General features: G+C 42.0%; 4 protein-coding genes and 1 long non-coding RNA gene across 8 annotated transcripts; 2 read left to right on the top strand and 3 right to left on the bottom strand.

Moving 5' to 3' along the window:
• Window positions 1-5,763: 5,763 nt before the first annotated feature.
• Window positions 5,764-28,525, top strand: LOC117049944 (opsin-5-like). 3 transcript variants are annotated; one of them, XM_033155094.1, is made up of 7 exons: window positions 5,764-6,314; window positions 15,258-15,345; window positions 18,403-18,565; window positions 21,407-21,534; window positions 22,577-22,693; window positions 22,838-22,911; window positions 27,488-28,525. In XM_033155094.1, exons 2-7 carry the CDS (start codon window positions 15,258-15,260, stop codon window positions 28,103-28,105), a joined length of 1,188 nt encoding a protein of 395 aa, XP_033010985.1. In that variant the 5' UTR covers window positions 5,764-6,314; the 3' UTR covers window positions 28,106-28,525. The 3 variants fall into 3 exon arrangements, with proteins under 3 accessions (XP_033010985.1, XP_033010984.1, XP_033010983.1); XM_033155093.1 differs by having other exon boundaries at window positions 5,765-5,930; window positions 22,577-22,911; XM_033155092.1 differs by having other exon boundaries at window positions 5,765-6,314; window positions 22,577-22,911.
• Window positions 28,526-35,392: 6,867 nt separating this feature from the next.
• Window positions 35,393-49,166, bottom strand: LOC117049943. Its single transcript, XR_004427036.1, has 3 exons — window positions 48,992-49,166; window positions 41,549-41,650; window positions 35,393-35,427 (listed from the first exon to the last, which is right to left on the bottom strand). It is a non-coding gene; the product is annotated as an uncharacterized LOC117049943 (long non-coding RNA).
• A 52-nt stretch (window positions 49,167-49,218) lies between these two features.
• B4GALT6 (beta-1,4-galactosyltransferase 6) lies at window positions 49,219-62,472 on the top strand. 2 transcript variants are annotated; one of them, XM_033155090.1, is made up of 9 exons: window positions 49,220-49,417; window positions 54,248-54,364; window positions 55,250-55,363; window positions 56,743-56,867; window positions 57,169-57,285; window positions 58,291-58,478; window positions 59,790-59,912; window positions 61,326-61,427; window positions 62,201-62,472. In XM_033155090.1, exons 1-9 carry the CDS (start codon window positions 49,303-49,305, stop codon window positions 62,346-62,348), a joined length of 1,149 nt encoding a protein of 382 aa, XP_033010981.1. In that variant the 5' UTR covers window positions 49,220-49,302; the 3' UTR covers window positions 62,349-62,472. The 2 variants fall into 2 exon arrangements, with proteins under 2 accessions (XP_033010982.1, XP_033010981.1); XM_033155091.1 differs by lacking the exon at window positions 59,790-59,912 and having other exon boundaries at window positions 49,219-49,417.
• Window positions 62,473-66,541: 4,069 nt separating this feature from the next.
• On the bottom strand, window positions 66,542-70,480 carry TTR (transthyretin). The gene is made up of 4 exons (XM_033155089.1): window positions 70,360-70,480; window positions 68,913-69,058; window positions 68,045-68,180; window positions 66,542-66,779 (listed from the first exon to the last, which is right to left on the bottom strand). The coding sequence occupies exons 1-4, from the start codon at window positions 70,426-70,428 to the stop codon at window positions 66,672-66,674; spliced, it is 459 nt and encodes a 152-aa protein (XP_033010980.1). The 5' UTR covers window positions 70,429-70,480; the 3' UTR covers window positions 66,542-66,671.
• Window positions 70,481-85,432: 14,952 nt separating this feature from the next.
• Window positions 85,433-116,456, bottom strand: LOC117049940 (desmoglein-2-like). Its single transcript, XM_033155087.1, has 15 exons — window positions 116,380-116,456; window positions 105,255-105,290; window positions 103,961-104,083; window positions 102,906-103,067; window positions 102,628-102,772; window positions 100,465-100,631; window positions 98,995-99,129; window positions 98,705-98,890; window positions 97,524-97,786; window positions 96,114-96,256; window positions 94,636-94,863; window positions 93,210-93,437; window positions 91,518-91,648; window positions 89,627-89,977; window positions 85,433-88,377 (listed from the first exon to the last, which is right to left on the bottom strand). The coding sequence occupies exons 1-15, from the start codon at window positions 116,416-116,418 to the stop codon at window positions 87,427-87,429; spliced, it is 3,288 nt and encodes a 1,095-aa protein (XP_033010978.1). The 5' UTR covers window positions 116,419-116,456; the 3' UTR covers window positions 85,433-87,426.
• Between the last annotated feature and the right edge of the window lie 8,418 nt (window positions 116,457-124,874).

The raw sequence follows: 124,874 nt of genomic DNA, 5'->3' as shown, positions 1-124,874 counted from the left end.
ACACCCACTCCCTCTATTGTTTGTTTTTGTACCTGGCTGAATCAGAGGGATGGGCAGGGTTGCAGGGTCCACTCCATAGGATTGGCTGAGAGACCAGCTCCATCTGTCTCCCTCTCTTCCTGAGTTCTTATTCAGGTAGCCATTCCACAGTGGGAACGTAGGTTTCGGGGTGGGTTGATCATGGTGAGGGTTTGCCAAACGTGCCTTCCTCTTAGCTCGTTTCTCCACTTCATCCTGAGCTCGAGTGTCTTCAAAGTCCATGACACCTTTGGTAAAAGCTGTTCACCAATTGGAGTGCTCCTAGGCCAGTATTTCTTTTGTTGACCACCAGCATTACACTTTCCATGTTTAAGTTCAGAATAGAGTAGTTGCTTTGGAAGATGATAATCAGGCACCCACACAACATGACTAGTCAAACGAAGTTGATGTTGAAGAATCATAGCTTCAAAAATGGTGATCTTTGCTTCTTCCAGTACACTGGCATTGGTTTGCCTGTCTTCTCAAGGGATGTGTAAAAATTTTCGGGGAGACCGTTGATGGAATCTCCCGAGGAGCTGGAGATCGCATTTATAAGTGGTCCATGTTTCACAAGCATACAGTAAGGTTGGTAGTACAACAGCTTTGTAAACAAGCATTTTGGTTTCCCTGTGAATGTCCCAGTCCTCAAACACTCTGCACTTAAATCAGGAGAAAACTGCACTCGCAGAGCTCAGGAGATGCTGGATTTCGGCATCAATGTCAGCCCTTGTGGAAAGATAATTGCCCAGGTAGGATAAGTGGTTGACACTTTCCAATGTTACATCGAGTTGGATTTGTGTTGCTGCAGAGGGTTTATTTGTGCTTGTTGGTGCAGCACTTTGGTTTTTTGGATGTTGAGCGATAGGCCAAGCTTTCCACAAGCTTCTGTTAAGCTATTTAGGATGGTTTGATACTAGGACTATGTGTACTTTAGCCAGTGGTAGGTTAGAGACATTAACCTTTATCTGACTCCATTATTGGGCTCCAGCCTTTCCTATTCCAATTAGATTGTTACTTTAAAAGACAACCGTTCTATTAAGTTGCTCAGTGGTTGCTTCTCCTATCTCCTTTCAGGTGGTCCTTAAGAGTTGTTTGGAAGCAATCCCACTTAATAGGATTTTTAAGGGCTTGAGTGTTCATTTTGCGCCTTGGTTTCCTTCCTTGAAACCTGCAGGCATTGAGGTATAATCTTGATAGCCATCATGGAACGTATTAATGATCTGTCCAGCAGTCGTTGGTCATAGACATAGCTCTGGTAAGGAAACATCGCGGCAATCTTCAGCTCAGACAGCTTAGACGTACAGTGGTACCTTGGTTTACAACCCTAATCCATTCTGGAGGTCTGGTTGTAAACCAAAACAGGTTGTAACCCAAGGTGTGCTTTCGCCAATGGGGCCTCCCCCCCAAAATTGGTTGTAATCCAAAAAAAAAAATATTAAAAATGAGTTGTAATAAAAAAGGGGGACACGCACTTCTGGGTTTGACGTGGTTGTAATCCAAATTGGTTGTAATCCAAAGCGGTTGCAAACCAAGGTACCATTGTAGTCTAAGAGGTGCTAGTAGTTCAACCGAGGGTGCCTCCATGATACTTTAAATTAATTTTTTTGTTGAAAGAGTGTTTTGGTAATAACAAGGTTGTGTACTGCACATATAGTCAAAAATAAGATTCTGTTCTGGTTGCTGTTGCCAATTCCTTATTTCCCAATAGATCAAAATCTCACCCAACTCTTGCATTAAATTCACCCAGGGCTTATCTGATAGGATGGCATTCAGCTGAGAATATTTTTTTCTTTAATGTTTTCATTGGCATCCAGTGTTGGTGCATAAGCGCTTAAAATAGTAGCCTGTTGGTTTTGGGTGAGTTTTATTTGAAGGGTTGAAAGTTGCTCATTAATGCCGGTAGCGACTTCTGACAAGAGCTTTACAAGATTGTTTTTGATAGCAAAGCCTACCCCATGTATTTGACGTTCTTGTTCAGGTAGACAGAAGAATGTGTAGACTCTTTTTTCTTCTTTCAGTTGTCCCTCTCCTGTTCTCCGGGCTTCCTGAAGTGCTGCAATATCAGTGTTAAAACATCGCAACTCTCTTGCAATGATGGCAGTCCTGCATTTGGGACGCTCATTATCTGTGTTATCCAGCAAAGTCCATATATTCCATGTTCCAAAGTTCAATCGTCTTTTACAACCACTAGGTGGTGACCCGACTGGGTGCGAGTCAGGGGGGAAAGTGAGGCAGACAATGTTTAAGGCACCTTTTCTAGCCCCCCCTTTTGGTGTGAGTAGAGTGGATCCTAAATAGGACTGCTCAGTTGTGGATACAGCTGCTGAGCTACTCAACTGCCTCATTGAGTCAGAATGACTGAATCTGTATCCACCGCCCATGAGCCGGTTCATGATTAGGGGCTTCCAGATTTCACAGTCCTGCCTCTGTTTCCATTTGCTGATCATCATGGGACGTTTTGGGGTTTTTGGAAGACGCCTGTGCGTGAGTTTGTTTTACGTGTGTAGATCAGTGCACGCTGACCAATCTTTGCAGTAAGGCTCTGTTCCGATGGCATGAGTATCATGACGGCCGGTAGATTCTTATCTGCTGCAGCCTTCATCCACCTTCACAGCTGTTGTAACATACCATTTGTTATCTTCTGCCTGTTCTGCCATTGAGAACTTATTGGATCATTCTTTGTCTAGCTCCTCCCCTTTGACCTTACCACCTTAGGTGAGCCTGCTGGGAGTACGAGACTCACGATGGCTTCGCTCACAAGTGTCATGGTCCAGCGAGTGAGTGATGATCCTGCCCCAGCCTTATTCTACTCAGCTCGGGTGCTTTGAACTCCCATCTTCTCTTTGGTTAAAGCATATAATTTTGTAAACAAACAAAAATAAAGATTATTGTAAACTGACACCTGCTTTGTAGTAAGCATGACAGGAGGGGGCTGCAGAGATGCATAATCAAAGATGAAGAGGAGGAACAGGCTAAAGGAAGACATGTGGAGGAGGCTCAGCATACACAATCTGCCTAAGAACAAGTTGCAGCCATTCTCATGCTGGGCACGTTGGCTGGCTTCAGAATTGGGAGAAAGCACTGATCAGTCCCTGTGACCTTGCAGGTGAAGGGCGGGCAGTCACACATATTCAGTACTTTCAAATTGTGGAAACAGCTGTACACCACAGTACAAAACAAAACAAAACAAAAAATTCTTTCCAGTAGCACCTTAGAGACCAACTAAGTTTGTTATTGGAATGAGCTTTCGTGTGCATGCACACAGGGCCGTCTTAGAGGGATCGGCCGCCGTGGCGCAGCGATCTCTCGGCGCCCCCAGCCTGCCGCCTCTCCGCCCGCCTCCCTCCTGCGCTGGCCGGGAATCAGCATGTTTTTACATGAGGAGAATGTGTCCTTTTATTTAAAATGCATCTCTGAGTTATTTGTGGGGCCTGCCTGGTGTTTTTACGAGTAGAATGTGTGCCTTTATTTAAAATGCATCTCTGTGTTATTTGTGGGGCATAGGAATTAGTTCTTTTTTTTCTTCTTCTTCTCCAAAATACCTGTATATTCTGGCCCCCCACAAGGTCTGAGGGACAGTGGACCGGCCCCCTGCTGAAAAAGTTTGCTGATCCCTGGTGTAGAGGAATCAACAGAAGGTAGGGCACAAGAGTGGAGTAGGAGGATGGCTTTCAGCTTTAACCCTGGCTAATTGCCAGCAAGATGCAGCTACATCTAAAACACAAATACTGCCTCCATTCAGTAAAAGAAAAGAGAAGCTTGCACTGAGTTTGTTGGATGGAGAGAAAAACAGAGAGAGAAGGAACAGGGGAGGGAGTGAACTTCTCTTCCCCTCCCATATAGGCATTTCCTTCCCTGCAGATCTATATGACAACTCAGTTGTCCTCAAATAAGCCCCACAGAAGTTTCAGACTCTGTTAATTGTAATTAATGTGAGCATGGTGAAGGATTTTTTTTAAGCAAGCAGAGGCTAAAAAGCTATTTAGAAAGTGACAAGTGGATTGGTGTGGGTGTGGGTGTCTAATTGCACATGTCTGCTAGGAAATGGTAAGGATGCTTCCTTAGGCAAAGCTTCTGAAAGTCAACACTTAACTGTGATTTTATGGAGATAGTACTTCACAGCCATTTTGGTTCCTTTGCATAGTATCCTTTATGAAATATGAACCGCAGAGTTTCTCAAAGCCATCCAATTCACTCTTTCCAACGATTCAGTGACGCAGCTAGTGGGGGAGCAGGAAGCCCTAGGAACCTGCACTCTCACCTGGTCCACGCAAAATCGAAAATTCTTTCTAGTAGCACCTTAGAGACCAACTGAGTTTGTTCCTGGTATGAGCTTTCGTGTGCATGCACACTTCTTCAGATACCAAGAGGTTAGCGCCCTGCTCCTTAGTGCCATATAACAGCCCCTAGAGGGCGACGGTGTCATAGGAAGTCTGCAATTACCACCGATGTTTTATTGTTGCATTAGCACACTACAAGTACCGGTATGTGCGTGTCAGAAAACCAGGCACTTGCGAGTCGATGACCCGCCACCCGCGTGAAGTAAATAAAACACAAGGACACATGATTTTAGGTTAATGGGCAAAATAAGGCCACAACTTTATAGGTTATAGCATGTGAGAGGTACTGGCTTTAGGCATTGGAGAAGAACACAACACTTGACTCCACCACACTTGGTGGGGAGTCACCTTAGGGTTAACGACTAGTGGGAGGAGCTTGTTGATGCAAATACAACTGGAACCACCTTCTCTCCCCCCTCTCTGCTCGGTTTGCTGCGCCGGGTACTAAATCTTGCGGTGGTGAGCGGCTTGCCCGGGCTGCATCGGAGAGAGGTGGCGAATCCCAGAAGCCACGCTTCAGCTGTCAGCGTCGATGTGAAGAAGGGGAAAACCGAGCATTTGCAGAGCACCTTTAGCGCACCCATCTTGCCCATGCAGAACAGCCATTCTCTGCATGCAACTGCTGTTTCCCTCTAGGACACAGCTGATCCTATCATAGGCTCTCACCATGAGCAGACGAATATCCACAAGATCAGTGCTGAGTGGATGCAGGGGTGTGGCTATTCTGCCGTGTTACAATGTCTAGCATACCCATCCTGAGGGCCGTGAACTGCAAAATAGTGAGGAGGCCTGGATCCCAGATCTGTCTCGGCCAGCGAGCTCACTGGGTTGCCTTGGGCAAATCAGATCTCCACCGCACAGTCCCAATCAGGATTGTTATGAGAACAAAGTAGGATCCATTCCTTGGGGACGAAAATAAAATTAAAATAAATGTATCTACTTGAAGCAATGGTAAAGCATGGAATGGCGCTCTGTGTGTTTATGAGAGAGACGTTAATTATGTGTTTCACAACTGAAGTAACAGACGCAGCGGTCTAAAGGGGGCGGCTGTCCCTAAATCCAAATCAACCCAGAATTTAAATTCGCCCCGCAGCCCCACCGCAAGATTCCAACGAAGTAAGAACAATTCTACTTGGTTTCAGTTTAGATCGTGGGGTCCGGGTTTTATACCCTACTTAGTGCCAGCGCTTCGCCCTGGCGCAATCGTGGGCCCGCAAGGCGCGCTCCAGGATCTTGAGAGCCCTCGTGCCGTCGGAGAGACGCCGCCGAGACTTCTTTGGCCAATGGGACGATGCGGAGCAGACATGCTTTCTTCTCACTGGAAGCCGCTTCACGGTCTTTTCCTGCCGCATCCAATCCAGTTTCTCAAAAGGCGGGAAGGCTGCTGGGAAGGGCTGGGAAGTCGCCTCCTGCTGGAGGGCCAGTCGCTATCAGTGGGTGGAGGAAAGGGAAACTCCCTCGAGTTACCCGCCCGTGGCTATAAGATGAGGGAGCCCCCGAGAGAGCGGCTCTCTTTAGCCGTTGCCATGGCCCTTCCTCCGGCCTCTCAGCAAGTGGGAGAAGCGGGCGGAGGTGAGAAAGAAGCGGGAAGTTCTGCTCCCTGAGCTCACCAACTTGGCGCCGTCGCCTCAGTGCAAGCGGGTCCTTGTGCTTCGCGCCCGCGGGAGTTGTGGAGAGGGGCTAGTAGTAGTAGTAGTAGCGTCATGCTGGAGCAACGAGTGGCGTCGGCGGCAGAGGGGCTTCCCTCGCCTCAGCCCCGGCTCAAGCCTGCCGCAGTCCGCGCCTTCGCCTTCTAGACCCGCGGGCATTGCCTCTGCCGCCTCGTGAGTCACTGGAGGTTCCTTGGCGAAAGCGCTTCGTTTCTTTCTGGGGCTTCGCACAGCAGCAGCGTCGGCGGCGGAGAATGCGAGCGAGCGCCGCTGCGCCGACTTCCCCGCGCGCCTGCCCGGAGCCAAGGTAAATGTGCGCGCCCGCTCACCTGGCCCACCTGGCAGCTTCTAGCGAGCGCCTTGTGGTGAGGGAAACTGGCAGCACCTAAACGTTGGGCTGTTTGTTGCCTACCCGACTCTAAAGTTCCTGATGGCTTGATTTGTTATTTATTTATTTCCAGCCCCCCCCCCCCCCGCCCTTTAAACAGTCTCCAATTTTCTGCCAGGATGCCCCTGTTTTTAGCCGCTGCGTGCCCGACTGAAATCTAATAGCTTCATGCCATGCTGGATTTTGAGCAGGTGGGCTGGTGCCAAAATGAAGATGTTCTGATGGGGAGAGCAACACCTGTTAAATCTCTGCCAGGCATCCAGTTATAATTGGACAGAAATGTTCTGCCAGTAAAAACAATGAAATACAGATGACAACCCTGTTGGGTTTTCAGGTTCAGTACTGTACTAAAGTAGTGGGTTCAGAGAGGTGAGGTCACTTACTGGTGGAAAATGAAAGTTTAGCTATGCTGTGCCTAATGAGAAGTACCGGTAAGTGCAAATATCAGTGGTCCAAGAATGTGGTGTCATACAACACTGTCTAAGAAAGTTGTGGCCAATAACTATATGTTGTTATCAGTTTACTCTGTGCTGTTACTTCTTTTGTTGGCTGTGAAGGTGTCCAGCTTCTGAGAGGGTCAAGTAGCAATCCAAATGGGCAGGGTGCCTGCAACCTCCTTTTATGATCCCTGTGAGGTAGATCTTACTATATAGATTGTGTCATGCAAGACTGCAGAAGGTGGTTGGTTACATTGCCTTAAATTCCACAAGCTACGTTATCCAGCATCTGCTGTGACAAAGAACTGCCAACAGCAGTTGCTGATTCTGAACATCTTTGACACTACAGCTGTTGTGGATTCATCTGTCCTCTTAAGAATGCAAAAGAAGATTAAAAGAATGTACATGGTAGGACATCTTGAAGGGGCAATGCCTGCTCTGTTAATTTCCGAGGGAGTTGGTGTTACTTTTAGGCTGCTGGCAACTTGGAACTGTTGAGTTGTGTGATAAGGGGCAACTCTGCAACAAAGAGCACCTGAGGTAATGCCATAGCAGAGGTGCTCAACACAGCTCAGACTTTCTGTGAGTATCCAGACAGGCAACACGACTGTGGTCTTTTTTTAAAAAAATATTCATTCATTAGCATCTGTCAAGCTGTGAAGCTATGGTTCTTTGGCCCCTCTGTTGCAAGTACTCATGTAGTGTAAAAGGGAGCCGATTGCTCTCTGTAGTGTAGCTCTTTCATTTTAAGTGCATCTCTCACCAAATTAGCTAGCAGCTCCCCCCCCCCCCCCTGCTTCTGCTCTAGAAGAAGGCAGTGCTACGTGCTCCTGCTAAATCCAGAGTACACAGAATATGGGCAAGGTGCTGTGGAGGATCCTTTCCTTTCCATAGATCTTAACTATTTGAACTTTCATTTACTGTGAGCAAGAAATGGATGTTCCTCAATCACATCACCCTTGTCTATTTCTTTAAACTGCTATTGGTGAACTTTAATTTCAAAGTTAAGTTCAGGGAGTTGTCTTTAAAAATCTTTGTACAACAGTTAGTAATTGTAGATGCTTTATTTAAAAACGATGATGGAGTGGATAGTAGCTACCATATTTTCTGCTCCATAGGGCGCACCAAATCATAGGGTGCACCTTGCTTTTAGAGGAGGAAACAAGAATTTTTTTCTGGTTTTTCTCCTCTAAAAGTCCTGTTTTTTTGAGGATCAGCTCAAATTTGTGCAGCTTTTTTTGCAAAGGGAAAAGCCCTGTTTTTTTGAGGATTGGCTCATAAAAGTTTTGCAGCTTTTTTTACAAAGGGAAAAGCCCTGTTGTTGTTTTTTTAGGGTAAGCTCAGATTTGCATAGCTGTCAACTTTCCTCCTTTTTTAAGGGAAATTCCCTTATTCCGAATAGGATTCCTTGCAAGAAAAGGGAAAAGTTGACAGCTATGGAGCTTTTTTGCAAAGGGGGAAAGCAAAGCTTCTTTTGCAAAGGGGGAAAAGCAAAGAGGAAAACTCCCTTTTTATGGGGTTCAACTCACATTTCTGCAGCTTCTAAAGGAAAGGGAGCCCTTTCTACAGTTTCCAGACAGATAATCTAATCAGCCAGTCACATATCGCTGGGGAAACAAACAACCTCCCTCTGCAGCACATTCAACAATGGAGGCCTGGGCAAGGGGGCGGAGCTGAAAGGGAGCCGGGACTCTTATCTCTCTCCTGATCTCCTGCCGATCAGCTGCTTTCAACACCCCCTTTTCTCTTTGTAAAATAAAAAGCATGATCCTTTTTTGGCCCCTGGGCAATTCGGCTCCAGGGACCACAATTCGCTCCATAAGACGCACATATATTTCCCCTTACATTTTAAGAGGAAAAGAGTGCGTCTTATGGAGCGAAAAATATGGTAGTTGTCTGTTTCCAACCATGTGTTTGGAATGTGATAAAATCTTTGTGTCTGTTCTAGAATCCAATGTACTTGTCCTTCTCTGTAGACATAACAAGTCAAAGACACTTAGGCATGATTAAACACCAAGGTGGTTGTTTTCCCAATGATGTGTTCTGCATAATTTTTTCCAGCTTCCCAGGTGTCCATCACCAGGGCTGGCGCGTCCATTTAGGCAAACTAGGCAATTGCCTAGGGCGCCAAAATGGAGGGGGCACTGGCCAGGCTTGGGCGGGACGGGCTAGCCAGCCCCGTCTCGTCCATTGGGGCTGGTGGCGCAGCGCGCCAGGGCACCCCCCCCAGGGGCGCCCCTGTGAACCCGCCGGCATACTGGGCGCCCCCTCCCCAACCCGCTGCCGCCCATGCTGCTCCCGGGTGGGCTGTGAGCCGGCCACCCAGCCCCGTCTTTGAGCGCAGCGAGCGGGGGGAGCCGCGCGGCCCTGCTGGTGGCCGCCCCCACGGGCGACCGGGTGCTTGTGCCGCCCGCGCTCCCCCCGGATGCCCCGGACACATGGGGGTGCCGGTAGGATCGCCGCGCCGTGGCAGCAGATGTGCCTGAGACGGCAGATGTGCTGTAGCGGAGAGGTGCTGCTTGCCCCCTACATCACCGCCCCGGCTCCCACTAAAGCAGGCGGTGGGGGGACGGGCTACAGTGGAGAAACTGCTGCTTGCCTCTCCACCACCCCCCACATCCCACTAAAGCAGGCTTTAGTGGGGGGGGCGCCAGAAGGTGGTTCGCCTAGGGCGCAAGAAGCCCTAGCGCCGGTCCTGTCCATCATATACTGTTTTTTTGACAGATGGTACAATCGAAACATATTTTCCACCTTCAATGAGGTCTCTAAAGCTCAATAACTCTATAACATCTAGAGCTGGAATGGCAAATGTGCAGCCCTTTTGTGTTGGACTCCCATCAGCTCAAGCCAGCATGACCAGTAGTCTAGGATGATGGGCGTTTATTTCATTTATTTATTCATTTATACATATTTATACTTGTTTGCTTATTTATACTTTGCCAGGTGGCTGGGTATGTCCCTTATCAGTCACCTGATGTCAGATGAATTTTAACAGGGAGAAATGTAAAGTACTACACTTGGGCAAAAAAAAATTAAAAAAAATTGAAAGCCACAAATACAGGATGGGTGACACCTGGCTTGAGAGCAGTACATGTGAAAAGGATCTAGGAGTCTTGGTAGACCATAAACTTGACATGAGTCAAGAGTGTGATGCAGCAGCTAAAAAAGCCAATGCAATTCTGGGATGCATCAATGTGAGTATAGCATCTAGATCAAGGGAAGTAATAGTACCACTGTATTCCGCTCTGGTCAGACCTCACCTGGAATACTGTGTCCAGTTCTGGGCACCACAGTTCAAGAAGGATACTGACAAGCTGGAACGTGTCCAGAGGAGGGCAACCAAAATGGTCAAAGGCCTGGAAACGATGCCTTATGAGGAACGGCTTAGGGAGCTGGGTATGTTTAGCTTGGAGAAGAGAAGGTTAAGGGGTGATATGATAGCTATGCTCAAATATATAAAAGGATGTCATATAGAAGAGGGAGAAAGGTTGTTTTCTGCTGCTTCGGAGAAGCGGACACGGAGCAATGGATTCAAACTACAAGAAAGAAGATTCCACCTTAACATTAGGAAGAACTTCCTGACAGTAAGAGCTGTTCGACAGTGGAATTTGCTGCCAAGGAGTGTGGTGGAGTCTCCTTCTTTGGAGGTCTTTAAGCAGAGGCTTGACAGCCACCTGTCAGGAATGCTTTGATGGTGTTTCCTGCTTGGCAGGGAGTTGGACTGGATGGCCCTTGTGGTCTCTTCCAACTCTATGATTCTATGAACATGGCATCACATGACTGACAGGTCAGCGGCCCCACCCCCATGTCAAAAGTTGGCCCTTAAAGTGGGGATAGGGGATAGGGAAATAAAGATCTGACTCATTGGGTCAAAAATAAATACCGGTAATTAGAATGAATTCTAATAAATACCGTATTTTCTGGCGTATAAGACGACTGGGCGTATAAGACGACCCCTGATTTTTGAGAAGATTTTCCTGGATTAAAAAGTAGTCTTATATGCCAGAATATACAGTATTCTTATGTGTGACAGGAATCCATATGGACAGTCTGGGTGTGCAGGTAGCAGTGTCACAATGTGTGAGCACATTTAGGTTTCATTACTGGTCATTCAAATGTAACTCTTTACATATGTGAGAATTGCAGTCAGATTGTGGGCAGATGGTGCATTTGATATTGTAGTCCATCACTTGCAGCCTTTACATCAACAGAATTCCTATTATGAAGATATGAAAGTGGGGGAGTGGGGAGGGGTATAACTCAGAAGGGTGGTGGTTATCAGCCTATCACCCATTCCCACCACCCTTCTGAGTTATACCCCTCCCCACTCCCCCACTATATTTAAGGATCTGGTGACTTCTGTTTCAGTGTATCTGAAGAAGTGTGCATGCACACGAAAGCTCATACCAGGAACAAACTCAGTTGGTCTCTAAGGTGCTATTAGAAAGAATTTTCGATTTTGTTTTCTCTTTCTCAAGCCAAAACTGACTGAGGTTCTTCTATTAAATTCCAATGATGAGAAATATTTGCCACCACCACTCTTAGATTTTTTTTTTTGGTAAATTGTATTACATAATAAGATTTGGGAAAATATTTTTTGTTCCACACAAACTTTCATTAAAAACTTATGCTTTAGGGCATGTTCTCTGATTTCTCATGTTGCTAATTGCTCTGAAAGCTTTTTGATGTCCTGTTTCCCAGCAGAGGAAAAAGGAAATTAGAAGCAACCTGCATTGCAGAAAGAAAAATAAGAATCTCTGGCGTCATCTTCTGCATGCACGCTGTCACATACTTCCAAGTACCTTGTGCTTGCAAATCAGGATCTTTTATCGGATGAAGTGATTCATTTGAGTACCTTGTAAGTGACTGTGAAGCGTGTGGCCTGAGAAGGATTGAACATTAAATATAAACATTTGCCAGGCATAACAGTAATGCTGGAAGGATTTTGATACTCTGAAATGTGGGTGGCAATTTTTTTTTTTTGCTTGGGGCCAGATTGAGGGTTCATTACCCCTCTGAGGCCCATGTGCATGCACGTGTACATGTGCAGACTTGCACACTCAAAAAGCACACACACACAGCTTATACATACATGTGTGTGTGGTGGTGGGAGACAAGCAGTGCACATATACATATACTTCGGCAGAATGGGGGAACAAGCATCCTGCACACATCTACACCTGGAGGAGAAAAGGGGGACAGACTCAAACACACACACACACACACACACACACACACACAGTCATACTCACTTCTTCCCCAATGCTTTCCTGGGATCAGAAGGTCTGAGAGCAATCCTAGTACTGTAATGTTTATTCAGCAGTTACCTCGAATACCATTCTATTCTTTCAAGTGGACCTGAGTGTTGCCGCTGCATTGTACCATTTTAGTTGCACAAAAGCCAGCCAGCTAGCAGCTGTTCCCTGCATGCACAATGCATAGGCACATGTTTGAACAGGAGCTGGTTATGAAACAGTGACTGCCAACCTTTTTTAGATCAGCGGCACATTTCAAATTTTGAGAGAGTGTTGTGGGCGCCAGTCACAAAATGGCTGCTGTGTGGGGCATAGCATAACACAAGTACAGACATTACATCTTCTCTCCTTCCTGACACCCTTGGTTAGTGAAGGCATTTGTGGGTGCCATGGCACCCATGGCCACCAAGTTGGTTACCCCTGGGTTAGAGAGTAAGGTGAGAGCAATTAGCTCTAGCTCAGAATGTTAGAAGGGAGGAAAGGAAGGAAAGAAAGAGAGGAAATTGAAGATGGATGAAGTGGCCAGCCAAGTGTGACGGATGGAAGGAAGAGAGAGAACAGGAAGGATGGCGATGAGATCTGAGTAGGGTAACCAGTTATTTTCTTCACTGGGGTTGTTCCATGACAGATCAACACAATAAGGAAGGTTAAAAAAAAAAAAGAGTAGCAGCAGGTATGATGCAGTCTAGCAAAGCTATGAACATAAAGTTACAGAGAGAAGTAGAGGGGATATCTTATGAATACTTTGGCTGGCACCCATTGTCCTAATCAATTGAAGACATCAACTTTTGGCATATGCTTGTTGGGTCTTGCTATAAATAACTCTTGATTGCAAGCCAAAAATGATGTAGCTAGTGCAAGCCAGATATAAAACAATAAGGGATTAATAAAACTGTTCAGTGTCGTGTCATATGAGGTGTCTCCAATAAAAACAAAACAGTGTTCCAATTCTTTTGGCTCAGTTTGACCTGTTTCCATTAAAATAATTGAGAACTGATTGTCCAGTCTCCCCAGGTCCTAGGCCAACATTTTTTTAAGTTCAACTAAGTTCATATATCTATATACCGGTATTTAACTTATGTATATATCTGTCAATTAAAAAAACTTTCATTCAATATTATATAAATTTAATATAATAATAATTCATTCCCACTAGGGGAAAAGGCAGGGAATGAATGAATGAATGAATGAATAAATAAATAAATAAATAATGACCTAGTAAACACTAACAATAGCTAGTGACTTGCAGCATGTGTTCTAGGAAAAGAAAAATTTAAATTTACCTATTAAATTAGTAAAAGTCTGTCATCATGGCAGGTGATGTGTGTGTGTGTTTGTGTGTCTGTCTGTATGCAAAAATAAGAATACAGTACAAGCTCTGTTTTCACATGCAGACACATACAGAGCCTTCATCAAGGGATCCTTTTTTGTAGAGGGAGGGTCAGTGAATATAGTGACGGATCCGCACACGTCTCTGAAAGCCACCCTCTGAAGGATCCCTTGCTGAAGGCTGCTCACCCACACAGTGGTCTGGTCCACACATAATTTAAAACCATAGTTAAACTAAAACTTAAATGTGAATGTACGGCTTTGTCATGCTGGCCACATGACCTGGAAGCTGTACGCCGGCTCCCTCGGCCATTAATGCAAGATGAGCACCGCAACCCCAGAGTCGGACACGACTGGACCTAATGGTCAGGGGTCCCTTTACCTTTACCTTTATGTCTGAACCTGGGTGCATAGTCCACCCCCCATCACCCCATGAACAAACTGCAGGTGTAAGCCAATCATGAATGTTTTGAATTTTTTATATTTTTTCTGGACTTTTGGGGGGTGGGGGAACGGCATCTGATTTTTTGCCCTAGTCAAAAGTACTTTAACTAAATATTTGAATAGGTTGGGTCACGTAAATAAAGCACCGTTAAGTGTTGTTGGCATCCATCTGTCTTGAGAGACAATGGAGTGCGCCTCCAGGGGTGAAGTCAAACAGCTGGAGATTCACAGTGCTTGCTGGGGCTGCAGAAATTGGTGACTCATAACTTCTGCCTCCTGCATTGTTTTTACTACGTTACCAGCATCAATGTGACCTCTTTGACGTGCAATCCCGGACCGTGTATATGGAGGTCCTGGGCTGCCAAGACAACAAGACCACCTTGTTTTGAGTAGCTTGGTGACACATGTTTAAAGTCTGTGTGTCCCTGTGAAGGCTTTCAATCCGTTATTCACAATCACTGATGTAAAATTTGTGATGGAGATTTCTGTTTTTTGCTAATCTTTCCTTGGTAGTGCAAGGTTGCGTACTCGTGTTATAAATACCTTGTTAAAGTATCCTTTGGATAACTTAGTGATTGTTTTATTTGGGCAATTTTTCCATAGTGACTTCATACCGAAGTTGCATTGAGCCCTGTGAAATTTGAATTATGAACATCATAAAAGGTTGTTGATAAGGACTGTGTTTTGAAGAATATATTCTGTGCTATTTATACTTTTACTGTGACCTGAAAAATATTTTATTCAGCACGTAGTATGTGGTATTAAAGTGATGATTTGTGAGAAGGGCATTCTTAATAAAGTTTGAATGAAGAATGTCAACACTTGTGATTTTTATAGTTTATTTTTAAACATTTACCGTTATGTTTGGGATGCCACGAAGTAACACATAAATCCAGTGTCATTCTATGGCATCTTTTAGATTGGTGTGGACAAGGCTTTGGCACATTTGCAAATTGGAAAAACTATTGTAGGCATCACACATATGCTGTAGCCACATCTTATTCTATTTCCTATTGACTGCAATAAAATGGCTCCTTCAAGCCTAATTTCAGTGCATGAGGGGAGGCTGTGGTTACAAGGGGAAGCCCCTGTTGTTGTATGTGCACCTATGAGTGACATGTTTGTGACCCCTGCTCCAAGTAGCCTGTGCATAGTGGGCAAGTAGACTTGTGCTTGCCCAATCAGGTTGTGAGGGAGATCCCACATTCTCAGAGGGTTTGAATCTGGTCATGTTTCCTCAAAAGTCTCAAAACGTCAGTTTTTTAAATTACCATGAGGCTTAAGAAACTGCCTTCACATTTATGTATCAATGCTTAAAAACACTGTGCTTGAAAACTGAGGGTCCTGAGATGCACTTAACCTTGAATTCTCTCTTTTTCCATCCTATTTCCCCCCAGATGGGTTCTTACTTTGTGAACGCAACATTTCATTCCAAAATAACTGAAGCCGCTGATATTATTGTTGGAATCTTCTATATTATATTTGGTAAGAGTGATTGTTTGATATTCTCTACATATGATTGTGATATTCTCTACATATGACGATTGTATTTCACATTCTAGAAGATTTCATAACTACAGTATGTCACTGGCATGTGGGTGATACTGTTTAACTGCTTGGTCCTGATTACCCACATGACCCAGGAAACTGTTTCTAGACAAATGCCGGCTCCCTCGTCCTGAAGCGAGATGAGCACCGCACCCCATAGTCGCCATAGATTGGACTTAGGGGTCCTTTACCTTACCTTTTACCCACGTATCTGTTTTCTCATTCCCGGCCCAGTCTGAGCTTTGTATTGCTTATGTGTGCTTTGGTAGTAGATGCAAAGGCTGCAGGTGACAGAATCTGAAATGTGACTCATCGAGAAGGTGGCCACATTTTCCTGTGTGAAGTACATGTGGAACTGGATGGACCAGCTGCTAGAGAGTAGAATCCAACTGTAGTATGTATAGACTGGAGGCCTCTGCTGGACTTGGACCCCAGCAAACCTGGACTCAGATTTCTGTTCAGCTGTGAATTCCTGGGACAGCAATGGGCAAATTACAGTCTGAGTTTCTCCCATCAATACAATGGGAATTGTAGTGACTTGCTTCACAGTATTGTAGTCAGGATACATAAAGTATCATAAAGCAGTATGCAAATTTTCATTTTTTAAAAAATAAGTGTAATAAAATAATTACATTTGCATTGGTTTACCGGTGAATTAGTTTAATGTATGGAAACCAATTGAGTTTTTATTATTGTATTTTCTTATATTTTACACTCCATTTTTGCACAGAAGCGTCATGGAACCCAAGGTGAAATACATGTGGTTTCCAGGAGGTCTCCTATCATCTGACCAAACTTTCTTAGATTCAATAAGGTGGTGCCGTCATGTGCCATCAGACCTTTAGAGACTGAAGTCTTTTCTAGTGAAGGAAATTATCTTTAAGTAATGACAACATAGGGTCTTCTGCATCTTTAAAGACTAACAAATGTATTATAGCACAAGTGTTCATGGACTAGCACCCATTCCCTCAGATGCATGACAGGTAATCCTCAGTTGGTAGGCATAGATACACATGGGTGTTAAGGGGGGGGATGTAGAAGTTGGAGTTAAATGATGATAAAATGCACAAAGTACACATTGGGGTTTTCACAGGAAGCAGTGTTTTAGCTGAACTTTCACATATAAAGAACACAGATTACAATTACCGTGGGAATAATGTTTATTGTTTCCTGGCAAGCTAGCAGAAATTTATATTGGTCTTACTGAATCTGAATCTGGTGAGTTTCCTAGTAAATCAACTAACTCAAGTACTTGATGAACTAAACATTAAGACTAAACATCTCTGAGACAGTCCAGGACAGGGACAGCCAATGTGGCGCCTTCCAAATGTTGCTGAATTGCATTTTGTATCATTCAACAGCATCTGGAGAGTACCGCATTGGTCACCCGTGGCCTAGGTTCATAGTGTTTTAGGGCCAAATCACATGTGACTTGGGATCTTTTGGCGTGTGTTCTTTAAAACAGGAACAGGGAGTTTCAAATTTAATTGGAGGAGAGGTGCTGAGATATAAACTGCTTTGCTTTTTCCTCTATTTGGTTTCTCCAGTGTTGTGCCTAAAAAGCTGTTCTTACCCTATTTTACAGAAACAAAGAGATAGCACAAGGCCTTTCCATATGGTGCATCTGTGCACAAAAGAAGATGGTAGCCATTACGGTTCAGAGGACAGATCTGGATGTGGTATATTTGCCTTTAGCTTTGAGCTCAGTTAGTGCCTTGAATAAATTCGCTACTGCTCATTTTAACAGTGCAGTCAGCTAGGTTAGCTGCTGTCGTCATGAAAACCTGATTGACATAGTATAAAAAGCTTGAGTGGCTTTTTAGCATTTTGTGGAGTGGGCTGCAGTCTGGGTCAGCTTAACTTGAACTAAATTTGGTTCATGGTAAGGTGCCATTAGTTCCCTGCTGCCTTGTTTTATGTCTAAATTTTTCTATACAGATAGTATACTTTTTATTATATGGTTCATATTCATTAATTTTTACAAAGTGCTCAACCACTTTGGAGGCAATAGTGATAAGAATAAACTGGCACTGAAGGAAAGAGAACAATTTGGAAATCATGCTGCAAAATTATTATTTTTTGTATAAAACACCTATATAAAAATCCCTTTGCCCTATACAGTATATTTTTCCCTTTAAAGCCACTGGAAAAAGGGACAACATGCTAAAGGTAAAGGGTAAAGGGACCCCTGGGTGTTGTTAGGATTTTGTGTAGCCTCTGCTGCGTCAGCTTGGCTAGTGTGATTAGTTTAAATCACACAAGTTGTCTGAGACAGTGTGGGAACGGAAGACTGTCTTATCTCTTCCGCCTGAGAGTGTTATTGTAAGTTACATTCACTTCTGCTGTGTGCATTGTTTGTTCTGCCAGAGTTTAGAGAACACAGACATGGATTATGGATTTTTTGTATAGACTGTAAATAAAACGTAGTTTAGATCTATGGATGTGTCTCTCTTCTTGCTGCAAGATGCTAGAAGACTTGTGTGCACTTTTCATAAGAGAAGTGTTGCAGTTGGGCACTCTGGAGTGAGGGGACATGCAATTCCAGAGGGGGCATCCTGGGAGATGCTCAGAGGTCTTGGAGTTCGCCGTCTCCGAGAGAGCCTCATTCCAACAACTGTTAGGTCCAGTTGCGGACGACTCTGGGGTTGCAGTGCTCATCTTGCTTTATAGGCCGAGGGAGCCGGCGTACAGCTTCTGGGTCATTTGGCCAGCATGACTAAGCCGCTTCTGGCGAACCAGAGCAGCACGCGGAAACGCCGTTTACCTTCCCGCTGGAGTGGTACCTATTTATCTACTTGCACTTTGATGTGCTTTCGAACTGCTAGGTTGGCAGGAGCAGGGACCGAGCAACAAGAGCTCACCCCATCGCGGGGATTCGAACCGCCGACCTTCTGATCAACAAGCCCTAGGCTCTGTGGTTTAGACCAGAGCATGCAAAGTCAAAATGCTAATAAGAGTGAAAACAGTTAACCCTTTTTTTGTTTTGTCCTACAGGCATATGCTCCTTTTGTGGGAACAGTATCCTCCTCTATGTTTCCTACAAGAAAAAGAACATATTGAAACCAGCAGAGTACTTCATGATCAATTTGGCCATCAGTGACCTTGGTATGACTCTGACCTTGTACCCTCTAGCTGTTACATCCAGCCTTTCACACAGGTGTGTTCAATGTGCATCTGCTGCATCCACTGGAGTTCTCTGTTAGTAGGAAACAGTAACTAAACTTTTCTTCTTCCACATTATTTTATTACTATAGGGATGAATAATTCCAAGGGCTGAGAAAAGCATGTAAAGCAGTCTTTCAAGCTGCTGGCAGTAATTAGTATTCTGAGCTGCACAACACTGTTGTCATTTGGATATCTTTTGGGGGAAAGTTGCATTCATTCAGTACAATTACTCTACCTGGTTTCCTAATTTTCAGTGGAAGGAATAACAAAAGATCCAGCTTCCCTTTCTATAAGTTATAAATGTCATTGTTACTTAGTTACAAATGATTTTTTTTTAAACAGTGAAATTCAGTTACAGTAGAAATGAAAGGAATACATTAGTGGAATTGCTTATGTGTCTTTTTTCAAGGTTATGCATTCTGACGCTCATGACCTCATCATGAAAACTGCTGTAGCCACTCCCCAGGGAGAATCCCCAGCCATGTCTCCAAGAAGAACCCAAAATTATAGGCACTTGTGTGGATCCATTACACACACACACACACACACACACACACACGTGCAATTATACATTGTTACCTGGGAGTAAGCTCCAATGACTGCATACATTTAACTTGTAAAACACATTGAGCTTTAGCTAAAGAATATTTATCCAGCAGAAATAAAACTTTTAGCTCTTAATTTGAAAGGCATACAATTGTGCAGATAAGTGTTACTGTTTAAACTACTGGTAGGAAAGTAGGAATTCCATCAAAGAAAAAGAAAGAAGGATCCACATCTGCTCTGTTATTTTCCTCGTTTTCTGGCTTCCTCTATGCTATGCTTGTCACAAAGAAATGTAAAAGCCTCATTACTGTCTCATTCACTTGCCAGAGCAAGGCTTCTCTTAATTACCTGGCACTCTTGCAGATGGTGACATCAGTCCTGCTTTGAAAAAAGTAAGAGTTGTGGTCCCCAGTATTCCTTGCCATTAGTTGTAATTATAAATCTTTTGCACAGCCTATGAGTGGTTGAAAAATTCCACCCTGTACTCAGAAGATTTGAACAGTTGCTCATGCCACTTTTGACCAGCTCTAGGTACTCTTGGGCGAGATGAATTTCAGTCAGGCTTTTTGCAGTGAGACTTGTTTGGATGGTCTATGTCAGGAGATAGACACAGTTAAGAATTCATCTTTGGGACTCAAGTTGATGGGGGGCAGTTAATACAAGGTAGATATTATATTAATATGGCTTATTATAAAAGTAATTTTCTTTAATTTAAAGATCACGTTCTTCTACACACTGCTGTCAAAATGGGAAGGCCCCCAGTAAATTATCTGATGACAGGGTGTCAGGAAGCCATGTGGATCTTCAGCACTAAAGTCTTACAATGTCATTGAGCTGGAATCAAAACATAATGGCACTCCTATCCCAATTCAGTTTTTGAGGTTATCACTTGTCGTCTAGGGCACAGTAATACATGCCCTACATGGTAAGTGATTTGGGAAAATACTTCCCATCTCAGTGTGTCATGCAATCCAAAACTATTCTAGATTGATAAGCAAAGACCAGTGTTCTTACTAGCTAATGCCGATAAGAATGGTTAAATGTTACAAGCTAGAAAAAACCTGGTCTGAACAAAGACATTGGATTCTTATCTCATAATACATGACAAAGCTATCTTTAGCCATCTCACCCCTTGCTTTTCCCTTAAGACTAATTGCAGTCGTTAACAGTCGTCAACAGGTTTTCCACACCCAGCTAATCACCCATTCCCACCACCCTTCTGAGTAATACCCCTCCCCACTCTCTCACTATATATAAGGGTCTGGTGACTTCTGTTTCAGTGTATCTGAAGCATGCACATGAAAGCTCATACCAAGAACAAACTTAGTTGGTCTCTAAGGTGCTACTGGAAGGAATTTTTGATTTTATATTTTGTTTTGACTATGGCAGACCAACACGGCTACCTACCTGTAACTAGAAAAAACTAGTTGAACCTATTGGGTTCAACTTATTGGGTTGAACCTTATTGGGCTCATTAAGTCCGTCATAGCTATCTATTGAATCTTATTCATTCAAACCTTTCTAAGGAAAGTGTTTAGATACTAAGTGGTGCTGGTAAGTATGTTGCATTATTCTTTTTTTAAAAAAAATTCAATCTTTATTGGTTTATAAACAATACATACAGAAAACATAACTCATAAATGAGAATAAAATACTATATTGCATTATTCTAGAATTGTTTATCCTTGGAACAAATGTGTCAAATTTAGTATATGTATGAGATATATAAAATGAATATACAAATAAGCAAACAATTGCAGTACTTCCGTAACTGGTGTGAGAGAGTATCACACTGGAGTTTCCTTTTCTTTAGACTTCAGTTCTATCTCAATATGTAAGAATATTAAATCTGCACATCCACAATTTTCAAACGTGTCTTTTCTCCACCCAACTTCAAGTAGCCATTTTTCAAGTTGAGTGGTATCAAGCAGACACTACTTGCCAGAGATACAGGAAAGATACTGAACACTTTTATAGAATGAAGTGTCATTTCTTTAATGAGTTTATATATTGGTCAGAATCCTTCCAGATGCATGCTGTGTTTTCAGTTATGTTATTTACATTTGAAGCAGCATAATTTCTTTCATGGGATGATTACAAACATTTACGCGCATTATTTTTTTATAGGCAAAGATACATTAAGGTCCCTCTTGGCTCAGAATGAGCATGGACTGTAATCAGTATTGCTATCTCAGTAGTGACCCTTGAAAGTTACTTTTGAAGATATGACTGAACAGTAGAGAAAAAAGTATTTTTTGATATTAATAACTTTCATTTTTCTTCCTAGGTGGTTATTTGGCCAACAGGTTTGCTTGTTCTATGCATTTTGCGGAGTATTTTTTGGAATCTGCAGTCTGTCTACACTAACATTACTGAGTACTGTGTGCTGCCTAAAAATTTGTTTCCCAACTTATGGTAAATATTTTTTTTCTTTCCTTCTGCACAAATTTAGAAGAACTAAGAGTTACACAACACTAATTTTGGTACTAAATGCTTTAGCGAGGTTATCGTGGCAGTTCTAGTATGGCCATTGAGTGTCAGAAAATGGAGTGTTAGGGAGCATGATCTCTCTCTGTAGAAGGGTTCCCCCCCTTTTGTGACTAATACTGTTATAACTTGCATTAGAGGGCTGTTGAATAGCAACACAATGTACATGTCATGACAGAGCCCAATTACCTGCTTACTATGTATAGGCTGGGGATGCGGGTGGCGCTGTGGGTTAAACCACAGAGTCTAGGGCTTGCTGATCAGAAGGTTGGTGGTTTGAATCCCCGCGATGGGGTGAGCTCCCGTTGCTCAGTCCTTGCTCCTGCCAACCTAGCAGTTTGAAAGCACGTCAAAGTGCAAGTAGAAAAATAGGAACTGCTGCGGCGGGAAGGTAAACGGTGTCTCTGTGCGCTGCTCTGGTTCACCAGAAGCGGCTTAGTCATGCTGGCCACATGACGCGGAAGCTGTACACCGGCTCCCTCGGCTAGTAAAGCGAGATGAGCGCTGCAGCCCCACAGTCGTCCGTGACTGGACCTAATGGCCAGGGGTCCCTTTACCTTTATGTATAGGCCAGGGATGTCCAACAGGTTATTTATTAGACCTAAGCCCCAAAAGGGGTAGATCACTGCCAGATTTTAATCATGTGAGTAGATTGCAGTCTCTAGGAAGTTGGACATCCCTGGTATAGGCCAACCTGGGTTGCTTTGCTCCTTTGGTTTGGACATAACACTGCTTCACTCCCCACACTGGTCATGGTTGGTTCAAGTAACTATTGGATTGGGCATACTAGTTGTAGCTAATGAGCATTAGAATCCAATAAATTACAGAAGGCCATAAGCTAGTCACGACTTCTCTATACACAATAAACAGAGAGACCTGTATTTTGATTTGTAGACTTAAAACCAGCTGCAGTATTATTACAAGCAACATCTCACCCATGTATCTTAAATGTGAATATTTTGCATTTCAGGGAATAGATTTAGGAGAGAACACGGTTGGATCTTGATAGGATGCAGTTGGGTCTATGCAGCCATTTTTGCCCTTTCCCCACTGGCTCACTGGGGAGAATATGGAGCCGAACCTTATGGTACAGCATGTTGCATTGACTGGTATTCATCAAATATAAACACAACAGCAATGTCTTACACGATTGTCCTTTTTGTCTTCTGTTTCATTATCCCCTGTGGAGTAATTGTTGCCTCCTATACTCTTATTCTGATTACGGTGAAAGACTCCAGAAAAGCAGTGGAGCAACACGTCCTGGGACCCACCAGGATGAGCAACGTGCAGACTGTTACAGCCAAGGTATTTAAAAAGCCATGTTCTTTTTTCTTCACCTATTGATTTGCACTCTGGTTTTTTTTAAAGTATTTTATTGCTTTTTCACATGTAATAAACATAATTCAAAACCCCATAAACAACAACAATAGCAACAAAGTAATTCTTAGTACTCACCAACAGAGGTAAAGAACAAGAGACTTAACAAATGGCTAAAAAACTCCAACATTACATTCATCCTTCGGCAAAAGCTGATACAAACTCTTGATTTCTCAGGGTTAAATACATGAAGGCTAAGCATCATTTAAAGGGGCAGAACAATATACAGTAACATGACCACAATACAAGGGATTAAAGGTACAAAATCTAAATACATATATAAAGCTAGGTTACAAAAAGGAACTATAATCGATATAGAGATTAAGGCCTGAAGGAGCTAGATAACCAAACCTATAAATCCAATAAGACTCTTTTTTAACTTCTTTTTTAAAACGTCTCCATTTATCTCAGGAATATTATGCTTGTAAATGACAAACCATTAAAAATCAAGTGTCTTGGTGGTTCACTTCAACAAAATGAGAGGTAAGGGGTGCCTCCATGACATTATTTAAAATACGATTTTTATGTTCTGATATTCTTGTTTTAACCGGTTGTACAGTGCTACCAACATACCATAAGCCACAGCTGCATTGAATTACATATACGACCCCTCGGGAATCACAGGTGGTAAATGATTCTAATTGGATGGTCTTATTGGTCCCTGGTACAGTGAATGCCTTAACCTCTTTAGTTAAGTTACATGCTGCACATTTACCACATTTAAAGTGGCCTTGTGTGCCATATTTATAATGACGGTTATTGTCGGTTACATCTGCATGTACAAGCATATCTTTAAATTTCTTAGTTCTACGAAAACCTATCCGTAGGGAACAACTTGGTATCTCTTGTATTAAATGCTAGTGTTTCTTAATTACTTTTCCAATGGAGAGTGAGAGGGGAGTGTAGTCAAGGGCACAGGTTATAAAATTGTCTTCTTTTCTAAAATGTTTTTCAAAAAGACTATGTCTGCACCTGTTGAATGCTCTGACGTACGTGGTTTGTTGACTCTAAATCTGATTCAAATATATAAATTTACATGACAGTGTTTTGGAAAATTAGATTAGGGAAATAATCCTTCAGATATCTTTCTGTCTACCTCTTTACTGAGGTGGTACTAAAATGTAAAATAGCTAAGTTAGAAAATGTGTATCTTTTGGAGACAAATGGACAGAGATTGCCCTGATGGGACAAAGCTGACGTTTTTGCAAGGATATTCTAGGGAGGAAGTTGTTTAGCTTTTGGGCTGCTGGCTCAGTTAACCTTTCAGGAAGGCTGAGCTTATGTAAAACATAAATTCAGGAGCAGGCCAATGGTAGCTAGACTCTTAAGAGTTGCTTATGGGTAATTTACAAACCATTTGCTCAACTGTAGTTCCACTGAGATCAATGAAGCCACACCATTCTGTATAGCCTGTAAATTATGGTGTGTTTTAGGCAATGAAGCTCTTTGCAGTGTATCACAGCACCATAACTTGTTTGCCAGAAGTGTTAAGTGCAATATATCATCAAAGTACATTTTAGATGCAAGGTTCATTGTACTGTTGATTAATGCCTGCAGAGTTTGTTTAATGATTGAACAATCAGAGACTACATTAATTCTGGCCTGCAATCTGTCAATGTGTTCACTGTAATTCACGCAGTCTATGGAAGTTCTATCTTTCTATTATTATGCTGCTAGCATAGTACTATTGTACTATCTAATGTCATGGAGGAGGCGAGCCTTGCTGCAAGGGGAATAAACTTAATTCACTTTGTATTCTTCTGAATCTAGTCCAACATATATCAAGTTTATCAGCTGAGTGGTAAAACTGATGACCAGATTGCTAAACAGCTTTTGATTTAAATTCAGTCCTAAAGCAATCTTTAGCATTTAGTCTCTCCCATTTTTAAGCCTACATGAGTATACTTTAGAATACAAATATAAAAATAGATGCAATTTGTGTAAACTCTTGCAAGGGTGGAGGCAGGAGGAGAGTGTTTGTCTTGCTGTAGGCCCTGTCAAGTAGGAGCCCATGATAACCTCACCAAATACACATCTGTTGCCGCAATACTAGTTTAACTTAGGGAAATGTCCTATCATTAACTGTCTCCTGGACTCAGCAAGTCACTTCCCCTTAGAAGTGATAGGTTGTTCTGGAATATAGATGGCAGGGTGCCCACTCACTCCAAGCACCCTGTCGCTATCCCCAGGCTGCATAAGCAAAGCATCATAATTGCCATCTAGTCTTCCTGATGTGGTCACGTTTCATTAAGGTTTATAGGGAAGGGAATTAGTGCTCACACCTGGATCTCCAAGCTGAAGTTTGCCTTGTGCCACCCACTAGGATGGAGGGAGCCGCCTTGTTTCTATGGCCAGTGTAGTAGCATACAGTTCACTCTAATTCATAATGTGGCCTCCATGCTCCAGTAGTTTTGGCCCAACTGGAAGTAAGCATGGGAAGGCCAGAAGTGATGTTTATGGCCTGCTCACTCATGTCTCTCATGCAAGGCCATAAAGAGCAAGAGTGACAACAGAGTGACGGAGACATACTAGGGGTGTGGGGTTCATTGTGCCTTTTCCCCAGTGCATTCTTCAATGGAGGAGTGACTGGAGTCAGGTGTGCATCATGCTTTTTAAAAAGTGAATGTAGGCAGATGAAATGTGCCCTGTACAGGGTGGGGAGTGGGGGGTGGAGGATGACTTGCCAAGCCTCCTTTGAAGAAAGATTGGGGCTTGCTGAGTGCATTCTTCGGACCTCCCCTTCACCCCTAGGAGGATTGTGACAGCAGATAATGGTGGGGAGGTAGCCTGTGATTAACTGCAGCTGATCAATCTTTTAATCTGTGAGAGCTTGTAGCTCCACTAAAAAGAACAGATGCTGGCACTATGAAATATGTATAGGCAATTAGTTGTCAAATCAAATGATTATATATCCTCACTTTATTTATAGTTACAACCAATATTCTTAAGTGCCAATATAAAAAAGAACCTTCCTATTTCAGAACTATTATATACTCCATTTGAAAAATGCTTCCAAAAATGTAGGAGATCAGCAGGAGATAAACAGAGCGGATATGCTGGCTTTGATATTGACATTCTCTTGATATTTTAAAGCACATTTATAGTGGAGGTGAAATTGTCTTTATTGGCTTTTATCTTTATTGAGCCTCACAAAGTTGTTTGAAGCTTTGCATATGCATCCAGAAGTGGAAGCAAGTATGGTAAAAGTGGACCTAGCTTGTATGGCCAATGTTTAGGAATGATGGGAGTTGGCGTCTACAGCATCTGGAGGATACAACATGGGCTACCCCTGCCATAAAGACTAAAATATGAAGCACCTTTTAAGGATCTCCTCACTTTTTGAGGCTTTGTGCCTGGTGCTTCTTTCCTCTTCCATTTTTAGGACTGAATGTAAGATTGCATGAAATGGCATAATTCTTGAGTGCTTTGTAACGGTCAAAGTGTTGGGCAGAATGCAGCAACAAGGCAATTTAAGTAAAGACTTAAGCTGCCTCAAATAAAGAGTTTGCATACTCTCTGAACTCTGTGTGGGTATGTGAATGTATGATCAAGTATGAAGGAAGAACACCACTTTTGTGAGCATGGAAATGCTGATGGCAGGCTGATTGCTCATGGGCTCTCCCGGGTTTTAACCTTGGAGAATGGAAAAACCATTGCTATGCTTTGGTAGCAAAGCCATAGTGTTTGTTTTGTATGATTGGAGTCCTATTGCACTAGCAGAGGGGAAGATATGGGACCTGAGCTATGCAGCCGACTGCAGAGACTATCTCAGTTCTCCTGCTGCGGATCCATCATTGAAGTGTGAAATAATTTTTAAGCATTTTTTTTATTGTCAGTGCTTTTATTGTTAAATCACTTCAGGGATCAGGGTATAGGAAGCAACCAATAAACTCACAAATTAAATAAATAAGAATAGAAATAATCTCTAATTTGTCTGCCATTTAGCTTGCAAGATGCACCTGGATCTCCTTGTCTGTGATTTGATGCTATGCTCTCTGAATATATTCATAGCCATTTGTAGCCTATTTGCAATCTTGGCTGCCCAGTGTAGGTTATAAACTCTTTCGAGGGACCATATTGCAATATCTAGGGGACTGAAGGAGCTAAATGCATGTTTAGTAGCTATTGCCACTTGGTTATTGTGGTGGCAAGTATGCATGTGGAAAAGGGCCCAAGTATTAGACAAATCTCCACCAAATGAATTCATCTGGTTCACATTATTAAAAACAAAGCACATCTTATTTAAAACAATTAAGACAATGAGATTATAATACCAGTAATGACACCGTAATTGTTAAGAGCTGCAAACTGTAATTAAATAGACTAAAAGCCAAACAAAATCTGTTAATGGCCCTGAAATTGACTGACAGTCATGACATCACTCTTAGGCAGCTGTTGCTTGGAGGTAGCTCAGTGAATTAGGCAATCTATTGATCTAACCCACCTACTGTTCTGTTGTTGTTTTGAATAGCACAAACTTTCTTTTCTTCTTTTAACTTTGCAGCTGAGCATTGCTGTATGCATTGGATTTTTTGCTGCCTGGAGCCCATATGCCATCATTGCCATGTGGGCAGCCTTTGGGTCAATAGAGAGGATTCCTCCACTAGCCTTTGCAGTACCTGCTGTTTTTGCTAAGTCTTCAACACTCTATAATCCAGTTATGTATCTTATGCTAAAGCCTAATTTCCGAAGCACTATTGCCAAAGATTTTGCTGTTCTCCAACAATTATGCATCAAAACTTGTTTTTGTCTCAAGCATGTACAGAGCTGCTCTTATAGATCAGTTATGGAAGTCCACTCGAAATCATTTAAGGGAAGACATGAATCCAGCAGTAACTCCATGCAGATAGTAGAAGGATGTTCTTATTTTCCCTGTGAAAAGTGCAATGATACCTTTGAATGCTTCAAGAACTACCCAAAGTGCTGCCACAACAGGCTAAGCACCATGGAACACTCTCTTCAAGAAAACATACCCTTGGAAAATAAAATTGAATCGAATGCAAAGCATGCTTCTGAAAAATATGTAAAGGTTGTTGTCCGAGGAGAAAAAAGCGGTGAGATTGATAGTTTAGAAGTAACATTAGAAAACATACCTATGGATACTAGGTTTGTCAACCTCTAGAGTATGTTTAATCAAATGCTCCAGGTAATAATTTAATTGCACCAGACTTAATGAATGTAAAACTTTTCTAAGCACTACCCTATTTTTATACAGTTATTTTTATTTCCTTTTTACCCATGGGAGAACGAAGTAATGCAGCATAAATATGTTTAAAAGCGTATTTGACTTTCATCATGTCCACAACCATACCTATGTGCATTCAGAACAAATTGTGTACTACTGCATTTCATTCGCTTCTGATTTTTTTGAGTTTCAGAACTTATGTCCTTTGCTTCACAGAAGCAAACCACTTCATACTTGTGAGGCTTTTCTGCAAAGCATTAATCCTTCAGATGCTTGGTAAATATATTTTATATGCTGCATATTCAGCAAAAAGTTTGGTCTAGGTTGGATTTTCTGAGTGCTCTTTCAGAGAAGGTAATGTCCATTGAACTGTTAATAGTTCCACAAGGTTTATGGTACCCCCCACTCCCCCCCCCCCGAGGCTATGAGCAGCTTTTCCCATCTTCAGCTTAGGCTACTGTCCACATCTCATTTCTCATGCAGTTTTCTTTCTAGGAGAGGGAGTGGGAAATTTTCCTTTCTCTGGTACATTCCTGTGTTGCTCTTGGAGCACTTACAGTCAGTTCCACTCATGCTTAAGTGCCTGGCCTTTCAAGAACAAACTTGTGAGGGGCTGGATGTTTCCTGTATTTCTGAACTTACAGCATGAGAAGCATTATAAGGCTATCATTTCTTCTTTCAACAAGGCGCCTACTTCTCCCACAACAAAACTCAGAAGCTGAGCCACTTGGGACAAGGTGCGGAAGATATTAGCTGCCCCTGAGCTGTAGCCAGGGAAGGAGCTTATCCACACACAAGAGGATCACTTTATACTCTGCCCACCCTGGAACTGGCACCCTGCTCTTAAAAACATTTTCTGCTACCATACTTACCTGAAGCAAGTAATTAGTGTCACTGAGTTGTCAGTGCCTGACCTGAAGACAGATAGTGCCTGCCCCTCTAATAGCAAGACATTATTTGGGAAAGGTGGCTCTTGCCACAGGCCTGTTAACTCTTTTAACCTTCTGTCCCTCTCCCCCATGGCCATTTTGCTTTGCAAAAGCTAGAGAAGGGGGGTGGGATGAGAGATTTAAATACAATAGTGACACATTCAGACACTTCATCTAGGCAAAAAGCAATATAATCAAATGTAGATGTATAGGTTGGGGGATACCTGACTTGGCATGTGAAAAGGACCCCAGGATTGGATCTCAGGATTATAAACTGTTAGCTGCTGAACATGAGTTGATAAGGTGATGCAGCTTCAAACAAGGCTATTCTGCATTAATCATACATCATCTGGAGTACTTTATTCAGTTTTGAGTGCTGTGACTCAAGAAAGTTGTGGATGAATCAGAAACGGTTCAGAGAAGAAGAATGGGTGGTTAGAGACGTAGAAAACAAGTTCTCTCAGAAAAGGTTGAAGAAACTGGGTATTTTTAGCAGGAACAAGAGAAGACTGCGGGGAACATCAAAGACTCAAAGGACTGATACATAATACTTGTTCTCTGGTGCCCTGGAGGACAGGACCTAAGGACAGTTTTCAGCTGAACATTAAAATAAACTTAACAGTTGGAGCAGTTTGACCGTGGAATCAGTTACTTGCAGGGGTGATGGGTTCTTCCTTGTCAGAAGCCTTGAAGGAAAAGCTGAAGGTGCTATAGGTTTGGATTTTCTCCATCAAGCAGGGGTTGGTTAGATGTCTCACAAGACCTCTTGGGTTCTAAGATTGTATTTGGTAGCCATTCAGAATCACCCAAGCAAGTAGATAATAAAAATTCATTTAATATCCTTTGTTAAAGAAGTGAATTTGATTTATGGTAATTTTTGCTCTGGGAGGTAATGGGACATCTCCCAACAACTCTCAGCACCTTTAACAAACTACAACTCCCATAATTCTTTGGGGGAAAGCCGTGGCAGTTGAAGTTGGCATCACAGTGCTTCAAATGCATAGTGTGAATGTGGCCTAGAACTGTGCTGCACCAGATGAATATGGAGAAATAATATAAATAAATCCCTATACATTGATTCATATAGTAATATTACTATATGCTTTGAGGCTCCTCTCTCCAGTACTGCACTAAAATGAAGACTATGGCTTGGATCCCAATTTTTGTTCCCATGAACAGAACAGAATTATTAATGGGGTGGGGTGGCTTCCCTGCCTGAAGACCCCTGTGTGCCCTCCCCAAATCTCCTAAGAGTTGAAGGGCTCTGCAATAGATAAAAACCAGATACGGATAAGACTCTAATGAAAAATTATCGTCCAATATCCCTTTTGAATGTGGATTATAAAATTTTTGCAAATGTTTTGGCTACAAGGCTGAAAAGAGTGTTGAAAGACTATATACATAGAGACCAAGCAGGTTTCTTGCCAGGAAGACAAATAAGTAATAACACGAGAATTATTGTGGACATTTTAGAAAAACTGGAGAGAGACATAAATACAGATGCAGCACTATTGTTTGTTGATGCAGAGAAAGCTTTTGATAAAGTATCCTGGATATTTATGAAAAAGAATTTGGAAAAGATGGGAGTTGGAGAAAAATTCTTAAATGGCATTAAGGCCATTTACACAGAACAAAGAGCAAAAGTCATTGTAAACAGTGTGATATCGGAGGAGATCGAAGTAGAGAAAGGAACAAGACAAGGGTGCCCTATCTCCCCTTTACTTTTTATTACGGTCCTGGAAGTCCTTCTAAATATGATTCGGAAAGATAAACAGACAAAAGGAATTAAAGTGGGAGAGAAGGAATACAAATTACGTGCCTTCGCGGACGATTTGATGCTATCCCTGCAAGAACCAGAAGGCAGTGTCCCCAGAGCCTTGGAATTAATTGAACAATTTGGACTTGTAGCTGGCTTCAAATTAAATAAGCAGAAAACCAGAGTTTTAGGTAAAAATTTGAGTGCAGAACAGATCCAAAGAATTCAAGAAGCCACAGGCCTCAATTTTGTTAAATCTGTAAAATATCTAGGTATCAATCTCACAAATAAGAACTTGAACCTGTATAAGGATAACTATGAAAAATTGTGGATGGAGATAAAAAAAGATATGGAGATCTGGACAAGACTTAAACTGTCGTTAATGGGAAGAATAGCAGTGGTTAAAATGAATGTCCTACCAAGGATGCTGTTTCTATTCCAAGCCATACCAATTTTGGACAAACTAGACTGTTTTAAGAAATGGCAAAAGGACCTATCGAAATTTATATGGCAGGGCAAAAAGCCAAGAATAAAATTCAAGATTTTAACAGACTCTAAAGACAGAGGAGGCTTTGCCCTGCCGGACTTAAGGCTTTATTTTGAAGCTGCGGCCTTTTGCTGGTTAAAGGATTGGTTTAAATTAGAGAACGTTGATGTGTTGGACTTGGAGGGACATGATAATATGTTTGGTTGGCATGCATACCTTTGGTATGACAAGGTTAAAATCCACAGAACTTTTAAGTCTCATATTGTTAGAAAATCCCTATATCAGGTTTGGACTAGATACAAAGACTTGTTTGAGAGAAAGACTCCTAGATGGATCTCTCCAGTGGAGGCCAAGGCATATAAGAGACCGAATATGTCTGCAAACTGGTTAAGATATATGGACATATTGCAGCAGGAAGGGGACTCCTTTAAGCTAAAAAGTTATGATCAAGTAAAAAGTCAGGTCCCCGACTGGCTGCACTATTATCAGGTTTATGAAATATTTAAAATGGACAAAAAAGTTGGTTTTCAAGTAGAAAAATCAAAACTGGAAACAGAACTGATAGAATCGAACTTCAAAAACCTTTCCAAAATGTATAATCTTTTGCTAGAGTGGCATACAAAAGATGAACTGGTTAAATCCTCAATGATAGATTGGGCAAAAGATGTAGGACATAATATTATGATGGATGACTGGGAGAGATTGTGGCAAAAAGGTATCAAATTTACCGCTTGTCATGGTTTAAGAGAAAACATAATGAAAATGGTTTATAGATGGTATTTGACACCAGTTAAGATTGCTAAGATGAATACCAAAATGTCAGATGTATGTTGGAAATGCAAACATGCGAAAGGTACCTTTTTTCATATGTGGTGGTTGTGCCCAGCGGTAAGTGCTTTCTGGGATAAGATCTATAATGAGCTTAAGAAGGTAATGAAAGTTACCTTTTGTAAGAAACCAGAGGCATTTCTTCTGAGCATAACCAATGAAGAGATACCCAGTCAGGATAGAGTGTTTTTTATGTATGCCACAACAGCAGCTAGAATTCTATTGGCAAGAACATGGAAAGGTGAAGAGATACCAACGGTGGAGGAATGGCAGATGAAGATGATGGAATACATGGAACTCGCAGAACTGACCGTCAGAGTCCGGGACCAGAGGGAGGGGAAGGCGTCGCAGGAGTGGAAAAAATTTAAAGACTATTTAGTTAAATCAGTTAAATTGAATATTTGAGCAGAATTAGACAGAACATCGGCTTTGGTAGATATGTGTCAGATATAAATGGTAAGAGGAATTGTTGTTATGTGAAAGATGTATGTGTCAAAATATGTTAAGATGGGTTGTCAAGATAAGATACATAGTTATTGAGATATTTGACTAAGTAAAAGCTAAGTATATTAAAATTTGGGTAAATGTGAATCGAACAAGATATAAAGCTACCTTGAAGAAGTATCTGTTTTTTTGAAGACAGTGGAGGGAACGGGGGAAGTCCCCAAACAGAGAAGTTAGAAACAAGAAATATATAAAGATAGACATTGGTTAAGGTTTGTATATGTTATCTTTATGTTTTTATTGCTGTTATTGTTTTGAATGTTGATTATGTTTATTGTTGATTATGTTCAATGTTGATTTTGTTTTTTTTATTGTTGCTTATGTTTTGTGTTGATGTTGTACTTTGTTTTCTCTTTGTTTTATTGGAAAATAATAAAATCTTATAAAAAAAAAAAAAAAAGAAGGGCTCTGCAATAGAATGACACGGGGCATGATTGGAAGAGGCATGGAAAATCAGCAACCTCCATGCATTAGCAAAAGTGTTTTCCATTTGGGCACCACTACCCAGTGGTGTTAAACCACAGAGCCTAGGACTTGCTGATCAGAAGGTCGGTGGTTCGAATCCCTGCGACGGGGTGAGCTCCCGTTGCTCGGTCCCAGCTCCTGCAGTTCAAAAGCACGTCAAAGTGCAAGTAGATAAATAGGTACTGCTCCGGCGGGAAGGTAAATGGCGTTTGTGCGCTGCTCTGGTTTGCCAGAAGTGGCTTTGTCATGCTGGCCACATGACCCGGAAGCTGTATGTCGGCTCCCTCGGCCAGTAACTCGAGATGAGCGCCGCAACCCCAGAGTTGGACACGACTGGACCTAATGGTCAGGGGTCCCTTTACCCTCTTTACCCAGTGATGCCAACTTTAATAAAATATTGGGGGTGATGGACAGGTAAGCCCTGCCCCACATAATCAGTCACATGACACAGCACCCACCCACCATTTGAATGGCAGTGCCCATTAACTTTGGGAGGGCCTGGCTCCCTCAAATATTTTATGGGGATGCCCGAAGGGAACTTAGACCCTAGGAGCTGGCTCCTGTGGCACCACCTTTTGGATCTTGAGCACCCATAGATTTTACAATATCACACACCAAAGCACTGGTCAAAAAGAAAATGTACTCTAACTAAAGGGGTCACAAGTATGTCTTGCAGCCAGTGCTGATCAAGCAGCCAGTGTTCTGTTGTTTTTCCATGTTTATAATCTAATAGAAAAACTATGGGCCAATATTTTCTTTGTCCATTTAAGCAGCCACAGGACAGCAACTCAGTTGTGTAGCTGAGTGGAAGGAACTTTATTATTAGCCATGTGCCACAACACTTGCTGTGGAGCTAACAGAACCAGAGAGAGCACTTTAGATGGGAAAAATCTCTTGTGAGGAGAAGGGTTAAGCCTTCCTTGGGTATTACTGCTCTAATGATATTTGGGAAAGATGAAAACATCAGGAGACCCACTCATGGATCTCCTGCATTTTGTGTAATTTAACCTTAATACTGTTAGGTATTCCCATGGGCTTTAACATTCCTGACATAACGTGTATATACAGCCAATTGTGGTATTATGCTTTACTTCAGACGGAAGGATAAGAGGAATTTTAAAACAGGAAGATATTTCAGCCCTCAGAAATGTGATATTAGGAAGGCAGGGAGCTTTTAACCAAAGTGTTTAAATTAATTTGCAGATCAAATGGGATTTGAGCAGAAGACTTCCAAGTCACAACCATGAAAATGATTTTTTGGACTGAGCTCTGTGACTTAATTATGTGTCTTTGTTCTTAAAACAATCACTACCATATATGCAGTGGCCACTGCAAAACTCTGGAACAAGTTATTCACTAATCTGCTTGCATTTGCATACTAGATGGTTTTTAAGGGACACGGGTGGTGCTGTGGTCTAAACCACTGAGCCTCTTGGGCTTGCTGATCGGAAGGTTGGCAGTTCAAATCCATGAGACGGAGTGAGCTCCCGTTGCTCTGTCCCAGCTTCTGCCAACCTAGCAGTTTGAAAGCACACTAGTGCAAGTAGATAAATAGGTACTGCTGCAGCAGGAAGGTAAACAGCATTTCCTTGCACTCTGGCACTCGTCACGGTGTCCCATTGTGCCAGAAATGGTTTAGTCTTGGCCTGAAGTGAGATGAGCGCAGCACCCCCATAGTCACCTTTGACTGGACTTAAGCATCCAGGGGTCATTTACCTTACGAGATGGTTTGTTACATTATAAAATTAAACTCTTGTTTTCTAATCATTGGTAAATCAGCTTGATTTAATACAAAAGTCTTTTTGTAATGTTGCAGATTTCTCCCTGTTTTCAAATTACTCTGCAGATTCCATCTGCTTGTGTTTTTTAATTAGCTGCTGCAATTGCCTGTTTTGTCAAGGTTGATATAAATTTTATATTATAAAGCAAAAAATAAAAGAAAAATAAAACCAGGTTTATCAAGCAGACTCTGGAAATGTGTTGTTACTGGCCACCTCAATCTCTGCTGAGCAGTAGTGAGATTGTAGGGGTCTTGGCAGTGCACCAAGGTTTGTGTTTCTTTGGAATGAGGCACAGTGGAAGCTGGTGTCTTTATGAAATATGGTTTATTTTACACATATTTGCAGCTTGATAGAGAGAGTGAAGAACATTATACCCCAAGAGTGTCTCTCATTGCTTCTCTCGGCACCATCAAGCTTGGGTTCAAAACAACAGCCAGCCCTGCTCCCAGGTCTCTGTGTGTAGCCTCACCCAGCCAGTGCATGGAGTTCAGGCCCCTCTTTTCTCCTTCCTGAAAACCGTTGTTCAGAAACCTCAGTTTCAAAGGACACCTTTTTTCCTGTGGTGACATAACGCCCCTTGTTAACCTCCAGGGTAGAAATTGGGGTGGCCAGTGTAGCACTATCTTTACAAAAATAGTGAGGAGTACCACTATATCCAACATTGTTGCTAAGAGAACATTAGAATTTCTTTTTTAGCATTCAGTTAATGCATGGCAACTATTCCGTGGCTGTTGTATTTTGCAATACTTACTCTGAAGGAGATTTAACATATTATGAAGTTAGTTCAGCCATAGTTACACGAGCAATTCTATGCTCACAGGAAGTCCAGAGATATGCCACAGCTGACCAGGTAGGACAACCACCATATCCGATAGACTTTCAACCTAGAAAAGTGGGAGAGAAAACCCACAACTCAGAGAATACAAAATACAGCGGGAATATGGGAAAATGACAAAATGAAAACGCCAGTGCCCACCACCATGTACCATGCCAGTGATGGTGTCCAAACACCACGTGGATATGTAATGAGCTAGCACACACAATATGAACTGGAAACATGTATGTTGTGTTTCCACCAATGGTGCCCTATGGTACTGTGATTAAACAGAAACACTCAGGAGATCACGCATTCAAATCTCTTAATGGGTAAAACATCCCCACATCCCACAACTGAAGAAAGACATAAAATCAGGTGGCAGCAACAAGCAAGGCTATGCAGCACAGTCTGCAAAGTGGGCACAGCCATGGTTAGGAAGTTGTTGGTTTAAGATGTCCATGTGGGGACTTTCCCCCCTTTAATGGTATCCATCTTTTATTGAAAAGGGGATAGTCCATTGTGGGGGCACATGAGCATAAAAGCATTTGTTCCAATATTCCCACTGAAAATGTATCTCACCTCTTGCAATATTGGCTGGGAGATCCTGCATATGGGATTGCACCATATATCTGAAGTCCTATGTACACTTTCCTGGGAGTAACTGCCTTGAACACAGTGGGGTTTACTTCTTAGTAAATATGCACAGGACTGAGCTACAAGTCCCACTGATTTCAATAGAAGATTTAAGCTTTGGCTTAAGTGGCATCAATTATGGGATGCAACCCCGTAAGCAGCCAATTTTACATGAACTAGTTACACAGAAATCTGATTCTGAACAAAATTGACTTCTAAAACAACAGCTTTCCCTTTTTGCAGGTTACATTTTTCTAAGCACACAACTCTGCAGGAGACTTGCACATCTGAATGCAGTAGAGAGGCTGATGTGTGAATCTGCCTTCTCACTTTCACGAATTCAGATGAGAAGTACTGGCTAAAACTTCCCGAAACATTGTTTGATGTGAAAATAGCACTCATTCCATGCTGTCCCGTCACACACAGTTCAAATAATGAACTCCAGATGACATATAATTGTTTCTTCAGTCCTGAGAGAGAACAGAACTTTGATTCTCACACAATATCAGGCAGCAAAATTACAGTTGTGAAGCCCGGCATCCGATGGATTCTCAGACATTTCTGGTGCAGCCCAGCAACATTTGAAAAACAGTTTAATCAGGGACACTGCATTAACGGCTGCTGTGTACCACAATGGTTGTATGCCATTGACAGAGATCTGAACAGCTGCTGGACAGGCACAAATATGTTGAAATTATGTATTTTAAAGTTCTGTTCTTCCTTATAGGTGTAACATAAAACCATTAGAAAACCATCAGGCTAGAACTTTGGAGCAGAAGTCTACGGCCCCACTCAGCAGAATGACCAAGAGATTGCCCAAATGCAAGCAATACACATAACAATATAAGGAGAATCCCTGCCCCATTGTAATACCAATTCAGTCTAGAGTCTGAAGTTACTTAACTGTACCACTGGTCATGGCTTAAGGATGACTAGCTTTCCTTTGGATTGCAGCTCTAGGTAGCTGGTTACCTACAACAGGTCCTGTCCTTATTTACCCAGAAGTAATCCTGCTTGTTCAGTGGGGCTTATTACTAAGCAAGTGTGTGTACAGGATTGCATTTCTAGTACAGGACAGAAGTAGGGCTTCCCCATTGCTGAGTATGGAAAAGGATGTAACTTTACATTTGTAGATTTCCCATCATCCTCTTTTGTACACACAGCTTTTTTTAAAAAAGACTCATACAAATATATTTAGTGTTCATTTTTACTTTTACTTTATTTTATTGGCTCTTGTGGCAGCTTATAACAATAAAAAGTTAAAGAGGGGAATACAAAAACCAATGTAAAAACAAAATAGTGGAAAATAAAATAAGCCAAACAGTCCTCAACAATCAGAAGCAATTTTTAGCCTGCAGCCAGCAGAGCACAAAAATTCTCATCAAACAGAATAACCTCTGGAGGAGGGCTGGGGGAGTAGCTGCTACTTGACCTGTTTTTTTAAAATACTTTCACTTATTTCACTTGAGAACTCTGCATGCTTGTAGCATTAGCCTTTAAGCTAGTATTACTGTGTGGGTAAGTTTGGCTTGGGAGAGAGACAAATGGATGAACTGGATGTTCCACCCCTGGAGAAACTTGGAACCAGTGATCAACTCCATACTACAAACAGTATGAATCTAGGAGTCCAAATGCAGAAGTGACGTGAGACTGGCAGGAAAAGCAATGCAATTACAAATCATTACAATTGTGCACAATGTATCGACATTATCAACAAAACTATTTTGTGAACCTATGGAACGTATCAGCCTTGTGCATTCAGGCTTTCAGCCTCATGTACTATATATTTTGGAAATTTATTTGTCTTCTTGTCTGTCCTATATATACTTAAGGCACCATGAGCGAAGTGTGCATTATGGTTCCTGATATCAAGGAGCATGTTTTTCGCCTGTGTTTGGTTACAATTGGACACAATTTTGAATCAAGATGGCAGACTGAACATTTCAAAATTACATTGAAATGTTACACTGATTTCAAAATAGCACTGATTTTCTCCCCTTTTCTTATAGTTTAGTTTACAGGTAGTTTTAGCTAGTAAAACCATACATGATCTGTGTATGTCATCACTACATTGATAAATTGTTGTTATGCCAACATTTCCTTTAAGCAACAGACAAGAGGACCTTCCATGAAAACATGAATTTAGAGAAAAGTATCACTTTGCCTAATGTTAACAGATTTTACAAACTTTAAAAAAAAATCAGAATCTGTGTTGTTCAGAATTGTCTTGTTTGCTTTGTAACATCATGAATACTTGGAGCATGAGAAATAAGTCTTTTCTTGTCTGAGCCATTTGGACTCCAGTTTGGTAAAGGCTGTGTCAATGCCATGCCAATGTGTCTTAATAACCATAGCAGCAGATTTATAGTTGTCCTTATTAAATTACACAGGCCCATAGGAGCCTCGCAGTACACTCCTATATATGTCTACTCAGAAGTAGTAATTCTACATATAACTCAATTTCAAGGGGGCTTATTCTCTACTAAGTGGGTCTAGGATTGCAGCCTTAGGCATTTTGGCAAAGTGAAATAAAATTTCTCCTTGCATCAGATCCTGGAGCTCTTTTGCTGGGCTACCCTTCCCAATCCATTGCTATCTGTCAAAAGCTTGTCAAGACCCTTCACTATCTTTATTCTCAGAGTCTTGCAGAAAGGTTACCCTGATGAAGTTCCAGCTGGCCCTCAACTGCAGCCCTGCAACATAATGAATGTAAGTTTATTTATTTTTTAATGAAGGCTGGGATTCTCTGGATTCTAACAAGAGCCTATGGGATATACAGGAGGGATTCAAATGCTGCAAGCTGCTTTCCCTAATTAATGCAATTTGGAATGTGGAACAATGCAGTTTGGAGAGTGGTGCATGACTATGTAGTCACAGATGCTTTCTTAATAATTGCATTTATCTATTGCATTTGAAGGAACAGCACAGCAGGTATATTATTATTATTATTATTATTATTATGTTCTCCTGATTTTAAAACTGAGGCTAAGAGAGATCAATGCAATCCTATGCATGGTTTCAGAAGTACTCCCCATTTAGGATATGAGCCTAAGACTACTTACTGGTAGTTCATGGATGAGGGAAGGTTTGAAGTGGAGACTTTTGGACTTACAGCTCACACTCTGACCCAGATCTAGACCTTTGACCAAGATCTAGAACTGACTTCTGTATTTATTTTGGGAAGGAGTGGGGGTGGATTTCAAAATAGCGATGGATGGCACTGGGAGCTCTAATTCTGAAGGGCAACATGGCACACAGCACCACCAGCTTGCATGTGCCAATATTAGAAACTCAGACAGAGACAGCTCTCTGAAACAGATGGACTTCTTAAATGGATGTCTGCATGCTGAGATAAGGTCAGAAATAATGAGCTGGTTCTGAACGGAGGCTATGTATTAGCAGCTTAAAATGCAGCAAGGCCATTCCCCCCCCCCTATTGCACCTCAGGTTTGCACACTGTTGCACACACCAGAGAGAGGGCAGGGGTGTCTCCACCCAATGCACGTTACCTGTGTGGTTTCCCCACCTTTGCAACCCTCTAATTCCTTTTCACTTCTATTTCAGTGGTTCCCAAACTCCCACTCCCCCACAGATAACTTGAAAACTGCTGAGGGTCTTGATGAACCATGGAAATGATTCCCCCCTGACTGTTACAGCAGTTGTAATTCCATTGAATTCAAATTGTAATACAATAAAATATAAGATATAAACAATACAAATACAATTAGACATAATGCATATTTGCTGTGATGGATTTTCCAGCTTTAATTTTCAATCACAAATCCACAGACATGTCAAGAACCACCCAAATAAAGCTCACAAACTAACATACATAGTTATGGACCCCTGACCTATTCCATTTCAGCAGGCCAATAATATATGGGATATTATTTATTTATTTGTGATCACATCATTCTCCCTTTAAATCTATGTTTGGCAGAACAACTGGGAAAAGTGTGCCAATTTTTGTTCTTGTTGTTAAAGCGGAGTATTATGAGACAATTGGAACCCTGTATAATAACGACATATATTATTAGTCATGCCTAATAAAATGTAGCTTGGGTTGCAAAATGGAATATCTTTCCTTTTTTAGGAAATTGTAGGAACAATATGGTTTCAATTATCTTCGTAAAGGACTTGAACAAAAATACAGAATACTTGTAATTAGGAGATGCACAGAACAATTATTATTTTTTAAATGATTAAATATCCCGCACTCATAGCAATATTTAATAAGATTTCTGTTGGTCTGAGATGAGAGGGCAGAATCATGGATAATACAAATATCCTTAGCATAACAATGGAGCCAGTCACAAAGCATTGAGCCCCCCAAGCAATTTTGGATATACAGCATTGCATTAACCAGCAGGAGATTGCAAACTGTTGTGATGTGAGCAGCACATGTAATGTTAATAGCATGCACTATAAGATGCACCACAGGGTGGTCCAAAGGGGCACATGTGGCCCTTGGTGCCTTTTTTGGTGCCCCTCAGCAAAATTTGGTGACCCTCAGCCCTTGTACTGCCTTCCCAAAGCTGGGAAAGCGCTAAGTAGGCTTTTAGATGGAGGCAAGAGGACTAGGAGCCTGTCAGAGCCCTCAAGCCTGCTTCCCAAAGCCCAGAGCCTCACTTACACAGCTTTGGGAAGGCAGCACGAGGGCAGGGGAAACATCAAATGTTGTCAAGGGCCATAAAAAAGGTATCAAGGGTTGCATATGCACTGGACTGCACTAGTCTAGGCAATGGCTCTTGGCCTAAGCACCATGCTCAGCATCCAAAAAGAATGGGTTGGGATTCAAGAGACACAACTAAGTGAAGGTACTCTATTTGCAAACAAGTGGGCCTTACACCCCTCCTCACCTAGCTGGTAGATAAAGAGCAATAGCTGGTGTTGTGGGTGAGCTGAGCAGGCAGAAGCTAGAGAGACAGAACCATGCTCGATTTATGCTGGAATCCAAAGCTGTGACTAATGGAGAAGCAATACTATTTGGGGTGTTAATGCTGTGAGCCCTTTCACCTTAGGTTTAGGTTGTTTAATAAACCATATATTTTAAAGACACCACAGTCTCCACTTTCCCTCATTCCAAGGAAACCAAACCCTGGTTAAGCACTTAAAACCTCTGGAATCTCTCACCACTTGGAGGCTGGGGCAGCATGTAACATTAACAATATAAAGCTTACCAGAAATAACTCTTCTCCAACTTCTAGCTGTGCTGTAACTTCGGAAGTCAGGGGAAGGACACTCTGGCTTGTTTGTTCTTTGCAAATGACATGTGGAAACAGCTGTGGATGAAAAAGTCTGGCTAATTAAAAAAATAGTATTATAGCTATAGGGGTTGGGGGATCCACATGTTGTTTGACTCCAACTACCTTCAGCCCCAGTCAGCATGGCCAATGGCCGGGGTGATGAGAGGACCCACAATACATGGAGGGCCACAGGATCCCCAGTCTATGTAGTGCACTTCTGAGAAATAGATTCTGGAACAAGTTCTTAATAGTAATTATTCTCAAAAAAAAAAAAAAATCCCTACTCTGTTATATTTTCCCCAGCTCACTTGAAGATCACTAATTTTTCACTAAGTTTCTCCAAAACTGATAAATGGCAATGAGAAATGCCCCATTTATTTTTGTACACTTTTGATCAGGTCCCAACAAGTACTCCTGAAAGCCTTTCAGATAAGAGAAGTCCGATAGATCATCATGCTTAAAACTGCCTTGTGTTCTCAAGGCTGCTTGACTTCTTGTTTATCTTTGGCAATGAACAGGGGAGATCACACAAAATGAATTCAGTTGGAGCATGACTGTACTCATTTCCAACAAGAATATGTTTATTATGCTTGTCTTCCTTTTTCTGGAGAGATGCACTGTGTGTGAAAGTGAGGCCTCATGTGACTTGATTTTGAACTTGTTACTAATCTTAGCCAGATGGTCAACTGAGAGAGGTTTGCAAAAAGGTTGATATATATCATTTTTTTATTTATTTAAGAAGCAGGAGATGCCGACCATGAAAGCCAGAAAAAATATGGCATGAATGTTTAGTTGTTCAAAACTTGGGAATTAACTGTGACAGTTAGAGGCTATAAGTGCTAGAAATTGTGCTAAGGGCATGGAAACTAGCCCTTTCCTAAATCCCAGTAGTCATGATCCTTGTGATTGATCTAATTTGATCTGCCATGTACTGATTTTGCAGTCTTGCTAAATTAAAGAGAGGTTCTTCAGTGGAGTTGTGTTGATTTATATCACAATTGTACCTTATGTTGTATTTTCCACATTTTTTTGGCCAAACAAAAGGGAAACACTCAAAAGGAATGTTGCAAAGAGACACATCCCGGTACAAATGTATGCATCTACTGAAAAGGGATACATACACACATAGCCCTGTTTGGTATTCATACCAATAAACAATCTGGTGTGAAGTAGGGGAGACTAAATCCAGCTCTTCCACCTGAATTAGCTCAGTGATACCACATATTCTCTAACAGAGCTACATGTGGAAAACCGTAACAACAGGATAAGGGGAAGAACTATAAACACAGCACCTATCTCCATTGGCCAGTTATTCATCCACCTAGGAATATGCCCACAGAAGTGTCCTTTGTTAGCATATACCTCCTAACTTGATCAGGCACCAGTGTCCAGAAGGGCAAAGAGAAAACTTTATGCAGAAATAAGCAAAATAAACAAAAAACAAAACCCCAAACCCAATGCTTTCTGATCCACAGGTGGCCCTTGAGCAGGTATTTGGTGTGTATCTTGAATTAAGTTCTGGGATCCTCATAGGCTATGTACACACTATACCTTTTAAGTACATTCAAGACACTTCCCCACCCACTTTAAGAATTCTAGGCACTCTAGTTCACCTGTCACATAGTTACAATTCCCAGTCACAAACTACATTGCCCAAAATTCTTTGAGGCATAGGAGCCAACTCCCAGGAGCCAAGGGAGCTCCGCTCTCCCAATAAAACATTTGTGGGGGTTGGGCCCCCCAAAGTTGATGGACATTGCCATTGAAATGGTGTGCATGCACTGCATCATGTGATTCATTATGCATAGTGAGGCTTACCTGCCCCTCCCCCCCAATGTTTTGTTCTAGTTGGCACCCCTGCTTTGAGGTAAAGAATGTTCTTCAAATGTGCTTTGTGTTCTGTACACAGCCATAAACAGCAGATCAGGCGGCAATGCTGTTTTTCGTGGGGGAACATGTGAGCCTTCACAGTCTGAAGGGGCATTGCTGAGGCACGGTTACCAGCTCAATAGCTGGATCCGATCTGTATTTATCTATATATTATTTATTTATTTAGGGCAGCTCATGGTTATACACAGATTCCTAATGTATAATACTTACAAGCAACAACCACTCAGTCACACAGCAGACTCACAAATGCAGCGACTAAACCTAGCAACAAGCCTACATGCTAAGTCTGTCCTCATATGTACCCAGACAACTCTGCTACAGGATCTAGTAATATCTGCTACAATACTGATTATTCACTTTCAGATGGAAAGTGCAGAATAAAAAGATACAAGTCAAAAGAGTAAGACACAAATCTGACAATGTAAATGGTAATAACAAGAAAGCATGGTGAGACGATTTCAGCATCCCAGTACACACCAAAACTGACCTGAAAGCTGCCATTTGTTTTACAAAGGATTTTCAGAGGGAGATTCTGGCATGGAATAGCTGAATTTAAAAGTATTAAGTACGTTGGCAAAATATTAACAATATTTATTTAAGGTTATTGTTATTACATATATATCCAACCTTCCCTCCAAGGAGCTCAAATTGGTGTACATGCTTCTCCCCATTTTCTCCTCACAACAGCCCTGTGAAATAGGTTATTCTTGCTTAATGCCATCGTGTGGTGGTAGTGGGATTTACTTAGGACACAATGGATCCTGTGCTGGCTCAGCCCCAGGGGCGTAGCAAGGGGGCGGGGGGGGGGCCGGGCAGTGCCCTGCTAGGGGTGACACTTTGGGCGGTGGCCCCGCCCCCTGGGCTTTAAATTTTTTTAAAAAATTTAAGGCTATTTTCGGCACTCACTGCCGGGGTGGAGCCACCTGGGTGGCCAGCAAGGAGGGGTGTCACCCCTTCCTCGCTGGCCCGCCCCTTGCCTCTATGCTGAGCTCCGCCTCTGGCTGGCTTGCAGAGCCGGGGCATGGAGAGGGGCGGGCCAGCGAGGAGGGGTGACACCCCTCCTCGCTGGCCCATCCCTCTCACTGCCCTGACGTGCGCTCCGCCAAGGGAGCCCGGGCGGCGGCTTAGGGTGTCTCTGCGGGCTGCAGAGACTCCTGAATCCGCCGCCCGGCATCCCTTCGTGCCGCGGCTGCTCGCGCAGGCATGAGCAGCCTTGGCACGAACGGAACAATGCCCCGCCTCCAGGGGTGCCTCTTGGCTTCCTGCCCCAGGCAGCCAAGGGGCTAGAAACGCCCCTGCTCAGCCCCACCCACTCCCTAACTCCAGAAACCCCCTGACTTCATATTAACTTAGCTTTGTAGTTCTTTCCAAGACAATAATGCCCATTTACACCACAAAGAACTCTTTACCCGCCTACTTTCAGCAACCAGAAACATCATAACCAGACACTGGAGAGACCTGTCAGGAGTAAGCATGGACCAATGGTACCAAATAGTATGGGAAACAGCCCTACTAGAAAAAATTAACCAATAAGCTGAAAATGACACGGGGACAAATAGAAGAAGACGCCTTCACCCTGGTATGGCTCCCGTTTATCACATACACAGCCCAACAAGACAATGACAAAAATCTACCAACAGCATACAAATCAATACGGCTAACCTGATCCAAAACACCTACCCACCCCACTCACACATGAAAACAAAGATCACCACAGCCAATTACAAATGAACAACCACACTCTAGGCCAACCCCAACCTCTCCCACCACCAAAGGAATACAAGCGAGCAATAAAGAACCTGCACAAGCAACGCTGACATCAAACCCTACATATATTAAGTAAAATAGAAACATTGTCATTCGACCCCCCCATCTCCCCCCCGTCCACCTCTTTCCCCCTCTTCTTCCCAATGTCTCAACAAATGAAACTGATTTGTAAAAATGATACATGGAAAAAATATGAGACATTGCACATACTTTTGTAAATCAAGAAATCTTTAATAAAAAACAACTTATGGTAGCTTTGTAGCCAATTGAAACAAACAAACAGTCCATAATTTATATAAATTCCACTATTCATGCAACAAGGAAGGCTGAGAAATCACGGTGAAAGTGTCATAATTCAGCACCACATAGAGATGGAAAGAGTGATCCTTAAATTTGACAAGATTTATCTTAGTTTCTTCAGTGTTCTACTGTGCTACTTCACATAAGATTAATTTCCTGCAGTGAAGACACTTCTATGTAGGAAACAGCAGGAATCATAGGTGAAGACTGATCACAGGTGACAAATCCATGTGCATCTATTTCATTATGCACGCTGTGCTATGTGTGTGGTAAAATATGTCAGATATTTATTGCAGGGTGAAGCAGACCCCAGCCTTCTAGTGCTCCGAAGAGCACAAAATGCTATTAATAGAAACTCTGCTTCTGAATAGATGTGGATAAAAGCTGAATGAATTTGCTACCAGGAAAGGCCTTGCCTCTTTTGTGTTAAGGTTGTATTTTCTCTCCTCCCACTCCTGAATTTAAAGGTTGCCTTCCGGTTCTTGCATTACTTTTATCCACAACGTGTACTCTGCTGGCAGGCACGTTGAGCCACTTGTCACTTGTGTCGGACTGTGGCTGCTGAATGAACGTCACAGCCTATGAAGTCAAGGCACATGCTCACCTCAACCTACATTTCTCCTCATGGATAATTAATAAGTGTTCTTGGTAGAGAAAAAAAAGTTATTTATACCCTGCCTCTCACTTGCATGCCAGTGAAATCTCACGTGTAGGCAATTATGGGATACTGTCATGAGCACCCAGAGATGTCTGCTCTCGGTGGAAAATAAAAGCCTTCAGGAATTTGCTTTCTTTTTTTAGCACTCCACTAGGGACTGGCTGGTGATGATATCCAATTGCAGAACTCAAACTCACGTGGAGTTGGGAAGTACGAAGGATATTGCAGATGAGAAACTTTAGAGCCGTGCTTAGAATAAATGAGTGCATCTTGTCTGACGGTTCTCTTTCCAGGTTTTCAAGGAATAGGTTGTGTACAGGGCTGATGTGGCCTCAGTGGCTAGAAGTGCCCTTTACCAGCTGTGCCTGGTATGACAGCTGCAACTGTTCCTGGACTGAGAGAGCTTGATCACAATAGTTCAGGTACTGCCATTGCCATTATCAGAGAACAAGGGAGGTGTTCATGGTGAGTCCTGGCACCACTTGAAAAGGAAAAGGGGGGGGGAATGGCACTGCCCATTGCAATCCCTTTTGAATGAACTTACAGGGCCTTACAAAAAGTGAGTGCTGCCATACTCACATCCCAATAGATAAAATAAAACCTCTGTTTTCTTCAATGAAAAACACAGATTCCCCCTGCTCAAAATTCCAGAATATCTATTATCTCCTCTTAGTGCAGAGCAACCAGAGGACTTTGGGTTGCAGAACTGTCTGTGTCAGTCTCCATTTCCCTCCTGTCCTGTCACATCATTTCTTATAGTTGCATTTCTTATTAGCAGCACAAGATTAAGGAGGGATGCATATTTCGAAAATGATCATCAAACTATATAGATCTTATCTTCATTTGTATGTGCTGACAATAGTACTGCTTTGATAACTACAGAAAAGATTGCTGCAAGTTTTCAAAGGCAAAACAAAATATATTGTTATTTATAAAACACTGGAGTATGTTAAAATGGTGACATCTAGTGGTAGTATCAAATATTAGCAATGCTTCCAATCCTAGCTGCTCAGTTTCTGTGATGTTTCATTTTGTTCGTCCCTCTCCTTCTAATTAGAAAAGGTAGGTCGATCAGATTGACATCTTAAGCACTGCTTACCCCTCTTCAAGTGTTCCAAATGGGGTTAATTAAACACATGACAGGCAGGCAGTGGGAGTGAGCGAGTTAATTCTTGTCTAGGGTTAGGAGCCTATCTTCAGTGGGGAAACTTTTCTATGGGGGGGGGGCTCCACGCACATTTTTTGTTGTTGATTATAGTCATGCTTAGGCATTCACCTGCACACATATAGTGTTAAAATAGAAACGAGAGCAAAGGCACTCATGCAAGTCCTACCCCCAACACCCTTGTTGGGCACACAAAGTGCTTGTCAGACCTTTGTGTATTTACCACTAAGATCTGAAAAGGGGCTTAAAGTGTGTTCTGTTGAATGTCCCTGAAAATCGAAACCCTGATAGCCCAGGGTTACTGCTCTTGGGAAGAGAAAGGGGGAAAAAAGTAGGACAAGTGGGATGTGCAGGGTTCTGTCCTGCACCCATTGTTGTTCAGCTTCTTTATAAATGAAATACCGGTAATTGAAAGGATGTTCATCAAATTTCCAGATGACAGCAAACTGGAAGGGGTAGCTAATGCCTCACAAGACAGAAATAGGATTCAAGGTGACATTAACAGACTGGAGAACTGAGTCAAAAGTAACCAAATGAATTTCAATATGGACAAATACAAGGTTCTGCACTTAGGCTGGAAGAACTAGCAGCAAAAATATAAGATGGGGGGGGGGACATCTGGCTTGCCAGTAGTATATGTGAAAAGCTGGTTTTCCATTGCATCCTCCCCAGTCAGTGAGCTTTGCATACTTATGCATACTGAGTATGCTTAGTCCTCACTGTGACGTTTGGGTTCCCACCCCTTCTAAGGTTTTCTTTTCCCTATTCTTTTTTTTTTTTTAGTTGTTTTAGTGCCTCTGCAAAATTTTGTGCCGGGTCCTGCTTCCAGGCTCCCCACCAGATATCTGGTTCGCCAATGTGAGAACGGGATGCTGGACTAAGAAGGGCTGAATCCAAGCAGAGCTCTCCCTTCGTCCCCGGTTCCGCATTGGCCCGGGGAGCGGGCCGGCGCGCGCTTCCTTCCTCGCGCCCGCCCGCCTTTCCAACCCACGCTAGCGTGAGCGGGGCGCGCTCCCCCCCCATCACCCCCCGCCGCCACCTGCGCAACACGGAGTTCTGCAGTTCCCCTTCGTCACGCCGTGGAGCCCCCCCCCCCGCGCGCTCTCCCGCCCCGCACTTTCCCTCCACCGCCGCAGTCCGAGAGAGACCTGTTCGCGGGAGGAGGCGGTCCTCGGGAAAAGGGAAAGAGCAGCAAGCCGAGCGGAGAGAAAGCGGCTAGGGATGCCCGTACGGCAACCTCTCCCAGCCTGCGGCAGGATGGCGAGGCGGGCAGCGTCGGCCAAGAAACCGGCAGCGGGGGCTTCCGGTGGGCTGAGAGGACCCGGAGCCAAACAGCAGCAGCTTCCCCTCAGGAGGCGTTACTGAAACACCTCTCCTTCCCGCCTCACAGGGGGAGCGCCAAGTTCGGACTTCAGGGAGGTGGGGGAGCCCCCCCCACTTTCCTCAGCGTCTTTCACCTGCGTCACGAAGCATCGCCCTCCTCCCTTCACGACTGTGGGCGCTCGCCCTTTTCCTTGACGCCTCCCCTTGGGGTGCCGCGCGCTGCCCCCCTTCCCGCCTTCCGCTCCGTTCTATGCGCTCCCCCGCCGCGCCGGACCTTCTCTCCGTCCCCAGGTTGGCCCATCCTGTGTGGCATAACCTCGCCCCGCTGACCATGCCTGGGAGTCCGTCCCCGCTGGTGGGGCTTCCTGCTCTCCTGAGGCCTCGCACTTGGCTTCGTGGTCTGTCTTAGCAGCTGGTTTGGCGGCTTGGCATCCAGTCCGTGGGCAGCCTGCTTTTTATTTGTTTTTTTTATTTTTGTGGGGGTGGGGGTGGGGTTTGCACCTTCAAGCCTGGGAAGCGCAGCCGCCACTTGCAGCTGGGGGGAGGGAGGGGGGTGGCCTGCCTCTCTGCCCCGGAATAAGGAGGATGTCTCTCTTCACGAAGGCGCTGAGAGTCTCCAACCGCTCGATTTTCGTCTTCCTCTTCTTCTTTTCCTTCTCCTCCTCTTGCCTGTATTTCATTTATGTGGCTCCCGGAATAGGTAAGAAGGGATTCCCGGCTTGCGGTTCTTCAAGGTCGGTGGGTGGGATTAAAGGGCATGTCGTTCCAAAACGACTCCAAGGATTCACCAGGGACTTGGTTCATTCATACATGTGCACATGCGTTTTGTTGTTGTCTTTTTTCCTCACATGCGATGATTTGGAGCTGAACTGGATTTCTCCATTGAAAAACATTGTGTTTGAGATTGGACTAGGAGCCGATGATCAAAAAGTGTATGTTGTTTGATCTTGTGGTGGCTGATCTCACACTTGCAAGTCATTATTACCTGATGCTGCAGGAATTGAGTGAGAAATGCACAGGTGTGAACTCATAAATTGACATGTTACACTGATGCAGTTTCATTGTGTTGAATGAATGGCAAAGCATACAGTGGTCAAACATTCCTGTGTGTACATAGTCAATAAATGCATTTTGGACGTACATATATTTTCAAAGGGATGGATTGTTCTTGTCCTTGTGTTGTGAGAGATGCACACTTGTCTGTAATGATAACATGCTATTACAGGAGTTGGGCTTCTAACAAAAGTAAGCACCAGTTTTACCTGCATTCCATTTGGTAATTCTTGTTGGTGATGAAATCAGATCCACTCTTCTGCTCATTGTGACACTTGAATATGTAAGACTTGTGAGTTATGGGAGTGTGTTGGACGGTGCTTGTGACATAGTTTCTAATGAGAACAGCCCATGCAAATATGCGGAGAGAGCTTTGAATAATTTTACATTTTCTATAAAGCCTGAATGCTTCTCAGTCTTTCCACACAAATACTCTATAGCAGTCATTTAAAAACAATTCCTCCTGCCAAAAATATTGTGGCCACACCTACTACATTAATCCACTTGTAGATTTCAAAACTTCACTTGGTCCAAATTGCAACAGCAAGATTACTGGGTGGGGTTCCATTTAGATCTCGCATAACTCCTGTTTTAAAACAGCTGCACTGGTTGCCATTTCACTTCTGGGCTCAATTCAAGGTACAGTTGTACCTTGGTTCCCGAATGCCTTGGAACTCGTACGTTTTGGCTCCTGAACGATTGAAAACCGGAAATGAGTGTTCTGGTTTTGGGAAGCTGAACGTTTGGCATGGCTTCCACGGCTTCCAATCGGCTGCAGGACGCTCCTGCAGCCAATCGGAAGCCACGCCTTAGTTTTCAAATGGTTCTGGGAGTCAAAGGGACTCCTGGAACGCATTCTGTTCAAGAACCAAGGTACAACTGTACTCTCATTAGTTCCTAAATCAGGGACAGCACATCCCGTTTCACTACTTGAGGTGAAATGGGAAGTGCCGCTTTGCCTTGCTGCTGCTCCTTGCACCACCTACCTGGCCCCTGCTGCTGCCCTGTCTGCTCTGCTGCCACCATGCTCCCTGCCTCATCTGCCATGAGCGTAGAAATGGCACTGCCATTAGTGCTGATTTGGGACAAGATCACAACAATTTTGGGAAAGATCTTGCCCAAAATGGCTTCAATTTTGCCCCTATTCAGCACCAATGGTAGAAGTGGCAGGGCAGGGAGCGCTGCCTGGGAGGCTTCACCTGCCTCGTCTGGGCCAGCTCTGCCCTAAAAGACTTGGGCACCAAATGCCTGAAAGATCACCCCCTTCAGGTGTTAAGATCAGCAGAGGGGCCATATTGGTTCTGGGTTTAGTATCCCAAGAGAGGACATTCTCTGTAGCAGTGCCTAAGTTGTGGAACTGTCCACAGAGGTGCATCCAGCATCTTCATTGTATAGCTTTTGGTGAGTGCTGAAGGCATACCTGTTTAACCTGGCTTTTGACATAGTAGATGAGGGTCTTTTTAAAGAGGGGGTGCACCACTCTCTCCTTAAAGGCAATTGCTTTCTCTCCCTTCTCCAGTGAATTATTTGTCACTCCCTGGATCCACCCTGTCAATCCCCTAAGGCAGTGTTGGCCAAACTTGGGTCTCCAGCTGTTTTGGGACTACAATTCCCATCATACCTGACCACTGGTCCTGTTAGCTAGGGATGATGGGAGTTGTATGGTAGTTCAAAAACAGCTGGAGACCCAAGTTTGGCCAACACTGCCCTAACGCTATCTCTAAGAAGCTAAGATGGGCCACCTTCTCACAGTACAGTAATCTAAACTGATCCAGTACAGATGGAACTGACAGTGTTCTAGATGCCTCCATTGGACTGGCTCCAACTCTGACATTCAGGTTTTAACTCTAGTCATCAATCCTCCTGTGTCATCACACATAGGTACCTGAAATACCAAGGTGATCTACATGCCCCACAGTAATGGCAAGGGCATTCAGGAGTGATTGTTTTGGTGGTTCTACTTCTCATCATTCTACAGTGAGACAAGAGCCTTGAAAGGGGCACCAGCCATGCCAGCCAGAAAATCCCCCAAGGCACTCAGGAATCCATCTGGTTCCATTGGTCTCTGAGGGTGAACTAACCCTTGCGGAGTGGAGTTACTACATTTAGCCCAACCAGAGACAACAGACTTGCAGCAAGTCCCCAACCTGCTCTGTGGCAAGACTAGGTTGAGAGTATGCCCATCCACATTTGTTGGACCATTGATGCAGTGAGACAGCCCCATGGTTGTCACAGAGGCTATGTGGGCCTTAGCAGGCCCATTTGAGGTAGCCTTAGCCTGCATATTAAGTTTCCCAACACCACCATAAAAGGGTTCTCCAGCACCACATGTCAGACAAGCTCTGCCAGTTCAGTTAGGAAGGTTGAAGAGCAGTGGGGTGGATGGCACACACAAAAATATCCCCTCTCTCTGTCCCAACACTACAAATTAGACTACTGTATAGACCTGCAATAGAGGATAACAAACATCAGCAGAACACCCACTAGTTCACACACACACACACACACACACACACACACACAAAGAAACTACCTTCGAACAGAAGTGATTACTTCATATGCTTCTTGGTACAATTAAATAGGAATCTGGAAATATATTTGGATATGAACATGTCTCAAAAAGGGAGAATATAAAATTGAGAAGATCCTATATGATTTAGGATGTATCAGTATTCATGATAGTGCATAGTGTTCAGTAGGAAAATGAATCTTTCTTTTCTGGCGTAAGAATCCTAATGTTTACTTGTACTGAACTTCCATATTGTGGAATGGCTACCTATTTTTAAAATCAAGTTCACATTTCTTTATACAGCACCCTTTAATTACTAATTGAACAAAATTGATTTCACGTTGGTTTCAAAGGGAATATGTTTCCTTAGAGGATGTCTGCCTGTGGATTAAGCTACAGTGCAGTGGTGCAATATCAAGTTTAATCGATTTAAGTAAAAATAATCTAGTTGTGAAAGCCTCATGACTTTATGATACCTCCTTACCTTTTCTTTGGTTGTGATGTGTGATTTTGGTAACTAAGGAAGAAATTCATTGGAGTGCTGTGGCAAAAGTTTTTATCAGCACAAGCATTTGAGTTTGCCAGATGGAATGATCCTCTGTCTCCTCCCACTATGTGCTGTTCTGGGGGCTCTCCTGACCCCCCCCCAAACTAATTTGAGGTATGTGTGCAGGGGGCTCACAGGGGAAGGGGCAGAAGCCCTGTCACGCTAATGGAAGTCCTTGTGCAGGCTTCCATTCATGTGACTCGTGAGTTGAATCCAGACCTAAATTTGTTTCCATGTTTCCATTTGGAGTAATAATTCTGGATTACAGGATATCTAAAATGAAATGGACCAAATTTACATATGTCCATCTAGTTTATGTGATATTTTGTATTCTTGATACTAGCATTGACATTTCAGCTAGCTAAAAACACAGTCCGAGTTCTTCTTACAATTCATGTTACAACAAAGGCTGCTTTGGGTAAATAATATTTTTATGTACAGTCGGGCCTGATTCATATCCAGCTTTTGCATGGTTGTCCTGTGGCATGCCAGTAGCCACATAAACCAAGCAACAATGTTTCCCCCCCCTCTTGGTAAGAGATAATGGCATAAGAAGAAATCATGACAGTGGGTTGCAAACTTATTATGCAGGTTTCCTATAAGCATCTGGGTTGACCACTGTGAGAGCAGGATGCCAGACTAGATGGACCCATTGGCCTGATCCAGCAGGCTCTTTTCATATTCTCATGCTTCCTCATTATAATGTCATTGTTGTATCATGTTACAGGGGCATGCAGAAGCACATGTGATGGTATGACTCTCTTCTCTGCTTGCATACACAGTGGTACCTCGGGTTACAGATGCTTCAGGTTACAGACTCCGCTAACCCAGAAATAGTACCTCGGGTTAAGAACTTTGCTTCAGGATGAGAACAGAAATTGCGCTGCGGCAGCAGCAGGAGGCCCCATTAGCTAAAGTGGTACCTCAGGTTAAGAACAGTTTCAGGTTAAGAACAGACCTCCGGAATGAATTAAGTTCTTAACCCGAGGTACCACTGTATATTATTTGACAGAACTTGTTAAAACAGAGAGATCCATCACTTGTTAAAACACAGAGATGCCAGATGTCAGGTTTATAAGTAATTCCTCCTTCTTCCTTCTTTCCTTTGCATAAAGTAAGTTCAAAAAATATATTACCATGTTCTCATATTTAATTGATTTTTTTCATAGTTAGTGAAGAAAAAGATAGGCACTCTACACTGAATATTGAACTTTGTACATTTCACTTCCAACTGTTATCAAGGTCCCACAGCTTTTTCTTATTCTTTTGTCAGTGTCTTAATTTATATTTGGCAATGACTATATATATTATTATATTATATTATTATATTTGTCAATCATATAATTGTGCAATAATGAGTAACATTTATTGTTTCAGTTTTAAATTGAAGCCATTTTGAATGATTTTTCATCTCTCAACAGCAAATACGTATCTATTTATGGTTCAAGCACGAGGTATAATGCTGAAAGAAAATGTGAAAACAATAGGGCATATGATCAGGCTGTACACTAATAAAAATGCTACTTTAAATGGCACAGGTAGGAACGTTATGCTTTTCATTTTTTATCTTATAACATTTTCATAACCATCTGTTGATTGAACCGTAGATTACAATGCATTTGTTTATTGTAAAAATTTCTAAAATGCCCTTGAGATGGATCCTAGGATAGCGTATAATAAGATTGGAATAAGAATAGAATAAGAGCAACAAGAATAAAACCCAATAAATGCAAAACATAAAAGAATACAAACCAAACAACAGCAGCTGAAAACAAATAAAGACAAACTAAAGACAAATGTAACCCTTTTAAAATGTCCAGACAATCAGAAAAACCTTAATCTGGCAACAAAAACATTGTAATGTCAGAAACAGATGATTAATAGAAAGGAAACTGTTGATGGGAGCTAGACATTTTTATTCCAGCACACTAATTTGACTGCATGTTTGTTTCTGGGCTGAATTCAGGGAACTGGTGTTAACCTTAAAGTAGTTTGGGGTCTGGGAAATCTAAGTTCTGTATGTTTCTCCCAGCATTCACCAATCATCATCTGAGGCTCTGCTCTAGATCTCCTGAAGTTGTGAAGCACAGCTGATGGCAAACTGGGCTAGGGTATTCCACTTTGTGCATCAGGCAATGTTAGCCACCACTCCCAGTTTGGTGTCATCGGTGTCAAAATTCCTTCATCCAAGTCATTTATAAAGATGTTGAGCAACATCGGGCTCAGGACATAACCTTTTATCACTCCACTGGTGTTCTTGAAATACTGTTTTTCTATTGTGTCTTTCTGAGTTCCTCAGAAAGTATGTGAGAGAGATGTTTTAAAATTACATAATATGCAGATGGCACTGATACCTTATAAACATAGAAACAATTGTTTTTTTCTTTGTATTTTGAATTGAAATTGTATTTCTTTCTATGAAGATTACCCTGAAGGCAACAATTCAAGTGATAACCTTGCACAAACTGTGATGTACCTTCCAGAAAATTTCACTTATTCTCCTAGCCAACCTTGTCCAGAAAAGTTGCCCTACATGAGTAAGTTCACCTTGACATATGATCTGTTTTACTACAAATTGATTTGAAATACAGTGGTACCTTGTGTTGCGTAACCTCCAGGTTACAGAATCTCCGGGTTACGGCTGTGGCAAACCCGGAAGTGGGTTTGCCACTCGTGTGTGTGCAGAAGCGCTCTGCTTGCTTCACGCATGCGCAGAAACACTGTGGTGCCATGCGCGTGAGCAGAAGTGGTCCTCTGGATACGAAATTTTCGGGATACAGCCGGGCCTCTGGAACAGATCTCGTTCGTAACTGGAGGTACCACTGTAGTCTCTTTCAATAAAGCGTATTAAAATTATTTCCTAGATGAGTATGGATATAATTTGTATAACTAGAAGAATAACAGGTTGGATTTACCGTGTATAAGATGCCCCCATGCATAAAATGCCCCCTACTTTTGGGGACCCCAAATTTAGAAAATGGGCATATGCACTATCTGTGTATAATACGCCCCCAGATTTTAAACCTTATTTTAAAGTAAAAAAAAAACCTAGTCTTATACACAGAAAAGTATTCATTTTTAATAATGAAAACTGTTTAGTAGAAAAATAAGTTTTGGAAGTTCATACCACAGTTCAGAGCTGGCTATGAGAATGCATTTTTTGAAAGCAGTGCTTTCAGGTGCACTGTTCTTTTCAGTTAGAGGATTCTGTCATCTTGCAGGACAGAACTTTTACCCATTGCTGCAATTAACCACAATTTATCTTATTTATTAATAAAAATATTTACAAACCATTATTCATGAAAAATATCAGAGTGGTATACAACAGTTATACGTACAGAAGGCCCTACAATGAAATCCATATGGTTTTTTTTAAAATAAAATCAGAAATCAGATAATTATTATGGAAATTGCCTGATGGAATAGAAAAGGTTTCAGCCCACCTTTCAAAATGGAAACCTTCTGAAACAGAATGATCTTGTTGCATCACTATTGGAAGAGTGTTCCACAAGACTGGGCCAATGACACTAATAGCTTGAACCCAAATGGGGACTGCAAAGGAAGATCCCTGCTGTAAGGGGATTGCAGTTGGTGGCAATAAGCTTTTGGGAGTTCTGGGGTGGGTCCAGTTCTAGCAGGGCTTGCATTTGGTGCCAAACATTACAAATGGCAAAGAAAAATAAGAAGTGCTCTTAAAGGCCCCCACTTGTTCCTTTTTTAGCTGCATTTTTCCTTTTGTCTTTTTACCTGCCCCACACTTAATTTGACCCATATTTCAGAGGTTCCCCATGCCTGACCTATGGAGTTTACATATTTTAGTTTTATCACAGTAGTGTTCTATTTTAAGTGATAATTACGAATAACTTCAGGTTGGTTTTAAAATTCACATTAATACTTCATTCTTTTCACAACCTAGGAGGCTTTATTGATGTCAATATGAGTGAAATTGGTTTGGATGAAATTCAGAAGATATTTTCAAAAGATTTAGACATTGAACCAGGTGGTCATTGGAGGCCCAAGGACTGTAAACCACGGTGGAAGGTGAGGTGAAGGTGAAGATGATATTTTCTTAACACCTAAAAATACTTATTAAATGTTTCATTCTATGTGCAGCATGATCTTATAAAGCTAGGTGATTTCTTCATGGCATGGTTTTTCTATGCAATACTGGAACACATCTTCAGAATGATATAGAACATAGATGTTATGTATATGTATAATGTATGTTTTTCAGACCAGAAGCTGACATTGAACTGTAGTTTAAAAGTAATACTGTATGTATGAAAGATGCATTGTAACAAATACACACATACTCATACACACATACTCATTGTATTTGAAGGTTGCAATACTCATTCCTTTTCGGAATCGCCATGAACATCTTCCAATATTTTTCCGACACCTGATACCAGTGTTACAAAACCAAAGGCTGGAATTTGCTTTTTATGTTGTTGAACAGGTGAGCTGCTTTATATTTGTTTTAGAATGAATTCAAATATATTATTGTAAATAATGCAGTGTATCTATGTCGATCATGGTTTCCAAGGTGGAATCTACACACATATAAAAAACACTATGAAAATGCTTTTTTTTAATAAACGTTTTGAAAAATACATTGAATTTTGCATAGCTCACTGTCACCATCTAGTGCCAGATTTTTATATTGTACTTTACAACACATTAAAAATGGTTATTTGCAGCTGTGTAGCTGCGTCCCAAGAAATATTGCTCTTGCAAGGTTTGGGCAAAATTCCTTAAAATGTTTCCTTTAATCAGGTGAATTAAAAACTTAATTATTTTGCTTCAAAAGATTGTATCTTAGTTTATATAATTTTAACTGTGGCATTGCATATCTGGTTTTGTGGGTTGTTCCAAATCAGCTGTGATCACTCAGTCAGTAGAGCATGAGGCTCCCTCAGGGTCATGGGTTCGAGATCCGCATTGGGCAAAAGATTCCTGCATTGCAGTGGGGTTGGACTAGATGACCCTTGCGGTCCCTTTCAACTCTACAATTTTATGATTATATCATACTATGACTTTAACAACGTTTCTGCTGCTATGCTGTTAGAAGGAATGTAGCCAGGGGTGCCAACTTGATTAAAATATTGGGGTAGGGGCCCCAGGTAAGCCCCGCCCTGCAAATCAATCACATGACATGTCACACACACACCATTCAAATGACAATACCCATCAACTTTGGGTTGGGCCTGGCCTTCTCAAATATTTTATGGGAGGGGGATGTTTGCTATGAAGTAGCAAACATTATATATTAAGAAAACTTTTTATGCTAAAGTTTTGTATATAGCTAGCTTATGTCAATAGTCAATCCTTTTATGTCAGTTATTATTTAACACATTTATAGCACTATCCTAACCATATTGCCTAGAAGTGCCATATAATTCAAAAGGGCTTACTCCTGGGTAAGGATTACAGCCTTAACCTCTTGTTTTTTCCTCTTATTAAGACTGGAACACAGCCATTTAACCGAGCAATGCTCTTCAACATTGGTTTTAAAGAAGCCATGAAGGATGGTGACTGGGACTGTGTAATTTTTCATGATGTGGATCACTTACCTGAAAACGATCGAAATTATTATGGATGTGGTGAGATGCCACGACATTTTGCCGCAAAGCTGGACAAATATATGTACATGTAAGTAATGAATTCAGTTAATTTGTGATTGCAGAAAATTCATTCTGAATCTCTATAGTTATAACCAATGTTTACAATTAGACAAAGCTTTGCCATTAGGAAATGGCACAACACTGGAAAATAAATATTTAAGTCAGTCATTCCTCCTGTCCCACGAGTACGGGTTAAATTTAGTACTACTAGACATTCCTTGAAACAGTATAAAACAGAAAAGTTAGTATTTGTGTATAACAAAAGTTAAGCAGTTCATGCAGATGATGTATGGATTAAAAGGCACGTGCATTCCATATAACTTCCATATATGGCTATGGGTTTTTAAGCTTTGGCATAGAATTTAGTAATTATAAATATAGATATAGCAGTGAAAAAAGTTTTGGACTGTAACTACTTTGAGGTACATCTCATATCTCAAAAGTTCAGCATTAACTTGCAAATGTGAAGGTTTTGAAACACTTTTAATTGACAAAATATGTACAGTTTTATTACCTAGCCCTTCTACTGAGGCAGTTTCCTTTACCTAAAAACCTGTTCCCATGGCTTAATCTTGCACTGGTCATGGCAGATTTAGTTTCTAGCTTCTAAAGCTCCTGGTCTTTGTGATTCAGCTCTATGGCTGTCTTTTATTCCTATGGCTCTCAGTCTACATTTCCGCTCACACCTTGCATATGTTTATTGCTCAGCTGCTTTATATCATACTTCCTGCTTTATATCATACCTCCTTGCTCTTCTTTTCTTGCATTTGCAGATAGTCACTGCTTTTATCTAGAAAAAAATACAGCATCAAAAGATTATGGTTGGGGTCTATAGGTGCACACCCAATATGATTTTTGCCCCCTCCCCCATGCTTTGTAAAGTAGATTCTCATGCCATATCACAACCTGCTTTTGAAAGTCTCTTTATTTTTGTTATAAATACATTATTATGTGAATGGAGGCTGCTCCTAAAAGATTGTTTGGTTTCATGGAGCTAGTTGTACCATCCTATGAATCTCAGCCCATATTTCCAAAGCTTTATTTTACACTTGTATGCCTAAATCTAACCTCCCGACTATGTGGTTAGTGCTTTCCTTGTGTGATTTCTATGAGATGGTGTGTTTGTAGGAACACCTGTAAGATGACCTTATAGAAATACACTTGGCTTCTGCGTTTATTGAATTGATTTAACAAAATTGTGAAGGCTTTGATTTTAAAAGGTGTGTTCATTTCTTCAAAAAGGTTAATTGTTTGTCAAATGTGGAAAGTTGTAGCAAGAAATAATTATTTTTACCTAAATGCACTAAAGAAAATGAAATTTGCCTGCTGTCATTTTCAGTCTTCCGTACAATGAGTTCTTTGGTGGTGTAAGTGGACTAACAATAGAACAATTCAAAAAAATCAATGGATTTCCAAATGCTTTCTGGGGATGGGGTGGAGAAGATGATGATCTCTGGAATAGGTGAGTGTTTATAGAATGTATAGGTTGATTGCCTAAATGGAAGTGACATTCAAGTTATCTTCCGGCATTGAGATAGAAGATTTATTCAGATGTGCAGGTGCCTATTAGGCACTTATAAATTAGTATCTAGCAGTCATTTAACATCATGCTAATTCCTACCACTTTAACGGCATTTGCACATCAAAGCATTTTCTATTAAGTTATTTGTTATTAAAATTTATATGCTGCCCTTCATATAAAGCAATCTGAGGATGGGTCACAACACACAACATTCTACATACAAGGCATCCTATTAGGTAGTCCAGATGGTAGCCTCTTTTATAGAACTTCAAAGAAACATAACTAGGATAAGGATTAGTTTTAAAAGTGAAATAAACTCAGAATATGTTTGGGAGAATTTTCTTTAGCTAATCAGTAGGCTATAAACAAAATAAATCACTCCCTTGCTTGTGTTTTGAAAAGTGTGACTGCATCTGCCTGATGGAACTGTTGCGTGGCAATGTCCCTCCCTCCCCGAAGGAAATAATGAAATAATGACACTTGAGACGTGATATAGGATTAATGGGCGTAAAGGCCACAACTTTATTGGTTACGGATGTTGAGCGGTATTGGCTTAGGCATTGGACCCTAACCACTATATCCGACCCCAACCCGTGGGTTGGAAGTCTGGGAAGGGTTAACCACCAGGGGGAGCCCCAGTGATGCGTATCCAGTGGAACTCCCCCTGTGATCACTGTTAGGGGCGTGCCTTAGGCCCTAACCTCCCTAGGCTTCGGACAGGGCCACGCCCCCGGAAACCTTTAACGGAATACCCTTCAAATGAGGGGCAGATGATGGCGCTACCTCCCCTTCTCACCTCTATTGATGTTTTCCAATGCCTAATCGCCAATCGAGCCACCAAATTGCCACCATGTTGGAAAACTCTTCCATTCTTCTGAGTGTTCATGCTATCTCACTATTGTTTTTCCAGTTTGCAGTTGCAGTCAATTGGAAGATGTGTGTTTTTAAAGACTCTTGCCTATGTTTCTCTCATAACATTTCCTCTTTAGTAGGTTGTCTAAAAACATTTATGTGAATTTCAGTATAATCTGAGGGTGTACAAGTAAATCAAAGTTTATTACCCTTCCCTAACAGCTTAAAAATAAATAAAAAATAAAGACATATATGTTCTGTATAGGTCAAAGGCAAACAGACATGTTGCAGGATGAATCTTGCACATTCAGATGTTTTGCATAGCTGACCAGATAAGCTATGTTCAGTTTAAAAATGTCTGACTGTGAATATCTCAAAGGTACCTTGCACCCACAAGATTTACCCCTATTTGTGCAAATTGTTCGTAGGATTGCAACCACAGTCAAAATGGCTTCACAAATCTTAAGCTTTTCTTATACGTGTTAACTATTTCAATTGTAGAGTTCACTATGTAGGATACAACGTATCAAGACCAGAAGGAGAGCTAGGGAAGTACAAGTCTATTCCTCATCATCACCGAGGAGAAGTTCAATTCTTAGGACGGTAAGAAAAATGGCTTAGTATCAAAACACTCACAGGAGATTTTGTTTACAGCATATTATTGCTGTTAGCTGCAAAACATAACAGTTGTAAGTATTCATGTATATAGTTTCTTCACATGCAAAACATGTCTCAAGTTTATCATTGTGGAATATGTACCATTGTTATTCCCAATGTGATGAACATATGATTTAGAACCATGGATGATCACAGTTCTAATTCCTGTGGTGATCTTTCATGAAAAGAAGAGGACCTCCTCTTCACATGAGTGGAACTCGAAACTCATGGAGGGCTGTCCAGCACAATAAAGATGGCATGACAGGACCTCCCCTGCTCTTGGGTGTGTGGACAAATATCCAAGTGGGGTTTACGTCTTGAGTAACACCATGGTTGGTCTAGGATTTGAATTGGTTGGTTCTGATGTCATAATAAGCACTAAATAGCATTAGCTTATTTTGTGTTTGCATATTCCCAGCCATAGGCCATTAGCCCATATCTGGAAGTAAGACCCATTGAATTCAAGAGGACTTACTTCCTAATAGAGATGTATAGGGTTGCACTTTTGAAGTTGTTGCGCTGGGTAAGTAAGAGCATGCCACATAACCTGTAAGGTACTGTTCATATAACATAAAAGTTTTTATTTTATTTTGAATATGTTTGCATTTGATAAACAATTATCTGCTTGTTTAAAGGCTGAAAATCACTTTCAGATTGTAGCCAATTAAACATGACTTTCCATAGCTTTTAGCAATGCTCCTTACTTTTGCTCTCCACAGGTATAAACTATTAAGATATTCCCGAGAGCGTCAGTACATTGATGGGTTGAATAATCTGCTATATACACCGACTGTTTTAGTCAGCAAATTGTATACAAATGTAACAGTAAACCTTATGCCAGAACTAGCTCCTGTCCAAGATTATTAATGGAACAGCAGAATTAATGGATCAAACATTTGAAAATATTGATTTGAAACCGCAAGTTAAAGACATCAAATCAGATATTTCTGAAGACTTAACAAAAGAAGTCAAATGATTGTATGTGTGCCAGTTTGTGAAAAGAAACCCTAGTGGCTGCTACTTAAAATGTTTACGTCATGAAACCAACACCATTCAAGCCTTGTTTGGGCACGTTTTTCACAACAGAAACCACTCGTCTCTACTGTAATTGACAGTCGTGTTGCTTGTTTAGACACCATGAAAAATCATTTTCACCCAGGAAATATGCTTTCAAGAAATCACAGTTTTCATATTTTTCATGTTATGTAAATATCTTTTAAATTAACATGCTTTTGAACATGGCGGCATTCAAGAGTTCTTTATGTGCTTGAGAATACTTGTGTTCAGTCTCTTGGATTTTGTTTATCGGCATGAGATAACATGTAAGCAGTTAATTCTAGACAGAGACTTTGATTGGTTTACAATGAAGGACCAATTTGCTACTTATGGTTGTAAACTATTTTGAGCTCCTATATACCTGCATACGTGATTTTACCACTAATTTTTCTGTGAATAATCTTTAATTTTTTTTATTCTATTTATTACTTAGGCAATGCCATGATTCCCTGATTATGCTTGAAATAATATTGTTTATACATATTGCATGTACATTATGGGAATCCATCAAGGATGTTAATTGTGTGCCAATAGTGTTGGTATCAGATTTATGCCTAGTCAGTCTATTTATTAAGATATTGCTGCTTGTAGATTTCTTTTTAAAACAACTCCTTCCCTCCTAAATGGAAAGTGCAGATATATGTGCTCATTAGAAGACTAATGAGTGATAATAGGAGGGGAATGATGACAGAAAAACTTAATATGAACGGAATGAAATTTTCAGAACATTCGCCATTGGTTCAAATTTATTTACATTAAAGTCGCTGGAGTCACCCCAAGGGGCGAATGTTTTGAAGATTTCTCACCTAATAATTGGCATTAGTGTCAAAAGTTTCTCTCTTTAAAGTTCTGTGCATTTTCTGCAACAACCTAAGACTCTTTCCTTCATGACCTCTAGAAAGAATGAGCATTCTCTATCTTCTCTAATTTCACCAGTTTTTGTGGAGTGGGTGAAGATCACCATATTATAAGTGCTATTATTTAGTATATTTTTATATTAGTGCAGTTAATACAACATGAAAATGCTTCTTCAGAACCTCAGCATAATTTTTTAAAAATTATATGCTGTGCATAGTTAAACTGTGGCACTTGCTCTCACAGCAGGTGATGATGTCCACCAACTTAGATGGCGGTAAAAGAGGGTTAAACAAATGTATTGAGGAGAGGGCTGTCAATGGCTACTAGTCATGAAGGCTATGGTCAGCATCCGCAGTTGGTGGCAGCAGTGCTTCTGATTGCCAGCTGCTGGAAACTACAGGGAGGGGGAAGAGTGCTTTTAGTGCTTGAATCCCACTTGCCGGTTTCTGAAAAACATCTGGTTGGCCTCTCTGAGAGCAGGAAACTGAACTAGATGGGCCATTGGCCTGATCCAGCAGGCTTTTCTTACGTTATGTCCTTATGTTATGTTATGTAGACGTTGCAAGAGACACCTATCATTCTAAATAGTATGCAAAATTCAACTAGGCATTTTACACAGTTAAATATGAAAAGTTCTTGCTGAAAAAGCAACGGTGTCAGGAAGACATGATGCAAATCGGGCATTTTTTAAAAGAATATTTAAATTTTATCTAGATCTCTACATTGGGTGTTCTTCTTCCCCCTGCCCCCAATTCATTAGTGGACTTTTATGAAGTTAAACATGCCACATGTTTGCCAGATTTAATATGGCCACATTATTGGAATGCAAATGCTTCACTTTAAAATGTTGTCAGCTTGCTGCATAACTTTTATATAGGTGTGTGTGTGTGTGTGTGTGTGTGTATAATCTTATGCCTTCATTATAATCTATTTAAAAAATCCAAGATACATTGTACATTATTTCCTGCTTGAACACACCATTCTAGAGCAGATCTTAATATGCCATGTGCCTTTAAAGTAGCGTAAGGCTGGAGCTGGGAGCCATTCATATTCTTTATCCATGGCCTATTGTAAAACCCCTAAAAAGTTGAATTTGGTCTCTGGTTTCCAGTAGTTGACAATTAAGAATTCCCAATAGCTGACAATTAAAAATGCCTATAATTGGAAATATGATTTTTAAGATTAAAAAGAGAAATTATAATTAAACAAAGTAATGATAATCATGCCACTTTGAAGTCTGCTGAGAATACTAACTTTGCCCCACCCCACTTGGTCCTTTAATATTTGGGGCTTAAATTAGAGGTAATTGATATATGGATAATAAAACATACTTTTCCCCTTGGATCTCTGGGCCTATTTTGGAATCTTGTTAAAGAGTTGAGCTTGTATTTTTTCATGTAAACTATGTGAATTGTTAAAAAAAAATATACTTGCAGCATATCAGAGGGAAGTGTACTTAACATTATTTTATTGTTCCAGCTGTGAGATGCTCATTTAATGCACTGAAAACTAATGTTGGAAATTGTAAAGAATCATGCTATGACATTTTATTTTGCACATTAAAATGTTTGTACTTTTAAAATACATTGTCTCTTGAAATGTAGTGTGCTAAAAACTGATGTACTGTTACTTTTAGTAGTATAGCTTTTATTTTATTTGAAATACCGGGTAGTTTTGATATAGCTTACACAGTGTATTCCTTCAATTTCTTTTTCTTTTAAAGCACAGGTTTTAGGAGAGCTCTGCATCATTATAATCTACAAAGTTTAAATGAAAAGAGGTTTTAATCTTTTGTTATTATTTTCCCTTAGAGTGGAATCCGACTAAGTCATATTCAGAGTAGATCCAATGAAACGTGTTCTTATGTGAGTCATTTTTACCTTAAGTCTCTTGATTTCTAACTTAGTCAGTGCAAGCAACAACACTTAGCGCCTGGTTTTAGAAACATTCCCTTAATTACCCAATATACAATTCAGCTCATTGCTCATGCAATTCCTCTATGCATGCATGCCTAGCTTTCTTCAAGTTCCCGAAGGTGCTTTTCAGGTTAGCTTTTCCTAAACTACTGGTAGTTTGATCATTGATTTTACATAGGAATACAGTGGCACCTTGGTTTTAGAACAGCTTAGTTTATGAACAGCTTGGAAATAGAATGCTGCAAACTCGGAAGTAGGTGTTTTGGTTTGTGAACTTTGCCTTGGAAGCTGAACATGTTCCGCTTCCTGTTGAGTGTGTTCCATTTGTAAATTGAGTCCCCTGCTGCTAATCAGAGGCTTCCTGTTGAGTCTGTCAGCTGTTGAGTCCCAAGCACCCAGGCAACACAGAGGTGATAGCTGGAGCTTTTGTTTTTGCTTTTGCGCGGTTTTGTTTGTGTGGCTTTTTTGTTTTTTACTATGACTTGTTCTTCGTGCACATCGGGAAAAATAATAATTTTAATTTTTATCATCTACAATACTGTCTTATTTATTTTTATAGTACAGTACATTGATTATTGCTTTCATTTTATGGATCAATGGTCTCGTTAGATAGTAAAATTCATGTTAAATTGCTGTTATAGGGGTTGTTTTTAAAAGTCTGGAACAGAGTAATCCATTTTGCATTCCTTTCCATGGGAAAGCGTGCCTTGGTTTTGGAACAGACTTCTGGAACGGATTAAATTTGGGAACCAATGGTCCCTACATTTGGGAACCAATGGGAATTTGGGAACCAATGGTCCCTACATTTTTGCGCCTTTCACAGAAGGTGAGTTGCACTCATAGTGGAAACCATTTTAAGAACACATTCCATTCTCATGCGTGTGTGTGCATGTGCACACGCGCATCACTAAGAGCACCGAGTGAGACCTTCAGTACGATGTCTCCTTCCCTGCCACTTCCCTCTGCCTTAAGTGTGACCTATGTGCCAATGGCACTGCATTTCTCCAGGCTTCCTGGAGACTTGCAACATGTGAGTGAGCATAGGTGTGCCAGCAGCTTGATGTGCAATGGGTATAGACCCTATAAAAATTGAGAAAGGACCGTGGGTGCCCCATTAGCTTTTTAAAAACAAAACCGGATCTTGTTTTGTAACACAGAAAATGACACTGAATCTATTTAGAGAAGAAATATTTATTGATGCATTTCAAAAACAAACAATTTTTTTTATTATAGCCAAGATGTTAATGCTAGATGCTACTTTAGCAAACAAGCCATGGGTTATACAAATTAACTGCTGCCTCTAATATAATCCTACAAAAGTGGAATAGTAGAGAGAATGTTGTGAGAATAAAGTATGATTTCATTCCTTTGGGTCGCTGACAACAGCTGTGGTTGAATAAGAATAGGGACTAAGAAGAGCAGCAATGGTGTAATGACGATGACCAGAATCGTTAGCAGTAAAAACCACCTGCAAGAGGAAAATACTTAAGTTGGTCATACAATGTTTTTTACTGTAAAAACCTGTATTAAAAATAACAATTCATCATAAGTTGCCTACAAACTGTCCAAGTGCTCTGATTTGTCTGGTATCCTTGGACAGGCCAATTCATTTCAATAGAAGGAATATATCTGTATACAAAAAAAAGAATATAAAGATTGACTTCATCTGTTAAAATGAATGGCAATGACTTTGCAATTTGGAAATCATTATGTGCACATACTTGTGAAATAATCGTTGGGTAGGGACAACTTTGTTTTGATTTCAGTTAAGAAGTTAATGAAAATGCTGGAAGACATTCAGTGTGATATGGTGACTCCATAAGCACACTAAATTTGGTTGCAAAATTTACAGTGACTTTTTAGTGCTGTGAATCATTTTGTAGTTTCTCTTGTCATTGATCGGTGGAGATACGCTTTTTATGTGGTTAGTTAATTAAAAGCCATGGAATGCATTGCACAAAAAACAAGTTGTTTTTATAGAAGTTTTAAGGAGTGCCCAGCTTTAACCAATATACATATAGTTTCTTTCTAAAGATGCATGTGAAATTAGAGAGGCACTAAAATCTTAGAGCTGGAAGGGACCCAAGGGTCATCTAGTCCAACCCCCGGCAATGCAGGAATATTATGCAATTCAAGAATATTATGACTTGGGGCCTTTCCTAATGTTTTGCACTTTGAGAACTAGCAGAAAAATTGATTTGGCAGAATCCAAATGATGGCCTATTTTGTCTACATTTTTCAGGCATTGAGCCCTTCCTTATGCATGTGTGAGAAAGTTAAGGTAAGCCTGTAAGCTTAGAATGTTTAACCTACAGAAGTTGGATTGTATCATTGTTCTAATTTTTTAAAAAAAGGTTTGTTCACTTTTTAAAGAAAGTATACTTGTAGTTCAGCTGGAGGTTCATGTATACAAATGCAAGATTTATTGGTTTTGTACAGGGTGAAGTTTTGATAGATTTAAGGGCAGATTTGGATGTGGCTTTTTTAGGGGATCGGACACTTAAAATGCAGCCACTCCTGTAGTCTACACATATGTAGTCTACACATATTGAAACCTTCAGCTTGCATCCTCCTCTCTTCCCACTCCTGCTGCATAGTTGATAGCAGTAATTACCCAGTCAATTGGTCCCATGATAATATTTGACTCTGAAAACTTATTATATTGTGGGATTAAAAAAACTCTGCCAGTGGTTTGCATTATTTATGGGGGATGATGACGACCCAAATACTCACATCAGCATATTCATGAAATGGAGTAACGCCAGCTGCCTTCCAGTATGTATTGGTGTCAAACTGGACCTTGTACAAGCCTTCTGTAAATTGTTCATCTGTTGTAAGCTCATGGATTTCCCCAAATTCATTTGTTTCCCTGTAATACAGGTGCGTAAAAGTAGTAAGGATGTTATCTTTTTATATACATTTTTTTTCCCGATACAAGAAGTGGGTTGGGGCAGTTATGGAGCACCAAATTTTCTCAACAACACTTCTGTGTAGTCATGTATAAGACCGCTTTAAGTTACAGTTCAAAGTTCACTTGGAAATTCATTCAGTTTCATTTCAGAACTAGCCAGATGTCAGAGTTATGTGCAGTACTGGCACCTTTTTTTACTAGAAGAAAAGCACTGCATCTCCCTCTTATCAGCTGACAAGGCTCTAGGTGTTTTAGAGTGGGTGAGCAGTTTGCACCTCTGTCTCCATACGTAGCTTCCTGTGAGGATATTGAAAACGTTAGTTTTGATTCTTTTTAAGAGAGCAAATATCTAGTCTCCATAGCTGCAGAGACATACGGCTTTCAAATGCAGACTACAGTACTAGTCATGTTCCTAGGAAGGTATTCTGTGATCGGTCATTAACAAATAATCCCTCCTATCACTTTACAAATACAGGATGGGTGTGATGGTGCTCCCACAGTGATAAGGCAGAAAGTTGTTCCTGTTGCTGTGAGTAAACATATTTTATCTGTATAAACCCTCGGAAATAACAGTGAGGCTTGGAAGAGAAACTTGGTTGGTGGTAGTGTTGTGGATTCACACAATTTGGAGGTGCCATCTCAGCAAGGCTGACTTGCTCCTTAAGGCACTTTGCATGCAGGGCAACTTACCCAGTAGCAAACTCCTTCCAGGTGCCATCTTCAGCTTTTTTGGACACTTTTACCAGTAGGCTGGTAGCTGGTCTTCCTTTAACTGCATCCAGGACTTTCACCATAAGAGGACACTTTGAGTCAATGGAGCCATGGGAAACCTTGACCTGGCAGAAGAAAATATATTATCAGAGTGTCTGTGGTCCATAGCCTATTTCATGGGCATAAGAAACACATTATAAATTATTCAGCAGCCTGTACACATCCAAGAGCTGTCAAACAAACAAACAAACAAATTAACTTGGGCTAGGAGTTACTGCAAACATCATTTATATACACATAGACATGGGATGCAGCTTTGAGAAATGGTCTGTTAAGAGTATTTAAAAAGCACAAAAAATGCCAGTTCAAGATTTGCTTTTAACAAATTATTCCTCTTATTCCTCCCTCCACACTTTACTCTGATTTAAAGGTTCAGTGGGTCTATCATTATTAATGAATATTCAGCTAGCACAACAATATCTTTAAGTTGACATACATTTGAGCATTGCACTATTAATGTTTAATTATTAGCTGTAGTCAATTGAGAATTAAACTTTACAACTCACTGTAAATAAAAGTAAAAATGATTTTAATTTCACAGAGTAAGAAGATGAGCTGCAAATAATTAGCAGATTTGCCACTGTCACAAACTGCCTTGAGGCATTTGCTGTATATGGAAGGCAGCTATGCTCACCACTATACCACCAATGCACATTTGCTGTATGTTGCATGTTACATGTTTTTAAATAATGACAAAAAATAATGAATAGTGTAGTAAAATAGAACAGATCTCTTACACACTTACCTATGAGTAAATCTCCTTGAACTCAATGGGACTTACTTCTGAGTAGACATGTATGAACAGAATTGCACTAACAGTTCCTTAAAAGGCAGTAGCCTTGTAAGATTTTATGGTAACATAATTTAGAATATGCATATATGAGGAACAAATAGAGAGCTATTATTATTATTATTTTAATGACAAACTTAACCAACAGATCTAGTTTTCTAACTATAAATGGCAGGTGCTAAAATTTTCTGCACTGTATCGTAAGAAACCTTGGGATTTATGGGTACCTTTCCTCCGAACAACTGATATCTTGAAAGGTGAAATGGTCTTCAATTCCTAAAAGACAGCCATGTATCACACTGTGGCAGGCATATCACAATATCTTGGACTACTATTTTAATTTATTCAGCATGATTAAATTACCGGTTGTCAGCAGTTTGGTACATATTATTTCACAAATAGAATGTGTCTCCAGCAACCTGAAAGCCATTCTAAAGTACCTTGGTAAACGATGCAGCCATCAAAAGATATGGACTATGGATTTGCATATGTGGTACAAATTTGGTAATGAGCTTGCAAGAAAATTGTACTTCCCCCCCCCCCGAGAAACTGCTGTACCACTAATGCAATACTTACCAGTGGTGTAGCTTCAGTGATGTACACCATAGCAGCCAAGCAAACGAGAAGCAGAGAGGAGGAGGCCATGGTGTTATGTGTGTGTGTGCAATCAGCCAAACTCTGCCAACAGCTATAGGCCAGTGAGGTTTTGAGTTTTTATACTCCATCCTACTACAAAACAGCCTACTTATCAAGTGCCCGTATGACTTTAAACCTGCTGATTCTGATTATTTACTTAGTAAGCAGTCCAGCTGGGCAGTACTTCCATCCATTGGCCTTTTGCAGAAATCCATGGGATTATAGTATATGGAAGGAAAGACTCCACAGGCACTGTGAGTAAGCCAATGAGTAACCCACACAAACATGAACCTTGCCTATTGGGATTAGGATGTTTGGACATCAGTGTGTGTGTGTGTGTGTGTGTGTGTGTTGTGGGGGGTAGGGAACTGTTAAGCAACTGTTGTTTGCTTACATTTTACGTGCCACAGAATGCCCATTGCTTGTGGCAATTTCCAACTTGGGAGTCAGTTTTCCTTGCATTCTTACCTGTAATGGGCCATTTGGGCACCGATAGATCTTGCTTTTCTGCAGCGCGCCAAGTACTGTCATGATTCCTACCTGCCATTCTACAAAATTCTGGGCTTGTCACTGCAAGATGTTTAACTGTTTTAGTACCTGATCATTCACATTAGGAAGCAGTCTGCATTGCAGAAGCTGACAGTTACCCCCACCAAAGCAATGATGAACTCATTGTGGCCATGTGTCTCCATTAGTGCCAATCTGTAGCACATATGGGGATGAAGTCTAATATGTAGAAGATATGTGTTGCCTGCGATGCAAAATGCTGCTGAGACTTACTCAGAGAGATTCTCCTGCCATGGACAATGGAACTCTTTCTCCATGTCCTATAATTACTACTCCTCCCTTACTCTCTTGATCCACTGCAGTTTAACAGCATCTTGAGCTGCTGCTGCTGCTGCTGCTAGCAGGTGATAATGGTTATTTACATGCTGTGACAAGCTCCAGCTGATGATTTTGTAGATCAAGTTGTTATTAAATGCTCAACATCAAGCTAAGCCTTTATCATATTTTGGAATTTTTTTAAAAGTTGTTATTGTACAATACAGAAATAATTTCTAAAAGGTTGTAGTAAATAAATTCCATCATACTGTTGTACATAGCCATGGTGTTTATCATTCTCAAACATAGAGAACACAGCCCATTTCTCAAATTGCTTAGGTCCTGACAGAAGAAGCATAGTTATGTCACAGTCCTTCCTTCTATAATCACCCATGTAGAGACAGATGGTTCAGTGATAATTATTTGTGATTATTTATTTGAAGTATTTTAACTCCAATCTTTAACCAAAAAGGGCTCCTAAAGCAGCTTCTGAGCTTCAATAATAAGACAATCCTTACTCTCTAAAAGACATGGCACAAAAAGAAAACAGATTTGGAGGAATGAGAAAGAAAGCAAACTTGAGTACTAGATCTTAGTTACAAAGTGCTTATAATGGCCAGCTGGAACTGAAAAGGTTTAAGTAAAGGTGGAGCTAACAGGTGTTGATCTTTCAGCAGAGCAATTGATAGAGCAATGTTGCTTCTCTCCCTCCCTCCCTCCCTCCCTGCTGTAGCTTGGTGGCTGCCTGCTGGCAGGTGACATTGATGAAAGGAGGACCCTGATGGAGCTGGCTTACCAGCTGATGGTGGCCCTGCTTCCCTTACCCCTCTCTCCCCCTGTAGTCTGATGCAATGGCTGCTCTCCATATGATAGTTGAGGGATGGGAGGCCCAACAGAGCTGAACTTTCAGCACAGCTGCTTGTGGCCCAGCTTCTCTTTGTCTGCTGTAGATCAGTTGCAGCTAACAAACAGCAACCCTTCTCTTGCAGAAATCCTGCAGGATTCTACACAACGCCCCTGTTTTCATTGGAGAAATGTTGAAGCCCATGGAGTTATGTGACCCCCGAGCCAAGGAGATAAGTAACTCTATAACCTTTAGAAGATATCTGAAGGCAGCCCTGTATAGGGAAGGTTCTTTTTTAATGTTTAATATTTTACTATGTTTTTATATATGTTGGAAGCTGCCCAGAGTGGCTGGGGCTACCTTGTCAGATGTGTGGGGTATAAACAAAAATATTATTATTGTTGCTAAAGAATAGGACGTCCCTATTTTCATCAGAGAAACGTTGGAGGGAATGGAAGACTCTCTCTTTTCTACCTTCCGCCCCTTTTCTTTTCCCCCTTCCAAATGTCGCTTAGCACATCGTGTAATGCAGGAGTGGAGGACCTTTAGCTTCCACCAAGGGGTCACATTTGTCTCACAAGGCCTTTTTAAGGAAATGGTGGCCACCTGCGACATCACTCCAATGGAGGGTGACGGGGGCAGATTAGCATGGATTTAGTGCCTGCTCAGTTTGGCTGTGCATGCCTGTTCCCCTGCTTGAAGCAGGCGTGCACAGTCAAAACTCAGTGCAGGGTTGTTTGAAAGCCCCTTTGCTGCTCTTCGAACCTCTGAAAACCAGAGCACTGGACAACACTTGCATGCTTGTGTACATATATTGCTGGACTTGGTGGGCCTTTGAGCTGACTCAGCAGGGCTCTTAAATTTTATGATATGCTATCACTGAGTATTTGCCGCCGGGTTTAATGTCTGTATATGTACCGGTAAGTCTTCAGTCTGACACTTTAGTCCTTTCCACTTAAAATATTCCCTTAAAAAAATCAGACCCATTTTTGTTTCCTAACACTGAGTCAGTTATAAATACACCTCTGGTTGGATTATATATGGACCAGATAGAGAGCAAGCTGGCTGAGCTTACATCCTGTTGAAACCTGTGGAGTAAGTTTTGTTTATGGCTAACATGAACTCCATTGATTTAATGTGGGTGAGCATATTCTGAACTGGGGCTTTTACTGGGGCTTGGTTTGGGTGTGCTGATGCAAGCAGAACCAGAAACAGGATCCAAGATGGTGTTGACAGGCTGGAGAACTGGACAAAACTAGCTAAATTTTGGAATCGACAAAATTAGGATAAGAGACATTCAAGGAGTGAAGGCTGTAAATAGCTCGTAGCCGTGATGGCTCTGCTCTGCCTCCACAGATGGAGGGAGTATGTTTCTGAACACCAGTTGTTAGGAACCACAGGAGGGGAGAGTGTTCTTGTGCTCAGGTGGGCTTTGCATAGGCATCTGGTTGGCCACTGTGAGTACAGAATGCTGGACTAGATGGGTCATTGGCCTGATCCAGCAGGATATTCTTAAGTTCTTAAACAGGGATACATGTAAATGTCCACACTTTTGTCAGATCAGATGCACAAATATAGGATGGGTGGTACATGTAAAAGGTCTTGGAGGGTTTAGCAGAGCTTAATCTAAACATGTGTCAACAGTGTGATGTGGCAGCAAAAAATGACAATGTAATTCTAGGTTACATCAATAGGTGTATAGTTCCTGTATCATGAGAAGCAATGGTGCTGCTCTATACTGCTTTGGTCAGACCTCGTCCAGAATCTTGTATCCAGTTCTGGGCACCACAGTTTAATAAAGCTATTGCCAAAGCAGAATGTGTACAGGGTGACAAAGGAGTTCAGCAAAGGCTGAACAAGTTGAGTGTGTGGTTCACATGCAGAAGGGGTAATGGGAGTTGTCATTCAGCAGCCAAAGGTTCCCCGCACCTGCTGTAAGTAGTGGATTTCCAGCATCATCAGCAGATTGGATTAGGTGACCTCTGAGGATTCTTTTCAAATATATCAGTCTGTAACCCAGGTTGTACATGTGATTACAAATCTAGAAGAGGCCAGTTGTGTTTAAGTCTCATGGAACATAGTGGGGCAATTTAGCAAATTGTGTGGGGCAAATCACATTTTCAAAGCAAACCTCCCTTTGGGCTCCAATACACATATGAAGCTTCCATTTGTGTTGGCTTGGTGCATGCAGAGGAGAGCATGCATGGAGTTAGTTACTTTTGCTGCTGAAGTCAACAGGGAAACCTTTGTGGTTCAAGTGTAGAGCTTCCATGCACATAAAAGGAACCCTAACATTATGAGGTGCTAACTTTGATTCCAGTACTCATAAGAGTTACGTAGGTTATCAAAGGAAGTGTCAGTTCATAGTCCACTTGTTTCAAAAGGTGGCTTGAATCAGTGCACCTGGGAATGTGACGAAAACAGTGGTCTGTTGGGAATTGGATGAAAGCAAAGGATTAGTTTGTATGTTGGGGGGTCAAGCTTACTCATCGGGGGAAGGAGGGAGTATTTATGGAAATATTCATTATGGAAATAATCCACAAATATTCAAACATGTAGTGGATTATCTAGATTCCAAAGCATTTGAAGTCCACCCGCTGCTAGTTAAAGTAAAAAATTCTAATAACAGGACCTCCCTAGAAGTAAGTTTTGTTCTTGAAATTAATTATTTTCCTCTTCTTTTGGTTAATTCTCTTGTTTGCATCAAAGCTGTTTTGCTGTTGCTATGTACTTAAATCTCATATCTCTCCCCCTCCCCACAAGTAAGCCTGTTGGCCATTTTCTCATTGCAGTTGATTTCCAAAGGTATTATTTTGTATGAATAGTTTGTAAGATGACGATAGTAAGACTCCTGCAGCAGAGTGGAGAAATAGCATAAGCTACACCTGCTAAAATCCCCTCTTCTACACATCTATGAAAGGTCTTGGAGTCAGGTCCTTTTTTGCACCTGACATCCCCTAAAGTAAGGTTTTCATCATGTTTTGTTGCAACATAGTTATGTTTCTTATATAAACTTTATTTTTATTTTGAGGATTTAAGTTGCTCACAAAGTAAATAAGGTATCAGTCCCTCGAAGGCTGTAGTACTGTACCCACTTAGCCAAGTATGGTAGGATTGTGCTGTCAATCAACTTCAGGATGTATCAGCTTCAAAGAGATTCTGGGCTTACCCACTCTTTCCAGGCATGGCTCTTTGGAACATGGGATAAAAGTGACTGTGGCACAAGTCACATGTATAGGTTTATTTTGGATTTTCCGACCTGAGATTCAAATGTCAAATTTAGATTATGATGAAAAAAGTGAACAGGGTTTCTGCCCCATTGTTAGTTGTGTACAAGAGGGAATTTCAGCTGGTGTGTGACAAGCTATAAGAAAGGCAGTGGAAAAATGAAATGAAATGAATGAACAATTAACGGTGCTGCAGCTCTGTTCTCCCTTTCACCTGGTCCCCCTGTGTGCAGCCTCATCTTATGCATATTTGCTTATGTGTACACCTAAGTTAGGAGTAAGTCCTTAATTCAAAGGGGTCTACTCACAAGGAAGCATGCACAGGATTGTAGCACCTTAGTACTACTTACTGATTGTATCCTTAACAGCTGGTGCTGGTTCTTTAACAGAAGTATGCTGTGCTGGACTGCAGTCATCTTAATGCACTGCTTAAATGAATAGTGAATTTGGGCTTTGGTGTGTTGAGACTTGTACTTTGCTTGTTTGTGCTTCTTGCTAAGATCTTAAACTGCTTAGTCAATGGATCTGTCTCAGACCCTGTTCTGGTGCTTAAAACCACTACAAATAGCAACGTGGAAATGGCTGTCTTATTTGCTAGCACTTGAGAATTCTGCAGTTTATCTTGATGCGTCTTTGGACCTTGTGCAAATAGTGCTGTTAGGCTGACAAATACTGAGCCACATTAAAAGCCATCGACACAATTTGCTGTGTCTGTGCAGGAGAATGTTCTGATAGATTGCACTCGGCTGCATGATGATGTTTTGGTCTCAGTGTTCATTCTCATAAAGCATAGCCGAGAACAAGCTACATCATGTTGTATGCATAACCTGTACAAGTGGTCAAAATAATGTGTACGTGTGTGTACTCATACCCAAACTGTAAGCATTTAGGTGAACCCACATACTGTACACACATACTGTACACACATCTGTCTGGTGAATGGTTGAACTCATCATAACTGCCCATCCATAGCCCAAATTGTCCTTCATACTATAAAGATAGTAGCAATTTGTTCAACCTTTATTATGGAATATGCATGCCTTTTTGCTGCCCTCTGTCACTTGTTAGCGGCTGGGATATTTGCAACAGCATGCAGAAATGAAGTGGCTTGGATGTACAAACAAATAAAGCGAATGCATGCACATTTAACCAGTGAGAATGTGTATACAAGCAAACAGACGTGTATACAGAAGGATTATTCACATGCTGTGTTCACATATTATACAGGGGGTGCGGCAGGACAGAGTGAAATCATAGCAGGAAGCCCCACTCCTGCCCCTACTTGCAGAGGTGTAGGAAGCCGCTCGGGCACCCGGAACAGCAAACATGATGTGCACCCGGGGGTGGGACATCGCTATGTAGCACGCATGCACAGCGTTGCTATTTATTGATGCTGCACATGCGCGCTATGAAGCAGGTTGCTGGCGGTGCTGCTCCAGCGCCGTATGGACAGCGCCGGGATCCTCTGCTTGTGGCTGAAGCTGCGAATGGAGGATCCTCTATATGTGGCTGCAGCTGTGAGCAGGGGATCCCGGCACCGCCCGTACGGCACTGGAATGGCGCCGCCGGCAAACCGCATGCCTTGTCATCCCCGGACATGTGGTGCTGGGAGCGCCCCCACCCGCACCGCTCCCCCCTTGGTACACCCCTGCCTACTTGCATTCACATAATGTAAAAGAGGCAAGATGCATATAAACTGTAGGCATGTAGGCTTTTGCATGTGCAAAAGGGGATTCTACCTATTCAAGGCTCGCTGATCCCTTGTGTACATTGCCTACTCGCATATACTTTTATTGTACGTATGCTGTTTCACAGGATATGCCACACATGTGCAGGGGCAGGAACAACAGGAAGGACCCTGCTCCCCATTTATTATGTAATATGTGAAAAAGTCTGAAGAGTACACATGTTCCGTGTAATGTCTAAACAATGTACCTTCAGTAGTTACATTCATGATAGCTATTTGGATTCATTTTAATGTGGTCTTCTGGTAAGACAGAATTCTTTTTCTAAAATTAATTTAAGAATGCCAGTCACTGACTAATCACCCTGTTGATCTCCTTAAACCCTTCTCTCAAATATTTCTCTGCCCTACATTACTCTAAAGCTATTGGTCTTTATTACCGTACATACCACTGGCAATTTGAGCACCATGATCCTAGAAGTAAGATATAGTGGCAGTTTCTGGACTCAATGGCTCAAAATGAGGATAGAATTCCTGGGGAGGGGGGACTTCACCTGCTCAATTTCTGCATGTCATGGTGTTGAAGTCTCATGAGCTCTGTCCCAAAAGTTTTTCCAGGGAGAGTGGCAGGGCAAACAGAAAAACACTCAGACCTGTGCTTTTTGTAGTCATGGGACAAGCAAAGTGTGGCTGGGCCCTGAGAGAGTGGCTAGGGAGAGAGACAGACAGATACTAACTTTTCTGAGGTATGACACTTAAGTCCCTTAACTGAAGGACTGTCACTCATTAAGACAGATGTGTACATTTGGCAACATGTATGTTGCTGTTGTGGAGCTGAGATTTACGAGTAGTAAAGCTAATGAGGAAAAGTATTCACAAACGTGAATATAGAGGCAGGAAACATCTGAGAAATGTGTTTTCCCTCAAAATTAAAGATTTTGACTTTTCACAAGCTGTTCTAAAAAGCTTGGTCATAGCTTTTGGAATTGGTCCTAAACCTCATAAAGCCTTTTCCCTTTACCCAAAAGTAAACTTCCAAACTGATCTAGAAAGCTAAGAAATGATCAAATCCATTCTAGATCACCATGTAGCCCAGAGATAGCCATTGGCTGGACAACAACTCCCATCATCCCCAGCCATTGACTATGATGCCAGAGGCTGATGGGAGCTGTAGTCCAACAACGCCTGGAGGACACCGTTTTATCTACTCATGTGTAGCCATTCAAAAGAGGGAAAGAGCAGCAAATATGAGACTGTAAAGAATGTCTCCAACACATTCCACGTTGTGAAGATTCAGCTCTCCTTATTCCTACTTGTGGTTATTCCTCTGCAATCTACATTGTCTAAACCAGGCATAGGCAAACTCGGCCCTCCAGATGTTTTAGGACTACAACTCCCATCATCCCTAGCTAACAGGGCCAGTGGTCAAGGATGAAGGGAGTTGTAGTCCTAAAACATCTGGAGGGCCGAGTTTGCCTATGCCTGGTCTAAACTTAAGGATTGTAGATTTCAGTCATACCTCGAGTTGCATGCGCTCCATGTTGCGTACGTTTGACTTACGGACCTCCGCAACCTGGAAGTCCTCCCCAGAGTGCGCACGATGCGCGGGTGTGCAGAAGTGCAAAAACGTGCAAACTTCCGGGTTTTTTGTTTTTTTGGGGGGCGTTCGTGTTAAGCACACCCATGTTACATAGCGCGATCCAGAATGGATCGCATGCATAACATGGGGTACCACTGTACATGCTTTTCATGCCACGAATCCTCTGTTCAACTCCTGGTATCTTCAGATAGGGCAGGGAAAGACCCCTGTGTGACAACCTGCCAGTTGGCGTATACAGAAAACAGTAAGCTAGGCAGACCATTGGCTTGATTTTGTAGAAGCCCCCTATGTTTCTAATTGGTGCAGCACCCAGAGAAGGAGAGCAGCATGAGGACAATGCAACACAATGATGTGTTTGTGGATCTCTTCCATATGAGTACCCTAGAGCCAAACATGGTGAGACATTTGGAGAGCCCTGATCAGACTCTGTCTCTCCCCCACCCAATAATTAGTAGTGGATCGAGAGGATTTGGATCAGAACAATGATGCCAATGGAGGCATGTGATGTTTTTCCAGTAGAAATCACCCAGTGCTATAAGATTTAACAAAGCAAAGTATATATTGGAGAATGATTTTCAATTGGAAATGGTGTGTGTGTGTGTGTGTGTGTGTGTGTGTGTGTGTATGTGTGTGTGTGTGTATGTGTGTGTGTGGCGGAGGATTAGCCATCCTCTCCCAGCACTATGGTTCGAATCTGGATCACCTATTCCTCCCCTCCCAGAAATCAATGGAAAATCCAAACAGTGGATCTCCAGTGCCCAACTGCTTTGGCTCCAACCTACCCTCTCTAGGACCAAGCTTCGTTCATTGCTGAGGCTATACCTTTCTTATATTTCTTTCCCTTTCTATGCTTCCAAATGGCAAAACAACACTTCGTTGATTAACTTGGTTCTGAGTATTTCAGTCCTTCCTTACTTGGTATTGCGCTGCCTTCTCTACTAATTCTTACTGGCTTTTCTGTGCCCTATCTACATGCACTTTATTGTGTGTTATTTCCCCTTGACCTTGGTTTGAAAACATTAAACCTCTGAGAAGCGATCAAACTAGCTTAGCTGCAGAAGGCAACATACTTGCGCTCCCCCCCTTTAAAAAAAGATTACAGTCATTGGCGGTGAGAAGTTGGTGTTTTTATTCATTTTGATTTGCAAAACCAAGAAGAGGGTACTGGGTAATTTTTATTTTGTAATACCGAATTTATTCTGTGTTTGCCAAATTGTCTTTGAATTTATCGATACGCTCTGTAAACTGCTTTCTCCTGCAACCTCCATAGACCCCATGTTTTGAGTGTAATTGTAAGTGCGTGTTTGTGGTAAGCTGCTTCGGGCACAAGTCACTGTGGAAAGGCTGCATAGAAATAAACTCAATCAATCATCTAAAAACATCTTTAAGAATCTCCTCGAAGATAGCAACTAGGGGGGGTAGACATACACAAGGTATTTCAGAGGTTGGACCAGCCACAGAAAAGGCTTTGTCTCTGGAACTCGCCAACCTAACAGCTCTCACTAGTAGACCAGTAGCAGGGTCTCAAATGCTGATCTTAAGGCTTGGGCAGCAGGCTCATCTGCACATGGTGTGCATTATCCCTCCTACCCTTTCTTTTTGAGATGGACAAAATCGCATACGGAGTATATATGGATGCTTTGATCACATGTGATGGTTACTGCTCAGTGGAGCGCATGTATGAGCGAGCTTGAATCTTGCTCCCATGTTGCACCACATGTACAGAGTGTGAGTGCTGGGACGGAGATGTGTAACCGATGTTCGGTCAGGTAAAATGCTTGTGAAATTGGCTTATTTGCAGGGATTGCGTATGAATAAATAAATAAATAAATAAAATCCGCCTTGCTGGCTTCAATCCATAAGCCTGTTCCTAAGTGCCAGCCAAATAAGATTAACAGATCATAAATTGAATTAGATTGGCAGTCAGTACCTTTGAGTAATTATAAATTTCATTTGCTGTTTGCAGTCGTCCCCCCCCCCCCATAAACATTTCTCACTTCCCTACTGGGATAGATTAATTTTTCTGGCCGTCAGCATGACTTCTCTATTCATTGCCCTCAGGGCTGTTACATAAAATGCTTTTCTCTCCCCCCCACTCTTTTTTAATATAAAAAGGGATGGTAAGACTATTCGGTCTTATAACCTCTATGCATGTTGTTATACGGTACTTGCTGCCTGCCTGGAGCTTATGGGGTTGCACATGGTCTATTAGCATATTTAAATCTGCATAATGTTAACAGCAGAGCCATTCTTTCGGTAAGACCAGGGTTCCAGAATGCTCTGGGCCAAGAATAGATTAGTCCACCCCATGACTTACAGTAGGGAGATGGTGAGTGGGAGGAAGGAAGGAAGAACACCAGAAGGACTGAACAGAGTCTGGGAGTGGCTAGCCATTCTCCCTCCTGCAGAAATATGGAGAACCGAACTTAAGATTGGGAAAAAAAGAAACTGAAAGAAACCAAAATTGACAGATTTGCCCACCTGTAGTTACAAGAACTGTACAGTAACTTAAATAATATGTGCTTGAGCTTGCTTCCCCCCCTCCAGGGTAGGCTCAGGTTAGAATCCTAGAATTGTAGAGTTGGAAGGCACACCAGGCATCATATAGTCTGACATCCTGCAATGCAGGAATCTCAACTAGATCATATATGACAGACGGCTATCCAACCTCTGCTTAAAAACCTCCAAGGAAGGAGAGTTCACCACCTTCCAAGGGAGTTCATTCCACTGTGTGACACCTTTTACTGTCAAAAAGTTCTTCCTGATGTTTAGTCAGAATCTCCTTTCTTGTAACTTGAAGCCATTGATTCAGGTCCTACCCTCTGGAGCAGGAGGAAACAAGTTTGCTTCATCTTGAAGGTGGCTATCATATCTCCTCTCAGTCTCCTGTTTTCCAGGCCAAACATACCTTACTCACTCAACCGTTCCTCATAAGGCTTGGTTTCCAGACCCTTGATCATATTGGTTGCCGCCCTCTGCACAAGTTCCAGCCTGTCAATATCCTTCTTAAATTGTGGTGCCCAGAACTGGACACAGTATTCCAGGTGTGCGCTGATCAAGGCAGAATAATTTCCTTGACATGGACACTATTCTTCTGTTGATGCAGCTTAGAATAGCATTAGTTTTTTTGCTGCTGCATCACACTGTTGACTCATATTAAACTTGTGGTTGCCCAAGACCCCTAGATCTTTTTCACATGTCCCCCATCTTATTTTGGCGCAGCTGGTTATTCCTGCCTAAATGCAGAAAGTTACATTTGTCCCTATTGAAATTCATTTTGCTAGTTTTGGCCCATTTCTCCAATTTGTTAAAATCATATTGAATCCTGATTCTGTCTTCTGTGGCATTGGCTACTCCTTCCAGTTTGGTATCATCTGCAAATTTGATGGAGCACCTCTTCAATTCCTCCTTCTAAGTAAGAACATCTCCTTGTAAGTTGAACATCTATAAAGATGTTCAACAATGGGCCCAGGACAGAACCCTATGGCATCCCATTTGTCAGTTTTTTTCAAGATGATGAGGAACCATTAGTGAGCACTCTTTGGGGTCAGTCAGCCAACCAGCTACAAATCTACCTAACAGTTATTTTGTCCAGTCCACATTTTACCAGCTTTTCCACAAGAATATAATGGGAGACTTTATCAAAAGTCTTACTGAAATTGAGATACACTACCATCCATAGCATTACCCTGATCCACCAACCTTGTAATTCTTATCAGAAAAAGAATTGAGATTTGTGTGGCATGACTTGTTTTTGAGAAACCCATGATGGGACATAGTAATCACAGAATCCTTTTCTAAGTGCGCACAGACAGTTTAATTACCAGTACCGGACAACGTCAAGCTCACTGGTAATTTACCCGTGTCTTGTCCCCCTGCCCTTTTGAAAATGAGGACATTTGCCCTGGAGATCTGAATTTGTTTAAAGTAATCCCTTACCATCTCTCTTTCTATCTTGGGCTGCAGCTCCCTCCTTGCACCATTTATTCTGTTATCACCAGATTGGACACTGCTTTCCTAATGAGTGAAGTCTGAGGCGAAGTAGGTGTTGAGCAGTTCTGCCTTTTCTCTGCCATCCAATAGCATTTTGCTGTCTTCTCCATGCAGAAAACCTACTACTTGTTTGTCCTTGCCTTAAGCTCTCTTGCAAGCCTGAGCTCATTCTTTGGCCCGCCTGACCTTCTCCCTGCAACTGTTGGCTACTCGTGTATATGAGTTCCCCTTTATTCCATTTCTTATACATGCTCTTCTTAAATCTCAGCTCATCTGTAAGCTCCTTATGCAGCCACACCAGTTTCCTTAGATGCTTCCCACATTACTTTAATTGGAATTGTCCGCCTTTGTGCCTTCAATATTTCACACACCCATCCATCTTGGACCCCTTTCTCTTTCACTATTTCTGACCTTGGGATCTCACCCAATAGTTTCTTCAGCTTTTTGAAACCGGCCTTCTTAAAGAAGTCCAGAGTGCATATCTGACTATACTAAGCTTTCCCTTGCCTGTGTGTCTAGATTCAGGTAGGTAGCCATGTTGGTCTGGCGCAGTTGAAATATATATATAAAATAAAAAAATTGTCCAGTAGCACCTTAGAGACCAACTAAGTTTGTTCTTGGTATAAGCTGAAGAAGTGTGCATCCACACGAAACCTTGCCTATGTATCATGAAACCCAGGAGGACATGATCACTTCCTCCCAAGCTTCCCAGTATTTCCACTTCATCAATCAGTTCCTCCCTGTTGGTGAGGATCGCTTCTTCCACCTTCTGGCAAATGAAATTATTATGCATTATTTGCTTCAACTTTTTGCTTTTGTTATCTTTCACAGTGGAGCAGCTCCTGTTTCTTATTCTGCTTCCCTGCTAAAGGTTGCTGTAGCAAACCTAGGCTGAACATACTGACAGTGTTAGTTTTAGCCCCCCCCCCCTTCACTTTCAAAAACAGGGCATTTCTTACATGTAGCTGTGTGCTGATTGCTTAGGCTTTTAGGCACAAGTCCACCTCTGGTATCCTCCATAACAACTCCAGCAAGCATGATAATTGTGCCATCTAGTGGTGCAAACTAGGAAGGATAGTGATGTGACAGAGATTTGTATTGAGACCAAGAAACTTTGGTGAATGAGGCTTACTACTTGTTGTTGTTCAGTCGTGTCCGACTCTTCGTGACCCCATGGACCAGAGCACGCCAGGCACCCCTATCCTCCACTGCCTCCCGCAGTTTGGCCAAACTCATGCTAGTCGCCTCAAGAACACTGCTCAACCATCTCGTCCTCTGTCGTCCCCTTCTCCTTGTGCCCTCCATCTTTCCTAACATCAGGGTCTTTTCCAGGGAGTCTTCTCTTCTCATGAGGTGGCCAAAGTACTGGAGCCTCAACTTCAGGATCTGCCCTTCCAGTGAGCCTTACTACTTTACTTTGGCCTCATTTATTTTATCTCCAGCTAGAAAAACAAGCAACCAAACCTTGAGAGCTGAAAGCTGTTGCTTTACTACTGCTTGACTAACAGGCATCCTAAGAAACGTATTTGAGGACTGTATGCATCTCTGGATGGCTCTAGCTGGCATCCTTACCCCATAGGGATGCTTTCAGATGCTCTTTTGAATGCTAGATGTGTTCAGTATGCCTGAGACTCATAATCCATATGGAGTTTATGCTGATCTGATCATTGTTAGTCCTGCCTAGTTCTCAGCGATGTGACAAAATATGACTTAGAAAGTGTCTGCCTGTGACAAGAAATGTATTAACTGTGCAATCCTATGCATGTTAATTCAGAAGTAAGCTCTTATAAGTTCAACTGGGCTTGCTCTCAAGTATTATAATTATAAATAATATTTATTAAGCTTTTATACCACCCTTCATCCAATGATTACAGGGTGGTACACATCATAAAAATACAAAATGAAAACACAAAATGCATAATAAAACAAAAGCAAAACAAACCAGTAATTCCCCCGCCACAGACACAATTAAAAGACAATCAGGCGAAGGCCTGGTTATAGATACATGTTTTTGCCTGGCGCTAAAAGATATGTAATGAAGGCTCCAGGCAAGACTTCTTAGGGAGACCATTCTACCAATGGGGAGCCACTGCAGAAAAGGCCTGTTCTTGTGTTGCCACCCTTCAGACCTCTCATGGGGGGGGCAGTCCTTCAGGCATTGCAGTCCTGAGCCATTTAAGGCTTTATAGGTAAAAAGCAGCACTTTGAATTGAGCCCAGAAACTAATTGGCAGCCAGTGCAATTGGCTCAGGATCAGTTGAATATGCTCAAACTATCTTGTCCCAGTGAGCAACTTGGCTGCCAAATTCTGCACCAGCTGGAGTTCCTGAACTGTTTTCAGAGGCAGATGTACGTATAATGCGTTGCAGTAATCTAACCTAGTAAACCCCACTGAAGAAAGCAGGACTCCCGTTCAACCAAAAATGTATCGAATTGCACTGAAATGTGAAATTTGTGCACACTTTGTCAGTCACAGGCTTATCATACCAGCTGAGAACTAGACCCATGTCTCAACACTTTAATCAATAATTGGGTATATGTTCAATTTAGTTTCTCAACAGAAAATTTATTTCTCCCTTGTGTATCGTTACTTTGCAAATCTATCAGACAGCAACAAATTCTTCCTAAGGCTGCAGTCCTGGGAGCAAGTCTTAATGGAACTCAGTGGCACTAATTTCTGACAGGCATAGAATCTAGTTACATGTTATTACATTACTTTCAACAATGGGCTCAGCAGTGACTACTAACCTTTGGTGAACTGTCCTCAGTAATTGTTACAGTTGTCTGAGTGGTTAGATGGGATGCATTTTTAACCAGTTAAAATAACAGAGCAGTGAAATTAGAATTTTTCCCTTTTATTTGAAATTCCACAAAAATACATAATGCAATACATCGACACCTCAAACTTGAGATCAGTGCAAAACCACAGCTTGTTATCTAAAATAAAAAGATACCGCAAAGCTCGAGATCTGCAAATTCCATGATTAACCCTTGAAAATGAACAGGCTATACTCCCATTCCAAATGGAAAGGTACATGGGAATTAACTGTAAACTCTGCGACAGCTACTAGTGCAGTCTTAAATCTCAGTTCATTAGATACAACACTCCACAGGTGAAACTGTGGATTAAAACCAAAGGAAAGCTTAAAATAAGCAGTATTTCTGTCATATAAAATGTTCCTTAAATGTAAGTTTATCTTGTCCAAAAAGATTAAAATACATTTACCATTATATACATTTTCATCCCATTCAGTTTTGCTTTTCTTTGAATTATAAAATAGGTATGTACAGAATAATAGAGGGGAAAAGGGACTAGGGCAACATACATTTATAGCACACTCCCTCTGCCAAGAATCCTAGGAACTATTTGTTAACAGTGCTGGGAATTGTAACTTTGTGAGAGACAAACTACAGTTACTAGGATTCTTTGAGGGTGTGTGTTGTGCTTTAAATGTATGGTGTGTATGCAGCCCAGTTCAGTGGCAGTGCACCCAATCCTATTTATTGCTTTTAGCCAAAGGGCCTGGGAAAACATAAGATACACATATATAAAATAAAAGGCACTAAGTGGGTTTTTTGAGTGAGTGGGGAAGGGGTGCGAACCCAGTCCTCCTTGGTCCAAGTCCAATATTCTCTCTGCTATACCACACTGACTGTACTATACAGATATACACAAAATTACTTACTGCACAATAGTGTCATTTGAAAAAGCACCAAATCCTGCATGGGTGGGTTCCATTCATTTCAATGAAGCCTATCACTGAATATGTGAAAGGATCAGCTGCCTCCACTGAAATGAATGGGACAGCCCTTGTGGCTAGTTGAGTTGAATGAATACATCAGAACTCAACCATCCTGATTCAGAGATGTCAGATGAGCACATGTGCTTCTGGTTTTAAGTTACATTTTTGTACCGTCCAGCAGCTGCAACTTGGGCTAAACCTATGCTTTAGCCTACATGTTGCAAAAGGAGCACAATGTCTGCTAAGTGTAGGAAAGAAAATTAGACTGCATTCATGTTTTCACTCCACCTCTTTTTACACACATCTTTGCTTTTTTTCATGTAAAAGGACATTATTTTGAAAAGCAACTTAAAAAATGATGTGAAATACCTACTCTTCTAGAGAACATAGGTATTTCCTGTTGATATTAAGTAGCCTGAGCAACAAGCCATCTCAGCTGTATTGTACATTTAAAGCTGCAATTCTAACCACATCCACCAGTGAGTAACTCCCTCTGGGTTCAACCTGACTTTTGAGTAAATACGTTTAGGATTGCACTGTTTGACAACTTAACTTTGAAGTCAATATGACTAATTAAGTTAATACTTTGCTATTTGCGCATTGCTAAATGCACAAGGGGAAAAAAATCCAAGAGCGACATAATCCTGAAGCAAGGCATTTAGGATCACACAGCTAGTTAAAGTTTGCCGATAACCAACTAAACCAGTTGGACTGCCATCCAGGTCCTGGCAATGCATGCTAGAATACAGAGGCTCAGGATGTTAGCAACATTCTTTCTGGCTATGCAGCTGAAGTACCGGTAGTTCCTTGTTGCTCCAAGCCTATGTTACTACAATCCAAGTTCTTTTACGCTGCAATGCTATGAATCTTATACTCAGAGGTCCTACTGTATTCAGTGGGGCATACTTCCTAGAAAAGTGTCTTTAGGACTGCATCTTTAATCTCAGTATCTCTTCTCTGGGCTTTGTGTGAGTTTTCTTGTACAGAAACTACTGCAAGGAAAGGAAAGCAATTCACTGAGCCCCTGAGAAAACAAACCACTAATCCCCATCACTGTTAATGTAAATAAAAAGTTATGGAGGAAAGCATACCATCTATGAGCGTGTGTACTGCACAGTGCTGTATTTAACCCTTGAGGACTTGCTCAGGGTGGAACCAGGGGGAGGTGCTTCCTGTGTGCTGCCTTGGTTAAAGAAAGCATCTGCAATCAATATTTGTCCCTGTCTATCGCTCTCAGGAAAGGTGGCTTGCTCTGATGTGCCCCACATGCCAGGAGTGGGTGTAACCACCTTCTCGGTCGCTACCACATTCTGTCCTCCTGCTAAATTGGGGATGCTCAAGGAACCCTTTAGCTCAGAACTAGGTACAAGGACCCTCTCCCTTTCCCTTACAACAACGTATTTTGAATCTGTAAGGTCCGGAAAGACTCCAGAAGGCATTTCTAACACATCCTGCAAGTTAGAACCCGGAGCAAGCACTCTCTCTGTCACTACCACATTCTCTTTAAACTGGGGGTCAAAGATTACTGGAGGGGGTATTGCCCCATAAGATGTTTCTGTCATGACAACATTGCTGCTGCTGCTGCTAACCAGAGGGTTGGGTATACGTCTAACTTGTTGCAAGCCAGGTGTAGATTCAAAGGTAGTCTCAGTTACTGTCTCCTCGGTCACCATTTCTGAACCAAAGCCTTTTGTGGTGTCAGGTATTTGGTTGCCAGAGCCTGAAGTATAGGTGTGCTCTGCATTCTGCTGGTGCAAGTATCGCACATCAGATTCACTTGCTGCAAGAGTAGGAGTTGGGTCTTTCAGGCCTTGAGAGGTGTGTGGTCCAGCTTCCATGCCAATGCGTTTGCCCATGCAGATCTCAGCCAGAGTCTTAAATTTATCTCCCAAGTCATCCAGGTAATGCTCATCAAAGTCGCCCTCAATGAAACTGCAGCAGCCAACAGAACCATGGGGAGAATCTCTTTCTTCCTCCTGAGAGTAAACGAGTAGGCAGTCTTTTGCGAGGTGCCCTTCATCCTCGTCGGCAAAAGCATCAGCTTTCTAAAAATGTGGAAAAACAAGAACTGTGAGCACTTGTGTTTCGGAAGATATAATTTTCTTTAATGAAAACAGCAGTCAGCTTGGTTGGGTGTAACACAAACTCCTTCAGGCAGAAGGCAGTGGTTTGGGGCCTTTTAGCTTAGTGAAAAGGCAACATGAGAGAAGTGTATACGATTATGCAGGGCCTGGAGAAAGGGAATAGTGAAAAGTTTAGCCCCTTTTCTCATTCCTAGAACTCATGGACCCCTGTTGCATCTGGACATCAAAAGAGTCAAGGCAGACAAAGGAAGAACTTCTCCACACAGTGCACGGCCAAACTTTGGAATCTGTTCCCACAAGAGGCAGAGATGGCTACCAACTTGGATAAAACTATAAAAATGCCCTGCTGGTAAGCTTCCCATAGGTATCTGGTTGGCCACTGCAAGAACAGGATCCTAGATTAGATGGGGTCTGATCCAGCAGGCTCTTCCTATGTTCTTAACAAATAAAAGCCCACCCATTTTGCAGGTTAGAGAGCCAGGCATAAAATTCTCCATATTTTCAGGGATGGGCATTTATGGGAGAAAAGTGACAGCTGTGTGGCTGCATCTTATCTTCCTCACCCACACTTTCCTTTTTAAAATCTTACTTTGCCCACATAGTGGTAGCTCTCATTACTTTTGAAAAGGAAAGGGTAGTGGGAGAAAGACAGCAATGATGCTGCTTGCAAGCTCCATGCCCCAGGGAAATATATGCCATTTCCCCCTCCTTAGAAATTAATGACGATGCCATCCCATTTCTGGGTAACAGAAGTGTGGTGGCATTCTGTCTGAGAGAGAGAAGGAGCAGTGATGTAGGGCAGAATTTATTTTCCTCGGTGCTTTATTTTTCTCTAGAAATTTTCCCCTTTTCATATGTTCCTTAGTAACAATGAATGAATGGCCATTGCAAATAAAAGGCAAGCATGGCAGTCTTCAAAGTGTTTAGATTTAATGAACACAAGTAAAATAAATGTGCTATATTAGATCACTTTTGAAGAAATTGGGAAAAATCCTGATGCAAACTGAGAATGTTAGGGAAATGGTGATAATTTGCATAGGGAAATATTCCGATTTTCCAGGAAACCCAGAACACTGCACATAGGAGAGATGCCCAAACCAATCCTAATAAACTAAGGAGTGGAAAATACAAAGGTCCCAGAATTAAACAAAACAGGAGGAAGTGGAAGTCAATCAAGAGAGCAAACATCTCACAGAAGTGTAAATCTTACTTCAGTGAAGTAGTTCCTTAAGAATTCTTCGTTCACGGTTCCGACATGTTCCATGTATCTGCTATCCATTGTCATGATTTTCTGTGCTGCCATGTCTCCTCCTCCTCCTCCTCCTCTTCTTGCTCCTGCTATGGTTGAGCCCCCTCCAAAATCCATGCCTTCACGATGTGCATGAGACATACGGGCCTCCTCCCAGCGCCTTTCGATGGTTGTGGTGTTACGCTGTCCGAATGCAGAAGAGCCAGAAACCACAGCGCCTCCTGCCACACCTAAGCTTGACGATGCATTTCCATTTCCCATCCCTGAGGCCGAGTTGTTCACAGAAGTCATGTGGCTTAGGTTGACAGCGGCCTAACGTCAAAGGGAAAAATGAAAACAGTGAAACTATATTCATTTAAGGAGGCAGGTTGATATCACAGTCAAACAACACACAGCAGACTGGGCTGGGCGAAGCCAGCTAGGAGGCAAATGTGATTCAGGAACAGATAGTTTATTTGCTTCCTGCTTGGAGAAAAGGAAGAGCAAATTTGTAATATGCGAGAGGAACAGATCCTGAAAGGTTTGGCTACTTGCATAGGTGTCTGCAGCAATGTTACCAGGGTGGGGGAAGTAAAGTATGGAGTGGCCCAGTGCATACTGCCTCAGATTTCAGGTTCTACAGATGTTAGAGATCTATGATTTAAAAATGAAATCTGAGAATCTGGGGATTATTGTTCATCCAGCAGGGGACAATGTCCCACTTGCTAGAGCACCACCCCATATACTGCTACTTGTGTTGTCGTCCCCCCCACACCAAAAGCTCCTTTCAGAACAAGAGTTTGTAGTTAGGCAGCTTTCCAGGTCAATGGAAAAAGCTGCTGGATAGCAGAACTTCTTAGCAAACTTCCTTCCCAAATGCAGTGCTGCCCCGCTAGACGAAAATAATTCGTTCTACGAGTTTTTTCGTACAGCGAATTTTTCGTCTAGCGAAGCGGCAATGGAGCGCGGAGGTTTTCGTGCTAAAAAAAAATTTCGTCTTGCGAAGCAGCCCCAGTGACTTTTTCATCTTGTGGGACAGCTTCCGCTAGACGAATATGTCAAGCCTTTATTTGTTATAATTGTGATGATTAAGGTGTACAGCTGATGAAAACCCCAAATTAACAATTTCAACTTTGGGATTTTCATCAGCTGTACGCCATAATCATCACAATTATAACACGCAAAGGCTTGACTTATCTTGCTTTGCATGTCATGAGTCTATCTCATATATTAAACTCCAGTAGCTAATGAAAACAATTGCTTACATAAATGGACTTTTCCACGATATTCTAATTATTCGAGTTTCATCTGTATAATGAGAGTGGGGAGGGGTATTACTCAGAAGGGTGGTGGGAATGGGTGATCTGTTGACGACTGTTAACGACTGCAATTGGTCTTACAGGAAAAAGCAAGGGGTGAGAAGCAGTCGTTAACAGTCGTCAACAGATCACCCATTCCCACCACCCTTCTGAGTAATACCCCTCCCCACTCTCTCACTATATATAAGGGTCTGGTGACTTCTGTTTCAGTGTATCTGAAGAAGTGTGCATGCACACGAAAGCTCATACCAAGAACAAACTTAGTTGGTCTCTAAGGTGCTACTGGAATGATTTTTTTTTGTTTCGACTTTTTAATTATGTAATTGAATTACCCCATACCTATTTAAACTGATAAGAGAGTAAGAGGCATATTGTTCTAAGTAACTCAGCCCATTGTTGTCTAAAGCAGACTCTTAGGCTGCAGCCCTACATGCCTGTCCTTGGAAGGACATCCTATTTAACTCAGCAAGATTTACTTCTTAGCAGACATGCATTCAGCAGGATATCAACATTCCTTGATGCCAAATACAAAACCAGGGCAAAACACAGGATACCTTGTCTTCAGGGGCTGCCCCTTCGTTGTTCCATATTCGCAACATTTCTTCGCTGTTATCGGGTATTGCCACAAAGCCTTTTGAGGCACCTGATCCACCAAAACCACACGCCAGCAGTAAGAGAGGCACCACTGCAAAGGAACACGGCAGATCACCAAAGGTTGAACTTGCAGAAGCAAATCCTAAATATCCATTCATAGCCCATTAATTATAACAAAGTACTCCAAAATCCATTCAAAATATTACAATGTTCTCTAAAATAGAGCCATGTATTGCAAACATTGCACCACGAACAACAGGCTGTGTACAGATTCTGTACTAATCTACACTTTCTGATGGCTTAGCACATTTTAAAATTCCAGTGAGGCGAGACCACCGCAGAACCAAACATGAACAGCAGCAAGCAACTTCCATTTGCTTCAGCTTGCAGGCCTCACACATTCAGAGTTGTGCACGTTCCACAACATTACCATGAAAACACAGGATTTAGGTACAAATTTTGGCAACTTCAGTTCCCCCCCCTAGTTCTCAGACAGTGAAGAGAGGCTTGCAGCTATGTGGGAAAGCAAGCAGCCTGCAGGACTCCAGCAGAGGGGAGTGATTGGCGGGTAGGTGCTATAGTCCCTTGCATTTTTAGCAAAAACACAACTTTGCTAGATAAGCAAACATGGGTAAATCAATCCCCACAGCTGCAGTGGTTGCCAGTTTATTTCCAGGCCAAATTCACGGTGCCCACCCCTGGGGTTTAAAACCTTGAATGACTTGCGCTCCAAATATCTGAAAAACCACCTCCATCCCTATAGACCTTCTTGGGTGTTAAGTTCAGCAGAGAGGGTTCTCTTAGTAGTTCCGCCATCTTCAGAAGTATGGCAAATGATGATGCGGGAAAGGACTTTCTCTGTGGCAGCCCTTAAATGGTGGATCTCCCTTCACACAGAGGTGTGTCTACCATCTTCATTGTATAACTTTTTCAATATGCTGAAGATACACCTCTCTACCCAGGCCTTTGACAATTAAAATATTTTTGTGGGACCCACCTCTTCAACCTTTACTGTACTGCTCTGTGGAATTGTAACAGCTGCTTTAATAATTGTAGAAAATGTTTTACTTGTTTTTAATAGTACTGTTATAATGTTGTAACCTGAGCAGGGGCCTTATAAGTGAGGGGTGGGTAAGAAATCTAATAAAATACTTTGCAGAATTCATTGCTTCTTGGAACATTATTTTGATTATTATTTTAAATGAACAGTGCTCTTAGTCCAGACTTTAATTAGCTGATCCTAGTTTGGAAGGCCTCGTGGCTTGTTGCCTGTTTTTTGGTCAAGCTGCCAAACAACATTTCACCTCATATGAAAGTTGAATTTTTGATAAAAGATAGGAAGAACAAGGATCAAAAGCTTTAAAATGAGTGGTAAAAGTGTATCAGAGACAAATAAAATTTTAACAAAGTTCCTTAACTGTATTGCTCTACTCTTTACCACACCATATGTAAAAGATCAGAACATTAAACTCTCTCTTAAGTCCTATTGAGTCTAATGGGAGAAAACTAGAAGGGGCTTAACTTTGGTTGGTTCATGCCCATAAAGCTTGCATGAAGATTGCAAGCCACTGCAAGGAGGAGTCATTGTGTCAGAGCCTTTGTGTGGTACAGAGCATTCTGCCAATTCTTCTGGAATAATGCTAGTTACTTACGCAGCAGCAGCAACAACGCCAGAATTATCAGAGCAATTGCTGCAGGTCCTAGCACAACCGATGAGCCGGTGATTGCTGCTCGGCAACCACCACCTTCTGCACATTCACAAACATCCAGTCTTAGAGTCTGATACTCGGGACAGCTAAGACCTTGGTTATCTTTCACCAGGAGTGGAACTTCATAGGATCCAGGATTCAGATTCTCTGGTATAAGCTGTACTCTAGATCCTTCACAGGGAAAAAGACAGTAACGATAAATTGTAAGTAGCAATGTAATGTAAGTAGCTGAAAGTATGACAGAACTGTGAGCAGATACTGACTTTAGGGTTACCAACTTGATGTTCTGAAGTACATAGTCATATTTTGGAGATAAACACATCAGTTTCTAGATTACCTAATTGTTGTAAGCCACCTTTGGCAACTGTATTTTTGGCACCAGGGTTGGGAACCCCCAGGTCTACACAGACACATCAGCACAATGTTTAAAGAGCTAAAATTATCAAAGGGTACACACATCCCTGGTGTTAGAGCAATTCCACAAGTACCCAGTCTGTCAACCAGAAAGCATGTGAAGAATAGTTTACCTAGATGTGTGTTAATTCCTTGCAGCTATGGCTTTGGGATACCTTCCCAGCCTGTTTCAAGGAGAAGAAGCAGAAAGACCACAGAGGACTTCCTCTTTCTCTACAACCAGTGCCCAAATGAGGAGAGGGATGGTATCTTACATCTTTTTCGGGTTTAGCTGAAACTTTTCCACTGCCTTTCAATGGATGCTTTAGAATCTGGCTTAATCTGAAACAAAGTCGCTCAACTTTCAGATAGCAGTAAATGCAGAGCATTTCTGGCTTATTTCAGTGGGAGAGAAATCTTGGGAGAGATGCTCTCCTAGCATGAGAGCTGACCATGAGGATCTAAGCAGCATAGTGGTGGCTGCTCTTCAGACAAATAATCTCAGCCACTCAGCCTCGGATGTTTTATTCTCTGCCTCAAGTGAAGCTAAGCCCCTACTTATGAAGCTACACTTCAAAGCAATGCTGCTTTGGCCAGCGCATGTTATCCAAGAGAGGATTAGCCGAGTCACAACTAAAATAACAGGCTTGTACCCAATGCTGTGCTAAATATTTTTTATGGTTTTGAGTTTTAAGCTTGATTTTAATACTGGTTTTAATGCTGTAACCTGCCTTGGGATGTAAGGGCCAAGTAATAAATCACCATCATCAACAACAGTTGTCCTTCCAGTTCATGGATCTCCACTTGTACAATGGGACTCCCCCCCCCCCTCCTAAATCTGTTTTGGAAATGAACAGGGGCACACAGGAGGCAAAGATGGATAGGGTAACAAATGTAAATCTTACCTAGTATAGTTGACTAGTTCCTACAAACCCTCACCCCTGCTGTAAACCATGTCATATTGACTCATACTTACCATCCACTTGGATTATCCTCCACTTGTCTGACACTCTTTCAGGCTCATCAACAATAGTGAAAGTGAAAGGGCCACGATTTAGATAACCTCCTCGATTAGTAACAGAGATGTTAACAAACTTTTCATGAGTACAGATAGTTTGACGTGGAGTCACAATGGTCGGGCAGTACAGAGTAGTATTCTGTACCTGAATAACAATGGTACCTGTAGCTGTTTTTGGAGGCTGGTCTGCAAAATATGTAAGGCAAAGCATTTCACTGCTTAAGAATGCAAAAACATAGTTTTATCATTGTAGAATTTCATTTGCTTCTTTGAGTGTATAAAAGGTTTTAATGTGAATTCAGTGTTTGATTTGCAATCCATTTCAACAACACAATAACTGAATATAGGATGCAATTCAAACCCATGGAAATGTTTGGTTGGCAATTATTTGAGTTCCTGGAGATGACTACCACACTGTTACTCCAGTTCTTTGGGCTTTGTGGACCATAAGACACTTTATTCAAGACTAGCAGCTTTGTATCCAGCGTTGCTAGGAAATTCTACAAAAGCAAAAAAATCAGTGCAATGTTGAAAGGTCCATTGCGCCATCTTAATCCCAAATGGCACCTAACTGTATCCAAACATAGATGGAAACCTGGCTCCTTTATCTTGGGGACCATCCTGCAAAATGTGCTTACGTTATCTTAAAGAGTTGTCCATGTGTGTAGCGAATGAACAACTTTCTAAAATATGTATTAGATTACAGGGTCTCTAATGTGAAAAGCAGACACATGTCCATGAAGTTTGCCTTCTGGCCTTGGATTAGCAACACAGAGATGCAGCATTGACATTTTTGTGTTCACATCATCATGCTAAAGCATGTAATTCATCGGGCTTTATTAAAAGCCTCTACTACAACAACATTTACCTAAATGCAAATGATGCTCCAGGTACTCTGCCCAGTCGTGAAAAGCAACACCAATCTCTCCTGAGCATGGAGAGAGAATTCTCTCTCCCCCCCCCCCACCTCCATATCCCACCTCAAATGAGGGAAGAGCCTGTATGTCTCCCAAGCCCACTGTGAATGCCAGAGGATTTGAGGGAGGTAAGACAATTGGTGGCAACCATGATTCATGTCTGGCTAGTAAGTATAGCCAAGATTTTTGGAGCTGCTGGTCCCTGTACAGAAACTTGGGAAGTTGCTTTATACAGAGACAGAACAGTGGTCCATCTAGCTCAGCCTTGTCTATGCTGACTGGCAGTGGTTTCAGGTAAGATTCTCTTTTAGCCCTACCTGGACACACCTGGGAATGAAGCTGGGACCTTCTGCATGCAAAGCAGATGCTGCACCACTGAGCCACCACCCTTTGCCAAGGTCAGATGGTTGCTGCCACTTTCCAAATCTAGCTTTGGGCTTCAACAAACTAAGATGCGGCATATGAATGAAAAGGCTGATGAATTATTCTTAAGGAAGAAATGGAAGAAGCATCACTTACCCTTACTTATAGCCAAAATTGTTGCAGTGTAAGTACCATTGACAAGAAAAGATGAGTCATAGTCAATCACTCGGTTAAGTTTGATTTCAGCAGTCCTAGAGTCTACTGTAAACCAGTTTGCAATGTCCTGGCCTTTAGCATACCTGCACAGATTTTTAATGTATGTTAGAATGGTCACAACAATCCATGTATAAAGAAAACACTTTGCTCCAAGACACACAGGGAACTAGGCAGAGGGCCTTCTCGGTGGTGGCGCCCACCCTGTGGAACACCATCCCATCAGATGTCAAGGAAATAAACAACTATGTGATGTTTAGAAGACATCTGAAGGCAGCCTGGTTTAGGGAGGTTTTTAAGGATTGATGTTTTATTGTATTTTTAATATTTTGTTGGAAGCTGCCCAGAGTGGCTGGGAAAACCCAGCCAGATGGGCGGGGTATAAATATATTATTATTATTATTATTATTATTATTATTATTATTATTATTATTATTACTACTACTACTACTACTACTACTACTACTACTACACAGGCTTGGTTGATGGTGAAACATCTTCATTTAGTTTCATCCAACAACTCGGGGCCATTTTCCACATTAAAAAATTCATAGAAACATACGTTTTATGATGCATGTCAGTGTAGCACAAGAAGATATCACAGACATACATTTCTGAAGGAAGTCATGCGTTTATAGGAGTTGCCTGGAAACTTCATGTCATCCTAAGTCCGCACAGGAAGAATGTGAATTCATGTCATTTCTTTTGTTTGCTCCATCAGGTCCCCATCATGCCAGAAGACAGAAATGGGGAAGAAGGGCCACATCCTCTTCTGGGTAACCTACTGGCAGCCACTTTTGCCTCTGGCCCCCTGCCCATTACAGGGATGTAACCAGGGGCAAAAGAGGGCAATGCAACGAATGTAAAATTCACCTTTATACAGCAGGCTAGTTTCTGTACACATTCACACCCCTGTCTCCATCCAGGTAGACAACAGGCATTATCAGAGTTCAAGGACACCTTCCATCCAAGTGAAAACACTTCCAGAAAGGTGTGGATTGGGGTTGGTGAGGGATGTGGCCAGGCGAGAGTACGAAGGACCAGGCAGAGAGCCTGGAGGATTGCATTTGGCTCCTGGACTGGAGATTTTCCACCCCTGTTGTAAAACTACAGGGGCGGGTACAACAGAAATAGAGCCATGCTATCTGCATAAAATCATTGCATCTTGTGGGTGCTGCTATTTATTTCTTAAGTGTGTGACTGTGGCCTACAGATATTGCAAGCAAAAGGCACTGGCACAAATGAGGCATAGACTGAGGCCCGTCTTCACTCAAACTGAATGCTGCAGCAGCTTGATTTAAGCAACCTTTCAGTGAATTGCCTTGGAAAAAGAAGAAGAAAGGCGTCTCTAACCTGATGTTTTGTGCCATCTTTCCGGTATCTTCATCATAAGCTTCGAAGCGCCCAATAACCTGGTTCACTTTCATTGTTTTGTTTGTTTGAATTGTAATTCTGTTGGGCTTAAATACAGGGCCTTCAATCACATTTTCCACCTTAATTTTAACTGGAATTGGTTTTGCTTGGAAGCCCTTAGCAATAATTGATTTGTGATACGCTGCTTTGTTAGAAACAACAATATTCAAGTCAATGTTCTGCAGCTCTTCATAATTAATTTCCTGTAGGGAGAATGGGAAAAAACAACAACCCCAGCAACAAGTTAGAAAAGGTGCACTCTGAATTCCAAGCTGGAGAATAAGCGTTAAGACTTCACTTTCATTATTATGCCTGAAGGTTTTCAATCACCAGGGGAGGCCCTGCTGGAGTGTCACCACCTCCTGAAGTCCAAGGGGCAGCAAGATATGGGAGGGTTTTTCCTGTGATGCCCTTCCTGGCTAAGAACTCCCTTCCCTTGGACTTGCATGTGGCACTGTCCTCTTTTTGTCAGTTAATCAAGGTGCACCTCTTTGCCCAGGCAGATGAATGATTTAGAACAGGCTATGATTTCTACTGTTGTCTTAATTATGGTTTTAAGTGATGTTTCAATGAATGCACATATCCTGCTCTGGGACCCTAAAGAACACATAACAAATGCAATCAACCAATCAATGCTCCATGTGTGTGTTTATACCTGTTCTGGTTTTGGGCCAGTTCCCGGAAAAAGTCCCTAGATATCTAGAACATTATAAAATATATTTGCACTTTTTCTTTGGTATTCACAGTGGCATCATAACCCTCTTTTCTTCACAAAACATTAAGCTCTGTGCATTAAATAGTGATCAGAGGAGGCTACATTTTCAATTTCTAAAATTTTGTCCTCTTGGTGGAATGCAAACAAAGACAATATATCTATGGTTGCCACAGCAGGCTTTATCACAGGGTTGTGAAACATTAGCTCCCTTGACTAGAAGGCAGTATTAAGCCTCCAGATTGACCTCACTGAGTATATGTATCCATATAGTATTACAGCCAGTTTGGAAGTATATCCTGGCTACTTTAGGTGCACTCCCTTTCAACATTTTTTCATGCAGTTAATTTTGCATGTCTGCATTGGGACCAATGATTCAAAACACAGCCTCCGCAAACTAAACACTGACCTTAACCAGAATCAAAACCCCTTCGTTGGTATGCGAATCTGTTTCTATACGGAAATAACCTCCTTCATTGCCAGACACAATGGTGAAGTTTGCCAGCCAGTTATCAGTGTATTGCTCATCGTCGTCAAAGGCCCTCAGTCGCATAATCTCCACATTAGCTGTGTTTTCCCGGACACTTCCATCATACTGTAAGCATACAAGATTTTAAATGTCTCTTCCATGTTATCAAGGCAGGAAAGACTATTTGCCACAAATGCATGCAAGCCTTCCAGTCAGATCACTTCACTTACCATGCTTTTTTCAAGATAAGGGATATTATCATTGACATCCAAAACCTTGATCTGTACCGTTGTCCGTTCACCAAGCCCTATTTCAGCTCCATCTCGGTCTCTTGCTTCTACAATTAAGGAGTAGCTACTTTGCTCCTGCATGATATTCAAGCAGCTATGTGTAAGTGAATGCCAACAGCATACCAACATAAATCAATATCTACCACCAGTGGCCAAATACCACTATTTGGAGCCAAAAGAGATCACTGCCCAAGACCTGGGAGCCTCCAAGAGCCAGGTAGTGGAGGTTTATGTATAAAAATATTTGTAAACCACCATTTATATATGACAATATCAACAATAAAACATAAAACAGTACAAAACCATCATTAAAGTGACTGGCCAGCCAAAAATGTTACAAACATCTGAATAGCTATGTTAGCATTTAAAAACCTTCAAGAGACCTTGGAAAGTCAAAAGCAAGGATATCTGCCAAAGAGTAATTCACAGCATGGGACCAGTAACACTAAATGCCCAACTTCTAGGTGACAGTGCTCCTGTCTGACATCATACATTATATCAGAGGTAGGGCAGGTTGGTGTGGCTCACCCAAAGAAGCCCTATGGGCCAAATGGAGAGGCATGATGAGCCAAATTTTTCCCATTGGCTGGAAGCTCCCCACTTCTGCCGTAAAGTCTTCACACAGAGATCAAGTAAGATGGCTTGACTGATCCCATAGAACGCAACAAGGCGTGGGGGAAAGGAAAATCTGAGAAGTAAGGGCACAAGCCTTTTTAGGGCTTGGTAAGTTAAAGCCAGTTTATTAAGCAAGTCAGCTGGAATCCAGCACAGAGACTGGATCACTGATGCTATTATGCTCTGAGCAGTGACCCATCACTGTCAAACAAGACACCATGCTTTAGATCCCATTCAAAGCCTATCCTTTTTCAGCAAAGCTTTTGGCAATGACTACATTTTCCACCTTCAACTGCTTGCCATTCTTACTGTTTTTTTAGATACATTTTGCTGAATTTAATTTTTTAGACTATTTATTATTAGTAGACATGCCTGATAAACAGAATTTCTGTATGCTCTGGCACTCATCATGGTGTCCTGTTGTTCCAGAAACGGTTTAGTTGTGCTGGCCACATGACCCAGCAAGCTGTCTGCCTCGGCCTGAAGCGAGATGAGCGCAGCACCCCATAGTTGCCTTTGACTGGACTTAACCGCCCACGGGTCATTTACCTTTGTCTTTCCTACATGCCTGGTACCACTCCCCTCCATTGTTTTTGTATGCTGCCTTGAGCATTTTTAGATTAGAAGGGCAGTTTATACTATTTCCTAATATCAGAATCAAGGAAGCAAATCAGTTGATCAGGATTACGGTCTTAAAGGTTATGTTCTTCAGAGGTAATTTACAAAGCGACATCAGTAGCATTTTTACCACATAAATGAGAAACTTGACAGCACAGGAGAGGAAAAAGCATTTACCTCCCTGTCAAGTTGAAAATGTGAAGTCCGGACCTCGCCTGTCGCTCTGATAATTTCAAATGCAGGAGGATTCCTAGGCTCTTGAGAAATAATCTTGAAGGCAATTTTAGAGTTGAGGTTGCCTGGCTCATCTGCATCGGTTGCATCTATCTTTATCACAAGAACACCTAACAATTCAAATTAAACTTAATTATAAAGTCCTGTTGGACAAAATACATTGAACTGAAGGTTTCCAAATGCCCCAAATACTGTACTGAATTTTCTATGGTGCATTCAAAGATTTAGCTCAGGTATAGATGCTTGTTTGAATAACATACATTGGACCAGGGATAGCTCTCCAGGTGTTGTTGGGGCTCCAATTCCCAACAGCCCCAGCCAGCATGGCTAATGGTCAGGGGTGATGGGAAGTACAGTCTAGTAGAATTGGGAGGACTACAAATTTTCTGTTCCTGCACTAGACCATGACATCTAAGTCCTAAGGATTTGTATAATTTAAGATATTTAGAGGAAATTCCCTTGGAATAAATTATAAAGAATGCACTAAAATTGTATTTAAAAATAAACACTATGTTAATACTGAGATGGAATTTATCCCATGGTTTGACTAGTGCTCATGGCAGTGCAAATTTGCCTCCCCCCCCCCCCGGCAACATAGTTCTCAGCTCCTTGTCTCAAATCAATATCCTGTCCCAAAGATCTGAGCTAATACTACTGTGGCATTTTAAAACAAGCAGATTTTTTATTCTTATTATTTGCCTCTGGATCTGGTAGAATGGACTGCATCTCTTCAAAATGCTTTCACGTTCGCTCAGATAGGGCTGCATTGCACAAAACCATTCCCTAGCTGGAATCCCTAGCCATGGTAGTGGGTAACAGCTTGTCTTTCCTTCCTGCCCATTTGGTGTAGCTATCCTGCCTCTGGCACCATTGTCCTACTTGGGCACTCTCCCTCAAGCAACCGCAGGGCCATGCTTGTTGGCCCCACCCCCCACTGTCCTGTCCCTGTTGTGCTTTTCATGCGTTGGGAGGGAAAAGGTCTGAAGCAAAGAACCTGCCCTAAGCACACAGACTCCCTGTACTATTTAGAGCAGGGGTCCCCAAACTAAGGAATTGCCTTCTCAATCTGGCCTGTGGACGGTCCGGGAATCAGTGTGTTTTTACATGAGTAGAATATGTCCTTTTATTTAAAATGCATCTCTGGGTTATTTGTGGGGCCTGCCTGGTGTTTTTACACGAGTAGAATGTGTGCTTTTATTTAAAATGCATCTCTGAGTTATTTGTGGGGCATAGGAATTCATTAATTCCCCCCCAAAAAATATAGTCTGCCCCCCCCCCCCAAGGTCTGAGGGACAGTGGACCGGCCCCCTGCTGAAAAAGTTTGCTGGCCCCTGATTTACAGCCCCAAGTTCCAAAGCACCATTAATGACTGGCTTGCATGTAGGGTGTTGCAGTCATTTGGAAGTGCAGACCACAGTTTTCTTAAGACAAACCACAGCATGCAAGCATGTAGGAACGGTGCTTCAAGGAAAGGTGCACTCTTTTCCCTCTGCCGTGAGTAGACCTTGAAAAAATGTCCTAGCCCACCCCTATCCCCACTATGCAGCGAGCTCTTTTGTCCAAGGGGCCATTACAAAAAGAGACCTGCTAATTGTAGTCGGAAGTGGCGCAATTCAACATTCTCGTTCTCCAGAATAAAGCCTGCACAGTCAGAGTGTAAGGCAAATGCCCTCTCCCTTCCCAAACTACCATAATTTTCTAGGCAGTGTCACATAACGAAAGAAAGCTTTGGTTTATTTTATCATTCGTCCTGTGTGACCAGGGCAAGGTAGGATGTGAAAGAGAACAGGGCTCTTGCATCTTTAATAGTTTGCAGAAGAAAGGATTTCAGGTGTACCTTGCACTATTAATCTCTGCTACGTTTTCCAGCATCTTCCCCTCCGAAGACCAATCTCAAATCAAATGCGTGTGATGTTCCTAACCTATTGCAATACCCTGCACATCTGTGTGAAATCAATGAAAGAGACACATCTGCTACTAAGTACAGGATTTCAACCATAAACAAGGGACCAAGAGATAAGGTAGTTAGGAAAAAGTACAAGGAGTATGCACAGAAAACAAAATTGCTATCAGAATGAAAGTATTAAATAAAGCTCCAGGACTTACCAACTTCAGACAATTCTTCAACAGAGCCCATAAAAACTGACTTTGAAAACTTTGGGTAGTTGTCATTTATGTCTTTAACTTTAATTCTCAAGTCTAATGGTTTTTCCATGTGATTACCGTACTGATCCATTGCATAACCTTTCAGCTGGAAAAATATTGGCGGAAAAGTAAATAATCCATATGTGTGAATTCAAATCAATACAGTAAAAGTTGAATGATGGCGATTGACATCAATCTGAGTGCTTAATAAGAAAAGGAAGTCTAATTGCTTCACTTACATGGAACATTGGTGTTTGCTCCCGATCAACTATTCTTGTTATGTTCAGATCTCCAGTTTTTCCATTAATCACAAACAAATTATATGGTGGTTCGGTGACTCCTGTTCCTGAAATAGTGTAAGTAATAACTACCCCGGCGTCACCTTCATGATCAGATCGTATCTGTAAGGAAGATGATTAAAATACGTTCAGAGTTTTGGGAAATTAAATGCCCCTGTACAAATAAACAAGATAATTTGTTTGTATCCTTCACTTTCCTTGGTAGTTAAGAAATTTTTTTATAAGTAGAATATCTTGTGCACCTCTCTGCTGCATATCATTAGAAGCCTCTTGAGGACCTACCCAAACAACATGGGAAAGGTCAAGGGGATGACATACACAAGCATGTTGCAGGTTGGGACAGCATGTGCTCCTGCTTTTAACCATCACACTATTAGGCAAACACCTGAACATGGCTAAAGAGGTGTGAATACATGGGAATTATTAGAGAAAACTTTAGGCAGAAGGGAGAAATGTGGAGCTCAGAGAGATAGCAGGAGACTTGCAGAAATGGAGGAATGGTGGCCATAAGTAGGGATATATATTGGGAAGTAAGGGTAGGAACAGACTTTAAAGTGAGGACAAATAGTTAGTGGACAATGTGATATCTCATGTCATCATTCAAATGCTATCAGTACAGAACAGTCTGATGTAAAATCCAGTATTTAATCAGCAATCAATTGACTCGCATTCGCTATTCCTTCGCTTACCTAGGCTGCTTTCTAAAGCAAAGCCTTCACAAGGTGACTTAGATAAAGCAATCATAGGGTTATAGCCAACCAGGTTTTACCCAGAGTAGATCCATTGAAATGAATCAACCTAAATTAGTTATGTTAATTTCAGTGGGTCTTCCCTGAGTAGGACTAGCATTAAATACAACCCACAGAAATTAACTATTTGTTTTTGTTAAGAAGCCCAGGAAGGAGGTGCTATATGATGATGTCAAAGAGATACCCGTTTCCATAGCAAGCCTGCCCCACACCTCTCAGGATCCTGTTCATTTGGCCCTGACTTACTTTAGCAATTGGGTTCTTATTTTCACTCTCTTCGTTGAGGAGGGCAGGTGGGACAATCCATTCCCGCTTCTGTCTAATGTGACCATCCGAATGAAGGAGCTGCTTGTTTCTACCTCCAGGAATCTGTCAGGAAAGCATATATTTTGATAAATTCTATGTCCGTTAGTTTTTCCAAGTTTGTTTCTGTCAGTATTTTTAGTAAATATTTTATAATATTTTATATGAACCGCTTTGAGGTTTCTGTTGACTAAGCAGCATATAAATATTGTTAAATATAAAAAAGATGGAACACTGTGTGCAGCATGTCAACATCCTGAATGAACATCTATAATGAACATGGCTATTTTAAAAGTGCATTTTTGCATTTTCCCCATTTAATAATAATGTGGGGCTTGTTAGAAAAAACAGATGAAACTAATATACTGCGCAGACTAACGGCACAATCCTATGCACATTTTATCAGAAGCCAGCCTCTCCTGGCTTTTAACAGCATGAAATGGTGCTCAAAATGGACGAGCTGTGTACCCCCCACCCTCTAGTATTCAGTGGTAAGGTCTGAAGGGGCCTTGTAATCATTTTTGTTTGAACACACTTACAAACTGCCTATGGAAACTTGCTGCTGAATGCAGCGAAGTCAGGAGTAGAAGGGATGGGGTTGTTGTGCACAGCTGCCACCCCCCCCCAACTGAACACACTTTCAATTTAATGATGGACCTCACTGACATGTTATGGCATTTTCAGTGAAGCCCTACAGATGGCAATTTAAGGGAGGAATTCAATGTTGCACTCTACTGATGGTCCCTTTTCTGCTTTCCAGATGGAATGATACCCCCTCTCCTCCCATGTTCTGGTTTGGAGGCCCTCACAACCCTCCAGAGAGGGTTTGGGGGAGACATGGTGGGGGCAGGAAAGCCCTATTGTACTAGTTATGCTTCCTCTAATATGCTGGTTTGGTTGAATCTGGTGCTAAATAATTTATTTTCAAAAGTATATATTTTATTTTTTTGTTTACAATACAGTACCTGGAATATCTTATTTTGTAAATAAATGCAAGAATACTTTTCCTTAAGGCTTGAAAAGCTTCCCGTGTGTTATTTCAGTGTGTTTATTTATTTTGTGGAAGTGGTTAGGCATTTAAAAGCCTTGTTTCCCCATCAAGACACCACCATCCACTCAAGACGAAAACTTATGCGCAACATACATTCCCTCCCAGCTCAATTCATCCCCCCCCCTTTGCAGCTTCATGTTGGAAGTATTTTTGTTCCATTCATTACAATTTCACACAATCTCCTACCTCTATGTGAAGTCCATTCCCAAAGATGACACAGCTCTGAAAAATAGTAATATAGAAATGTATTTTTTAAAAAGCTACAAAACAAGCATGAGAGTTAAAATAACTGTGCACAGTGTCAGAGAAATTCAGCCAATGCATTCCTCCCTGTTCGTCCACCCAGTAATGTTAAAAATGAATACAATAGAACAAACAGTAAAGCTTAAAGATTATCTTATTAAAATCCATCCAGGTACCAGCTGGTCCTGCTTAGCTTCCCAGATTGTATGAACAGGGTCTTGCTTAGTGTAGTATGGCCAAATCCAAAACAGGCTTAATTTAATTTAATTTAATTCCACATTTAAGAGAGTCATGAGACAAAACACTGCTATTGCCTTATCAGTTCTATGAATAAACTGCCTTTGGAGACTTTGCCCTTGCTTCAACTCAAGCTTGATACGCATATTACAATAAATGAACAGCTGCTGCAAAAGTTTACAAAATGGCAGCCTTATATTGAGTTCCTTAAACTGCAGAGATGCTAATAATATAGAGATGTAATTATGGATAGCTCTCCCCTTCACACAACTGAATGATTATAGCTAAACAAGCTGAGCCAGGATGCACCACTGTTAGGCTGCAGTTCTCCTTGGGCCATTTCCCTTCCAGGGCAACTTCTCATCCTCCATCCAGGAATGCTTAATGATTTTCCTGCTACTTGCAGCATTTGTAATGCACTGTGCAAGTTGCTGTGTGATATGTGGCTGTATTTTTTATTGCTTCTTTTCTTTTATTATGTTTTACTGTATTACAATTTGAATTTAACACAGGAAGACAGGACACAAGAATCAAAAGAAGCAATAAAAATACATTTACAAATCAATATGAATATTTCATACAGACGTGCTGTGAACTACCTGAAAGCTCACAGACCACTAATGGTCTGTCAACCACAATTTGGGAACCCCTGGTATGATTTATCAATGTTTTAAAATGTAAATCGCTAACAAGCGATTAATAAATGTAATTTGTCGTCGTCGTCATCATCATGTTGCTCTTTAATGACCTTCTGCCAGATGATGGCTAAAACCTTCCTACTTAGTAAAGTTTTGGGGACATGAATGATATTAACCCCCTGCACTAGACTGGGATTTAACTGGCTGCACTGAATTGTTTTCACTGCTGAATAACATCTAAAATAGCTGCCTCATTCATATATTTCTATATTGGGTTGCTTTTAGAAATGTAGATGAGAAAGAAATATTTCAAACAAATAGATGGTGTTTTGTTTTGGAGAGCTCAGCTCAGAGTGCTTTATACCCAGAGCAGTAAGATAAAGTTGGACATTTTATTACTCCCCTAGGTGGAGACTAGGGAGGTCATCACGACAGAGATGAGATCTGAACTAGGGACTTTGAACTATGCAGTAGTATTATGGCTATATACAGTACTTCCTACAACAAGCCTACACACACACACACACACACACACACACGGAGAGAGCGAGAGCGAGAGAGAGCTGAACAAAGAAAGACCATTATTTACAAGAATAATTTCCTGTCAAGTCCCACGTTTCCATAACCATCTCTTGGCAAACTTTACATTCAACAAACCTGCATTTGCCTCTCCATGCCCTGAAGTAAGTTAACTGATCCAATCAAACTGAATTTCAATAGGCAGGTAAAGACTTCTTCAAAATCTTCTAGTAACCACCCTAGAAAGCCTGTGCTGCAGCCCTGAGCTGTGGCTCCTCACGTAAGAACCAGGAAAGAAAGACATTGTCAAGTAAACCTTGGGTATTGTCCCCACATGCATACCCGGCCTCCACTGTCTGGCGTTCACCCAGATGTGCACCTAGTCAGGCCTCAAGGAGCACCCTCCAGCATAATGCACTCACAGAGACCTGAATTGGTGCCCCCAATCCAATTCTGCTTCAGTAAACCTAGGCTTTTTCTGCTTCCTCACCTGCCCGAAACCAATGCAAATCTGGCAAGCAAGCCACACCTTTCCCTGAATAGCAATTAAATTTGCCCAACAGTATGGAGCAGGCAAAAAAGGAGGCCCTGAGATAGGATGCTCCCCAAATCCTACTCAGCCTCAAGATACCAGTGACTAGCCTACAGTTCGCATTGCATAAATGGGGGTGGGGTGGGGGTAGGCAAAAAGGTCAGTGGAGGTGCAGCCTTCAAAAACCCTCTCCCAAACCTCATCCTATTGGTCCATGGGGCCCATGTGACCACCCTCCTCACCTTTTTCCAGGGAGGGGTGGGGTCAAACACTCTCCAGCTGAATTGCAGGAGTGGCATTCTCCTATTCTGTATGTCAAATTCATTTATTCATTTCTGCCAGACTCCTGATACATGGATAGCCTTGAACTGGAAATTTTCAGTGTGGTTTGAGAGTCTACTAGGCAGCAAGTCGTGCAATACTTGCTTAAATAGTGGTTCATCCAATATAAGCTCACTGTGTGGCACCAGAACCTGCAGCAACCTTGTGGTTTGTGTACCTGCAACCTGTGTCAGCAGCAAGTCAGCAAAATAGGATTAGATTTCACAAAGAGAATGGAAGACAATCCATGCACAAGTCACATTTATCACATAGCAGTATGGTCAACAACATGCATCTTTATAGAAAAACAATTTGAGTTAATGAGCTTTCATTCGTTCAGATCATGAGTTCTGCTGACTTTTCTTTCAGAACGGGATCATAAACATGCCAGGGCAAAAACAGAACTTCCAAATAAAAAGGAAGAGCTTATAGCCATATTAACATTTTCTGATGTTGGGAAATATGTTTTACATTCAGACTTTTAACATCAGAAGACACACACCCTTTGTAAGCAACTGTAAAAACTGTGTTGCAGGAACTGGCAGCCTATACAATAAGTATTCATTTGGGCAGCTCCCTAACTTCAATGCAGACATTTGTGTGTGTCCATATTAAATCGTTGTTTTGCAAGTCCCAGCATGCTTCCAAGTTGTGTTTCTAACCTAGGGGAGGTTTCTGTTCAAGGGTGGATTTCTTTGTTTTGGGCGAGAAATGCATTTTCTTTGTCTTGTGTGAAAGCCACCCTACCCTTGCATTACTAAATGTTCTGTCATAACACAGTTGAAACTGATTCATGCATTTTCTCGGGATTGTACAGGTATGAACCAGCAGGAGGTTCCGTAAAGACTTCTGAGAAGCTTTAGCTCAAAATGGAAGTGCTTTAAGTACACAGTCGAAGAAAATCTTTTCTGCATATGTAGAGAACTTTGCACACCTTCCCTTACAGACATTTCTTATGAGATAAAATAAAGCAGGCTTAAATTGGGATTTTAATCCCACGAGCAGGAGTGTTCTATCCTTTTGAACCAACTTGGGAGTCAACATTGCAAATAATATTTGTACAGTTGCTAAACATCAATGCCAAATGGGCTGGTCAGACTAAGCTGTCACACAGAATTGCTTTCCAAAGTATTTCCACTATATAAAACAAACAAGAAAGCAGCCTTGAAGTAAAACAGTAAAAGCTCCAACACACACTACAGTTCCCTTTCAGCGCAGTGTCCTGGCACCTGACACATTCCCTTTGTTTTTACATGCAAGTGGCTCTTGAAGGGCCAATCTAGAGAGGCAGTTGAATGTGTCTGTAACATGCATGTTTTAAAAACAACAGAAATAGCATGAGGCTGGTGTGGGCTGATGAATTATGAAGATTGCAGCAGACACACAGAGAGAATTTAACACTTTTGTCTGTACTGCATTCCTGAAGAAAGGTCCTTTTCTGAAGCCGGTTTTCTGTTCACGGGTGGGAAGGGAAGGCATCATTGGGGGATTTCCAGTGCAAACACCAGTTGCAGAGGAGAGATTAAATGCAAGGAAACCTCTAATGCCCCATGTAGATAACCATCTCTTCTCTCCCTCTCTCCCTTCCTTTTTACTTTCCTCCCTAAGATGCCTGCAGGCTTACTGTCTAAAAATAAGAGCAAGACAAGTCTTTATTTCTTAATTTTTGAACAGCACCTAGCAATTTTAGGTGCTTTCTAAAAACAGCAAGGGTTGTACGCATACAAATGCAAGATGTGAATGATACAAATGATTGTATCACATAGATGCATGAAGAGAACCAGTATGCCTTGAAGAGAAGTTTGTCTTGAGCACATATATACTTTGTGGCAAGCAGGGGATCATGCTGCCATGTGTTATGCCAAGGGTGGGGCACCTCTGCTCCATGAGTCAAATTTGGCACGATTCCCAATTTGGCCCATGAGGCTGTTTTGCCCAAACCACACCCACCTGGCTCACACCTGATAGGTGTGGGGCAGACAGAGATGCAGGTGCAAAAGAACAATTGCGAATCAGCCCCAATGGGTTTGGTGTGCTATGGATTTCCTGATCAGGAATGCAGCCATTCCTGCCCAAGGTACTAACAGCAAGTTGCCTCAGTGAGATCAGCTGTGTCACCGAGCTCTCAAAGAAGGAGACCTCCCTTCCCTGCCCAGCTGAACTCCTGACTCTTACCTGCCTTTACTCACCATTCATGGAGTTGCCAATGCTGGCATTGGGTCCAACTGAAAGGCTACAGCTCAGCCAAGGGCTCCTCTCCCTCAATTTAACCCTTTCTCAAAACAAGTTCACACTAAGCATATATTTGAGACACCCTTCTGAATTCCCATTAACCTCAACCACAAAAATGCCTTTTAAATATAAACTACAACCATGTAACACTACTGTTGGACAAAAGCACATATTAGATTACCAAATTTGGAATGGACCCTCCTCAAACTCACCTCTCATACACTGACAAGTTTCACATCAGTCCACTAAACCATTTCCCTAACTATAAGCCATAGAACATGCCCCCCTCGATCTCTAATCATAATGGTGGCATGCAAACCAGCCGATTCACTTTATTAACATAGTGCCACAACTGTAGCCCTAGAATTACCATTCAATAAATACAAACATTACTATGCAACAAATACAAAAATGGTGTGTTTGACTTTCCCTCCCTAGTGGGAAGAATAAGGTCAGGGGAGCAGAGAGCATGTGGTCTCTCCTCAGCCTCATTTAGTTTCAGGCCTTCATCTATCTGCACTGTCACTGCCTTGCTACAGATTTATGATTGTTCAGTAAAGTGTTCCTTTTATTCCATTTTATGCATCATGCCTGCATTTGGGGGTGGGGAAATCAGCATGCCCCCTTTCCTCACATAATACAGGTAAAATCTTGACTGAGGCAGGAAATTAAGGTCTGCCTATATGCATGTGATGTAGTATTAACAAATACTGAATCTGGAATATGCCTAACAGAATGTTTTAATATCATTGATGGATTTAATCAGACAACAGAATACAAATGACAACACTTTTAGCCTTTCATCTTACAGATGAAGAATTGAGAGACTTAGAAAATAAAACAAACTTCAAATTCATAATAGATCAGTGAAACATTTAGGGATTGCCTTTTCTAAAGCAAACAAGCTATTATTGAGATGTAAACTATAGACTAGAGGGCAAGATCAAGGAGAAATTAGAGAGGAGACATTTAAATTTTCTGGAAGAACTACAGCAATAAAATTGAATATTCACACACACACTCTCACACACCACAGTGGTACCTCAGGTTAAGAACTTAATTCATTCTGGAGGTCCATTTTTAACCTGAAACTGTTCTTAACATGAGGTACCACTTTAGCTAATGGGGCCTCCCGCTGCTGCCGCGCCGCCACCGCACGATTTCTGTTCTCATCCTGAAGCAACGTTCTTAACCCGAGGTACTATTTCTGGGTTAGCGGAGTCTGTAACCTGAAGTGTCTATAACCTGAAGCGTCTGTAACCCGATGTACCACTGTATCTATGAACATGATTAACATATAGCAAATGGAAATCACAACATTTCTCTAGAGCATGGTTTTCCAAACTTGGGTCTCCAGTTGTTTTTGGACTACAATTCCCATCATCCCTGGCCACTGGTCCTGCTAGCCAGCCCAACAACAGCCGGAGACTCAAGAAAACCCTGCTCTAGAGATAACACACGGACTAGTGTGCCAACTCTCCACTCTTAAGTCAAGGGGGAAATTCAATACTGGGGAAATTACATATAGGCTCAATTTGCATGTAATGCTAAACACAGCTGTGAATGTGAGAGCATGCAGGCTCTTGGGGAGGAAGCCGCAGGCACTTTGCTCCTCTCCTCCAGTCCTGCCACTGCTATGAGCTAAATCATGCACTGGCTTAGTGTACTCTCCTCCACACAAACCATGAGCTGTAAATCAGCTCATGGTTTGTCAGGAGTGAGATAAAGAATGAGCCTGGGTTTGGATGGCACATGAAGCTAAATTATGGTTTAGCTTGCAGAAGTGAAGGTGGGTGAGAAAAAGGCCACACTGTTTCTCTTAGAGTGATACTCAATCCATTCCTAGAACAATATGTAACATGTACCAGTAGTTTTTCCCTTAAGTAAGTCAATGACATCTCAGCATTATCAGTTCCAATACTGAACATAGGATGTAGGAAGAGGGGCCTGCTGGACCAGATCAAGGCTCCATCTAATTTGGGCCACAGGTTTTCCATCCCCACAATGGCTTATCTGCAGTTGCTCTCCAGCAACTGCTGTTCAGTGACATAATACCTCTGCAACTGGGGGCTCTGTTTAGTTATAGCTACTAGTCCCCCATTAATTTATCTAATTGACTTGTAAAGTTGCTAAAGATAGGACCAAAAACACTCCTGTCACAGAGAATGTGATAAAAATTATAATTAAATTTATCATGTCTTGTGTGAAGAAGCCCTTCCTTTTGTCCGTCCTGAATCTACCTCCAATGAATTTCAAGGGGCTACTGCAAATTATATTATAGTGTAAGGGAAGGGGGAGGCAGTCTCTTCCCACTTTATCCATACCATGTATACAAATTTTTATTGAAATATTTATGAGCTACACTTCCTTAAAAATATAGGGCAGTGCACACCATATAGATGTAACAATAAAAACATTCACAAAATGTTAAAACAAGATTATTATTATTAATAATAATACATTATTATTATTATTAATACCCCATCCATCTGGCTGGGTTTCCCCAGCCACTCTGGGTGGCTCCCAACTGAATATTAAAAATGCTTTGAAGGCCTGTCTAAATAACACAGTTTTTACGTGACATCTAAAAGGTGGCAGGGATGAAACCTGCTGAATCTCTACTGGAAGGAAGTTACAAAAATGCAGTCACAAAAAAATAAGGCGGGCCCTGAAAATATACATTTCAGGTGTCAAAGGGCAGTGGAGAATCATCATTCCCATCAGCAAGTTGCAAGAGTGATATGTCTACAGGTAGGAATTCTCTGTATATGTTGGGAAGTACACGTATATTCTGTTCCTTTTCATTACATCATTTTTTCTAGGGCTGAACCATGACATCAGTAAGATGTTCCAGGGCAAGTTGAAGGAAACCAGAGTCAGACAAATCCCCCAGGGAATAATTTAAGGAATGGTGGTTGCATGGTGTCTATTGCTTCACAAGATGTGTAGGAACCAACACTGTTCTCTGGAATATTTGTCACTTCCTCAAAGTTTTATACGAGTCAGGACAAGTCTGGGTTCAGTTTCCCTATGCAAAGTACACCACAGGGTGATGTAATTGAGAAGAACATCAAGAGATGTTTCCAGACATGTAGATGCCGAAGTGTTTTAATCTACTGTAGTTTCCTGATAATTTTAATTATTTTTAAATGTTTTTAATTGCTTTGAACTGTTTTTAGTTGGCAATTCTAATATTTCTTGTAAACCACTTGCTACAATCAAGAGGTATATAAATTTTGTAAAATAAATAAATATTTGCAAAACCGACAGCAACAATGATTCATTATTATTATTACTTTGAGGAAGGAGTGGTTTCAGTTCCAAACTTGTCTATTTCAAAAAGATATTCAATAAGATAAAAGATGTGGAACTGAGTGTCTGGTATTTCCAGCAGCAGGTGGGGGAGGCAAAAATTATTTCTTCTAAGAGAGAGGGGGGGGGAGAGAGAGAGCTTCAACTATCTTGGGCAGCACAAGCCAGAGAAAACACTAATTGCTTTTACAATGATCTAGCAAACAGGGGCGTCGCGAGGGGGGTGTGGTGGGGGCGGCACGCCCCTGGGGGACAGGGGTGACAAGCGGCGGGTGGGGGTGACAAGCGGCGGGTGGGGGTGACAAGCAGCGCCCCTCCCGCCACTCCCCACGCAACGCCGGTCACCCTGGGAGCAGCAGCGCTGCACGGACGGGGTGCTCCCTCGGCCGTGCGCTGTTGCTCCCGGGGCGACGGAGCGAGCGGCGGCGCGTGGGGGTGACAAGCGGCAGCCCCTCCCGCCATTCCCAAGCACTGCCGCTCACTCCGTCACCCAAGGAGCAACACCGCACGACCGAGCAAGCACCCCGTCCGTGCAGCGCTGCTGCTCCCGAGGTGACCGGCAGCGTGGGGAGTGGCAGGAGGGGCCGTCGCTTGTCACCCCCACGCGCCGCCACTCGCTCCGTCCCCCCGGGAGCAGCAGCGCACGGTGTGTGGGGTGCTGCTGCTCCTGGGGCAACGGAGCGAACGGCGGCACGTGGGGGTGACAAGAGGCAGCCCCTCCCACCATTCCCACGCGCTCCCGCTCCCTCCATCACCCTGGGAGCGGCAGCGCAGGCCCGATGACGGAGTGCGCCTGCACGCGCAGGCGCACTCTGTCGTTGGATCGCCGCTTCCACAGCCTCCTTTTCAGCCGGAGAGCTTAAAAGCGAGCTCTTCGGCTTAAAAGAGGGCTGCAGAAGCGGCGGCGGCACTCCCGGAAATGCCCTGGGGGCGGAGCGTCATGACGTCACAATGTGATGCCACGACGCCCCGCCCCCGGGGCGTTTCCTTTGCCGCCCCGGGTACCGCGGAGCCTTACTCCACCACTGCTAGCAAATGCCCATAAAATTAGAAACAGAGTTGGAAAGGACTCCAAAGGCCATCTAGTCCGAGCCCTTGAATGCAGGAAACTCAACTAAAGCATCCATGACAGATGGCCATCTAAACTCTGCTTAAAAACCTCCAAGGAAGAAGAGTCTACTACCTTCTTTCTGGTGGAGTCTGTTCCACTGTCAAAAAGTTATTCCTGTTGTTTAGTCAGAATCTTTCTTGTAACTTGAAGCCATTGATTCAGGTCCTACCCTCCGGAGCAGGAGAAAACAAGCTTGTTCCATCTTCCACATGACAACCCTTAAGATATTTGAAGGTGGCTATCATATCTCCCTCTCAGCCTCCTGTTTTCCAGGCTCAACATACCTGACTCACTCAACCGTTCCTCATAAGGCTTGGTTTCCAGACGCTTGATCATTTTGGCTGCCCCTCTTTGCACACGTTCCAGCTTGACAATATCCTTCTTAAATTGTGGCACCCAGAACTGGAGACAGTACTCCAGGTGTGGTCAGACCAAGGCAGAATAGTGTGGTACTACGTATTACTTCCCTTGATCTGAACACTATACTTCTGTTGATGCAGCCTATAATAGCATTAGTTTTTGGGTTGTTGTTGTTGTTTTTTTTTTTGCTGCTGCTGCTGCATCATCATACTATTGACTCATCTTAAGCTTGTGGTTTACTAAGACCCCTTTTCATATGTACTACTAGTAAACCAGGTATTAGTTTAAATTATTAGTTTAAAATGTTTTACTGGTTGCTAGCCCACATATAGATTCTTAACCATAAGAACCTAAGAGAAGTCCAAAGTCAACCAGACCAAGTGTTCATCATCTAGTCTGGCATCCTGGGTTGTATTCAACTAAGCCCTACTCAGAGCATTGAAATTAATAAACCTGAGTTGTGTTTATGAACTTCAATGGGTCTACTCTGTGTGAGACTAGCATTAAACACCACTCACTGTTTCCTGCAGTGACCAACCTGGTGATTCCACCAAGAAGCTCAAAGAGAGGGCATGAAGGTAACAGATTTCTGCCCAAAGGTGCCCTCCCCCTGCATACTGCTTCTGAACATGGCCATTCCATCACTTAAAAAATAAAATCTTTACATTTACATCCTGCCTGTCCTCCAGGGAGCCTGCATGAGACTTCCCCTCCATTTTATTTTTCACAACAACCCTGTGCAGTAGGATAGGCTGAGAGGTCACCCAGTGAGCTTGCTGGCCAAGTGGGGATTTGAACCTGGGCTGCCTCCACCCTAAGAAGCTACCTTTCACTGAATCAGACCATAGTTCACCTCAGTATGGTCTGCACTGGCTGGTGGTGGCTCTCCAAGGATTCAGGCAGGAGGAGCCTCTCCCAGCCCTACCTGAAGGTGCCAAGGGTTGAACTTGGGCCCTTTTGCATGCAAGGCAGATGGCTCATTGGCCTAACACAACCTAACCACTACACCACACTGTCTAATGCCTGTCAATAGATCTCCATGTCCTGCAGGGAACGCCACCGCTAGAACAAAGTAAAAAAACAAACAAAAAACCCCTACAGTTACTTTCCTATTTACAAAGACTTTCTTTCATAGCTACCTGGAGGTGACCAGACAATAGATTATTCTTGTCGCTCCACCCCCGCCCAGAAGGCTCTTGGCAGAACTGGGAGAGATGGCCAAGCTAGCAGCAACTTGCATGGAGGGCTTCAGCTCCCGCCACCTAGACGGCAAGTCAAGCCCCCCCCCCCCCAGTCGAATCTCTTGACAGACTCTTCCCCCTTAAGTTGGTTGAAATAAAAGCAGGGCTCCGGGTTGCGCTTTTCAGAAAAACGAACGAATGTGCGCGTTGGAAATTGGTTTTTCTACAACAAGGGCCGAACCTCTAAGCCTCCCATTTCCCAACGTTTCCCGCGAAGGCGAAGTTTGTGGACCCCCCCCCCGGCCGATTGTGACCCCGAGAGCCCCTCGGCGAGGGGAGTTTCCGGGAGGGCGCGCAGCCATTCCTGCCCCCGCGCAACCTCCTCGCCGAGGTTCCCGGGCGTGGCGCGCGCTCCTGCTCTCCAGGAGCAGGAAGCCTTCCGCCAACCAGCCGCCAAGCCTGTTATTCGCCTGCGGGGCGACCTTTTTCCTCCCTATGCTTCGAAGTGCGGAATAAAACTGGGAAAGTTAAGCTCTCTCCACACGCACACAGACAGCCCCCCCCCCTATATATTTCTCGGGCAAATCTGATGGTGGGGAAATTCCGGGTGGGCTTCCTAACTCACCACGAGCAGCAAAATCCCAGGTCCGAGATGGCAAGCCATGGCGAGAGCCCTCTGCTGCCTACTTCGGCCCTGCTCTCCTACGGCTCCGAATCCCAAAGCAGCAGAAGCAGCGGCCCTCCCGGAGAGGAAGAAGTCTCGGTGCCTTCTTCTTCGCTGCGGGCGTCCAGCTATCCCTGCTCCTTCCCCCGGTGGTGGTGATAAGAAAATGGGGCCGGCCGCAGCTCCGGCAGGAAAGGCGAGCCGTCGAGGGGCGGAGTGTAGCGCTTTGGGAGGCTTCACCTGGAGGGTGCGAGGAGCTACCCCGCCCTCTGGCCCTGTGTGATACGGCCCTACCCGGTGCAGAGGCTTTTGGTTCCGGAAGGCAGCCTTTCTTTAGAATCGTACCCGCCTTTGATCTTTTCCGAGGGAGAGGGAAAGTGAGGAAAGGGGTGTTTTGTCCGCCCTTGGGTTCGCAGCCTGAGACCTTTCTGCTGCATCCAGCAGAGCCTGACTCTGAGAAAACATGCGCAGCTCTCTCCCCCCACTCTCCCAAGTTCCATATCACCAACAGACAAAAGACTTAAGGCATTTTGATCTTTCCCAGAAGCATCCTGACATCTCCTCCCCAGTCCTCGCCTTTAACCTTCCAGCCGGAGGAAGAGTTTTGAGGAATCCCGAAGCTTCCTTACTTCTTTGTCACTTTATGTAGCCCCAGGAAACATGCATGATGTGAAGGAAAGAAGAAAGCAGAGAAATGGGTAACACTGCGGTGACTTTAGACCAGCCACACTCTGTCACCCAACCCTATCTCCCAGGGCTGCTGTGAGGATAAAATGAGATAAACCCTTTGCATGCTGCTAAGTGCTCATCTGAGGAAGTATGGGACACAATCTAAATTAATAGGAAATGAAAGAAAGAGGAAGAAAGGTGAATAGACTGGAGGAGGAGGAGGAGGGAAAGAAGGGTGTTCAACAGATAGAGATAAAGGACAAAGGTGAGGAATATTTATAGATTGGAGGATGCTACTGTGCTTGATTATGCATGTCACATTTTTGTAACACATCAAGGGTACACTGATAAATGTATAACATTGGTTAAATGTTCATCAAGTATTGCATCACATGATCTTAGCTGAGTGGTTAGAACAGGGGTCAGCAAACTCTTTCAGCAGGGGGCCGGTCCACTGTCCCTCAGACCTTGTGGGGGGCCGGACTATTTTTTTATTATTATAAAAAATGAACGAATTCTGATGCCTCACAAATAACCCAGAGATGCATTTTAAATAAAAGCACACATTCAACTCATGTAAAAACACCAGGCAGGCCCCACAAATAACACAGAGGTGCATTTTTTTTTTTTAAATAAAAAGGACACATTCTACTCATGTAAAAACAGGCTGATTCCCAGACCGTCTGTGGGCCAGATTGAGAAGACAACTGGGCCGGATCCAGCCCCCGGGCCTTAGTTTGCCTACCCATGGGTTAGTTAGAAGGTGGCTGCAGTGCCACCTTCTGTCTATCTGCTGGGCCACAGGACTTCTGCCGTTCGTGGCTCTTGCAGGCTATCACAGCGGAACAGCAAGTAAGGCTCCCAGAGCCTCCAGCCAGAGACCTTTGATGGCTTACTTGGGCACGTTTAGCCAGTAGCTTACAGTCAAGAGGCCTCCAAAGTTTACACAAATGTGCACGGCAAGTAATTACAATACGTAGTAATATACGCTACTGTTTTCAATGCTTGCGTCTCACTCTTGGTTCACTATCCCATGGAATCAGAACTGCAGGACGCAAAGTTGAGATCAGTTAAATTATAAACTCTGAAGCTGTTGGAGTAAAAGATTATAATTTTGTTACCACGTAGTATGTATAAAGTAGGACCCTGTGTGATCCCTGAGTGTGTTTAGTCTCACAGCCATTGTCTGAATTGTGCAGGCTATGATAATGTTCTTTAACTTCAAGGCTGATTTACCTTTATTCCAACGGTTGAGCTTGCGTGGGACAGGTACATGTCTGTAAACACAAAAGAAGTGCTGGGGGCTGAGATCAGGGGTGTTTGTTCCTTGGTGTGTGTTCACTTTTATGTTCCTGAGTGCTTAGAAACGAATGCCATTCCTTCACATGTGCACTTAGCCACCACAGCAAACTCTCCTTATAAGTGGCTGATGAATAATGTATGGGTTGGCCTCAGTCTCAGAGATTTGCAGGTGTGTAAATGACAAATGGGACAGGGTAGTGAACTCCCTCCCCTGGTCACCTACTAACCACCATTTAGTTGACGAAATCTTGTGTTTCAGACACATGATTCTTCTTCGCAAGTGTTCAGCTGGATTGCTTCAGTAACATTCAAAGTTCTAACAAAATAAAAAATAAAAAAATTCCTTCCAGTAGTGTAGCTGAAGAGGTGTGCATGCACATGAAAGCTCATACCAATAACAAACTTAGTTGGTCTCTAAGGTGCTACTGGAAGGAATTTTTTATTTTGTTTTGACTATGGCAGACCAACACGGCTACCTACCTGTAATTCAAAGTTCTAGTTGGTTAGTGACTCTCTTCTCCCTGTTTTTATTCCGGCTTGTTCTTATAACTATAGTATCTTGTTGTTATAATTATTGCATTTTTACCCATTTTTAAACTGCTGGTCTATTACCATAATAAACTGATTGAATGATTGAATCTTAAATAAGTTTAATAGTAGTGAATTGGTGAACTTTAACAAGTTATTAAACTTAAAAGAGCATTTGTAAATACTATTTGTAAATAACAAACTAAGGTAACTTTAGACAATTTTCTTACCAGGACCCCACTCTTAAGATGGCCATGTGCATCACTTCACTTATTTGAAAATGTAGCAAGCTATGGGTATACCTGGTAAGTTTAAAGTGAAAAACTGCACATGTGCATAGTGTTTCTCTTTCTTTTTTAAAGTCAGGGTTGGGAAACCCTTTAGTAATGTTAGGAATGTAGGACCAGTGGCAACACATGGGATGGCGTGGTGGGGGGGAAAGAAAAGTAAAAATATGTGTTAGTTATGAAGGCTGTGTATACATTATACTTTTAAAACCCATTATTCTTTCCCTCAAAGAATTCTGGGAACTGTAGTTTGTTAAGGGTTGCTGGGCATTGTAACCCTGAGGGGGAAACTACACTACCCAGAATTGGGTACAAATTGGGGCAAAATTCTAAAAAAATATGCCCAACAACTTCAATCCTAAAAAAGGTCAACAACTTTGGTTGGCCCTCATGCATGTTCACTTCATCCACTTGCAAGGGCACCACTGATAGACTGGGCTTAAAACTCAAGTTCAGATGGATTTGTGAAATGGGCCCTGCTTATTTCTGCTAACTATAACACCCACCTTTTCTATCCCCTTGAATTTCATACCCTCCAACTATGCATAACAAACTAGCACAAAAATCAAACCCACATTTTTTCACTCTCTTTCCCAAAAGATCCAATTTGTATTGGCTGATTTCGCCAGTCTCAGCAAGCCCAGGTTAAAATTTAATACAAACGAGTTTTTTTTTTGCACAGAGAACAATTCTTGCTTTCCACCTTAACTGCAAACATAATGGTGAGGTCATTTTCTTTTACGAACACAGATTGCTGTGTTGTGACTGAAAGCTTACAACAATTCTTATATTCTCAGTGAAACTTTGGCAGATCGTCATTCACAGATGCCACACCCGTCTCTAGCTGAGTAAGCCAAAGAAATGACATTTGCCACCAGGTAGATATGATTAACTCCTCTCAGGGAGCTTGGGAAAAAGACCAGGGCATATCTTAGACTGACTCACCTAGTATCTGATTCTGATTACTTTGAAAGGGAAAAACACCCCTAGCTTAAAGTTTTAATCTAGGGCTACATACGCACCGAACCTTAAAATATATTCAAAGCACATCATTTCCCTCAAAGAATTATGGGAACTGTAGTTTGTTAAGGGTTGCTGGAATTGTAACTGAGGGATGAACTGCAGGACCCAGAAATTTCTGTCTGGGTTATTTCCAACAAAAAGGACTCCGTTTTTGGGGGGAAGGTAAATTTAAACATTTTTTCAACTTATTAGAAATCATTTCCCAATATTCTTTCACCTTTCTTCATGTCCACCAGTTTTGTTGACTGCTAAAACTTATTTTGCTTGCACTCCGTTTCCACAGGAATGGTACATTCTGCTTAAGCTGCCTGTTTACCAATCAAACATTATCTACTATTGCTAACATGCTGTGTTAGAAGCATGCTGTGTGTTGCGCTTTTGGGTGTACGGATGTATGCATATCCCCATCCACCCCGTGACGTGATCCATACATGTGTCCTATTGTCTACTATCACTGACATCTCCCAAGCATTTCAATAGGGCTTGCAAAAGAGATCATACTCATTAGGATTAGCATATATTGCTCCATCAAGATCCTCAGGCCAGTTGAAATTCATGGCATATGCAACTCTATTGCACCATGTTAGCCCTGCTCCCACCTTTCTAAATCCCTTTTAATTCTTCATTGAACTCATTGCCTTTCCTTCCTGGAAGTTACCCTGGCAGTTGCCCAAGCAAAACTGCCCTCAATCCATACCTCAGTTTAGTCCTGTGCAGATATGTGTGCTACCTTTCTACACAGTGTGCTTGTGTGTGTGGGTATGTGTCTGTGTCAGTGTCTGCTTGCTGGTCCTAAGCCCCCACAATGCCTCACCTGCATATGTTCCTCATAGGCATATATGTACATACACCCTGATGCTCCATTTATAGGGGTCTTGTTGTCCAGAAACCAAGCATGCGGCAGATAGACCACAGAGCTTCCAGTGACAGCCTTAGGTCGGCCAATTCAGTAGATCAGTGTCTTAGGGAGGCCACATTCCTTGGCACAACCCTGAAAATGTTTCAGCCCTCCAGCAAGAGACTGAAACTCATATATAACGAATGCCTGAACCATAAATTCTACCTACACCTGTAATCAATAAAGTTGTGGCCATTTTTAATCCAAATCATTATCTGTGGTTCTATCACACCTCACTTGGGTCATTTGTTGGGAGGAGTGGCACTGTGACTGGGACCACGACTCTCCCTCCCCCTCCTTTTTTGCCCCCCTCCCTTGCTGCAGCACTCAAGGCTGGGCTTAGCATGTTGTCTGTAAGGGGTGTGTGTGTGTGTGTAGTACAGTGGTACCTCGGTTTTTGAACAGCTTAGTTCTCGAACTACTTAGAACCCGAACACTTCAAACGCAGAAATGAGTGTTCCGGTTTTTGAACTTTTTTTGGAAGCCGAATGTTGTCCAATTTGAGTGCACACTTCTGTTTTGAGCAAGCGGCTTGGCCCCAGCAGTGACTACCACTGCTTCCTTCCCTTCCCTTTGCCGGGAAGCGCCTCTTTCCTCGGTGCAAAGTGGAGTTGGGCGGCTCCTCGGAATATATCAAGTGACTCCAGACTAGGGAGACTTGGAAGTTGGCGACTCTCCCCTACCGCGCAGAGAGGGGACTATGCTGGGCAGGTTGAACTTCCCGCCCCCTCGCCTTCCCTCCCTCCCCCCATCCCAAGCCCGACCCCAAGTGAGGTCCAGGTGAGGTAGTGTGGGTGCTGCATTCCCGAGCAGGGGATAGGGCGCTCACACTGCATGCAGGCTCCAGCCCACCTGGCTCAGCGTCTGGTGGCTGGGAGCGCAGCCAAGAGCAGCCGCTGCCTCCCTCCACGTTCCGGTGCTGCTGTCACATTCCAGCGCTGGCATTGGCATGACCAAAGATGTATGACATACATATATGGGGCAGAGCAAACAAGTGAAAATATGGTACTGTGGCCCACCTGCAAGTGGCCCAAGGTCCAATGTTTAAAAAAACATTGCTTAAAACAATGTTTAAAAAACATTAGGGTTGCAGCACAGGTATCTCTTTAGACTACAAATCACTTCCATCAGTAAAGAAATCAAGCAAGTTTGGCCAGAAGTTTTTATTAAACCGAATATTATTTTACATCTTCAAATATAAGCTTGTTTGCCAGTTTATTGTAACCACAGAGCTTCAGTAGTTTACTCACAAACAAAGCAATTCTTAAAAAAACAAAACAAAAACCCATCACAGCAGAAGACAGAAATAGGGGTTATTACTAACAAGTGCTTTAGGTACTTGAAGGGCAATGTTATTGGTAGTTGATAAGTGAAAAAGCAAGTGTCAAAGCCAATGTTTGCTAAGTATTAAACCGTTCATTTCTAAGGCGTATCAGTGCATCGTACTATAGACAGACAAAAACAAACAAACAAACCCCTCTTTCATTAAAAAAAGGCTTTGTATTAGGATTATTTTTATTCCCAGACAGTAGTTTCAATAAGCATGAAGAGAAGAGTGAAAAGTGACTGTGCTAATTACAGCCATGCAATTCTAGGGAACTAATATTTTAGACCAGCTTAAAATATATTGTGTAAGGAAGTATGTTTTAAAAAGTAAAAATACCTATGTGCTGATGTCTAATATCAAATGAGTGCATGTTTCATACTTGGGGGGAGCTTATTTGTTACTGGCAGTCCTTGTTGTTAACACACAAAAGAGAAAGAGTTGTCTTGAAGTTTAGCTTGTTCAGGGCTTCCTCATGTGAACAATTGTGGGTTGAATGAAGACAGCTCAGCAGTAATGGTTATTAACATTTGTAAGTAACCATAATGAAATCAAAATTTATAGCCAGCTAAATATTTTAAATACAACATAATTATTCGGACAGAATGGAACAATCTTGTACAACTGAAATATGCCAAACTGGAATGCCAAAATAGTGATTGTCTCTGACTGTGGGCATATCTGCACTCACAATGACCATATATTTGCTCCTACAAGGAATTATTGAATCAGTAGTTTTGTGCCATAGAGCTCTAATAGTGAATAGCTATAATTCCCAGGATTCTTTGGGTGAAAACATAATAGTTAAACTGGTCTAAAATTTATAGTGAACATTTGCCCTTGTAAGTGTTGAAAGCTACTGAAACTGAATAGATACAAAGAAAAACAAAGAGAAACTAAGTTCTGTTTCTGGTGTTTTAAAAACCTGTGTTAAGAAGTAGCCAGTAAATGGCTGAAGTGGAATGACTTTGTAACGTAAGAAAAGTAAAATCTGAGGACCGAATAATGTTGCAGGAGCTTCATTAGAAATGGATCCTGTATTGACATTCTGATATGACAGTGGTGGTATGGTAGTCAATGAGGTTAATCCAAGGCACCGTTATTGCTAATTGGAAACTTTTAATTTTTTGGCTGTTGCTCTACACATATTTATAAAACAACAGAAAGGAATGAAACACTGGGAGCACCTTTAAGCAGCCATAAAAACCAAGGTCCTTAAATTTCTTTAGATGCCTACCAAATATAATCAAGGCACTTGCAAGGTAAAGAGAATAGAATATTATAATCTGTTGGGGGAGAAAAACAATCCTTAAAAAGAACAAATATATTTACATTACAGAGCATGTTGTTGATGCTGCAGTTACTTTCGGCTTACATATGGTACATAACTAAGCATGTGAGCCAGAACCCAAAAAAAACCTTTCTAGTGCCATTGCATGCCCAGTGAAGCACCCTATGCCACATCTCCAATAAACATGTAACTGTCAGTGGAACCGACAGATGTGCCTTTACCTTCATGATCATATGTAAAGTATTAGTTTGTGATATAGCATAGGCATCTGATGATGGAAGAAAGAAAAGCCCAATGTTCTACTGGGTGCATGCAAGCGGGTCCCCTTTGGTGTTCCCAAAGAAGCTCTTTGGATCCTGGCCAATATAGTCTATATTTTCAGAATTTTATTGACCCAGCTTTGTGTGCATTTAAGCTTCCATGAAAGCAGTAAACAACATAGAAAAGATTTGGGTAGTAGTGCAATCTTATGCTTGTTCCATGAGTAATCCATGGTTCAGTGTGGGGACTTACTCCATGGCAGGCATAGGATTTCAGTTTTAGGGTTTTGCAGCAGCTTGTAAAAGTTAATAACAAATATTTAGCCAGAGATGTTAAGCTTTTGTTGAAATAGAGATTTATCAGAGCAGGTTCCTTCAGAGAGAAACCATTCAATAGTCAAATTTGCTTTCAAGATATGATACAACAAGCTCGCTTAGTCGTGCCTGTGCTCTTGGCATGTTATCATTTTTTTTTTTTAACATTCCCAAGTATGTTGCTCCTTCTGCCAGTACGCCGTGTAGTTTAAGCTGTACAGGAAACTAAGTAGAGGGATGGTAATGTATACTGTCAGAAAGGTAATTGTTTCATGACCAGAGTGGTTCCTGTAGGTGGCCGGGAAGAGTTTGTATTCAAACAATTCATCATATACAAAGTCATAAAAAGTGGCTGATATGTTCTGAGAACTGATGGCATGCAATGGGGGCTTAAACATGCATCATTCATCAATATTGCAATGGCCTGTAATAATTTTGCTTAAACTAGATACAACCTGGAATCCTCAGCTGCTAGGGCTGTGTGTTGTCCTTAAAAGAGCTCATAAGAGCCTGCCATTCTGACTGCAATATCACACAGGATTTCAGTCTGTCATACGAA

The sequence above is a fragment of the Lacerta agilis genome, chromosome 7, assembly GCF_009819535.1.
Source record: "Lacerta agilis isolate rLacAgi1 chromosome 7, rLacAgi1.pri, whole genome shotgun sequence".
NCBI lineage: Eukaryota > Metazoa > Chordata > Lepidosauria > Squamata > Lacertidae > Lacerta > Lacerta agilis.
Note: the sequence above shows the minus strand (reverse complement) of the source record. Positions and strands in the feature narration are given on the sequence as shown.

Bases quoted from the DNA above. Each gene is read 5' to 3' on its own strand.
- B4GALT6 (XM_033155090.1), top strand. From the start codon at position 49,303: ATGTCTCTCTTCACGAAGGCGCTGAGAGTCTCCAACCGCTCGATTTTC. The intron at 57,286-58,290 runs GTGAGCTGCTTT...CCTCTTATTAAG, and splicing joins CTTTTTATGTTGTTGAACAG to ACTGGAACACAGCCATTTAA. The intron at 59,913-61,325 runs GTGAGTGTTTAT...TTTCAATTGTAG, and splicing joins GATGATGATCTCTGGAATAG to AGTTCACTATGTAGGATACA.
- TTR (XM_033155089.1), bottom strand. From the start codon at position 70,428: ATGGCCTCCTCCTCTCTGCTTCTCGTTTGCTTGGCTGCTATGGTGTAC. The intron at 68,181-68,912 runs GTAAGTTGCCCT...CCTGTATTACAG, and splicing joins TGGAAGGAGTTTGCTACTGG to GGAAACAAATGAATTTGGGG. The intron at 66,780-68,044 runs GTGAGTATTTGG...TTCCTCTTGCAG, and splicing joins CATTTCATGAATATGCTGAT to GTGGTTTTTACTGCTAACGA.
- LOC117049944 (XM_033155093.1), top strand. From the start codon at position 15,258: ATGGGTTCTTACTTTGTGAACGCAACATTTCATTCCAAAATAACTGAA. The intron at 21,535-22,576 runs GTAAATATTTTT...TTTGCATTTCAG, and splicing joins AATTTGTTTCCCAACTTATG to GGAATAGATTTAGGAGAGAA. The intron at 22,912-27,487 runs GTATTTAAAAAG...TTAACTTTGCAG, and splicing joins TGCAGACTGTTACAGCCAAG to CTGAGCATTGCTGTATGCAT.
- LOC117049940 (XM_033155087.1), bottom strand. From the start codon at position 116,418: ATGGCTTGCCATCTCGGACCTGGGATTTTGCTGCTCGTG. The intron at 100,632-102,627 runs GTAAGTCCTGGA...TTGAATTGTTAG, and splicing joins TGAAGAATTGTCTGAAGTTG to GTGTTCTTGTGATAAAGATA. The intron at 89,978-91,517 runs GTATCCTGTGTT...CTTTGACGTTAG, and splicing joins GGGCAGCCCCTGAAGACAAG to GCCGCTGTCAACCTAAGCCA.